The sequence below is a fragment of the Micrasema longulum genome, unplaced genomic scaffold (genome assembly GCF_059751315.1).
Source record: "Micrasema longulum isolate JH-2025_06_02 unplaced genomic scaffold, ASM5975131v1 h1tg000585l, whole genome shotgun sequence".
NCBI classification, from domain to species: Eukaryota; Metazoa; Arthropoda; class Insecta; order Trichoptera; family Brachycentridae; genus Micrasema; species Micrasema longulum.
The window spans coordinates 2,565-146,743 of NW_028277781.1; the positions used below are offsets into that span (position 1 = coordinate 2,565).

The following is a 144,179-nucleotide window of genomic DNA, read 5'->3' on the forward strand; positions in this document are numbered from 1 at the left end:
CACGCCTGGATACAGTGTGTAGTGGTTGGCGTCTACGCCTACAACTCTTGAGGTTCTAGGTTTGTTTCTTAGCAGGGTGGACGTAAAATATTTATTTAAATAATCGTTCAAACTGCAATATTAAATTGTTTCAGGATTGGAACCCGAAACATAGGACTGAGCACCTTACCTTCATGTAACAGATGATTGAATAATAACGCTGCATTTTTTACCAGTACAGTGCCCTATGAACCACTGGGTGTGGAAAGAGGAATGATGATGATGATGATGAAAAGCTTTAATATATGTTCAAAAATGTTATATTTCTTATTTGTTTTTTTATTATTTAAAATCTTAAAGCAGGGCACACATAAACATAATATTCTTATCTGTGCTCAATAAAAAAATTTGTTTACGTGTTTCTTAAAATAAATACTTCTGAATAACCAGCTTTGAAACCAATATTCCACGTACGCTCTGCCAGGAATCTAATCCAGGGCTCCGATCACAATGGGAAATTAACATTTATCTTCAATTTTATCTACAAAGTCAAATTATGTTTTCTGAATGAAAAGCAGACTATACATACATTTTTTTCTTTTAAACATTTTCAATGTTCAATTATAGGTTACCGATAAAGATACTTTAAATGTACATGCAAATATACTCATTTTGGTACACAAATATCGATTTTTCTTTATACACAGTCAAAGATAACTCTGTTAACTTCCCATTGTAATACGGGCCCAGGACGCCCGATCAACATTTATCGTCAATTTTATCTACACAGTCAAATTAAGTATTCTATATGAAAAATAGAATTTGTTCAATTGCAGGTTACCGACGAAGATGATAAAATTTTTCATACATACATATTTATATTTTCGAACAAAAATATCGATTTTACTTCATACCGCCTCGATATGAACCGATGAAGATAGCGTTTGTAATCACAATCGACCACCACACATGAGGCGGACTTATCACAACTCGATTTCCTTATTTAGGATTTTTACCTGAGAGCAGCCGCAGAGTCAAAAAATTGTCCAGGGTCCTGGTTTTATTTCATACACAGAACTCTCTTCGTTATCCGCCCGAAAACGGAAATTATTATAATTAAACTTCTCTCCGTAAAACCTCTTCACATTTTGTAAAATATTGAGTATTACTGGTAAAAGTAAATCAATGTTCGGTTCCCTCGCTTGTTATTTACATTACAGATAGGCACATATTATGTAAATTTGGTTTGTTAAACGGTTGAAAGCAAATTTAGTTAAAAGTGCTTATTCAAAATAAATTCATTTTACTTTATTATGTCCCTAATAAAATATTTATACAAAATATCAGTTACCTATTTAACTAAAACTTATTTACTCTTAAAAAGAAAGAAAAACATGCGCTTTAAATCTGCTATTTTTTTGGAATTTTATATTATAAAATCAACACAGATACTGAGAATCGTTTATATTTTAATTTTATTACGATTACTTGTAACAAATACATTATTCTGGTTTTATATTCATGTCCCGACTTACTAAATACGTAGTCGAGACTTACAGATGAGTTAAAAAGTCAATTAATTGACATGGGTTCATTGAAAATCAATTGACATAATTTAATAGGTAAAATAATTTGTTAGCAAAATACTTAACCACATAAATTAATAGTAAAATAATTTGTCCGTCTTGTGCTTAAGTGGTAAGGACGTTTCCCTAACACACAAGAGATCTCGAGTTCGATTACCGACATGGTAATCTGTATCTCAGGGAGTATAGATTTTTTTATATTTTTAAAAAATATATATTTGGACCCCTGTATTTAGTGGCCTCACGTGTCATGAACAAGGCTAAAGGTACTCGGAAAAAAATCGTTTTTGTTTGTCTTGGAAATGAGATGTTCGATCACTGATTTTGGTTTATTACCATTATGAGTCCAATCACCATTGTTGCAAAGTTCAAGAACAATGGCGCGTGATAACTACTTTAACTACAGTGTGGATATCTGTTAAGGATATTCCATCTTTCCTGCATTCTGCTTCAAGATTATGGCGTTGTAAACTGAAAAATGGGCACTGAAATAACAGATGTTCGATACTCTGTGAAGAAATATCATCGCATGGACAATAGTTATCATTTCTTAATTTTAAGTATGGATTTTACCCGTGGCTTTTCCCGACTGACTTCTTACTAGGAATGCTGGGCTACCAATTATTGTTGGGGAGAAGGAATATTCAATTGGGTGTTCACTTTTTTCAACTCATTGGTGGTCGCGTACATAATTCTGATATTCTGAATGAATTCAGTCTATTTTTCCCTGATAATTATCTTCGACATAGACAACACAGGTTGTTCTACCTACCACGATTCAGAACCAACCTGCCAATGGTTATGCCGGTAGGTGAAGAAATCGTGTTATTCAATCGTATCGCCTCGGATTTCGATATATTTCATGACGGTGGGATTACTCTTAGGAGGGCAATTTCTAAATTCTAATATGTATATCAATTTTAAATGACAATTTACATTTTTTTTCTCTTTTCTATTTGATAAATCTGATATGTATATTTTGTAAAGTGTTGGGAATCAATTGGATACTCTGTAATGTTCTCAATGTAACTAAAAATAAATAAATGAAATGAAATGGTTGAAGGGTGTTACACTGTAGTATTTTATACTCCCTGAACTAGCACCTAAAGCTGCACCGCGATTATGAACTATATCTTCATCGGTACATATCGAGATGACATAAACTAATATCGATATTATTTATGTACGAAAATGTGTATATTTGTATGAAAATTCAAAGTATTTTCGTCAGTCACCTATAATTGAAAACATAATTTTACTTTTAAAATTTCAAATAAATTCTAACTTCTGATCTTGCCATCATGTACCTATCGAATAAATTATTAAGATACCTATCGAATAAATTATTAAGATAATTATGTTCGCTATGCTATAAGTTCGGAAAAGGAACGATTATGAAAATAATTTACATAGATTTATTGATTCGTTAAATTATAAACATCAATTCGTCGTGATCGTAGAACGACGACGGATGTGCGAAAAATGCGACGTTGACTTTTTCTATATTAAGCTATATTAAGGCATTACATTCCAGGTTTAAAAACAATTAATAATACATAACTAACCCAATCATCAAATTATATACTTTTGTGTTTTTTTAAGTTGTAAAGTTTAAGAAAATCACATGCATCATTGTTCTACGATCATTACTAATTAAAAGGTGAAATAATTAATCATAATCATCATTCCCTATCCGAACCTAATGGTGCATAGGGCACTGCATTGGTAGCTGTGAATCTTAATAATTTTATGTTACATTAAGGTAAGATGATCAGTCTTACGCTTCAGGTACCAGTACAGGGACTATGAAATAGTTGAGTGTGAAAACACCCTATTAAATAAATATTTCATATTGACCCTGTCGGGAATCGAACCCGAGACCTCTTCCATGGTAAGCAAATGCGCTGACCATTACACCACGAGGCCGAAAAATATTCAAATAATTAATAGGTAAAATAATTCAATTGTAAAATAATTTACATGAACTAATAAAATAAAAAAATTACGTTGTAAAATTAAGTGGATTTTTTAAAATAAATTAATCCAATTATTTACGTGCTACTTGCGTGCTAGCGACCCTTTCTCCTAGAGAGCTTTCAGAATCGCACTGCAGATACTTTGGACAAAAATTAAGGGGCGTAATATTACAACGTATATCAACAGCTCTTCAAGCTTTTCAGATATTGTAGTGCAACTGATATGTTCGGGGAGGTAAGGTTTCTTCTTTCTATTATCCGTAGAAAAAAAATCGGTTTCGAATCCGTAAGTTTCAGGCGGGAGTTGAAAAATCAAGAGACCTCAAAAAATTCAAATGGTTCCACGTGCTAAAACCCCCTTGAAAGACTTTTGCTGCACATCACAAATAACGTAAGATTTGGTATATTCATCATTATCATCACTATTCCTTTTCCACACCGAATGGTGCATAGGGCACTGAATCGGTACACCACTCGCTGCGTATCTTGATCATTTTTGTTACATGAAGGCAAGATGATCAGTCTTACGCTTCAGGTGCCAGTCTAGGGACTATGAAATATTCTAGTGTAAAAACACCCTTTCAAATAATATTTCATATCAACCATGTCGGGAATCGAACCCAAGACCTCTTGCATGGTATACAAATACACTGACCATTACACCACGAGGCCGACATGGTATATTCAATAGTGTAATAATCAAAAAATGTTTTTTTCTATTTGAGCCGGGTTGTGGCCCAGAGGTCTCGGAATGTAGCGGACTCACAGATCAGAGGTCCGAGGTTCGAACCTAACTCTACCACAACTTGATTCCCATTTTCTAATAGTGATTTACTTACAAATCATTGATAATCAGCGATTCAACGCTTATCAGTTCATGGTTTACCTCTTCGTTCTAATTCTCAAGGCACTCTCTTAATACCCATCCACAATTCCTCTTTCTTCTCTAACTCATATAGTGTCCATGCGGCTCGACTGTGGAATCATCTCCCATCCACCATCAAAGATGTTACTACATTATCTCTGTTTAAATCACGTCTGAAAAAACATCTCCTCTCTCTTCCTTAATCTCTCCTCCTTTCCTATTTCATCTTTTTTCCCATTCAGTAATAGTTTTGATTCAAGGTAATTTATTACGTTTATTTCTATTTTTATATATCTTTAGCTTTTTAATCTTTTTTTTTCTACTGAATATGTACTATAACTTGAATTATAAAAATAAAACTTTTATTTTATTGATTGGTTAATAGAAATAGCCATTTGGCAATAAGCCAATGTACAAATTACATTATGTACAAAAAGTTAAATAAAATAAAATAATAATAGCCACCAAAATTAAAATATTTGGATAAATCATAAAAACGCATAACTTACTTATATGAAAACAATAATTAAATAAAAATTAAATGGAAATAGCAGGTATTGTCTATGTTTTTTTTTTGAAAAAAATATTATTATTATTATTTCATGTCAACTCTGTTGAGAAGTAAACGCGTTAACCACTAAACCTTTAGCTGGACTAATAATGCCTGCACAATAATTTGTAGCAAATATCTCCATCTAGTGAGAAAATGTTGAAAAATTGCACAGTTCATTCTCTGATAAGGTAAATTATGATTTTGTTTAAGCACATTATGTAGTATGTAATGAAAAATATACTTGCGGTGTCGCACTTGACTCACCTATGTTTTTGATAAGATATAAAATAATCAAGCTATCGTTTGATAACAACATGGCGACTGTTTCCTTTGTAAAAAAATATAATAAATTCAATGTTTTTGGTTGAAAAAAATACGGTAATAACTTACTTCAAAAACATTATTTTGAATTGTTAGTGAAATTCGATGTTGTATAGTGATGGATGGAAGTGAAATAGTGATTAAACGTATTGATTACTGAAAAGTAATATCCAATAAAATGGATAACCAAATTTTCCGAACAACATTATCTGACAGGCGATTTGCCTCATCCTGCAATATACAAACCAGCGAGAAAAAAAGATGGGGGATTTTGTTCGCTACTTTCTTTTGCAACGTAAGTTATGTTCTTATATTTTATAAGACTGTGTGTAAAGAAAACCGATTAATTAACTCAGAAAACCATTGTAGTTATGTTTTTGTAGGTTACTGATAAGCTGACATATTTTTGCAGAATTTCTGCGTGAACTCGACTAGCGCAAATGTTTGTTTTTGTCGTTCTAACAAAAAACACATTATTCCTTCATTTTAATGCAGAAACGTTTTTAAAGTAGTTGCTTAAGTTTATTTACTTTATGAATATGGTTTATAGCCGATGATTAGCAATTATGTATTCATTTTGAGCCCGATGACAGTGATGAAGATCACAAAGTAATGTCACGTGCACTCGACCATATCTCTTCATAATGATATAAAAATGCATTCTAAATTGGATGTTCCTACACCCCCTCTTATTAAAATAAATGGTACAGAAATTTATCTCACGACTTCCGTCAAAAACTTTGATATTATCAGACATAAGCATTTAGGGTGCCACGACCAGGTTAACGAAGTTAGTCGTTAACTTCATAGCAGTTTGTACTCAAGATTGCAGAATTTCTTTTCAATCAATGTTAAGCAAGCAGTAGTCCATATCTTACTTCTACCACTCCTTGATTATGCAGATGTATGTTACCCAGATGCTAATTCTGAACTGCTTGATAAATTGGAACGATTGCAGAATGTCTATAGGTTTTATCAGAAATCTTCACAAATTTGACCACATAACCGAATACCGCACGCAACTACACTGGCTCAATATCAGGCATAGAAGAAACATTTACATTCTATCACTTCTTCACAATATTTTGAATAATTCCACTTCACCTGTTTATCTTCGGAGAGCTCTTCCAACCTCTATCACAACATGGACTTTATTTTCGTTCCAGAAACAAGACAACGTTTTTAATACCCAATCATCGCTTTAACTTTTTTGCCTCCTTTTTCACAGTAGTAGCTGCTCGATTGTGGAATAATCTACCCACTGGTGTCAGAGACGCCCCCTTCTTTATTTAAATTTAAATCAAAATTGAAATGTCATTTGAATTTTTCCTTTCTCCTTCTTCTTTCTTTCCCATCTCCTCTCCTCTCTTCATAGTATAGTGTACATGTTTGGTTTATTTTTGTTTCAAATTTTGCAAAAAATTATAAGATTCTGTATTAATACCTAGAATATGCCCATGTATTTCATATTTTCTCAAACTGAACGGTTTGGGCAGGTTTGAAGAAATTGCCTTAAGGCAATATGCCCACCCTTGTATGTATATACAGTGTTAAATAAATTAAATAAATAGATAAATATTTGATAGATAATCTTTGACATTACATGTGTATTAGACATAAAATTAAAGAAGGCCTAGGGTACAGTTTTTATTTTGTTTTACATAGTTTACGGTACAAGTGATTTTTTTAATATAAATACTGCACAATTTTTCATATAAATATAGTAACGTAACGATAGGTAGTTCTGCATGACTGTTAAATAGTGCGGTTTATTTCCAATTAATTTATAATTAGTAAACGATTATGGCTAACCTTTTGATTTCTGTTTTTTCTGAATCGAGTATCCCTTCCCAACTACTCACGTCGAACTCTGCCGAGGACGGTGGACGTCTTTTACGTTGAATCCACGAATGTGTGTCTGTGGCGTAAACATAAATTGTTTCATTTATTTCATTGTGGTTTAAAAATATCGAAATACTAATTCTAGTAAAAACATCTTTTCGTTTTTCAAAGAAAATGGTTGTATTATTTATTGTTTTGGCGTTTACATTCTGAAATAACATTTCCACAGTGTAAACGCTATTTAGAATGAGGATGTTGAGTGATTTTTTATTTGTTCCAATCAAGCCAAGAAACTTTTTATTTTATTTTTATGTATCGTGATTAAATGAAATTACTCCGCCTGTGACATTACGAGTTCCCTTCGGTGAGTACTGGTAATTGGTATGTTGGATTCCCGTAAACCGGAAATCTATCACAACACTGTATAATTGGTTGATTTGAAAGAAATAGTAACGTTCATTTTTATTCAAATCATTTTTATTCTTTTTTTCATACATTTTCGGGAAACTTCGCCAAACAATTAAAAACTCTTTTTTTTTACATCAAATTTTCCGTAGCACTAAACTTCCTCATTTCCCATCATCATATGTAAATATGAACTTAAGTTAATGATGATGGATAGCTTTGAATGCCCGAAATATGTGTTCCTATTAATATTTATTTATTTATTTACACTCTTTATCAAAATACAATTCCATGTTCACATATTAAACTCATATAGGTATATGGCTTTAAATAAGAGATTTGTTTATCTTATTTATTATATTAATGAATTATATATTTTTTTTAATTTACATTTATCTGTAATATAGAAAAGTATTTTTTATCTTAATTGCGTTGTGGTTTTAGAATAAAATATTATAATGTAAGTTATTATTTGTCCTGTAGTGAGATTAACTGACGAGACATAATTTTATGATCCAGTGGAATGAATACTAATAAGTATTTTTATATTATTTTCAGAGTGTTCTATATGGAATTCTTCAGTCTTATGGCATAATATTATCTAACCGATTGTATTCTGGGGTACCAATATATGAACTGCTTGCCGCTCCTTGTATATTTTATGTTTCGTGGTGTTTGGCAGGTAAACAATCGTAAATTTTCGTAGGTGTAATAATCACTTATATGTGATTAATTTTATAATATTTACGTAAGCCGTTCTTGGTTAGCGATTTTGATCATATTTGGAGTTATACTCAATGTTTCTTTTGTTTTAATAATTTTAATATATAAACATCAAAAGAAACCTAGAGCATCCCTAAAACCACTGTGACTGGGTTTAAGTACATAATTTCATCTAAGAAGAAACGGGAAATTAATATGTTTATTATCAATAGTTTCTATCTGATATTTTTTTAATTTTCTTTTAGATCCCTGGTTTCGTGAAGCAGCTGATTCCTGGAAATTTGGAATAACGAGCAGAACTTTAGCTTTTACTGGAATTTTCATGAGTTGTCTCGGTGCAGCCTTCTGTACAATAGCAAATCACCAAATTCTGCACTCATTAAGTTTTGGACTACTTGGAGGTAGCCAAAATACATTTAAATTCCAAGTATTCTTCAAACTGCATTAAAATACCAATCTTTTATATTTCGTTTTGCTTTATCTTTCCAGGATTAGGTACAAGTTTAGTACTGTCACAGATTAATTTTGTGACAGAGGATGTCTTTCAAGTAAATATCAACCGAGTAAGGCTCTTAGGCCAATATGGTCGAGCAATTGGACAATGCTCTTTTCCTTACTTACTAATGATTATTTTCCATGCCTATGGACAAAACATGGGCTACTTACTTATGAGTGGTTGTGTGATACAATTACTGCCGATAATTATGTTTATAAAAACTACACACATACAACAGCCAAAAGGAAATTCGCAACTGAAATCTTACGTAAGAGCGTATTCTATATTTGAAGATGATTTGTCTATGGCTAGTACCCATGATGTTCAACTAGTTGATTTATCAAAGAAATCGTGGAAAAGTCCCTCTGATGAAAATTTAGCCAAACACACCGATGAGTCTGAAGAATATTGTGACGGAGCTGAAGAAGAAAATGAAAGTATTGCTTACGACAGTAAAATAATTAACTTTGTCAATAGTCGGATACTTTCTCAAATATTAGAAGAAAGTGAACATGAATCGGACGAAGAATCAATTAAAACCAGTGACTCTAATACATCAGATAAACCAACAAACGATAAAAAGAAAATTGCTGGAGATATTAATAGACTTAGCATAATAAGCGATAAACTTGATGAAATCATTGTTAAATCCGAAACTAAACCGGTCGAAAATATCAACAGAACGATTTCCGATATTTCTATTCACCGTAATGATAGCAAAGAAAATAAAACCGAATATTCGAGAATAAAAGCCAGTGAACACTCCATGGACTGGCTCAATGATAACACTCACCTAGAGTACACGCGAAACACTGTAAAAACTTTTAATTGTGGGTGCTCATCATACAAGTGCCATAGAATGAAAAGAAAGCTAAGAAATTTTTCCGATTATATGCACGAAACATTTGTTGTATCTTTGATACTTTCGTTAAAAACAATACAGTTTTATCCAGCAGTTTTATTGAAGGTTTGCTCCATGTTTATTCCATTCTGCCTCTCCTCGCTAATAGCTCTATTAGCTAATGACATAGAACCCAAACTTAAAATGCCTCAAATTGCATTTGTTATTTCAGTTCATGGCATAGCCTGGCTGATTTTTCTGGTATTTTCGCCATGGGTAACTGCGATACCAAATTCTAAATTTAAATATGTAGCTGCTTTTGGATGCTTTTCATCTGCAGTTGGATTTTTTGGTGAGATATTAAAATAAAAATTAATAAAACTTTTATGTCAATATCAATGACTCTAAACTAATGATGCTGATTTTTTTAGTTTTAATGGATTCGAGTCAATTTGAATTCATCACCCTGGGGTCTATAATCACAGGAGTTGGATTTGGAGCAATTTCCACAACATGTGAAGAAACAATGAGGAATTGCATCGGTATTAGAAAGTGGTCTAAACTACGAGGTTCCTTGGACACCATTGCTGGACTGATTATAACGGTTTTAACTATTTGGATGAGTGTTTTGCTCACATCAGAACACGGATTGACAAATTGTTTTGGTGTGTTAATAACCCTCCTTTCAATTTCTGGACTAATGTGGGTTGCAATTCCACTCGCTGTTGCTATTAAGGGTCATGACGTTCAACACTTTTGGTCCGAAATTTAAATAATTAAAAAAAACAGTTATTATTTAAAATAACGAGATAAAAGAATTGAAATTTTTAATTAAATAGTTATTATTATTTATAATTTATATTGATACATGTTATACAAATAAACGTATTTTTACTTTTTTAAGCAAATGATTTCATTTTTTCTTTTGTAAGAAAAGTTTCTGCTTTGCAATATATTGTGTTTGTTTTTACGTTATACTCGTATATAAATATTTGACGCGCTTTATAGAGTAAAACATTCAAAAAAGCAGTGACACGAAAACGTAACCATAGTTACTGAGTTTATATATTTATACCAGGGCTGCATTCCACAAGAATGCATATACTACAAAAACTGGGAGGATACCAATTTCCGGTACATAAAAAAGTTTGTTTTTAAATGTTTCGAACAGCATTTGTTTTTTACGGATCCCAATCAGATAATTTCCTTAAATTCCTTTAATTTCTACCCATTCATTTCTTTTTACTGAATGTTGGGAATACTAAAATAATATTACCTGACATTTATTCTATTTTTAAACCCATATTCCATCCCTGTTTGAAAGAAGAGTTTCGGTTTCGCGTCGTTTGGCATCGTCTGATATTTTTAAAAAATAATGTTTTTTTTAAAATATAAATTATTATATTTATCATCATCATTCCCTTTTCGCACCGAATGGTGCACAGGGCACTGCATTGGTACACCAACGCAGTGCATCTTGATCATTTTTGTTACATGAAGGTAAGATGATCAGTATTACGCTTCTGGTACCAGTCCAGGGATTATGAAATATTCTTGTGTAAAAACACATTTTTAAATAAATATTTCATTTCAACCATGCCGGGAATCGAACCCGAGACCTCTTGCATGGGCTTTATAATGGGCATGCGTAAGCTTTATTAATTTTTATTTACAAATACTTTCCAATGAAAAGAGAAAGAAAAAAAGAGAAGAAATAAAATGATCCCCCCCCCCCTTCCAGGATGCCACTTATTATAAAAATCGGAAAATGTCTGCAGTGTCCGATGTTTTTTTACGATACTTTTAGACATCTAAGAGTATGTTCATTTTGCAATACATCAACGCCCCGGTATCAATATTTTGGGAGGCGATGTTGCATCCCTGTTTGGGCATTATTTAAGTGTCAACATATTTGAGGGATCGGGGCGCGTCTATGTGTATTAATTGGTAGGTGTTTTTTTACTAATAACCGCACACTCCATCAAATAGACCCATTACTTAAAAAAGCAGAATTTCCAGAAGAGCGTAAAAACTAAAATAACAATACTTACATGGCTGAAAACCCAGATTTTTCGATGAGAAATTTGTTTTTTTTTATATTATTTAAACCAATGTTGATGTGTCATATACTTTAATAAAATAATATTATATTTTTCAAAGAAAATCCTTATTGTCATTAAAAAAATCATTGACAATTAGCAGGCAACATGCTAGGGTTTCATGCTAGAGACATAAAAAAATAAACGTGTGAGGCGCTAGGCGTTTCATACCTATATACAATCTAGCGGCCGATCTGTGAAACGTTAAAATATATACGCTAAATTTTTTGTTATTATTATTTATTTTTTTTATTAATTGAAAAAAAATGTTTTACCAGAATTTTAATAAACATTTTATCTGCCATTTGAAACATAAAAAAAAATTCAAGATTGTTAGCTTAGAATGTGATAAGAGAACGGACGCAGCAAACACCAGTGACAACTGTCATCAAGCGGAGGCGATACGGTTGGCTTGGCCATGTACCGCGGATGCCTCCTGAGATTAACCACGCGTGCCTACTTTACAAGGCATCAGGTTCTCGGCGTCCTAGACGTCCACTGCTGACTGTTCGTCGGCAGTTCATGTCAGAACTACGAGACGCGAACCTGACTTGGTAGGATGCACAGGAGCTGGCCGCTGACAGAGATGCCTAGAAGATCTTCGTAGACACCATATACTCCAACTAGGGAGTGGACATGGAATGATGACGATGATATACAAAGTTTTTGGCGGTCTCGTCAACTGGAAGCGTGGCGATTTCTGTAATCTGGCTACTCGGTGGTCGGGTGAGGTGGGTGGTCTGAGGTCGCGAGGGTCCTGCAGCTGAGTTTTGCGGGCAGAATGGGCCCATTCAGAGTACAGACGCAATCAATCATTTCTAGTCTAATAGTAATAATATATAAGATGGTCATTGTTTGAGAATGAAACGTTCAAAAAAATGTTTGTGTGTCAAAAAGCTATCAACCTATCAAATCGTAAATCTAGAATTTTGTATTTTTCTTAGCATGTGATTTTTTTAAAAATAATTTATTTTGTATACTTTTTTTTTATAAACGCAAAATCTATTTTCAAGATATCTGTAGTCTGTGCTATTTTATGAGTTATGACTATTTTGTCGGAGGTGTATGCGCTGTCATGTATCATGTGTGTTGACATTTGTGATTATACAAAAATCTTCGTCTATGGTTTTGTTAGATTTACTTTCTTTTTTATGTCTTCTGTCATTCTGTCGTCTTCATAATAATATTATCGTAAATGTTATGTTTTTGTTTTCATGTTTAACTTAATATACTAAATTATTTAAACCAATCATATTAATTATATAATACATGGCTAACAAACGGTTACTTCGGGAATACAAGCGGTCCCTTAAAAAAATTCAAACGCATACTAAAAGTCTAGGTATAAGTGACAGTGAATTTGAAAACATCTTCGAAAATTGTTTAAAAAATGTAACATCCAAAGATAGCCTTAGCTTTCGAACTATTTTAAAGAAATATTTAATATTGCGGCTTTTGTGCACTATAAGTTTTATTATTTTGTTGTTTTACTCCATAAACTTTATGTTTGATGGTAAACCATTCAGCTTATTTTTTTGTAAAATTCAAGAATTCATTTATCCAGGTTTAAGATTTTTAAGGATTATATCAATACCAATTATATCCGCTTTTCCATCCTTGACGGGTAAATATCTTTTGATTAAAATTCACTTAATTAAGTAGTGATATTACAACAAATTAGGTTAATATTGTTTTACTATTTTTAGAGCTCTATGATGAAACATGCCTCATACAAAATCCTTATTTCCATATCACAGATATGGATTGTTGGCCATGTAACTCCATATCATATGTTACTGAGCTAACAACTATTGATTTTGATCCGAATGCATCACCTCCGTTCTTATACAAGGCAAGTGGAATTTAATAGTAATATTATTCAATATCTTTTTATTTTTTATTAATATACTATATAAAATATTTTTTTGAAACACAATTAGTTTAAGAGTCCTCCTCACTATTCTAAAGAGGACTGTAGTGTTTAAAAAAATATATTTTATGTATTTCACATGTCATTCAAATATTTTTTTTTCTTCTATCCTAATTTTCCTCAGCAAGATTTAGATTTCTTATTTGAAATATTTATTATTTATTTACGTACTTATTCAGTCCATTCAACGATGGTAAACACATTCCCTTATAATACATACAGGTGCAATTGAAATAAAATACAACTAAAGAAAATGAAAGATTTTATTGTTTGTTATCCATTAACTTAACTTTATGTGGAAGCATATTAAACAATTTGGCAGAAAAATAATCCTCGGACCTTGGACCAGATGTTGTATTAAAGGGAGGAATATTAACAGTGATATTATTTCTTGCCCTTGTTATTTATTCATGTTTCTGAGCAGGGAGATGTTGATGTCCATCTCCAAATCTGTACCAGAAAAGCGTTTATTAGGCAAATCTCAGGTACATCAAAGGCTTTGAAAATTTCTGTAGATGGGTTTCTTATTGGTATCTTGAAAATAACTTTTATGATGCCTTTTTGTACTCTAATGATTCGTTTAAGATGTGTAGCTGCAGCGGGTGCCCATCCCTATTAGTCCATATTATTCTAAATGAGATTGGCTAAGCGCGTAGTTTTTTTTTTTCATATCATTATTTCTTATGATGTTTCTAATATTCTTCAATAATAATATTCACTACAATTCACTTCAAATAATAGAGGTCCAGTAATATTTCTTTATTTAGTTGATTTGTTCTCATGTGTGGAAAGAAGTCTTGAAAATTGTAAAAGAAACTACAGTGACTAAAAGGCTTACCTATTGTATGAGGATTACAGATTCGATTCCTGGTGAGGTCACAATGATTAAAATGATTTTTTTGCTGAAATTCTCAACTGTTATTAGTACCTAGTTTACTGTATAAAAAAATAATAAAAAAATGTCAACTTACAAATCCGATATCAAATCCATTAGAAAAAAAAGTGAAAACTGAGTTAACAAAAAAGCTTTTGTATGCTTTATTTTAATTTTATTATTATTATAGTATATATATATATATATATATATATTAAAAGTGGAGTGATACGGAATGGCCCAACACAAGTATCCTTTTTTTGTTTGTGGCATTGTATTGAGTAATATATAGAAAACTGTAATTGGCCTATAGTTTTGGTTTATTAGTTATTTTTTTGTTGCAATGGCTGTTTCTTTAAATAAATAAAAATAAAAAATAAATTATGTACAGCAGTTAATATTTTTTAAATAATTGTAATTGTTTTATAATTGAATTTTCAGACTGAGCAGAAAAAAGTTACTTTTGAAGATTTGAAAGCAGTTTATAAAAACAATGAAAAAGTTTTTGATAAAGACGCTTCAAAAATAATTGTCAATCATAAAAATACCATGTTTGTTGGAGATTTCTTCTTAAACTATTATTTTAACTCGTCAAGAAAGAAAAACGGGTCCAATTTTATGTGGTAAGATTAAACTATAATTAATTCGGAACTAATTTTAAATGTAACTAACTCAAAACTGGCAGTGAAAGACGATTTATCATTAGGTGGGCTTTTGTTGCGAATTTAAAAAGATAATAATAAGTGGAATAAGCACCCTACTTCTCCATACTTATAGAAATTAAATTGTTGATAATAACCGGGAAAACATAGTTAGGTGATTACTCTTTTATGTTATGTCATTTAAGGCATTTAGTAAGAAAAGTTTCTTACAACTAATAAATTGATTGTGTGTAATAAAGTACATTGATAATATTATCCTTAATAACGTTATTTGTCCTACGTGTTTTGGAACATGTGTGAACATAGTTGCATGCTACAAAATGAGAAAATAAAAATAAATTAAAAATTTGACTTATGTGATTGTTCCCCCTGCCCATAAATATACACTGGCAGCTATTAATAGTGTTATAATATAAATAATAAAATATTGCCACGAACTTTATATTTTTCACATTTTTTAAAAATTAAAAAATAATGAAAAATGCAGTATATTCTTAGAAATACATATAAAATGTTTACATATTAACTTAAAACGGTGCCGTGAAAAATCTATTTTAATAAATATTTCACTTTAACCTCATACACGGCAGCCAAACGCGCTAATCACTATACCACAAGTTGGGCGGAATCAATAAATAATAATTTAATAAAATATAATTTGGACAGAAAAGTAACACTCTGTATACAAGGTATACATACATCTGTGTGAGAACTGTGATGGCCTAAACTTAGACTGGGTTACCTATACCATCTGAATAAAATCTCAGTTTTTATGATTACAGGCGACTTAACAGAATGTTTCCTGCTCAGTTAATCAGAGCTCTATTCCCAAGACCGAAGGTCATCCCTCGATTGGGTTTATCCACAGAAAGATTTGTGTTGATTGATGAACCGGGAACACGGTCATATGTGTTAACAGACCCTGAATGCAATTTTGTTTTTATAACACAGAGTGATGGTGAAAGATTGATTATATTGCAGCCGGCTCCAGAATGTCAGGGACAGTGTAGTCCTGTATCAGTATTACTGAAGCCTCCATATTTATGTAAGTGTAATTATTTTTTTGGGCCTTTCCTAGACCATATATACAATTTTAAAAAATTTAAATCATTTTCTTCCTTTACAATCTACTTAACTGAAAATAACAATGATTACAACTCAGGCATATCTGCGCACAATACTTTTATGTATTCTTAATTTAACCAAAAATAGGCGCAAAGCAATCATACCGTCGGGATCGTAGAACAACGACACATGTGATTTTCTTCAACTTTACGTGAGAGCGGTTAATTTTTTTTTTGACATTATGTCACAACTTGATAAGTACAAAAGTATACCATTTGATACTTGTAATAGTTACATATATGTAATTTTTTTTTCAAACCTGGAAAAAAAGCTTTTGTAAAACTTTTTCAATATCAAATATAAAAGAAAGTCAATGTCGCATTTTTCGCACATCCGTCGTTGTTCTACGATCCCGACAGTTTATATTATAAATACCTGTATTTGGGGTTACTAACTGTCACGAATTTTACAGGACGTCACAATTCTCAGCCATGATTCTGTATTTTATCTCAGCCCTGTTCTGTATTTTAATAAGAATATGGGACCATACATGTGTCCCATATTTTATCTGAATTTTTTCATCCGATTTTAAAGTAAAACAACAAATGGCTAAACTTTCAGCCCCACTAATTGTATTAAGATCCTGAAAAGTATATAACATCAAATAATTTAGTGTAGATCAAAAAAAAAAAACATTTTACTCCAAAAAATATATCAACTTTGCAATCTCATACACATTTAAATTGTTTTCTTTATTTTCAGTGTGGTATAACTGGTGGTATTGGAGACCTATAAGTCACCCTACAAGCACCAACCTTACATCCATAGCATACATCGGATCGTATTGCTGAGCGAGATCTAAAATAAATTTCAAATGATGTGCCTTCTATCAACTCAATGCCTAGACGTGAAAATGTTCAACCTCCAAATTTAGTCTAAAAGCATCTAAGTACCACTTAAGTACACAGCTTTTAATTAGTTATTGAATTTTTAGCAGGCTTACATCTCAATAATGAGGAAGTTCAATGTTTTTATCTTATTTGTTTATAGACTATTAAAGTAAGTCAAAATATTTTTAGAAATTTTATGCATCGTATTATCAGCGCTATGACTTTTTTAAATTTTTGTATTTTTTAAATTACTCCGTGTGTGACATCTGAAGTTCTCTCCCACTTCTTCCGATGAGTTCTGCCGATTGGTCATTTGACTAAGCGTTGCACTCATTTTTACCGCGCGAAAGAATACATTTTTTATATCTAATTTCCCATGAACTTCCTCATTAAGAATATCTTATATCAATTATTGTGAATATTATGGTAGTTGCTTCTTCCAGGTGAAAACACATCAGACTAAATATTATTGATATTCAACTCACCAGTAAGATTAATCTGAATTGCAAGAACTTTCACTTGTTGCTAACATTCTAAATATTTTTTAAAGTTTGAAATAGTATTTATTCTATGTAATCTAAAGTATCTCAATATCTATTCTAACAAAAATCCATATATTTCGAGTGAAGCGATCTTAAAAAAGTAACACTTAGATAATATCTCATTAGTTATTATCAAAATACATTTTTGTTGTTATGGTTTATGTTTAAGTTATTTAAATACTTTTGCCTAAAACCAATGAGCAGATGCAAAGGGTAACGGTGGATATTATTATCCAACTAATAAACTACACAACTTACGGAATATTATGTCTACATAATTCCTTGTCAAGTATAGGGCACCTATGTTGTTATGGAAATCGACCATAAATTTAGATAAGCTTTGGAGCCTTATACATACAGAACTTAAATATAGAGTGCCAAATAGAATCCTAGTCAATTGGTAACATTCAAAAGCTATGTACATTACTTTTGAGTAGTTTCATATTTTTAAGTTTACATAGAATATTTTCTCGACTTGTATAGTATTTTATAAGCATAAACACTGTATAATATTTGTTATTTATTATAAGTTAATTATGTAAATAATATAAACTATTTTATTTATTTATTTTTTATTTTTATTCATATAAATATATACATACTACAAAAAAATATATTAATAACGTATCCCAAACTCTAAGAGGATAAGGGCCCCGTGTTAAGTTGGTATAAAACATAATGGCAAGTGGAAGCACGTACATAATTACTGGAATATTTTATTAATAAATAAAACGATTATTTAGTTGGACATTTTTTGTATTTAAACTATTTGCAAACAAATACAAAAACATTGAAGGATGATATTCTTAAAAAAATATTTGTTTTTATAAAACATATCGGGTTGTGGTCCTGTGGCTAGTGTCTCGGACTCACGGACCAAATTTCCGAGGTTCGAATCCCACTTTACCTCAACTTGATTCCATTTTCTAATAGTGAGTTATTTACAACTCGTTGAAAATGGCCCTCAAAATTAAATATTTGGGTAAATCATATAAAACGCAAACATTTCTTTTAAAAAAAAAAATTTTTTTAAATATGTAACACACCACTTTTTTTTTCTTCATTTTTTGTAGTTGTTTAATTTTTTCATTCACAAAAAATGGTTGTTTCAAACGTAAGTTTGCATTTTTTTATACAAAATAAAACATTTTCTTTCTAATACATGAGTGAATGTATGGATTATTCTAGAATAAAGTTTTATTATTAATGTTATTTATGGGTATGCTACCATGATCGTAAACTGGTGAAGGCAAGGTGATCAGTCTTACACTTCAGCTGTCAGTCCAGGCTAACAGTTGTAGCCCTCATTTTCCACCAGTGGTGCTTTTATTGCACACATTAACATAACTTTTAAGAATCCCGAAAAAAATAGTGTCTTCTTTTGTTAAAAGATGAATAAAAATCGTTAATTCATATTTTTCAGAATATTTTAATTTGAGAGATTGCATCTGATATAAATCTTTAAAAGTATTTATCAGTATTTTTTTAAAATATGAGTTTACTTTCTGAAAACCTTGGCCTTATCCATGTTACAATAATAATTACTAATGGTACAATAATAATTCAATGTTACAATAATAATTATTCATGTTACAATAATTATTATTATTATTGGCATGGGCAATTAAGAACATTACACTTTATTAAAAGTAAATAAACACTCATTCTAGTATAAACTCGGCCAGATTGTGAGCTGGAGACTTAATGCGCGGTAGCTCGATCCGTTTAACCTCAGAGTAATAAGGCGCCACGCCACAGCTGTAGAACGGACAAAAATCATTCTAGGATTATCAAACACGAAGTTAGCCATAGTTTACAGCAAAACAATGGGCCGTACTATTTATGTACAAAAACTAAACGTAGTTTATATCAATTGCATAAAAATTTTATTACAGCAGACAAGAAAAATAAAAAAAATAATTTAAAATACTTGGTTTCAAATTAATTACTATATAACATTATGACTAAACTGATATTTTTACTGTTGCCATGCATTTAAATACCGGACTCCCATTTTAAATGGTGGATAGGTTCCCTTCAATAAAAATTCATTCAGGATATCAAAAAAATAAAATATTTCATCTTAATTTAAAAAATGGTAGGTAACAAACAGGCGGTAGAAGTATCCGTTCACGCACATTTGAAACAACATCGTTTTTATCACTCGAGATATCCGAAGCCTTAAGGTACGTCTCGAAACCAATAGAAAGCTTATTTAAATCTTATTTCAGACAGAAAAAGGTGGCCGGTATTCTGTAGAGAAAACTTCTATGGTCGATAGCAAAAGTGAAAAATATTAAGTTGGTTTCTTATGAAAAAAATTGTCTAAGAAAGTGGAGGAAGGTCGTTATTACTTTTATTAGCCTGACGAGAAGGACATTAGTAAAATAATCAGTAAAGACATTATAAGGTCTTCTAAAGCCAACATCTAATCATCATCTAAAACCCCCAACGTCGAATAGACAAGGAAAAATATTTTTTGAGGAAGATCTATCCATGGCTGAATAAACTTTACATATATTTTTTATAAACTGTGTCAAATAAAATTTATTTTTACAATAAATAAACAAGAATAGGTATTAAGTAAAAATTAACAGATTTTATAGTTCATTTATCGGATTTTCAATGTTCATCTATTAAAAATAGAAACTTTAAATAAAATAAAAATATTGAAGCTGTATGAGTTTTATGTGATTTGCTAAAAAAAAAAGATGGAATTTTCCAGGTTTGCAAATAGTACCCTCCAATACTAAAGTATTTTATTTATTTATAATGCTACGATTTTATGATATTAAAAAAAATAAAAAAATATTTAAAATAAAAAGAAATATTGGCGTTCTTATGATTTACCCAAATATTTAATTTTTGAGGGCCATTCTCAACGAGTTGTAAATAACTCACTATTAGAAAATAGAAATCAAGTTGGGATAGAGTAGAATTCGAACCACGGACCTTTGGTCCGTGAGTCCGAGACACTAGCCACAGGACCACAACCCGATTTACTTATATAATACATGTTTATGTGCAGAGTAACGTTTTTTATTATTTCACTCTCCACTCGTTCATTTACAGGACCAGTTACCCTAGTATTAAAATTAGTAATTTTGATTTGATGACAGCAGTTGTTTTTTTTTTTTTAAGGGGGTGTAATATTTCAACTTTGTCCTTATATTTTATTTATTTATTTATTTATTTATTTATTTATTTATTTACGGACAAAGTCCATTATAAACATTACAATTAAAGAAATTTTTACAAAGGAATAAAAAAATATAAGGAACAGAAATAAGCAGCAAAGACAGATGATAGATTTTTTAGATTAAGTAAAAAGCATAGGCTAACTATACAGATTCTTTAGCTGATTTGTAAAGAAAGACATCCTTACACCATAATAATCAAGATCTTGATGATCGTTCACCCGCCTGATCATTCTGGGCAAAGGCGACTGTGCACCATAATTGGTCCTGTAGTGACCGAGGAAAAGCATTTCATTATTTCTTAGTCTACGGGTGGGAACGTTAAAAAGAATCTTTTGCAAAATTTCAGGGGCATCAATGAGACAGTTCATAATTTTATACATGCAGATTATATCTGCAATGCATCTGCGTTTTTCAAGACTTGATATGCTTAAAAACCTCTCCATATCAGAATATGAATAGTCTCCTCTTTCCAATCCCATCTTCCATGCAATTTTTCTTATAAAACGATGTTGAACTGATTCAAGGCATTCATTCATTTTGTTGATATAAAGATAATAAGTTGAGTTCTGGTCAAAAACTCAAATAAATATTTAAAAGTAATAATACATTTCTGTCACTTTTAAGGCTATATTATTTATAAAACAGTAATATAATGAGATAAATATATAAATTAATACACATTGTGTATAATTTATTTAACAACAATCCCCAACCTAAACCTATTTGAACTAAGTCCTATTTGAACAGCAGGACCTCTATAATCCGAACCCTCGCTAATCCGAACACCTCTGTAATCCGAACGCCCACTAATCCCTCCCGCGGAAATCCGTGCTATTACCAACATTGTGCTAGTTGCTTACCGAATGTCAAGTACATATCACGCGCGCATTAGTTTTTCGTAACTCGTTCCGCCATTTTTTTTGCCATTGCATCGCTCGCACATTTCGACAGTTACATATTTGTGGTTTTAAATCATGGCTTCAACATCAAAAAAGAGGAAACATACGACCCTGACTATTTCTCAGAAATGTGAGATTTTAGGTAAACTAAAGGAAGATGTGTCATTAAGTTGTCTTGCGCAGAATTATGGTGTGGGCAAATCTACATTTTTTTATATTAAAAGTAAGGAGGAGAAGATACAATCTTATGTTGTGAGTATGGAAACGGGTCCAGGTGTTCGAAAGACATTAAAAGCGCCCAAAAATCTACAACTCAAAGACGCATTGTTTACATGGTTTATTGAACAATGACGAAAAAACGTTTCTTTGTCAGGAGAAATTTTGATGGAGAAGGCGAAATACTTTCATGGAAGGCTTGGGTGAGAAGTTTTCTGCCAGTAAAGGTTGGTTAGATTTTTTTTTTAAAGACACGGAATTCACCAACTTTAAATATCCAGCAAGAAGTTGTCAACGCCGTCAAGCCTTTTCAAGACAAATTCATGGATATTATCAAGGAGAAAGAATTAACTGCAGAGCAAATCTATAATGCGGATGAGTCTGGATTGTATTGGAAAACAATACCGGAGAAAATGCTGGCATCTGAATTAGAAGTTAGAGCACCAGGTTCCAAAGTATCCAAAGAACGAATAACATTTATGCCTTGCGCGAATACTGCTGGGACACATAAACTGCCTTTGTTAGTCATTGAAATAGCCCAAAAGCCGCGTGCCTTTTCTTCTCTTCGAAGCTACCAGTAAATTACATGGGGCAACGAAATACATGGGTTACGAGACCTATATTTCTTGAGTGGCTTAAAGAATAATTTATCCCTGAAGTAAAAAAATCCTATCCAAAAAGAATCTACCACTGAAAGCATTGTTGCTTCTCGATAATGCGCCGGCACATCCGCTTGATGAAGACCTGCAATCCATTGATAAAAATTTTACAGTTTTATACATGCCTCCAAATTACCCAGCTCTTATCTAGCCAATGGACCAAAACGCTATTCAAAACGTAAAGGTCAATTACAAGAAAAAACTTTTGCTGAACGTTTTCGCACAGCAAAAGTTGGATTCTGAATGCACTGTAACGGATGTCCTTAAGAAGACGACAATGAAAGACGCTGTTTTCACATTTGCCGAAAGTTGGAATCAGTTGAATGGGAATCTAATGAAAAAGGTTTCCCTTGTGACCTTAGTTAAACGTCGAAGAACGTAATGACAATGATTTTGAACCCAAGGATGACGTTCCTTTAGCGTTTTACGTTAATAGAAGAATTCTGAGACTGAAATTAATGACTTCCTATTAAGCAACAATGACCTAAATGGAACTGAACCCGTTACTGATGATGAAATAATAAGGCAAGTAACACAAGAATGTGACGGCGAAAGTGAAGAAATGTTTAATGCTGAAGCAGTAGCAAATATTCCCCATTCAAGTGCGGTGTCTGCCTTATATACATGCCTAGAATGGGCTGACCAAGTGGATATTCCTATGCCAGAGAAGATGCTTTTACGTAAATTGAGAGACAAAGTTTTTTACTAGTCATTAAATAAATCTCGACAAACTAAAATATTTGATTTCTTTGAAAAAGTTGAATAAATACATTTGAAATTTCACAATAAATATTTGTTTTATTTGATAAAAATACCCTACAGTTTCTCTGTACTGTATTCCGAACACTCCACTGGTCCGAACAGAGGGTAAATTTTCGACGTTCGGATTAAAGAGGATCTGCTGTATGTAGATTAATTTATAAATAGATAATGAAATAATTTATAAATATAACATATTAATTTTAAACATAAATGTTTTTTGTCAGAAAAAAGATCTATTCGAATTTTGCTTTTAATTTATTCTTCATCACAACCGGAATGAGAGAGATGCATGCAAATACTGATAGAAGAGTTACTGATGTCCATGACCAGGCATCTGATGATGATGTCAAGGTGTGTAAAGTCTGTCCAGCTTGAATAGCTACAAATGTTGGAGGAGCTACACCTGAAAACAACCAAAAGTAATTCTAAATTATATACATAATTGGTTCTCACTGTTAGATAAAAAAAAATGTGACGTTGACCACAGGCATCTGGTTGTGCCACAATTTTGTTTGAAATTGCTTGAAACACTAACGAAATTTCCATTTTGTTTCTTCGACAATCTGACAGACAGAAAAAGAATTCAATTTTTAAGTAATACATTTGTTATATACACATTCATTTGCTAATTACACATGAAATGTGATTGCATCCTGTTTCTTTAAGATCCTAGCAGTATTTCTACACTTTAAAAGGACACAACACGGCATAGTTGAATTCAAATCAGGAGTTGTGTACTGAGCGACGTCTACAAAGAAACTAATGGGTCAAAACGTAAACCTACTCATTTATGAGCAGTTGAGTCGCCTTCTGTTTGATGTGCGTATGCGGTTTCTGGACTGTTCTTAATTCTATGCTCAAGGGTTCCTTGTCTGATATGTTGTCCCAATTTAACGAACATTTATTTTTATCAACTTTTATCTTATCGACATTTATTCTATTCATCATGTTTTGACACTCGTGTGTATACACTCGAGTGAATACACAAGAAGTTATTAGTCGAATTATGACAGTATATTATTTGTGTACCCAAAACTGTGTCCCAAAAGGATTACGGTCACTAACCTAATCTAGCAGAACCACTTCAAATATTTGCTAAGATACAATCACTTTAATAAACATTCTTTTGAATTCATAAGAAAATAACATTACTAATTGGTATGAAGAGCAATAAATCAATGTTGACATTTCACAGAAATACATTTTTAAGAAATCATCTAAAGATTGACTTCATAATGTTTAATAATAAATTCACTTACCTATAAATGTTCCTAATGCAAAAGGTATTAAAGGCACTCCGATAATGGGAGCAGTCAGATTAATAAACCAATTTGGTAGGAATGGAGTGACCCTCAAAAATACCATGTAGTAAAGAAGATTCCCTTTATTTTTCTCCACTGCAACTGCCCATTGTTGGGCTTTGTTCGGGAAGTATTTCTTGATCAACTTCTTTCCAAGTAAATGAGAGAGGAAAAAGCAGAGAGATGCCCCGATAGCAGAGCATGTACACACCATTACTATGGCTAGAGAGAAAGGAAACAGGAATCCAGACAAAATGCTCAGAAACAAAGATCCCGGTATAGCGAATGACTGTAAACTGTTTTAAATGTTAAGGAGTGTAATAGTCAAATAGAATGATAATTTTTTCATGATATTAAATGCTAATTAAGAGAAGAAAAGAAAAACATCAATAGTTTAGGAAAAAGAACTAATGAACTGGACAATCGACATTGGCTATACTAATATACCAGTGCGAGCGGTGAGTTTTTAGAAAGGTAAGCTGGGAGGCAGTGGCACATCCTAAAGAATAGCTATTTTTAATTTGATTTATAATCTCATAACAAGCGATGCTTGCGGCTAGTATTGACAGTTTAAAAAAAATTCAAATCAACTGAAAAATCTGAAAATCTGATCATAAGTGAATTAAATACACTAATGATCAGATGTTTGTTATTTCTGCTCAGAACGAGCGTCTAGGTTAAAAAAACAAGATGGCGTCATTAAGTTGAAATCCCAAAAGTTGGCTTGTGTGTTGTTTATGAAACACACGATTCAAATAGAAACGGGTTTTCATGACTAAATAGCTTAATACATAATAGTTTAATGTCAAAATTATTGTCAATTAATTTTAATCAATCTTATTGCAAACTACTTAAAATGAACACGGACAATATAATTCAATATAAAGTCGATATTATCAATGGATAGTGAAGTTTTCTGGTGGTACGTCACTATTGCGGCGACTCAACAAAAAAGTACAGCATTTGTTTCCTACACTTAACTGTCAATATTTACAGAACTTCACGAGTGTGCAAACGTGAAAAGTCTCTTAAGTTGACTGCAGAATAGTATTTTTTTTATCATAACTCAAACATTATCAAAAAAGTTAAAATACAACAGAATAACATGAACTATTGAGCTGTCATTGATTTGTCATTCACATGAATTTTATTTTAGTTTTCACGAGTCTTAGTTTATTTAAATCCAGCAAAGAAATAATACTGGTGCGCTGATATTAAGGATTCAAATGTTAAAATCATTTGCAATATTGAAAGAAAAATAGCTCAAATGAAGAAGTATTGAATGACTTAATTGCATTTAGAAAATCTCCACAAAAAAACAGTAATCGAAATAATTATTTTGCTAAAAGAAATCTAAGATAAGGGGTTTAAAGACATAAAATAATTAGCAGGGTTACTTCAGCCATAGATTAAAGATATTTACTTTAACTTGTTATAGGAGCTGTAAAGAATGGTGTATTTTTTCCTAACTATATGCTAAAAATTTGTACTGTAAAACATTATTATCGATGTCAACAAAATATAGTAAGCAGCGAATAATCGCTTATATGGACGATTCTTCCTTTTAACATAACTCCGTGGAACAAAATACTTACCTAAATAGATATGTAAATTTACTTAAAAGGATACAATATGTAAACTAAAAATACTCCAGCCAACACTTCTGTAAAGTATTTATCTTTATACCTATCCAACACAAGTCCCAATTGTTTTGCGTCTTCAATATTCATTGGAATTCGTATATGTTTTTTTTCATCACTGAAAAACAAAACGAATTACATAAGTTTATAATAAAAGCAGTACTTGAATGTATAAATGCACTTATCCTTAAGTATTATAATCATACTTCTAATACGTACTTTTAATATTAAAGTTTTGCTGTAAATTTTACCCTAGTTTTAATTTAAAAACAGGTACTACATTTATTCATTACTTAATTGTCAGAGTTTAATTCATTTCGCTTGCCTGATTAGCATAATTATGGAAGATCTTATTATTTATACACACTTGCACATTACATTTATCACACTCATATACCTAAGTATACTAATGTGGGATATGTTCTTAAATGCCATTGGTCTATTATGGGAAGAAAAAAGAACTAATAGGCAAATCAATGTTGTATTTGCCACACTAAAATTCAACTGACTTTAATCGATTATTGCATATCAACAGACTATGCTTTTAGGAAAGACGTCTTACGCGAATTATTGATAATATTAATATAATAAATAGTATAATAAAATGAAATATAAAAAATCGATTGAATGTGGCATTATTTCTCAATATATTTCTTAAGAAAGAATTGAATGGATTGAAAAATGGTTTAGCACTTACGGTTCTAACTGAGGAAATTTGCTATAAATATATCCTATTGTTAGGAGTGACATAATAAATATCACAGCAACAGAAAGCATTGCTTTTGTGGTTGACAAACCATTTTTGGCTGGAATGTCCGTATTCCTATCTGTAAATAAATAAATATTTTTTAGTCAAAATGCAAAGTAAATTATACTAACAGTAAAGTGCTACAAGTGGATAATATACGTGAGGATAACCATACAAAAAGGACGATATGGATACCGTGATCGGTAAATTCGGAATCTGGTGTTGGAATTGGGAATATTGGAGAAAAGGTTGGAAGAAGTCACAATTGGGCTTTGAATTGGTGGATTTTCACCTCCAACCATATCAGTCGCACGAGTCATATTTTCTCCTCAATAAATAACTTTGGAATGTCGAGAAGCGTACATAAAATTTGACTATTTTTAAATTATTTAGATACAGCAAACAGACATTTTTAAGGATAATTTATAAATAAAAAATCGATGACAGACGAATAACCTGTCACCTGATTTTGTTTGAAAACGAATACGAAATTCAAGTTCCATAGAAAACAGAAAATATGAAAAGAGTTTGTTACACTACAGTAGACAATAATTTTTAGTCTATAATATTTTTATTTGGCTATATACTTTGTAATATTTATCAATTTATGTGTATTTTTATTTCCTCTATACTTTTCCGTCTAATATATACAGGATCAAAAATTAAAAAAAAAGCTTTTCGATAAATATTCTCGTTTTTGATCAATACCTACTGGATTGTGGTTTTTGATAAGCATGCTTTGCAAAATTGTTAATAGTTGGAGAAAGATTTTTTTTATTTCTACTTTTTTATGATTAATTTGAAGCGGTATTTTTTTTATTCTTTAGCCTGGATATTCTGTACTGTAATTTACTACTCTAATTCAGCCTCCTGACCTGTTGTGGTGCAAATAAATAAATAACAATAATAATAAATATAAAAAAATTGAAAACAACCTAACAACTAAAATTAATGATTATAGGAGCTCGTATTTTGTTTATATTTGAATTGGTTTTTAAGCTGCATCTATTTTTAAGTCATAATAATTATTGTGTAAAATTTGAACTACGAATGAAATAATAAAAATACTCAAATAAAACAATCTTCACTGTGACAAAATGGAACTTCTTGAACATTGTTCTTTTTGTGTACATATTTTCATGTGTTTTTTCCGCAGAAGTAACGGTTGCGTTACTTTAGTAGGTAGTTTTACTTTAGCGATAAACTGCTAGGCATAATTACGTTGGCATTATTATATCAGTTTGAAGGCATATTTTTTTATAATTTGGAAAAGTTTTTTAACACTAAAATATTACCACGTGCATAATTTTTTTTTTTTCATAAGCCGGTTATGATGTTTCGCGGGTTGAATGGCATAGTTTGGAATAGTAGCTCGCTACTTACTCGCTTGCTCTTTCATTTTCTACTTTCCAAGAAGCCAGTTAAATTTCGACCTTCGCGTAGTGCGTTTGTTCGCCGCTAGTCGCTCTTCTGCGGTCGTTGGTTGTGGCGTGTGTCGGTATACAACATCACATAAAAATCAAAACATAAACAAATCGAATAGAAAAATAAAATAAGCTTCTACTAGTCCTCATTGAAAAGTTTCTCAGTTCCCAGTTCCTGACAGGATGTAAATTCTTATTTAAGATAACCGAGATTTAAAGCTTGAGGTAAGTAAAAAAAAACATAATTTTCTAATATCTATATATTGTTATACAGATACCTAGGTCATAATATTTTTATATGCGTCTCCTTGAAAATTAAAATATATGTCTTTTTATTCATAAATGTGGTCAAGGATGAGAAAATATATATTTTAGTTCAACTGATTATAATTTTATTTGACTTTTTTGTATAATCTCAGCATAATTTTTTTTGGTTGAAAATTGATTAGCTTCGTTTTAAATTATAACTATGATATTTGAAATACCTAAATAAATATTCAAGCTTAGGTAGTATTTTCTCTACCTAATAATTATTTGAAGCTTTTCACGGCCATCTTAATCATTAGTTGTTTTTTTTGTGATTAAACCAATTTTCAAATTCTGACTGACGACTCTCCTAAACCTAGCTATCTCAGTTGGTTTCTTTAGACAAAAATAGATTTCAAAGCACAAGTTTTTTTGTTTATTTTCTGAACGGTAAAAATCTAAATAGGGGTACCTACCTTCGTGTGTAAATATAACTTGTACCTACATTCCGTGTACCAACATATTTACATAATTTTGTATAGTGTAATATCTAAATAGGTATGTACCTAAATAAAATATTATCATAACTGCCACAGTTTGCTACACCACCCATAAATAGCATTAAAGACTTTGAGTACATAAATATCTCAAGATTAAAACTGGTTTTAACGTTACTCGTAATGCCGCTAATGTGCCATCTTTTCTAAATACGCCTACTCAAAATTCTCGAGACAACAAATTGGCGGGAATATATTAAGCAATATTTTTTGTTCTTTTCGTATGGCCCAAAATAAATAAAAGATAAGTTTACAAAATGCAAAAGCCCAGCGGTTAGGGCTGTGATTTAGAGGCTAATGATTTAATGAAATTCGTTGCATTTGTACAGATTAATTGGCGTGATTTATAATGAGATCAAGATTTTTATTAATAATATCTAAATAATAGATAGGAGACTACTTAATTAACGAAGTAGTATGTATAAGGTTTAAAACAAAAACATCGCGTTTAATAAATTGTAATACCTATTGAGCTACATAAAAAATTTCCTTTCCCTGCTTGAGGTCGTGGATTCAATTCCTAGTAATATTTTATTTAAATTTGTTTTTCTTTTGAAATTTTTCATAGTCGCTGGACTGCGCAAGTCTGATCGTCTTAACTTAACGTAACATATAATCAAGACACCCTGCATTTGGTGTACCAATACAGTGCACTATCCACCATCATGCGCGGATAAAGGGTATATATATTATATATACATATATATATACGTATACATATATCCCAGATAGCAATTTAAACTTGCCTCAAGCTTGTATCAAGTTTGAAGTATCAAGAGTTCAAGCTTGACCCAAGTTTGAGATTGCAACTTTGTAAACTTGAGGCAAGTTTAAAGCAAACTTCCTAGTTACCATCCAAAAAACTTGCATGATGTTTGTTTTTTACAGAAAAAACAAACATCATGCAAGTTTGGATTTATTTAGTTAAAAAAAACAAAAAACAAAAAAACAGAAACAAAAAATACAAAAAAAACAACAAAAAAAAACAAGTAAAAACAAAAAAAACACAAATCCAAAAAAAACAAAAAACACGAAGCTTCTTATAAATATTAATATTAAATAAAATATCTTGATATTATTACTCAGTATATTTATTTAGAATAAATAATAAAAATACGGGCTATTTTTGCCAAGAAAGTCAGATGATGTGATGTCAGATGATGTGATGTCAGATGATGTGATGTCAAATAATTCATGTCAATTGACGGGAGATCAGAGTCCAGTGCATTCTTTTGTCTCCTGGTCTATAAATTGTGATTAAGGTAAAATGGTTGCTGCCTGCGCTAACCCTACAGCCAATGCATTCAAAAGTTGTGTAGAGTGGTATTTTAATTTTTGTTAATTTAAGCTGATTTTTTGTTAGTACAATAATTCCACCGTGGTTCGTCCATGTTATATTATTTTTCTTATGAACGGTTTCAATGGATGGTTTCCGTCCCTCTTCAATAACATTAAAACCCTTACTACGAAGTAGATTAATGGTAACAGAATTATGGTCTTCATGCCAAGTTTCCGTTAATGCAAGAACGTCTAGATTATTATCGTTAATTATGTTGGGGATATCATCAATTTTATTTCTGATTGAACGTACATTCCATGTACCAAGTGAAAGAGGGCAAGGTGTGTTTGCGTTTCTATTTATTTTTACGTGTTTAATTGTTTTTGGTTGATTTTTATCTTTATTTCCACTTTCATATTGAAAAAGCAAAGACAAACACAGGACAGTCAAAAATACTACATAATGGACTTAAACACTACAACGACCTACCTTACTACTTGAAAACATTTACTGGAGACAAATTTAAAATCCATCTGAAAAAGCACATGATGACTGAACTAACTAGACTAGACGAGACATAAAATGACTAGACAATATTAAATTTCTAATGTAACCCTAACGGGTGTTTTAAAATTGTAAATAAATAAAAAAAAATATAGAAAAAATAAAATAAAAAAAATAAAATAAAAATAAATCAAAAAACTAATTCTCTCCATATTTTAATGTATATGGCAATGTGTTGTGATCATCATTCTATGACTTTCGGATTCTGAAATACCGTTATTGACATAACAAGTTTCCAGCAAGTTTTGGCAAAAACTTGTCTCTTCAAACTTGATGTAACAAGATTCCAGCAACTTTTGATAAAAACTTGTCGCAAATTTTCCTTTTTAACCTTCCATCAATCTTAAATCAAGTTTTTACCAAGTTTCACTGCTATCTGGGATGTATGTGTTTATGTTTGGATAATAATTTATATAGCGCCATTTTTGTGAAAATCGCCTCAAGGACGCTGCACAATAAATAAATATACCAGCACGTCTTGCTGCTACAGAGCGCATGGACGGTTGGGACCAGTTAGTTCCTCGTCTCCAATTATGATATATAACGATAAATATGATGTAACATAGGAGCTAGATTACAGCACGTCTTGCAGCTACATAATGCATGGACAGTAAGAAATCTAGCTCCTATTTACATTTTTTTAATTTTTTTTATTTGTCAATGAAGTTTAGAGTTGATATTTGAAATAGTTGAGTTGAAAGTTTAGAAGTGATATTTTCAAAAACGAAATAAAAAAACAAATTTATTAAAATAGAAGTATGATGATGATCATGTGGTAAAAATATAATTTATATTGTGTTAACCTGTCTGGAATTGAATGTTTATTGTTAATGTTTATTTCATTGAATGTTTAAGTATGCAGAAAGCAGTTAGTCCACAATTTAGAAATAATAAGATTTTGGTGTTATCAAGTTCAGGGAGGTTAATTATATGTTCTGCTTAAAACAGCCAGACTGCTTTCATACAAAAAAAACTGCAATAATCACCCTCTGAAAATTCCATAACGTCAAAATATCATGAAAATGAATATTGCCTCATATGTACATTCTGAGTTTGTATGAGGTTTCATTCAACATTCGATCTGGGCCCCGATTACAATGGGAAGTTGACCTTTATCTTCAATTTTATCTACGAAGTAAAATTAAGTTTTCTGTATGAAAAGCAGAATATGCATACAATTTTTCTTCTGAACACGTTCAATCATCGGTTACCGACGAAAATACTTTAAATGTTCATGCAAATATACTAATTTTCGTACACAAATATCGGTTTTTCTTTATAGTCAGTCGCAGATAACTCTGTTTACTTTCCATTTTATTCGGGGGCCCTGGCCGTTTTCGGCAAAATGCATATTTTACGTTGTGTGACTACACACTACCTGCTGGTGACGTGCTGACTAGCCAGACTTAAATAAATCACCAAAAGTCCTTTAAAACATAATCAAATTATTTTTAAAGTTTTTATGGAAATTAATTAAGTGATTATTTACAATTAAGTACCCTAATATAAACATAAAATAATATGAACATAATATAATGACATGACACAAATCTGAGTTTTACTAGGGCTGGCTGTTTTCTGCAAAATGCACATCTTAGGTTGCGTGGTCAGCCCGACTTTAAAAATCATTCAATCTTATATACATAATTAAATTCTTATTCCAACCGTTGCGTTGTGTAGTTTCAATTATTCACCATTTTCATAAAAGATCTACTATTATTATACTATTATCTAGACTATTATCTTAGTTTTACTTTTCTATGGCTGGCTGCTTTCTGCATAACTACGTTCAATTGAACTGTCTTGAACTTGTCTTCGGTCTTCGCGAGGAGAATAGTTGCAGGGTTGGGATAGTTCACTGAAAAAACATTTCAAAAGAAACATACAGCTCCACTTGATTTTTTAATTAGTTACGCGAGTAGGTACTATAATAGTAATAGTAAAGTTCTGTTATTACCCTTAATATTCTGAATTTATGCAAAATGATTTTACAGTATTCATCGGATTACCAACTAAAACGCAGCAAGTAAAATGGGAGGAAGGAATCTGAAGATTCTTAAAATTTCAGGAAGAACGAATCTTCTAAATGTTCCAAAAATCTTATCATTTTAGCACGGAAGAAAATGGAAAAAATCGTTCTGAAATATATAAATTTGGTTGCATAGTAATTATCAATTGCAATAATAATTTGCTAATTTATATAGCATTGATGCTTTTTGTAGATAATTTTTGATAAAACTCCTTAGTTAAAGATTTTGACAAAAATATTTTTGTTTTTTATTGACCAAAGTAAGCATATTTATATAGAATAAAAAAAAAACAGAAATGAAATATTATATAGCTATGATCTTCAAATATTTTGTTACGAATTTAAATGTAAACTTCCCTTTTGTCATAAAATGCCATGTACCTGTGATATTTTATATATTACAAGTTGTAGAAAATAACTTTATTTATATAGTGGATAATTTATATAGCGCCATTTTTATGAAAATCGCCTCAAGGGCGGTATACAATAAATAAGTATCTCTGCACGTCTTGCAGCTACAGAGCGCATGGAGGATTGGGATTCTAGTTCCTCCTTTCCAATTATGATATATTTAAATTCACTTTAGGTTACAAATATTATTTCCAACTTTGTTGGGTTCTTTCCTCCCCCGTGAACTAATAATAATGATCCCAATTTTAGTCTAATAACAAACATTCCCAAAATAAAAAAGTTACATTCTTTTAAACTAGTTGTACATATGTTGTCTGTCCCTAAAATAATAATACTTGCCCGATGTTCTGATCCCCAAAAACTTGTAAAAAAAATTAGTATAAGTTTAAAACGTTGTAAACAATTTACCAGTCCTAAAGACGCCTACTTAGGCGAAAGCGCTCGTCAAAAAAGTAAAACTTTGCTCAAAGTAATTTTATTTATATTTTTATCAAAATCATTGATTTACACAGCTTTGTTTGTGTGAAAAATCACCTCAAGGGCGGTTTACAATATTTGAATAATTATACTTATGTACTCAAATAATTCCGATTTACATAGTACTATATTATGTAGTTTGTACATCCTATAGTCCTTAAAATATAGCTTGATTAGAATGACAGCTGTCAAACTAATTTCATTAGTGATGGGAAATTACTGATAACTGATCAAATCGTTTTTATCAGTTATTTCATGAAATCATAAAAACGCAAAAACAAGCCTATTATAGTGTGTTTAAGAAAATTATTCACCAAAAAATGAGACATTTATACTTTTTTCATGAACAACATCAAATGAATAATTTTTTTATTCGATCAATTTACATTAATCAATTTGTTCCATCTCTAACGTTTTTGCAAAATGATGTAACCTTGTAAGAACTTAATAATTAGGTTTATTTTAGTTTTCTTTTAGTTTTAAAGCTGATTTTATACATTAATGTTGATTTATGTTTCAAGAATTGTATCAAAAAAATAAATTAACACGCCAGATACAAATGCTTTTTCATGTGTCAATATAAATAACACCTTTGACGTTACTACAAAGTTATGTCGTCACTTTTTCTGACAACTGTCATTCTAATCATGTTACATTTTAAGGACTATAGTACCTTATCTAACTAAAACTGCATCCGAATCTAATCTGACTTACATACTTGTAATTTTAACTCCATACTTACTGATCTTATGTGAAAATTGAGGGTATGATAAACAAAAAAAGTTAACTTACAGTTAAGTATGTTAGTTAAAACTTTACAGAGCTAAACACCGCACATTTTGAGCACAGAGATTCAAATTTCACCCTTCCATAACTCGATTCCCATTTTCCCAGCACAAGTTATTTACGACTTTTAGAAAGTCCTTTGAAAATTAAAATATTTGGGTAAATTAAAAGAACTGAAATATTTCTTTAAATGATTTAGAATTAAATAATGATTTTTAAAACTAGCGGGTAAGTTATTAGTTATTACATAACGAAATACCATTGTTCATAACATCATAAGTTTATTACAAGGTGCCGCTAACTAGGAGTAGATTCGTATTTCTTCATTGCCGACTACAAAATATGCTATCTCTAAACAATTGAATCAACGGTACCCACACACAATTCAGCCGAAGTTAGCCACATGCATACTAACATATTGTCGCGTCCATCAGCATTGTTCTTTATTAGTACTTAATGAAATATTCTTCTTCAAATCTGGCCACGCCAGCCACTACGTAGTTCCATTTGGACTTCCATTACATCGGTAGCTGTATCCGTTGTAAATTATACAGGAATACGCCAGCACTTCCACCAAATGGCAGACTGCCAGTTCGCCATCCACTCCAAACTAATTGGATGGTATCACAGGCTATTAAGCGATCGGAAGCTATTTATTTCACGATTATTTCTACCGGCCAAATAATATTATCTACGTGCTGATTTATCGATTCCAACAGGAGCGGAATTGGCCAAATCCTTCCTGAGCGCGTCTCACCGTGGCTGGTGGAATGTCAGGAACTAGATGTTGTTTGATACGCCTCCATTCCTTCCTGTTCTGGGCCATGTTTGAGGTAGCGTTTAATGAGGACCCCGTTACAAACAAGCTTAGTTAAGCCATGCCCAATAATTTATGTTTAATATAAAAAAATGCATTCGTATGATTTTCACAAATATTTAAATTTTGGTGCAATTTTCTTTTAGTTATAAATAAATGACCATCTTAGAAAATGGGATACAAGCTGTGGTAGAGGAGGGTTTGAATCTTAGACATCCTGATCCGCAGTCCGAGACCAGGACCTGTCTTAATTAATTACCTACTAATCCATGGTAAAAAAATATCATTTAAACATATTGTTTGGTGTTTGATTCGTATCTGGTACTCGTATGTTGTACAATCAAAACATAAAACATTATTTGAATGGTATATATTCTCGGCACGGGTTACCCCAGTAACACATTTTTTATTGTTTAATACTGTAGGGAAATTTAAAAAAAAAGTAGGTGTTTCATAATCACTTTATATTTTACCACTTATTATTTATTTCATTCCCGACCGGTTCCAAAGCTACACAAGCTTCCTTGTCAAGGAATAATTGAGAAAATTCTTTAAATCTAAGGGAAATCTGCTATCTTAATTTATCGCAAAAATAACTTTATTTTATATTTGCTGTTTCTGTGGAACGCGTTACAGATGTTTATTTGTAATTCGTTTGATAATAACATAATATAAATCTCCCAAAATATCAACCAGGTCATTCAAGCGTCGTGTTTTCGAAAATAAAAATTAGAATATAATTTTATCACGGCCACTCTAGCAAGTCGGTCAACTGCTGCATAAACACCAACGTTCGGTCGCAGGTCGCAAATAAAACTCCACGACCAGACCTGGTATTTTTTAAAACAAGATTTTGAAATACCTCCTTAGGGTACTTGCGTATTACGTGGATTGATCGCTTATAATTGAACACTAAGTACGAACTGTAATGGTTTAATATGAAAACGTGGTCACAGAAAATAATGATTAAGTGTCCAAAAAAATTGAATTGAGTGTTAAAAAGTAGGGCTGATAAAAGAAAGAGTTGGAAAAAGTTTACCTTTATTTTCTTCATCTAAATTTAAAGTCTAGAGACATCTGGCACAACAAGGAATGGCTTTGGGTAGGAATTATTTGAACGTTCGACATAATTTATCCGTATTTAGAATGGACATGTCATGTTTGGTTACCCATATTAGGTTGCGAATCCAACCTATCATTCCACCGAACTCCTTGCCGTTTGTTTCGTGCAATAGTCCTGAGATTTTTTGGAATATTTACTATTCTCTTTCAGACGTTATCAAATTATGAATGCAAACTAATCAATATTGCATTTCTCAAATTTAAAACAGATTCCTGTAACTTCCGGTACCATCTGATTAATACTCTAAAGCACGTCAATCCATCCATGTTTTAAAAGGGGACATCTAAATGGGCAATCAATGCTAATTATTATTTAAATAGTTTCTACCAAAAAGCTCGAGGTTCGCTTAATGTAAAATACATTACGCCATGTACCATGGGTAGAGAAACGCGTTCGATTGCCATTTAAGTTCCGGCAATAATACCGGTCACGATATGAATGCAAACCAGCAAAGAGTTTCAAATATTCCAGTGCCAATTACTTTAATAAACATCGCATTGTGAACGCCTTACAGAAAGGTTCTTTAAATTGCACTAATCTCCGGAGCAGACTTATTATTTACTTTTAACCTTTTCTTTACTAGTCAGTTTTAATATTGATGTTACCATCCGCAGCGCAATATTCGAAGATATGAATAAAAACGGATCCTTTGACAGTCATAACAATAACTATGTAGCTGTAACTCGTGGGTATTCAACGGATAATAATTATATTTCAATGTTAAGATTTTTTGTTTTCCTTTTAAATTTCCCTGATTTTGCCACACAATTTTCGTCAATTTTCTAATATTATAATAAATGCTTGTCGTCACAGGTGATGCGAGGAGCAACCTTAGAAGCGACGTTGCTTGTGGTTGCGGGGCTGGCTGCAGCAGCTCAGGCTCTTTGCAAACCAGGAGACACCTGGTGGAGCCCCCAGAGAGACACCTGCCTCAACTGCACTCGCTGCGACCTACTGGAGCCCCCCCTGTTTGTCCTCCGCCCCTGCCAACTACACCAGGACACGCTCTGCGCTCCTCTCGGTGACCTCCAGTTAGATTGGTCCTGGCTGCGGGACTACCAAAACCACAAAAGGTCCCAACACAAAAAGAAACATGAGCACCTCGAACGTAAAAACGAAAATAAAGATAATAGAAGGATTATTTGGAGGTTCTCTACGCTATCGGACGAGGAGACGCAAGATGTTGTCGACAAAAAGGTCCACAAAAATATCGATTCGACGCCGGAGGTGACAGCCGAGTCTTTGAAACAGCACAACTCGAATGATGCCTCGTTTTCGGATAGCGCTGATAGTTATTCAGACTACGACTCCGACGTGGAAGTGGAACTAGGCTCGGAGCCTTTTCTAAGTGAAGATGATTTCGTTTGGGACTGGCAAACAATTGTGTTAACTTTAACCGCATTTGCATGCGTACTGTTCTTTATTGTGGTAGCCGCTTATTCTGTGTACCATGCTAAACAGTGGAGACTTCTAAAGAAAAATTTAGAAGCTGGTAAGTTTTTTTCATCTCTTTTCCCAATTTTTTTCCATCGCTTGTAACAAACAATATAATAGAATGAATCAACCTTATCGAATGTAAGGTAGAGACATACTTATCGTTAACATATTTATGCACTCATAGTCAAGAGTTGGTGGTAGGTACCTATATTATATTACCTATACCTTTAACTAATCTATGTAGATTTTTGTTGACGTTTTGCTTCCACTTGTTAGTGGAGTGTTCTCCACCGAATGCTTACTGAAACACCGTAAAGTATTTCAATGAAGCCACTTATAGATGTACAAAGATAACCACTTAGGCGGCTAAAGATGTTGTGGTTTGTCCAATTGTAATTTAGTCGCGACATAAAAGATCCACTCATACGATGCGGTCTGCGGTTTCGTAGTATCGAAAATATATACGTAGATAGGCATCTCTGTATACCAAAATGAAATGCGATAGTGTACATTTGTTTAATTTCAGGCTTTAAGAAAATGTGGGTGATAGTTTACTCAGGATCTCAGGAAGCTGGGCTTTGGTTGATGATATAAATAGACAAGTTAATATTTGATAAAAAATCTTAAATACGTGAAATCTTATTATATTTTATATTTTTAGTGTCAAAAACATTTTTCACATTGTGATAATTACATTTAACAGTTATTTGTTTATAAGTTAGAATAAATATTTCATTTTTAGTTATCGTCGACCGGTTTCGAGGTTACTACCTTATACTGACTTAAAATAACTCGCGGTACTGTTTTAAAAAAAGTTAAATAAGTTAAAAATAAATATTTGCGTTCTTTTGATTTACCCAAACATTTAATTTTGAGAGCCACTTTCAATGAGTTGTAAATAACTCGCTATTAGAAAATGGGAATCGAGGGGCAGAGTGGGATTCGAACCGCGGACCTTTGAGCCGTGAGTCAGAGTATACAAATGAGTAAACAAATAAGTGTATTACATTTGTATTTTCTATCTTAGCTGTTAATTTAACCCAGATTATGGATTTTTGCCAGAAAATCTAATTAAATTTTGTGTATAGTCTGACACGAAACAGGGTAAACCCAAACTCCCGAAGAAGACTGTTTATTTTTAATATCCGACATCTTGCAGTATTCATTTTATACACACCTCATCTATCATCGAATCGTTTTAGTATCTGGCTTACGCCAAAACAAATTGTTGGATATTTTCGTCCATGGCGCTTCAATAAATAATTTTATCTCGCTATATGCGTATCGAAAGCTAGAGATCACCCCAGAGGCTCCTTATTAACATAACAAGGCAATCAATGCGACGACGAGGTGTCTAAGAGTACCTCAACTGAGGTGATTTGTTACGTGGAGAAGAACACCGCACCCTCGGGCATGAGGAGCGGGAGAATAACAGCTAAAGACGGGGAGAAGGGGAGAAGTTTTCTGGACAGGGTCAGGACTTTCAATGGGCACTGGAGATGATAGTAATAATGTATAGTTCCGTGGCTATATACATTTTTCTATAATATGCTGCCATCTTGAAGTCGGTCGGGCAATTTATTGTCATGGGTGTAATACATTTTCAGTTTAGAGTTCAGAAGGGTTTTGGCTGGTTTAATATTCTTGCACAAAATAATATCTAACTCTATAGATGCCCACGATATCCTTGCTCAGATTAACCTTAATGTACCTCACCGTAACTTGCGTACCGATGTTGCCTTTGCTGTGGGAAATTTCAGAACCAACCTGGGATTCGTTTCCCCTCTGCCGAGGATCCTCAGAACAGTTAACAAAGCAGTACGGTCGATGTGTTCCTACAGCAATGGCATGCATTCAAAAAGCGAGCGGTGTTATCACTTCTGACTTGAGATGACACACTTTCCGTGTCTGCCATGATGCCCATGACTATACCCATTGCACATTTAAATAGATTCTAAGATTGTTTATGTTAAGTTATTACATTTTATTTATATCATTAATGCGTCAATCTATTAGGGCTCAAAAATAAGCCTGTTGATTGGCTTAAACAAAAAAAATCAGTCACGACCGTTCAGTATAACTTTTCTTAAACAAATCTATGATACTACATAAAAAAAATATACATGATCAATAGAGCTCAAAGCAAAACAAATAAACGTAGGCAGAAATTGGTTTTCGAGAGATATTCTCGTGATGCGCGATGGCTTTAATTCCATAAGAATGAATTCAATAGATTGGATGGTGTGGGATGAAGATGGATCGGCATGATTAAGCTCGAAGTCTTATATGTTTATCGCGTTTGTGAATATATTGTATAACATTACTTTTTGCCCTTGTTTGTCTTTGCTCAGTTGTTCAGTTTCTTGTATATATGTTTCTTTATGTAACTGTTCATACATAATAAATAAATAAGTATTTCGTATTCAAGAAATGTAAAAGACTTAGGTAGATCTGTAACACTTTCTTTATTTCAAGTCATGTGATTTCAACAATGCTTTTTGGCTAACGTGAACTTTTATTTACGTCTTACAGCCTGCCTATGTTTATAAATATGATCTTCGTCGGTCTTTCCTAGCTTCTTGTGATTTTTAATTTAATATTTGGCACACAAGATAAACGACCTTCTGCCTTCGTCTGGCATACGCGAGGACCACGCGAGGAGATTAATAATGATCTCTGTTGAATCTGGTCGACAGTATAAATTATAAACATTTTACTATAACGTAATTAGTTGTTATTACGAGTATTTCATCGTAACCATATCAGTAAATCTTTTATTAGAATTTAGGATATTTTTTCCCGGAAAATCGTCTCGAAAGCGCTGCGCTGTACCCGCTTTTTAAAATGTAAATTTACGATTAAGTATGGTTTTCATTTTGTGTTTTTGTACGCCCACTAGCTCATTTAATGCAAAATCAGATAGCCAAATTATTTTATTTAAATAGCCTTTACCGAAAAATTATAACATCATCAAAAATCAATTTGACATATTTTTATGTCAAAACAGAAATAAGGAATAAAATACATATTTGTTGGCACCAACTTTGTGATATTCCATGTTAAATAATTTTATATTTCTCAAAAATTTTGTATATTGTACAAAAGTAAAAATAAATGTAATTATTATTTAACACACACTTGTAGTATTAACTATCTTAAGGAAATAAACAAAAATAAAAAATGTTTATTTTAAAGCTTTGACAAAAAAACAGTCGTGTTCTGAAACCGGTCGGCATATTAAAATTATTTTAGTGATTTTACACGAAATAAGTACCTACTTAATTAAATTATGGATATAAGCAAGTCTGGGCTTATAATCGCATCAATAAAACGCATCTTAAGACTCGTTATTTGCTGGTTTAAATTATCGCATTGTGCAACGTAATATCCACCATTCTGCCCATGATTCTATCCGTACCTGTTGAGATATTTACTATTTTGATTTTGATCGATATTTTTTTGATGCGAAATGTGATTCATTCTTGCGTTTTACGTATGTTACAGAGTTAACATTTGCAGGGGGAAAAAGTTAATATTTCATGATAACCGTTTCGGGAATAGAACCCGAGACCTCTTGCTATATACATATCTAAAAATATAAAATAAGTGCTAATATTAGAAAACATTTTTTTGACAAATAAAATAAGAAAGTAAACTATAAAAGTATACGCTATTCATTAAAAAAAATAAGCTATTTAAGTCGAAACAAATTTTAAAAAATAATATACTTGCGTTGCCATCGTTAGCCGGCTCTAGCAGCAAAGGTGGTTAACGTTAATAATAATTTAAATAGTTGGTATTTTTCGTTTAATATTGTTCCAATGCACGGTGGTCCCGCGTCCATAGAGGGGTGGTCATAGCCTTTTGCTGTTGTAATAATGCATATGCTACTGTATTTAAAAACATACTTTTTCATAAGAATGACTAATTTCAGAAAAAAAAACAACACATTTTTATTGAAATATATAGTTAATTAGTTAAATAAAATAGGGAAAAAAATAAATTATTATATAATTAGCACTTTCTTGGATGAACTCACTTTCGACGCCGAAGTACAAATGAACCCTTTAGGAATCCTAAGTAGTTTTTATACTTTCAGTTAATTTGGCTATTAGTCAGTAATTACCTGCAGTGACATATAATTCGGACATTAATATTGCAGGGCTGTGACCTACGGGGGGACCACCGTGCAATGTAGTGAATATACGCCTTTTTCTTCTGCCTGCTCTGGGTCGGACCTCGTTGTCCGCAAGTGCCAGGATCTTCTGATCTGGGTTTCCACAACGGGAACATCTTGAGCCACCAACTCCTTCTCAAGAGTAGACCACCATGGTGCTGGGGATGTCGCTCGTCTTACATTATCGTTCATCCTCGCCAAATACATATATAATATGTATTGCCACTATTTTGTCATCCGTTCGTTCCACATAACAAAACCATCCTAGTAAACCTTCTTAATCTTATCAATTTCCTAAGCACGTTTAATAATAAATGTAAGATATGTATCTATTTATACAGGTACCTAATCCTAGTATCTATTTATGTACAATTATTTGTATGCGATAGCCCAGTTTACTTTTGTAATTTGATTAAAATATCAAAAGCGCTTAAATTGCCTTTCAACCTATTTTTTCATAATTCGTTTTTACTTACGTGCGTATATTGCATTTCAATGTTCTGGTTTTATTACACACAGAACTGTTCTCTTTATCCGTCAGGTTACAGAACGCTGAACTAGCGTTTTCGACTTAATAAAAACTCTCAGATAAAAATCCTGAATAAGGCAATCGAGTGGAGATACGCCCGTCTCGTAATGGTTGTCACTGTCATTTTCTGGGTTCGATTCCTAGCAGGGTGAACGTGAAATGTTGGTCTTGATAGTTCTTCTCTCTAATATTTCATTGGTCCTGGTCTGGCTCCAAAAGCGTAAGACTAATCACCTTACCATACATGTAAATTAAATGATCCAGATGCGCTGCATTCGGAGTACTAATGCAGTGAGCTGTGCACCTCTGCGCGCGGATGGGACAAATATGGTGATAATCGGCGGCCTCCGTGGTGTAGTGGTCAAGACGCTTGACTCACGCACGGAAGGTTCCGGGTTCGATTCCCGGTGAGAACACAAAAATTAAAATGTGATTTTTCTCAAGCCTGGGTACTCTGTGATGTAATTCACCACTGTAATTAGGCCTCCTGGCCTGTTGTGGTGCAAAAAAAAATGTATGAATAATAATATTACATTTAAAAATAATGTTTATAGCAGTTTGATAGTGATATTTAGACCTCTAGAGAGTTAAAAAAAGGCCAAAAACCTATCGGCTATAATACATATATATATATATATACAGGTTTTCTTTAAATCTTGTCACATCCGAAACCACGATGATCAGTACGGGCAAGAAGACATATTAGCATATTAAGAACAAAGTTTTAAAAAAATTAAAAATAATAAAAAAAACAAATGGTTGCTTACTTCTGCAGGGAAGAAGTGAGGGGAGCGCGGCCGCGTGGTTGTTGGCGTATCAGACTCCCCCTCCCTCCCGCCTCATTTCTTCCCAGCAGAAGTAAGCAACCATTTGCTTTTTTGATATTATTATTTCTAAAAAAATATTTTAATGTTCCAATATGTCTTCCTGCTCATACTAAGCATCGTGGTTTCGCATGTGACAGGGTTTGATGAACATCCTGTATATGTGTTGCTATGAATATGCTTAAACCCCTAAATTTTAGCTTTTTTAAAACATGTTTAAGTATTTCCGTCTAGCGGTAATTGTCTTGTTAGTGTATTGTGCATTTTTGATTGACTTATTTATTATTTTTATGCGTTAAAAATATATAAATCTCCACATTTTCCTACAAAATTAAATATTACGTTTCGTCTTGCTGATTGCTTCGAGCCAGATAAATCGATCATGGTCGATTAAAGACCTTAGCAACTTTTCGACTTGTTAGTTTTCCATTGTTACTTTCGATCTTCTTCTTTTGCGACTCCTACTGGAGGTTGGCGACCAGCATTCTGAATTCATTACGATCTTGGGCCAGTCTAATCAGCGCTGCTGCATCCGCCACACCGAACCACTGTCTAAGATTTCTTAACCATGACGCTCTTTTCCGTCCCATACCCACCTGCCCTATATCTTTACTTCCGTAATAAATTGGAGAAGAGCATACTTCTCATTGCGGAATATGTGACCAAAGTATGAGGCTTTTTTTCTTTTGACAGTAGTAGTAACTTCCTCTCTATCTTATTAGAGGCAAATCCCCGAGCCGCGGTGTAAGCAAAAATCGAAAGAAATAAAAAAAATGAACACGTGTCATCATTTATTGTATATAAATACAACAGGGGCTCCGTTTGTTTCGATAATTTATTCTAATATTGATTTTACGTGCAAATATTGATCTATATCACTAGTTTTTTTTTAATAATAAGGATTTAATAAAACAAAAAAAATAGTATCATTAAGTAAAAATATATCAAATTGTCGAAAAAAAGAGTAATATAAAATCCATTATAAGAATAATAATAATAGCACAAATAATAATAAGATGCATCTTTTCCTAGAAATATAAATAATTATAAGACGTTTTTTACTGAAATCGATATATATTTCGTCACTTCCAACAAATTTAAAGAAAATGCTAGAACCCTAATTAAAAATAAACATTACAATTTAATCTAACTGTATCTACACAATATTTTTTTTTGTGCACTTGAATATTGTCTCTTGTTTGAAAGAAGAAAGGAGGGAAGGCTGATCTGGGGTTACTCCGCATGGATCAGCCGGCGAAAGGATTTTTAAGACCGAGTAAGCAAAAAACTTGATCTTTTATTATTTTATCATATCATTATTATTGTAACTTTTTTTGCGTGTGGAATGATGCGGAGTGGCCTTTTAAAGGTACGCTTTTTTTTCATCTTTTTTGGACTCTGTATTTAGTAATGTATAGAAAATTATAATTGGCCTATAATTTTGTTTTATTTGTAAAAAAATTTTTTGTTATAATGGCTGTTGTTTTCTTTTAATAAATAGTATAAAATCAATGAAATTATTATCCCGAATCTCAGGTCCCAAAGCAAACAAATAATTCACGTTTAGATGTCCACTGTGTTTAAAAGTTGAAATAACTTTGATGTGTATAATTGAATAAGACAGACCACGGGCCACGGGACGGTCGCCCGAAGCTCATGAGCTACTTCCGCCATGCTACATGGCTTCCTGTTCTAGCTATCTATCTACCTCGTTCCTACTTACGCTTCTTCCCCCCTACGGAGCTATCTTTCTATCTCTATCCCACTCCCGGGCTCTGGCCACATGTGCCAGGGCTAGACACCTATGGCAATAATGGATAATATTGTTTTATATGGCAAGAGGCAGTAGAGACATTTATCAAAAAATAATGTTAACTCTTTGACTACTAGACTTTGATTAAAATAAATAGTTTCAAATCATCGGAAATAATTTTTCAATCAATATTTTATCTGGATCGATCTATTCCAGATTCATAGCTTGAAACAAATCAAATCCAGGGGAATTTTAAAAATCTAAAGTTAATTGTAAAGTGTACTACATCGTCATTTGTTTTAAAATAAATTAGCTTACTCAGTTACGGCCAATGGCACATGATACCAAGAATTATCTTGCAACTTAAATATTCCTAGAATTTTATTATAGTAATATTTTTTAGTCTTAACTACCAACAAAATTATGTAGGCGATGGATCAATTTTTTTTCAGTTTCATTGCCAAAATACGGTGTTTATTTGCAAAAAGCTGTAGTAATACTTGTTAATCACTTGCAGTACAAAAAATAATTAAATTAAAATAAGTTCGTATAGTACTCGTATTAGGTACACAACTAAAATAATTTGACAAAGCAAAATTGCAAGGATAGCAACTTCACTATGTACGAAAATACCTCTTCTAAAGCTACTAATATGTATTATAATCATAAAATAAACATGTATATATAATAATTCTAACAAAAAATAAGCAACTAAACGATCTAGAAATATAACAATCTAGGTTCAGAAAACTAGATTTAATACAGAATTGCAAATTGTAAAAATAGAATAAATAAATGGAAGACAAAAAGAAGAAGAATAAATAAAACAAAACAAAACAAATGTTGATTCTTGAAGACAGCATTAAATTCTTAAGACCTCTTTCAGCTGACTTCTTCCGATTCTCATGATCCGCCTTTTCAATTCAATAGGGAATTGATTTTCAAAGATTTATGTTATGATAATTCTAATTAAAATATAAGTAGGTACAAGAGCTGGATTAATATCTTCCAAAAATTAGAATTGGAATTGATTTTTAAAGATTTATGTTATGATAATTCTAATAAAAATATAAGTAGGTACAAGAGCTGGATTAATATCTTCCAAAAAACTCAGATTTGAATTAAATCTAGATAAAATAATACTAATTCTTATAATATGTCTATCAGGATTCACAAAATGTCATATTTAACCAACACAAATACCCCCATTTCCAATTTTCACTTTTTATGAAGATACTCGTATGCACAACAAGTTCAATATTTGCCTTTGTTGATTTACGTACCGTGGTACACACCAGGCCAAAAATATATTAATACCCTTTGTATAAGGCTTATTGTGCTTTCCTTCTTACTGCCCTAACTATGTATTGTATAAGCATTTAGCCGAGCAATTGATTATGGTCTAATCCAGTCACTAATAATCAAATAAATAATTAAAACTATTTAATTATCAATTGCATTTAACATCAGTCCTCCTTAGAACCGATTTTTCCAGATAGCAGGACTCTTAAATAAATTTTGTATGAAAAATATTACGTATGGTAAAGTAATAATATATTTTTTTAAATGCATGCGTACTTGTATAAATTTAATTACACTCACAGTCCGCTTCGGAGTAAAAGATAATACTTAATTAGCGAATAAACTAATTTTATTTTGAAGGTCCGCAGCTAAACCATCGCCATCGGTTTCTACTTTGTTAACATTACATTGTGAGAATTAATCGTGACATCCTCCCTCTTTGTTTTCAACACGTTATGGATTGTTGTCATCCACCTCTCCCGACACTTCGTCGTCGGCATCGCTCCAACCACTGATGTTCCTACGGCAGCCTTAATTTGGTCAGTCCATCTAGTGGGGGATCTTCCTCTCCCTCTGCTTCCTTCGACCCTTCCCTCGACCATTATTTTTTCAAGGCCGTTCTCGTCTCTTCTGGCGACGTGTCCGAAAAATTGGAGGACACGCTTAAACAGACGGAGGATAGTCTGTTATCTACGTTCAGCTCTTTTAAGATGAGAGTCAACAGCAATAATTTATGGCTAACTGGAAATAACTGAAATCTACTCTCAAAACCTCGTATTGCTATTTATGTGTACGTATTCAGCAACTTACAAAACAATAATCAATCATCTATATGACGTACGTTACGAGATGTATTTACGATTGGCCTATTATTCTGATCATGTAACGAAAGAAGTGCCAAAAATATAATCGTCCATTTTTATTTCAGATGAAAACATTTCAAGATGAACATTTATTGATCATTCCTTTAAACACTTTACGTATTTGATACTAATCTTTATGGTTTTTTTATGTTATAGTCGATTATGAAATTAGTTCGTTGGAAGTTTTATTATTTGCTATCTCTTTGAGATTTTTTATTGCTTTTTTCTCCTATTTTTGTATCGGCATACTTTGGGTTTTCGTGAAAAGTTTTAAAAATTCTAAAAATAACTTTGAGCAAAAATTGAAAGATTTCTTTTAAAAAATAAAACGGAAGATTTATTTCCACAAGATACGAGTGAAATAATATGATGGTGCATTATATTATGTTGCAGTTTGTGCAATAAACAATTAATTATTGATACGAGTACGTTACTCATATCATTTGGTGAACGCGCATTTGCGGTCGCAGGCCCTATGGCATGGAATGCTCTCCCAGCAGAGGTGCGAGGCTGTGAAAGTGAAGTGATGTTTCGGAAAAAACTTAAAACCCACTTGTTCTCTAAATCATTTGAATAAATCCGTAGCACGTGACAACAAAGTAAATTGTTTTAATTAAATTGCAAATTTAAAAGCTTCAATTAAATTACCTTAACAATAGAATCACCATGTAAAGCGCCCTTGAGGTATTTTATTACAAAAATGGCGCTTTATAAGTTATCCATAATTAATTGATTAATTAATTAATACTTCGTATGTAAAAATTTATGCTTTGATGCGGCACTTCGTAGAATTATAGTTATGTTATTAAGAAACAGAAAATATTATAATGCACACTACATTTTCTAAATAAAAAACAAATTTATTAAAATTGAAGTTAGATTACAACAAGTCTTGCAGCTACTGAGCGCATGGACGGTTGAAATTCTAGACCCCATTTACTAAATTTAGATATTTAATAGTTGATAACATTTACCTATTGAAGTAGCTACTATTATTGTAAATAATGCATATAGCGCCATTTTTGTGAAAATTACCTCAAGGGAGCTCTACAATATCCCAACACGTCTTGCAGCTACACAGCGCATTGACGGTTAGGATTCAAGTTCCTCGTTTGAAATTATAATTTAATTCAATAAGTATTTTATTGTTTGACAATTATTTATTTATTTAATGCCTAGCAAACGCAGTAACCAGTACAACATGAGACCAACTAATCTCTAGTCGATTTCCTTTTGCAATACCTTTACCTGAGAGTATTTGCTAAATTTAAACAATGATTTTAATAAAATTATCATTAAAATCTCCTTTGTTAAGTTTTGATATATTATTTTAATCGGGTTGTGGTCCCGTGGCTAGTGCTGCGGACTCATAGATCAGAAGTTCGAGGTTCTAAACCCACTCTACCCCAACATTTTCATTTTCTAATTTATATATATATATATATATATATATAACCGAGGCGTTTTTATTGATATTTTTATAAAAATCATTAACTATGGAGTTTTATATAAAAAAAGAAACATATTAATATTATCAATTATTGTTTTTATTTTAATGTTGCATATATTTTTTCTGTATTGCTATTGTTTTTCATAATAAACTAAAAATAATAATCATTAAATAAGTACAAACGAATCAAATAAATGTCAATACACTTTAATTTTACCGCGCCGTTTAGATTAAGATGATATGTGTGAAATAGGCGATTCTCCGTCGGATATCACGCGGCTGGTTTGTTTATTTGGAAATTCTTGTAATAATGAACAGACTTTAGTACCTACTGGTTAAAATGCGTTGTTCTTGTTAAATTTTGTAATAGTAATTAAAATTAGGGAGTTTTAGAATTGTTAAAATATAATAACCTAATAATAAAAGTAATAAAAAAAATGTTTAGTAGTTTAAATTGTACTTTTTATTCACATTTGTTATGTAAAAGAAAATAACTTACAGATTGAATATTTTGATGGTATATTCGTGTTGTTATGGTTTGGTGCATGGTTCGGATTGGATCTTTACCCAAGAATTTACAACTTAACTACATTCTGTTTGACTCTGCGTTATGCGTCTCCTTACCATCTGGTAAAAGAACGCTCCATTGTATTGGCATTGCACTGAACTTGTAAAAATAAATTAAACACTCGCAAAAAAAAAGGATTAGTGCATCGTTTTGGTTTTAACATGAAAAAACTTTTGGTTGATTTTGCGTAAATATCACGTTATCGTAAGTTACAATAAATTTGATAAACGGATCATATTTATTTTAACCTGCTGATTTGATGAAAATTTTCTGAAATCAATATTACATTGTTTAAGGTTTCCGATTTTTTTTCTCTTTCTAATTTCGTAAGTATCTACATATAAAAATAATAAATAAATTTCCTTTACTCACCTAATGGTGTAAAGGGCACTGCTTCCGTACACCAATCGCAGCGTATTTTGATCATTTTTGTTACATAAAGATAAGATGATCACTCTTACGCTTCAGGTGCCAGTCCAGGGACTATGAATATGAAGTAAAAACACCCTTTTTAAAAAATATTTCGTGTCAACCATGTCGGGAATCGAACCCAAGACCTCTTGCGTGGTAGGCAAACGCGCTGACCACTACGCTACGAGGCTGAGGTCTACATATATGTATATTCATTTTAAATAAAGAAATTTCGTTCAGCTTATCCCTTACATTTTGATATGTATCCTAACTACAAATTAAATATATCATTAAAACAAAAAGAGAACGAATTAATTTTAACTATTTATTATTAGAATACGTGGTTCAAAACGAAGTTTCTTAAGTATATAATTAATAACCCTAGCTAGCGCATCATTACTCTGAGTAATAAATAACCATAAAGTTAGTGTTTCAAATAAAATTGAAAAAATTCATATATTTCAATAATAATAAAAATAATGGTTTATTAACAAAACAATTTCTATAATCTACTAGATTTTAGTGGTAATTGATCTTTCTGGGTTACGTATATCTAGTCTTCCTAGCTATGTAGGTACTAACTGTTTTAACTCAGATATTTTTATATGCAGTTCAAAATAATAAAAAACATGACTATCTTCTAATGTATGCTATTATCATATTTATCAATATGCTTCATAAAATAACTCTTATGTATGGGAGCGAAGTATGGAATTGCGAAAATGATGATACAAGTAGGTTAAATGCTGTCGAAATGCGATCTCTCGGGCGAATGTGTGGTAAAACGATGTATGATAGGTGCACAAATGTCGAGATCCGTGAACTGTGTAAGGCTGAGACGTGCGTCATCGACAGAATAAAGAAAGGGGTGCTGCGTTGGCTTGGACATGTAGATCGAATCGACAGCGAAAGAACGGTTAAAAGGATCTACGATGCGAATGTTGATGGATGCAGAAAACGAGGAAGACCGAGAAAGACATGGCACGATAAAGTCCATCAAATACTTGAAGATGGACATGTCAAAAGTAAGAATAATTGGCGTACGTGCATGAGAAGATGTATGAATGTAGAGGAAGCGAAGTCTGTATGCAAAGATAGAGTGATTTGGCGTTCAATCCTCTGCCTACACCTACGGGGAAACGGCGCAATGGTTTGTTGTTGTTGTCAATATGTTTGAGTCGGTAATTTTTCCGACTTCTCTCTACACAAACCCACTAATTTTTATTTTTTACAAATGCGTTCAATTAATTTCGTTTCATGGTTTTACAATTTTCGGGCAAAGCATTGAATTTCTCATTATTTTTGTATTGAACTAATTTTTTTTTACTGATTTTCAAAAAGTCTTTAAATAATTTTTTAGCCCTTCATAAATAAACTAAGGTTGTGACTAAAATAGATACTTCCTCTGTGATTTATCGTGTGAAACGCAGATGGCAATACTCGTAACTGCAAGCTGCATACTGCAGTTTACTGCACACGGCTAAAATACACGGCCCAGTCAGTCAAGTAAAGCAAATAAATGTAAGAAACATGTGGCCGTCCACATCGCATCTTAGTAAATCCCAAACAATTTAACCTCAGCATTTTGGTCGAGGAACAGCGCAACACAGCGGCCCATAAATCATTTAGTCTGTTTGGACCTTTTGTCTCTGATAGCTCGGAGTTTTATCGTTTGTTAATATTATTTTTGCCAATCCCCATAAACTGTTTTACAGAAATCGTAACCAGTAGCATTGGCTACTGCACAGCATTTGGAACTGTTTTTATTGACCTTTTTTATTTCCTGGAAGACCGTGAGAACGGGGAAAACCATTTAGATATTTAATAGGTAACTATACGATACTTATCTCAAATCTCAGGTTTAGATTTATGAAATTTAACATGATATAATTTTTATTTTCCAAGTTTCTAATAATAAAAATAATGGGCTAATTTTTATGGCGCCGTTTTTGTGAAACATCACCTCGAGGCGCTTTACAATTCTTTACTTATACGTATATTAAAACTTTCATTCTAACCAAGCTAACTCTATATCATTAAATATTTTATTTAAACTTGAGGGGATAATTAATTAAAGAAGTGCTATTTCAGTTGAACTGACTAGACTCTCGGTTTTCCCTTTTTGTAGACAAACAAATTAAAGAATGATGTATGTAACATCGACTTTACTCGTAGTTTTCAAATTAATTGAGTTTCTCTTCTGACGTTTCTTAGTGGAACGGCATGTTAAATATTATTTTCAAAACTATTTTATTTCGTTTTTACCACTTTTATGTTTGAATACTGGTGAAGATATATGTGTAAATAAGAGCGCTAAAAACTAGAGTGTTTAATGTGTAATTTCAATGTGCTTTTGTATGTGGTATAAGTAATAAGTACCATTATAACTAAATAATGACCTAGTTTTGTACACGAAAACTTAAAAAACCAAGGTTTAAATAAAAATCTCGGTGATTTATTTGTTTTTATGATTTAAGTTTTTATCATAGGTACTTAAAAATTATGACGAGGTGTGTCGGTCGAATAATAAAAAGATCCTTTTTATGTGAAGGGTACATAATTTAAAAGATGAATGCCAAAAAATAATGTTTAGAGATACAACGTTTTTAAGTTTTTAAACCTCTTGGACATAAGAAAAAACGTATAAATATAAAGGAACCTGCTTAATATAAATAGTTTTTACTGTTTTACTGTATAATTTTAAAAAGTTTTAATTGATATTAAATTATATCTTTATTTCCAGTATTTAACTGACATCAATTCTACACCCCCTGTATGCACTTTTTTCTTGTTCAATTATTTTTGAAATTACTGCCTTTATGTCAAATGTTATTAAGCAAAAGTTTAGATCATTTAATCTGCTCTCAGATGCCATTATTAGAAGTCATTAAAATTTTCATCCATCCTTTATATTCTGTACCCTTCATATCATATAATATACATTCTTAAAATATTTAAAAAAAAAAAATTTTACATAAATATTTAATGTCAAACCTTGCCGGGAAGTGAACTTGGGTTGCATATAATATACATAAATGATAGCCGAACATGCCAAATTCTTCTTCGCTCATTAGTCAGGCAAAATTCTTTGCCTGTTGAAAAAGATGAGTGACATAGTATTGTTTTTTTTTAAATTAACGATTTTTTTATTATTAATAATTGTTTCTTTTATCCCTATCAATAGTTGATTATTTATACCTTCTATTATTTTTTACACTGAATGAAAGAGACAAAAGTAATATTAGTTCCTTGTTCCAGACGTTGAGGGTCTGTCTGCAAAGCTGAACCTCATGATGGCTTCTGCTGATGTTGGAGACCTTCAGGAGTCACCAAATTCAGGACCTGAGAACCACTACAGCAACATCAGGTGTGCCTACCTGGAACAGTTACTTGGTGAGTAAAATATTTAAAAAACAACTTTAGAATAAAACCGACTACAAAGTAGATACTTAGTAAAGAATTATTTTTTTTATTAAATTATTCCTAGCAGTATTTTGGGCAGGTCCAACTCTTTGTAGACAAATTCAGGATTTTTCTCTGATAAGTTTTGATATCAATATTTATATATTACAAAAAATCGAATTCAATATGGAAGTCAATCACCTATATGCAGAATGGTGAATGGTGAAGTAATAACTTAACCCAGCCGCTGATAGATCATAAACTCTGTAAACGCCTAGACCCCCACAATCCCAACAAATTTATCTCTGTTGAAAAAATATCCAGTAATATTTTTTTAAATTTTATTTTGACTTCGAATTTGTTTTTCGATACACGTGGCATTGGTATTTAACGATTCAAATTACTTTGTTATTGTCAGCCTGAGAGCCGTTTTAAGGTCTTTAAATTTTAATTCTTAGAATCAAAGACTTTTAGAATTTTTCATTTGATACCACTAGCAGATTTGACTAAAGCGACCTAATTGTAATTCTGCTGAGTCAAAAATAAAATAAGATATTAGGTCACGGGTAGAATAAATAATTTTTGTGTTAGAAGAAGGGTCAGCGGAAATCACGTTTTCCATAGATAGAGAACAACTGAAATGCGAATCTCAGTATTAGTGATCGTTATTTTTTTAGTTTCTGGACATTTACATTTATCTATGGATATCCATCATGCAACAGGTTTATTGGTGGGATTTTGATCGTGTTTAGCGCCAAATTGGCTACCATTTTGACTGTAAATCATAAATAATTGTACATTTTATTCAGTGTCATGCCTCGAGTTGCTGCAGTCTGAAATCAGCATCTGAATCGTAAATTGTCAAAGTAATATCAAAGCCTTTACTGTCAGAAGTGATGTTGGAAATAAATTATTAACTATTAAAAAATGTATCGAATGAGTTACATAGACATACGTAGTTGTGTGTTTTCAAAACAAAATAATTAAATATAAAATATTGTATTTAAAAAATGAAAACATAAATAAACGCATGTTTTTATGTACCTACCAATAAAACCCAACATGTTCAAAGTTAAACAAATAAATGTAATCAATCTAATCAGCAATGGTAAAGTTTTCGCATACTTAAGTTGATTGAAAAGAAAACCGAGCGGAGTTTAGTCTGCCTCGAAGTGTACAGGTTGGCGCGTTCACCCACCATGCTTAAAAAATCCTGGGTTCGACTCCTGGCAAGGTGGACAAGAAATATTGTTTTTAAGATAGTTTATTCTATGCAATATTTTGTTGTTGCTAGACTAGCACCCGAAGCGTAATACTCACAACCTTACCTTTAATGTATTGTTTTTATCATGATACGCTGGGATCGAAGCACCAATGCAATGCCCTGTGCACTGGGTGCTGGGTGCAGGTAGGGTTACGATGACGATGATGAGTTGATTTCTTAAAAAAACATCTCCATAATTTATACAATGATCTTACTCTCAAACTTTTTTCATATAAAACAGAATTACGTATATTGAGAGACAAAATTACAGAAAAGTAATTTGAACTTTTTGAGTGCTCTTGAATCCAAATTTTACAGCATTTCCAAATTCTACTTTTTCGCATTAAAAAAGTATCGAGCAAGAGTCTGTAATATCATGTTCCGAGTTTATTTTTTAATTGGATATTAAATTATTTAGTTCTTTATTGTTTACTTTTTATTATGAACACTTGACTAACTTACTACTCTGCTAATGTATGTTTTTTTTATTGTTTAAATTATTGTCATAAACTATTAAATAATTTCAAACTTAAAATTCATAAATAGGGTTTAAAATTTCAACCGTATGCGCTCTGTAGCTGCAGAATATGTTGTAATCTAGCTCTTATTTGTAAACGATTTTTTTTTTAAAAATCAGTAAAACCAAAATTCCATTTTTAAATTATGTAAATGGGAGCTAGAATTCATACCGTCCATGCGCTCTGTAGCAGCAAGACCTATGTAATCTAGCTCCTATCTGTTATCTCTTATTAAATTTAATTATAATTGGAAACGAGGAACTTGAATCCTAACTGTCAATGCGCTATGTATCTACAAAATATGTTTAGATATTGTAAAGTGCCCTTGAGGTGATTTTCAAAAAAGTGGCCCTATATAAATTATCCACAATATTATTACTATTATAATTTATTTATTTATTTACAGTTCTATGAACCTTTTACATAATTACAATAAAACCAGTGAAAGAAATACAACAAAAAATAGCACAATACGTATTAAAAAGAACAAAAACATCGAAAAAAATATGCAATAGTAAACAGTATACTTGAGTATTTATATAACAATACATAACAAACATAGAAGGAATTGAAAATGTTTTAAATACCTAAAATTATTTAAATACATAGATTATTAAAACAATAAAACGCTTAGTACTTACAGCCAATCTGCCAAACAGAACGGATGTTTTACCCTTGAAAATAGACGCACTGTATCTGAAATATGCTATTTACATAAATGATTAAATAAAAAAGTAGACTCTTTTAACCTACTCTTCAAAATTAATCTCAATGTCTCCTTTCGCGTGACAAGAAATAAGTATTTGTTCCATCTGCCAGTCTGTAGCACTAACTATGCACAACACTCTTTCCTCTATCGGTCTTGCTCTAACTTTAATGCTTTTTTTTCATCTATAGATATATTTTCCATGCCCCTTAATTTATTTAACAATAAATTAAGACTCCTTATTTCTGGCTGCGATACGATCCCACTTACTATTTGATGATGCTCACACTTACCTACACCTGAACACTTACTTCTACACTAATACACATAAACACACATCTGCACTTATTCTCATACAATACACATTAACACTCCCTTTAGTTGTAACACAATTTAATAATATGTATGATTCTTTTTTAGAAACTTTGCTGGTCTGTCTTTAAACTGTATTTTTTTAATGTTACTATATCATTGTCGACTGTTTGTTTCTTTAACATAAATAAATAAAAATATTACATCTGTAACAAACATAAATATTTACGTACATAAAAGAAAGGTAAATGAAAAGTTTTTTTTAAAAAAGGAAGGGAATAAAAACAATTTTTAAAAAAGAGCTTTAAAAGGAAAGTTTAAAAGTTTACATCATGGTATATATAAATATTAATACTAAACAATAATACATTTTAAGAATAAAATTAAAAACTGAAGAGTGAAGAATTAAAAATAAAGAACTAATCATTCCTTGAATTTTCAATTATTTTTTTTTTTTTCAAAACACAGGACTTAATCATCAGCGGCGTGGTATAAAATAAATCTAAATCATCTCTGTATTGATTTGCAGGTCGCTGCATTTGGTTTAAATTCTATTGTTTTTTATTAAAACTCCACTCGAATATTTAGCCGTTTCGATTTTGGTCTGACGCTGACGCACATGTCTGCGGGGACCCGGGGGTTATGTCGCGGGGACCGCGGAAATCTAATGTCTAATGCCGTGTCATGTAAATCTGTAATATCGGTCTGTTGGCTGTTGGCAACACCTCGCCTCGCACATCACGGGATATGTTCGTGTCAAAATAGAACCGTTCTTGTTTTACACTTTACTAATAGACTTGCTTCAAAACCCCGCTGGATACATTATAATATGAGTATATGTGATCGAGCCCGTGGCCATATTTTCAGGAAATTCAAGGAAGTTTCACTCAAACTTTATTTGCCTTATTTCTAATCATATTACTCCACATTCCTTCGTGACAGGCTCATGACACCGTATCACATGAACTTATTTTTTATTTTTTTATTTTTAAATAAACGTCACTTTATGGCTTTTATATGGAAGGAGAGAAATACAAATTATAAGTAAATAAATTTCAGTTATTTTTAATAAAAATAAATGTTAAAACAAATTAGTCATAACAGTAAACCAGCAATTAACGCATACTCAAAAAGTGTGAAAAGGTAAATAATATAAAAAATGTTTAATGTACTAATAAGTAAAACATCGGATGTTAAAAATGCTTTTTTTACAATACCAAATTTTAAGACAGACTACACAAATATCACTCTGTCAGATTTAAAATTGACACTTAAAATGCTTTATGTAACTTAATAGATACTATAATAATAAATATGTATCTCCCTTCTCCTCCTTATCATCTCTTCGTGCATCCCTGTCCTAATCCCACCCCATTTTCAATTCCCTTTTATATACAAATATATATCTTCTTTTAGTATTGGGAAAATAAATATAAGAATAACATTTTTATATGCATAAACTATACATGTATTATATTTTATTTACTAGCACAATTTGTGGAAATCTGTTATTGATTCTGAGTATATATACAATATATGTATATGTTGCTTACTATAAATATGTTTTAATATTTTAAAATATTTTTTTTTTAAAGTATATGGTCACTCTGGATGTATTTTATTTATTGAATGTAATGTGTGTAATTTAATCAAATAATAAACTCATGTTGATTCGGCACGTACAAAAATCTGAAATTTGCGAGACCATGACATGCAATTCCATCAGATACAAATAAATATCGGAAAATTAAATTGGTACTATTCTCTACAGCAATTAGGAAGTTTGGTGATCGAATATTATTAAATAGAATAATATTATTAATAGAATCAGATAAATGTAATTGCCTATTATAGATGATGTAAATAATCATAAATAAAAAGAAGTGTGCTTGTCAATTTAATTGATGGATGCATCAAGAAAATAGGAAACTGGATGGCTGAAAACAGACTAACATTAAACCCATCAAAAACTGAACAACTGTGGGTGGCTTCAGCCAGACGACAAAATTTGATCCAGGATACGGCTCTACCTAATGTAAGGAGTACCGCTTTACCCACCGTTAAACTACTGGGAGTTTTACTCAATTCTGACATATCTCTTGACGCTCAAATTAGTAGAACGATAAGTTCATGCTTCTACCAGCTGAGACAAATTAAATGCATACGCAAAAATTTGCCGGTTGATGCCGCCCGTCAATTAATAAATGCGTTTGTAGTGTCTAGAGTCGATTATTGAAATGGTATCTATGCAGGTCTACCAATGAACAAAATGACTCGCCTACAATCTGTATTGAATGCCGCAGCGAGACTTATTTTCGGAATCTCTAAGTTCAGTCATATCACTCTACTACTTCGGGAACTACACTGGCTACGTTTTCCACAGAGGGTCGAATACAAACTCTGTTGGCTTATGTATAAGTCACTGCACAACTCGGCTCCGGAATATCTAAGGGAACTATGCATTCCAGATGAACTAGCTGACAGGCGTCTCACGCTTAGATCAGCTACGTCTACGGCGAGAGGAAAAGTTATTATACCTCTACGCAAACAGCGCACTAAATTTGGTGAACGCGCATTTGCGGTCGCAGGCCCTATGGCATGGAATGCTCTCCCAGCAGAGGTGCGAGGCTGTGAAAGTGAAGTGATGTTTCGAAAAAAACTTAAAACCCACTTGTTCTCTAAATCATTTGAATAAATCCGTAGCACGTGACAACAAAATAAATTATTTTAATTAAATTACAAATTTAAAAGCTTCAATTAAATTAACTTAACAATAGAATCACCATGTAAAGCGCCCTTGAGCTATTTTATTACGAAAATGGCGCTATATAAGTTATCCATAATTAATTAATTAATTAATAAATACTTGGGATTAATTATTGATTCTAAATTTAGCTGGGGTGTTCATATTGATGGAATCTGCGACAGATTAAGGTACTGGCTTAAGGTGATTTATGAAATTAAAAGCACACTACCTTTCAAAATGGTTAGATACATATATACCTCGCTCATTGAATCCATTATATCTTACGGAGTGCGTGTCTGGGGTCTCACCTTCCAGTCTCATCTGGGTAATTTTTTTTTTATTTTTTTTTTTTTATTATTTTTTCACGCCTATAAGGCTTTTACATACATGAAAGTTATACAAAATATAAGCATATAAACAACATTAAATTTAAAAAATACAATATAAAGCAACAAAAGATAGAACAGTGAAAATGATATTCAGGTGAGACTGTTGAGGGGGATTGTACCGGATAGCATAATCCGTGAGGCGAAACATATGGGCGAAAGTGAATAGTTTAAAGGCTGTAATGTCCTGCCGGTAAAACAACTTTGTGACTACAAATTGATTGTAGATCACTTTGTTGATCCGGAATATAAAAAAAGAGTTTCCCACACTCACAACACTAGATTAAAAACTAAGGGCTCCCTGTCTGTTCCCCGAATCACAAATTACTTTAGAGAGCGAACATTAAATTGCGTTGTTCCAAGATTGTTCAATGATCTCCCACAAACTATCATTAACATGAAAAATCTTCAAATGAAAAAAAAAACTGAAAAAATATCTTCTAGATACTTTATAGTGCCTGTTTATAAATAAATCTGTTAAATACAAATAAAATAAATGTAATATAAACCTGTCATAAAAATAAAATGTTTCCCACCGAAAATTCTTTAGACTTAGTGGGTAACAAATTCTTATAAGTATTTTTTAATTATAAAATAAACGCTGCTCTGCAGCACTGAAACTGAAATAAATCTATACTATATTATAGTATTAGCCTATAGCCTATGTAAGCTAACAAAACAAAATCCACATTTTCTTGTTTTGGTTTTCATAAGAGCAACATGTAATTGAAGCTCAGAAGTATTATAAGTTCCGCTTGCACCTGCCCACGAGCCCATACCAAAACAGATCGTCCATTGCTGCTAGAGGAATGCAAAAAGCCCACGACACAATATCTGACAAATAATTTCCGCTGGTCCGACTAGTTCCTTGTATAATTTCAGCTGAATGGCGGGAAGGCATTCATGTTTGTGACGTTTATTAATTTAAACGCAGCCCTCGGTAAATGGTCCAGCGGAAGTGCTTATTGCTAGTTCTAATTTTGAAACCCCTACATGGTTTTCAATTCGCGCTTCTATGTTTATGAATTAAAATGGCAGCTGCAATTTCGCGTCGTGGGTTGAAGCGTACATAAATTTGAGTTAACTTTAGTTTTTTTTACGCGGGAGTTGTGATAAACTACGACATTTTAATAGGCACTAAGAAATGCATTTTCTACAACAGATCTTATTATTTTTTTTAATTTGTTATAAACTACTTCAAATACAGCAATCGTTTTTATAACTAACAGATTGATACCTTTTTGTTTTCCGTAGTAATTAACTAAGAAACGTAATACCTAAGCGTACGTTCTTCTTCGTGGCCCCTATTACAATAGGAAGTTGACAGTGTTATCTTCAATGAGGAACTTCAGCCCTACTGGAAATTGGAAATAGTAAATGTTTTTTCGCGCGCGTTAAAAATTGGAGCATTAAATTGTGCTGCAAAGTTTCTCAAAAATGTACGAAAAAATAATAAAAAACGTTTTAATAAAAACGGACTACTTTGAACGACGTTACTGGTTCATATGAATCAACCAATGATAAGAGAGTGATGGAAGATTTTTAGTTTGCTTGCCGTGAATGGACCAATGGGCAGAACCGATCGAGAATAAGCGGAAGAGAACCTCTGACGTCACACGCGGAGTTATTATAGAAATACGAAACTTTAAAAAATCAAAACACTGATAATACGATTTATAAAAATTGTAAGAAAATTCTTTTCGCTTAGGTTAATGGTCTATTAACAAATTTATTTTTTTAAACCACTCAACTTCCGCATTAGCTTTAAAGTCGAACGATTTTTATTTTTTTTAAATAAATATTCATTTTAAACATGTTTCCAAAGAAATTACTGAAAATATTCTTACAAATATACACATTTTTAAAAAAATATAGACAATTGTAGATAACTCTATTAGCTATCTGGAATACGTGCCCTAATATTATAAAATACGCTTTGTAAATTCAATTTACTGCAGTAAAACAGATTTTATACTAACAAATAAAGAAACTTTGCTGTTGAAATGCACTTTTGACGTACATGGATTCTTAAAATAATGTTTCTACTGCATTAACTGAAAACCTCGTAAATAAGCAAGTCCATCACCGTTTGCAGATAAAACATCAGCAGACCCATCAACATCTTCATCACAACAACCATCTTGAATATATCATAACATTTAGTCAATTTATGAAGACATTTCTCAACGCTGATTTTGTCCATCTTCCTGCTTTTCTGAGAGGTTTATTATTGTAACAACACAATGGAGAGTTTCTTGGAGTAGTATTCAAGAAATATGTAAATAAACTTTTATATGACTTAGATGTGTACTCTTCTTTCACGTATTCGCAACTAGCAGTCCTTAGGTCACTGAATTGGCGCCCACCCACACCAATTGCAGGGTATTTTTTATTAATTATCCGTAAGATTATCATATATAGTCTTTTTTGGATGATCCCAAATAGGTTGGATTTATTCCGATGTTTCCGCTACCATTACAGGAGCCGTCTCAATAAAACTCTATGTAGTTACCGGCACTACATACGACAAACACAAAATGACACTAAATGTGATTGTGCCGACTGCAACACGGTACAAATAGTACATAAACACATGTTTTTTTCTGCTCTGAAATAGTAGCCGAAACATGTATTTTAGGCGCGTAGAAAACTTATATTAAATGTTATTTCCTTTTCATAAATTTTACTCTAAGCTAAATAATAAACACATCTGCCAAATCTTTAAAATTCACTCTCGTTTTTTTCCTTCGACGCATTAAAATTGTTTATAATCGTATAATGGCATATTTCTGGCAGTAAACGGCTTTAGAAGTCTTCCAGATATATTTTTTTGAAAAACTAGATGAAACGAAGCGGATGCCGCTTGATATTTTCAGGTATTTTCTTTGAACTGATACTAAGAATCTTCATGTTTCGGAAGTCATAGATAAGAACTGAATACTAAGCCATAGACCAAAAACACTTCAAAACATTTGTTGTGTCAGATCGGATACCTACAAACAAAAAATATACGACGAGAGGCAATATTTTTTAAACTTACGTTATGTAAAAAAAATACAATAAATTACATATTATTGAAGGGTTTTTGATTAAAAACTTTATTTTTTTTTAAATGTTGGTTTAATTGGTGTCCTGACGAAGAGAAGGGGTACATCTCGAAACCGGTAGACATAGAAAAGCCGGTAAGTGGTTATATACAAATATTTAATAACATTTAGTAAAATGTTTGACCACAAAGTTAATGCTTTAAATATTAATAATACATAGATTTTCAAAAAAACATTAAAAAAATATCACAGTAAATTGCAAAATTCATGCCTCAAATATTAATTTAAAAACATAGATATAGATTATATCATATACAATATTTATAATATCTAATTATTCGCTCTTATCTACGTCCAACCAAGCCGGAATGAAATCAATACTTTATTATCCAACTATCGTCAAATCAAGTTTATTTTTCTGTTTAAGATATTTAAATTATTTTAAATGCACACATGTTTTTTTGTATTTAGAAGCATAACAATCCTCCTCTTTTTCAGCTAATGATGATTTAAAAAAACATTTTCGCCAGACTACTTATTTGTTAATTTAAACATCTGTCCCGCTAAACATTGTTAAAATGAAATATGTGCGTAAGTAATCGTAAAATCTTTTTTTTATTTGGGTTCAATTTCCTAAATAATTTAGCTTAGTCCGAACGAAAATAAAATCTTTGTGTAAATTATTGCACTTCTAATCACCTCGAAAGTCAATCAAATTCCAGAAATACTGGAAGGTAGAAATTATCGAAAAAACGGAATTCTGACTGACTGAACTGAATCCAAGTTTTTTATTGAAGGAGAAGCAAATGCTTTTCTGATCCGGCGGATAAAAGTATAGTGACGCTACTATCGTCATCAGCAAAAAATAATGCTTTAAAATTAGTACTTAAGATTATCAATTTCTTTTTCCAAATGTTCCTAAATAAATGTGTTCAGGCCTACATTTCAAATCTCACGAGTACGATGCGTGTTTTTATTTTATTTGTGATTTATTTCTCTGTCTTTTTACAAACTCCTTCAGAATAGAAAATAAAATCTTTATATGTTATTACGTTTCGCAATGTTTTGCTCGTGTCTTACTAAAAATAGGTGAATATTACAATATTTGAGTTTGTCCAAATGTTCATAGACAAACATAGGCAAAATGGTGAATGTTACACAGTGTGTAAAGTGGCCACTTAAACCAGCCAATGACAGGTCATAAGCCCTGTAAATGCCTTGACTTCCATATTCCCTTATTTAAGGTATTCTCCATCCCTGTTGTAATTTGTTAATAGGTAAATATTGATTATGTATTTATTGGTATTCGTTCGTTTATCAATTCATATGAAAAACGGAATGTTACACTACCAAAAAAGTGATAAATTGTATTTTTTATATTTAATATTTATATTATTATAAAAAAACGGCACTATTTTTAACATAGCAATAATTTTGTTCCTTAAAATCTACCAAGATTTTCAAAATTTTGTTTCTTTTTTTATACTTTACATATTATTTTTTATTTATTCTCTATTAATTAGTTCATAATATAATGAGAAATAATATAAACGTTCAATAAATATTTCGAGTCTTCCTATTTCTTTTATTTCATCAGGTAACTCATTAGACAATTATTAATACAATTAATTGAACGTAGTTATGCAGAAAGCAGCCAGTCCACAATTTCGAAAAATGAGATATTGATGTTATCGGGTTCAGTAAGGTCTATTCTATGTTCTGCTAAAAACAGCCAGACCACTTTCATATAAAAAAAACTGTATTAATCTCCCCCGGAAAAAGGTGTCGATCACAAAAACGGCATTTCTCAATTTGCAGAAAATACCCACAAAACTAGAAAAATCTTATGGTACTTTAAAAACCTTTTGAACTGGTCAAATACACAATAAGATTCTTGTTTGTAATAAATAAAAAAAAACGAATGTATTCATTGTTTATCGTTTGTTAAAGTCAAAAACATTTAAACTATTGTGTGGATTTTATAATTCACTCTTTTCACAAAATGGCTATTATCTCAGTTTCACTTTTCTATGGCTGGCTGTTTTCTGTATAACTACGTTTTTCCCTACAATCTACGTTTTTTTTATTTCTAGTTCCATACGTATAGGATTGTTGGTTAAATTTAAATTTTAATTTGATTTAACCTACACCGCAAGACAAATAAATTTACGAGTTCTCAAAAAAAACTAAAATTGACATATAATGAATTATTCTTGATATTTAATTAGTTTTTTTTATATTGTTTGACATATGTGATGACTACTCGTTATTTCAAGGTTAAAATAAAAAATCTTACTCATGAATTGTACTTAGAAATTGCCATTATATATCAGGTATCAGATTACCCGACCCTTAGAGACCCATAACGGTTCATTTATGGTCGAGTGTTTGTGATGGAATAATAAAAGACATGTTATTTTTTAATTCATATTTAAGAAGTAGGTTCTTATCGCTTTATTTTAAATTAAAGTATTTTACATTTAAACATATTTATAACATTTAAAAATATTTAGTACTTAGTGAATTCACCTTTATTTTTTATAACATGTAAAATTCTATTATTTAGAGAAGCGTAAAGCGAATCTAAAATTTCTGATGTTATTTCTTCTTCCCAAACTTGAATTAAGTTTTTTTTTAATTCCTCAATGTTTTTTGATTTTTTTTTCTCGACTTTTTTTTTCATAATCGCCCATAAATTTTCTATCGGGTTCAAATCAGGGCTATTCCCGGGCCACGTCAACGATTTTAAGCCAATTTTCTCCTTGAATTCATTGATCTATAAAAAAACAATAAATTATTTATCATGTAGTCACAAAATGCATTTAAAAATATATATATTTGTACTCACAGTGCGGGCTCTATGGCACGGCGCAGAATCGTCCTGAAAAATTGGGTCCGCGGTATACTGCGTAATGTCCTCGATTGTTGGAATAATATGTTTTTTTAACACTTTTTTGTACTGAATGGCATTCATCGTACCCTGTACAAAATTTAGAGGTCCTAAACCGTATGCTGTCATGCACCCCCAAATCATCACGTAGGGTGAATGTTTAACGGTTCGAGTGACGCACGACGGATGATATCTTTCCCCACGTTTTCGTCGAACTATCTTTCTGCCGTCTGGACCAAAAAGGTTGAATTTTGATTCATCAGAGAAAACAACATTTTGCCAATCCTCCAAGGTCCAATTCTGGTGCTCTTTCGCCCAATCCAGTCTAGCCTTCTTCATTTTGTCCGTGAGTAATGGTTTCTTTGCGGGACTCCGTGCTTGGAAACCATGCTCCAACAGCCGCCTGGACACTGTTTTTACTGAAAATGTTGATGTGCTGGTAGACTGCACCTCTGCGTGTATTTCAGGTGCCGTTAAAAATCGATCGCGCATAACAATTTTTTTTATTAAGCGATCATCTCGGGCAGATGTCACGCGCCCCCGTCCGCTTCCTTTTTTCCGTTCTATGGATCCAGTTTCTTGGATTTTTTTAAATAAAAACCTCACTGCACCTTCTGAATACCCAACTCGACGAGATATTTCACAATTAGATATGTTTTCTTGCGACAATGTGATTATTTTGGATTTTATCGCAATCGACATTTGCTTTGCACTTTCCATGATTGTTGTGTTATGTTCACTCAAACGCGGGTAAAACAAGACTGTTGAGACATTTTAAAATGTAAATATTGTAGAAAGGTGACACATAGTGTCCTTAATTTATTAAACAAAAGAAAGAGGTATCGATAAAGGATTTCTTAGAAAAAGGGTTCAGTAAAGTCAAGGGGCGCGGTAGCAGGTAAACTCGTAATTTTTTTTGTCTTGCGGTGTATATTTATTTTACTGGTGAAAATTTGCAACATTATATTTTATTTGTTAATGATGTATTTGATCTGTTTCCATGTTTTGATTTTACTATTTTTTTATTTTATTACTGCTTCTCGCCAGATACATATTTCCCTACAAATACAAAGTATGTGCTTAGGATCCTCTCACGATCGAGGTCACCCTGAACCATGTGTGATGTTATTATAATTGTGTAATGTTATGCTTTGCACATACCTGACTATTTTGATCGAGCAACACCTGCGATCAACAACTGCCAACAAATTGGTTGACAACTTTCGATAGACATGCTTTAAGTATCAAAGGAAGCCATGTTGTTACTGATTTGAAATTAAAACGGATGAACACTATCCTTTAAGGAACCTACCTAAATTAATAACATTCTTTAAGGAATAATGTCGAAGGACGATGAGTCAACTAAATAAGTTCTGTATTTTATTATGTCAAAATGTCACTTGTAGTATGTACATATTATACCTAGGCTGCATCCACAGAATGAATAATTCAGCCTGCATCCAATATCCGGTTCTTTCCGTATGCAGGGTCCCAACCAAATGACATCGACTGGTACACCCACAGAATAAGAGTACACTATTAACTCTTTTACAGCACAGAGAGTGTCATATTATGTGATATTTTTTTATGTCAACCTTGAACTACACAAAAAAACACTAAACCTAAGATAGCTTAACCACTTTAAATTTAAGTTAATGTTCTTCTTCCGTGTGAACTGTCGTGCTCTAAAAGTTCCGAGCATCGCCGAGTCATTTCGGCAATCTTATTTTGTTTGTCTTTTTTGCCATCATTGTATGCGTTGGTGTTGGTGTAACATAAAACACACCAGTATAAAAAGAACAAACATTTCAAATTAAAGAAATAACCAACTAAAATAACTGAAAATACATCAAGGACTAGGAATTTTTTAATGGTGACCCAGAACGGGTAGAAGAAGTGTCGCCTTAGACAAGGTGATCTGATGATATAAGACGAGTTACAGGAAGTGGTTGGATGCGGTTGGCTCAGGATAGGGAGATATGGAGACTAAAAACTATGTTCACCATTGGACAAGAGACGGCTGGTGATGATGATGATGACATCGAGAAACCCCCCCTTGAAAAAGTTGGTTCTCTTTGAAAGCTTAATACGCTCTTTCAAAACATTAAACCTCTCGATGCGGCAAAGGAGAAGTGGCTCTGATTAAAAATCGCGTGGTTTGTAAGTATTTAATACTTCATATTCTGGGAAAATATCATACAAATATTTTCTTGAGACCTCTACATAAGTACAATAATGTTAGACTAGAATCGTGTCAATGCTTCTATAGGTAAAATTGTCTCACATGCAGCACCTTCATATAGTGAAACGACTGTACTGACGGATGTGTTGGAGGGTACCGGAATATGATCATTAGCAACAATTTCGGTGAAATTATTATACGAGAGACTTTGCGATGGATGTTGCACAACCCTCCCCATCCAACTATTCCATAAATGTACTATATTTTTATAATAAGCTTCAAAAACTTTTTTTTTTATAGCCCGAGCAAAGATAAAATTATTCTTGTACATCGATTCAAAATATGTCTAGAGATGTATCTGATTTTCAACCTTGTTATTCATTCAGCTGTGGCATTCCAAAATTGACTTAGCAATGTTTACTCCTGCACATAATAATCATGTACGCATCTTCAACTTATTTTTTCAGCAAATTTACTCACGCGTTATACCAAGCTGTTATATTCCATCTTTGATAAGGGTTAAAAACGTTACAAAATCGTGAGAATTAAACTGCTAACTGTTATGTGCTCGCGGTGTGGTCGCCATTATTGATCACATCAACGAAGTCCTTCATTCCTTATTCACACCATTCCCCATTACTTCATTGGCTTCACTGGCTGCACAGTCGGTCGATGGAACATTTGTAGATACCAATAATTTCGGCGAATTGCTGGACACGGTAGGAATATTAAGTAGACAAGCGTGATTTTGCTCAGTTTCTATTGTCACGCTTTATTGATATTTCTAAAGGTACTCTTTTTGGATCAGGGCCTATGTGCGGTAAGCTTACTGATTCTGATTTATTAAGGCATAATAAATGATCAAATTACAAATGTATACATTACTTAGTAAGAAATTATGTGTCAAACTCTATAATACTTAGTTTTTTCACTTTACACGTTGTTCACAATAATAATATTGAAATCTTGTCTTCAATTTAAACTTCTAAACCTTTTTTCGTATGTGTCAGGTGATTTCAGTTGGGTGTCAGTCAAATTCAGAGTTGCGTGTACATATTTAATCATTAAAGTCATGCTTTAGTTTAATTAAAAATAATTATTATTGATTCTTGTTGGCTTTTAATTTAGAGAAAGCTTTTCACATGATCACCAGTTATATTATTTTTTTGTAAGATACAATTTGGGAGTGAATCCTACAATACTATCATAATTTTGTAAACTGGTCTAAGGATGTTATTTGTAAGAATTAATAATTTATTACTAGAATGTTTATGAGAAAATTAATTGAAAAACGTTGTGGAATCACATGTGTGGACATATTGAATACGTAAACGAAGTTACAAGTTACGATAGATGTGAAAATATTCATATTCCAAAAAAAATGCTTTATCCGGGTTGAGTTATTTTTCTATTACATTTTCATTCAATACCTATATTCTATAATACATAGTTGCACATATATGGATGAATCTACAAGTCATTTTTGCTTTGTTGGTTAGATGGAAATTGTTCCATTATGGAATTTCCAAAGCCGTATTTATATGTAAAGGTAAAGTATATTTGTGAACAAATCGATTGGTTCTATGTTCTAAGTACTCTATATTCATGAGACGTAAACGTAACATGGTATGGTCAGTGCGGACTACAGATATAATATTATTGAATCACCTTAAAATAGTAAATTAGTGGTAATAGGGAAGGAATGTACACTATATATATATACACAATACACGCATACTACGATCCCTGTGGAAGTATTCGATAATTTATGGAAAACACGCTTTCTACTATGACAAAACCACAAATTAATAATATTAATATACGACCTATTGTTTGGCTAAACTCATATCCATACTAATGTAACTACATACATGTGTATGTAAGTATATATTTATATTATACAGGGGGCAAAAAGTGTTGCGAGTATTAAGAAAATGGCACCACGTACGTAATATATTTGAATAAATCCGTAGCATTTGATGTCGATATAAATTTGTCGGGATATGATCCGTTGGAAGATTATCCCAGTATAATATTAGTTCATTACACTCGTTTAGAATTATGTAGGTCATGACTTTTAAATAATACAAAGATAAAGATTACTTTCATGCGATTTATTTTTCACTGAGTTTACAATTGTAGGAATAATTTATAATCAAGAGCTTTAGAGATTAAATTATATATATTCGCCAGGAGGCTGTCTGCGTGGAAAAGAGAGAGATCTATCATGAGTTCTTTGCTTTATAAGTTTATAACAGCGCTGTTTATTGTACCCTACTTAAACATGCTAAGGTTAAATCATCTTGATATTATTATTTGTACAAAAGATATTGGGTTATAGGTTTTGTTTTTACTTTGAGTGTAATTTTTATTTTTTAAGCACAAGAAGCGTATAACAAAATTTAAAAAAAAGGTTTTTTGATATTACGTACGCTTTTCTCGCGGGTATATTGCCAAATTGAGTTTATTATGCTATTATTTAAAAACAGTCAAGTTCATTCATTTAAATGTGTGCCATAAGTACCTTCTAGGGCTTCCATTCGAGACTTGAGACTCGAAGTTTCGAGTCTCGAGATGCTAGCATTGAAATTTAAAGATCACCAGTGCAAATCTAAACGCTCTCTAGGGGGTACAGAATGCGTTGCTAGCACGTAGTTTGTATACTCATTTTTAAAAAAAACGATGACAATATCAGATTATATAGTATAATAATGAAAATGAATGTAGAATTTTAGCAATCTCAATGCTACTCGTAGCACAGGCAACACTAAGTGTCCAAAGCAAAAAACACACTCGCCAGGTCAAAACTGCATTTTTTTATTTTACTAAGGCTGGATCAGCGCGGCACTACTCATCTTTTCTCTTAGCTCTCCCTGGAGCATGATGGCTACTGGTTGCTAGCCGACTTCACCCTGAACTAGTTGTTGATTTAAGAAGATTTCTACGTCTTTACAAAACTTTTATAACGTCTGCGTCTTTACAAAACTTTAGGTTTCATCCCCATTTAAAATATTTAATAAACAAAACAGTAGCGCAAATATTATTATGTTCAGACAGCGGCAGTAAATCAAGATTCATACTTCGTACGGACGGCCAAATAAATTGTTCTAGGGATAGTAACCACTAACCCCTAGTGCATACTACTGTCGTAATAAGTATGAATATTTATTTTAATATGCTTTCACACATACCTACATAAACACACAATACACTCGTACATAGCACGCATAAAACGTATCTACAAGTCGTATATTATTATAATACTTACGTCCACACATGTAAGAAAATAATCAAATCTACGGTTTATACTTGGGTGGTAAAATTTAGAATATATTATGTTGACATCAACAAAAATTGTGATTTGTCTGTGACCAGGCGAATAAAGAATACGGTTTTGTGGGTGAATAAGAACAAGAAACGAGTGTTTTCGACTCAATGGCTCTTAGGTAAAAACTCTCAATAGGGATATGTCGACCTCGAGTGTAGCGTTTGGCGCATTCGCCTACTATTCTACCGTTATAAGAAAGAAGTACGTTTCTACATAAAACAAAAAACGGAGAAACTAAATATTTTGTAACTCGGATATTGAAAAATTCGCTGTGTGAAAAATACTACAAAAATTAAGTATATTACTATGCGACAGTATGTATTATGGTTTGCCCTAACGGAATATATATATATATATATATATATATATAAGTTTTATGCGTCGTAAAAAAATATAAAAAGGATACTGTTAGTGTTCTTGGCACGGGTAACCCCAATGAGGTCACATTATCGGGTTGTGGTCCCGTGACTAGTGCTGCGGACTCTCGGATCAATGGTCCGAGGTTCGAACCCCACTCTACCCCAACTTGATTCCCATTTTCTAATTGTGAGTTATTTACAACTCGTCGAAAATGGCTCCAAAATCAAAATATTTGGGTAAATAATAAGAACGCAAATGTTTCTATTTTTTATTTAAAAAAATTTACATTTATTATTTTTTATTGTTTATAATGTAATAAATAAGTATTTGCGTTCTTTTGATTTACCTACCTGATTATTTCAATTCTAGGGCCGTTTACAAGGAGTTTTAAATAACTTAGTATTATAAAATAGGAAATCCTGCGATGGTTTAGACATGTAGATCCAATGGACGCTGAAAGAAGTAAAATAATTTATGATGCAAATGTTGGTGGATTAAGAAAATGAGGAAGACCAAGAAAGACATGGCATGACATTTAACAAATACTTGATGATTCACATGTCAAAAGTCGGAATAATCGGCGTGCGTGCATGTGAAGATGTATAAATGTAGAGGAATCGAGGCCTGCATACAAAGATAGAGTGATATGGCGTTCTATCCTCTCTGCCTATCCCCGCGGAGAAGCGGCGTGATGATTTTTTGCAATCAAGTTGAGGTAGAGTTTTTTTTTAATAAAGGAGTTGCCTGTTTTTTGCCTTACTTATTATGTACAAGGCTTATATTAACTGCAAAAGGTATGTTCCTTCTAATTTCTCTGAGTATAGTGTGAGAATCTGGTGGTGAAAACTCATCCAGGAGAAGCCGGACTATTGACAGGCATCAACAGAACTTCCGTTCCACTTTGAGAGCGTTCGGCATTTTGTGTCCTATTTTTATTTATTTCAACAATGACTTTTACTATCTTTACCATGTATGATATTACCTCATGCGATAAGTCCTTAAGACTTGTTACTGTTACGATATCTTAGTCTAGGTCCTCATCCAGACTTCTAAATCGCGGCTCTAGCTGCATTCGCTTTAAGCTGAAAATTGGACAATACATCAACAAATGAGGGACATCTTGGGGTGTCTCGCCATCACATGGACAGCTATTGATTTCTGAGAGCTTAAAACGGCAAAGATAGCTCATAAAACCTCCGCGGCCTGTAAGGATTTTAGTCAGTTCGTAGCCAACTTGCTGCGTTTTCTTGAAATCAAAAAGCATGAAAGATTGATGGAAAAAATATTTTAGTTACCTGTCCAGTAGTGTTGGTTGAGGTAGAGTGTGTAAATAAGGATGCGTATTACAGACTTTTGTAAAAATAAGACTAAAGTAAAGAATTAGTGTTAGAGTAACGATAACATTATATACAAAAATAAGATAAAATAAAAAATATTCATCTATTAATGTCTGAAAAAACTACACAATAAACATTGGTATAAACATAGGTTAAAACAAATGTTTAAATTATAATAAGGAGACCAAATTGGTGAATTATATTCTAAATTACTTCTATCTAGAGAATTGTATAGTGTTTTAATATAATTGATGGATTTAAAGTTTTTGGCCGTTCGCAAGATATAACCTAACATAAATACAAAAATAAAGAGAATAAATATAGAGGGCAAATCTAAAAACAAAAAAAGAGAGAATTATCTTAAAGTTAATTATTATTTATCTCTCACCGCAATGCACGTGTAAAATATGTAGGGTAATCAGTAAAAAGGGTTAACAGTTTTAACACATCTTTCAAACTATTCAATTGAAGTCTTAACTATTTCGTATTGATAACTTATTTGAATATCCGTTCTTAGAGTTAAAGCTTACGGGGATTAAATAACTGGGATAGCAACTCGCCCCGTATAAGCGGATAAAGTTTGTACTGGAAGAAATCATTTAAAAAGCTAGACCTTTTGCATATTTTGTTTGCGACAGATAGGCCTGCGCGGCCTCTGACTGAAAGAATAATATGAATATTTTGATAGCATTCTGAAAAAAATTACAAATTGAAGAAATGTTCGCTTTTGGTAATCTGAAAATGATTTTCCTCTTTTTGTACTATGTTCACGTTGCAGTGAATGCACCTCGTTACTGAATACATCATAAACGACGTATTTCTATTTTCTCTCAGAATTCTCCTCATATTTTCTGGTCATAAAATACTAAAATTAGCCCGTTGCTTGCAAAAGCATTCAGAATCTTGTAGCGTCCTACGCCCAAGCATTTTGAAATAAGCAAAAGAATTACGATAGCAGGTAGCCTCAGAATATACATAAATACAAGCTAATTAGAAATCAGAAAATTAATCAGAAAAGTTGATGCTTGCCACAGATTGAAGATTCATACTGGATGTCAAAAATATTTTTTTTAATTGTATTTCACATCCTTCACAACCACCAAAGCACGTGTAAAATGTTTTAAACATTTATGTTTTTAAAAAATACAAGTGTGTTTTTAGTAAATTAACACCAACTTTGTTTACGGTGATGGAAAAATAAATTTTCTGTACTCAATTTGTACTCCCATCTTAAAGCTTATTTACCTTGTCCTACTTCACGTTACAATAAAACGTCCCTTTTTGGGGATTCTAAACGAAAATATGAAAAATATCATTTATAGATGGCGCTTTTATTATTTTTTATCGAAAAATGCCATTTTTACGTTTATTTTCAATTAAAATTCTACAAAACTTGGTTTGCGGAAACTTTACACTATATTGATTGTAACAAATTCCATAACAAAATAATTTAGGTCCTTTTCTCAAAATGGTGTACAAAACAAAAAAAAAATAATCTTATTAAGATAAATAAGATAATATAAGATAAATATATTTTTGTTTTGTACACCATTTTGTGAAAAGGACGTATATTATGGTATTTTTTACAATCAGTCTAGTGTAAAGTTTCCGCAAACCAAGTTTTGTAAAATGTCCATTGAAAATAAACGTACAATTGGCATTTTTCGATCAAAAATTATGAAAGCGCCATCTATGAATAATTTACTTCATATTTTCGTTTAGATTCGCCTTAATTTGGTATTTTGGGGATTCTAAATAAGAACGCGAGACAGGCGTCGTGGCTCAGTTGGCTAAACGGCCAACTATGAAACTGGCGTCGCGGGTTCGATTCCCGCCAATTGTGAGAATAAAAATCCAACAAAGATTTTTTTCTCGTTCGGTCTGAGTGTATAATTCATAGCTTCCTTCCATATATTTTCTTTCCTACCTGCTGACAAGCCTCTAAAACGGAGGCTTAGCGGTTTATTCCTTTAAAAATAAAAATAATTACTATCCTATAACAACATAACTTATTGACGGAGAGGCTAATTGCATGGCACAGATTTTTTGTAAGTTTCAAAAAACTGTCGGGTCATTAGTAATACTGCGAGTAAAAAATCACGTGTTACTAAACATGTGTGCTAATGGATTTTTTCGATGCCAGGAACAACAAATTAATAACACGTGATACTTTGTCCCTTTTCGTCACAAAAACTTCATTATAATTGAAGGTTTTTAGTTTATTTAGAAAAAAACTATGTAGGTATGTATTTTAAATAATTTTAATGTATTTATTTACATTAATGTTTCACATTGCGTAAAAAGAAAAACAATTATTGTCTACATAATGGGGAGTGACGTTTACAATTGTGTTTATTTAATTTTTAATTAATAAATATTTTCGATACAACACATAAATCACAAAAAAAAATCTACGGTGTTTTCAATTAGTGCTACATAAAAAAGAATTATGAATTTAATTTTTCACGTCTTTCATAAATATTTTGTATCCCTTACTGCGCTTTTTATTTCCTTTGTTCATTTAATTAAGGAAAGAAAATTATCTGTAAGTATAAAAATGTTATGCTATGGTTGTTTTTAATGTTTAAATTAAGATGTTATCAGTTGTTCTAGGTCGCGAACTTACGTTTTGTGACGTAGAAACTACTACTACATATTTATATTATTGTCTTTGTGGATTTAAAGTAAACATTTATTTTTGAACAACGATATTATATATAAATCCCTAAATTTTTTAAACCGTTGAATATTGAGAAAAGTAAACAGTTTTTTCAATATATAATTATTTACAATATTTGAGTTTGTCCAAATGTTCGTAGACAAAAGACTGGATTTCACCCCCTCGGGAGTCATTAAGATTAACAAATAACAACAGAATCGAAGAAAACCTTAAATAAGGGAATATGGAAAACTAGGCATGTACAGGGCTTATGACCTGTCATTGGCTGGTTTAAGTGGAAACCAACTGGTCCAAGAAGAAGTTTAAAAATTAAAAAATTGTTTTCAGGCGTTGCCTAGTATGTGAAATAATTCAGTCAGATGAATCTCTTCACAGCAATAAAGGTTTCAGCTCTTTAACTTCACTAAAATCATCAAATGGAAGAATTAAAGAAATATGGATGTTCAAACATAAGCGAAATGGTGAATGTTACACAGTGTGTAAAGTGGCCACTTAAACCAGCCAATGACAGATCATAAGCCCTGTACATGCCTAGACTTCCATATTCCCTTATTTAAGGTATTCTTCATCCCTGTTGTTATTTGTTAATATAATTATTTTTTGTATTTTTTCAACCGGTAAAATATTTGTCTTCAAAGCACCACTCATCCTATTATTCCTTACTATTATATGGATTGGACTAATGCAAAGTAAATTGATTCTAATTTTTCGATACTTAATGTATTTCGTAATCTAATAAATACATACATAAGTTTTCTATTTACAATATTATTTATTTGCTCCTTCCATTTGATATTTTTATCAATTAATATGCGTAAATCAAATATATTCTAAACGTTTAAAATATTGGACTGTTTTACACGAGTTCAATAGTAGACAAATGAAGCTCGAAACTTAACTTGTAAATAAAGTATTATTGCGTAGTTGGTGGCGTCCGTCTATGCTCAATTAAAAATTGTCTCAATCGGATAAAAAAAAATGTCTAGTCTGATAAAAAGTAAGAAAATCATACGATTTAGCCGTTTTAAAGCGCTGTTGTTTTCAAAATCGCGCAATTAAAAAAAATAAGTAAACATGTATTAGATAAAAACTAAAGCGATCGACCGAAGTTTCGGTTTCGGACAGTGAAACGGGTTTCGGCCGTGGTTTCAAAATTGGCCGAAACATTGGCCCAGCCGAAACCTGCGGTCGGGATGAGTCGGATTACGTTCGGCTGTACTCCGATGCATCTTATGGCTCGTGACGAAGTTCTCGTAAATTCTAAGGACTTTCTTATTTATATATATTTGTAATTCCTTTATAGCTAATAAGTTAAAGTTCATATGGCGTACATTAAAGAGCTGTTACATATAAGTTATATGTATAACAAAACAACGAACCAAAACGCGCTAAAACTTAACAAATTTACACATTAAATTTATACCATTTTTTTCATTGCGTATTTTATTTAACACTCTTATTTCAATAAACTCGTGAGGTTTAACAATATAAACGCCTAATTTTAGGCGTTGAGAAGTCGTTTTTAACTGATTAAAATAAGTTTCGGTTACGGTTTTAACCGAAACTCGAACTGAAGCTTTATTTCGGTTTCGTCAAAACGTGAATTTCGTTCTGCATATTTGACTAAAAGAGTCGTAATTCTATCAAAAATATCACAGAAGTTATACCAATTAGCTCACTTTTTTTATTGTTTTCATTATGCACATTTTTATATATTCTATATTTAATCATTTTCATTTAATCCTGATGTACCTACTACAAATACGTTTTTAAAAAATACTGAAAAACCAATAACTTTTTCTTAGAAGTATAACTTTATGTACAGTGAAACTAAATTTTTTCTCTCCTCTAAAATCAGTAATTTTGAGTTACAACAGTCTTCTACTCAATGTGCGATATTATGTATTTCTGGATTACCTTCTTTCAGAACAAAGATGTCAAGGCTACCAGATTATTGGGTCTATAAAATACTGTCGAGTACTTTGTTTGTGACCGTTGAAATTTAAATAGAACATCGTCATGAATCTTGACGTCACAATTATCCAGGCCAAACATGTCGCGTTTTTGTAAGGACATATTTTTTAATAATTTATTATTTAAATTTATTTATGAAAACATTTCTCTTGATTTAAAAAAAAATCTAAAATCACATTCCATTTCATATATTTTGATCGGTATTCGTAGTATGTGATATTTCCTTAGCATGGAATACAATACTATTAATTAAAGTTTTTCCTGAATTAATTTTTTTTTGGATTTCGGAGTTTTCTAAATCATTTATTGTTATGCCTTCTCCTGGAAATAATGATTTGTATCTATAATGTGAATGATGGGTAGTTCTCAATACCCGTAACTTGTGTTATTTTCATTATTAAACTCATGCGTCGCGTTAAAACAGAAAGAGTTTTATTTATTTTATATTCCAAATGTTATTGCACAAAGTAAATACTGAAACAATATAAGTATGACCTAACATCACGAATAAATAAAATTATAAAACGTGGAATAAAATTAATACTAATACTGGTTTCCAATTTAAAAAGGGATTTATTTATTTATTTGTTAATTTACACGTCCTACGGGTTTTTAAATATATTAGAAATTACATTCAAGTGCAGCAGTGAAACATAAGTATGTAAGTTTGGTTAAAATTAAAGATAACATAAGAAAAACTAAAAGATACAATAATAAGTAAAAACAAGGAAATGTACCAACATAGGTAAAGGCTACATAGAAAAATATTTAATTATGGTTGACATCGTTCACAGAGCCAATATGCTACAACCATCAACTAGACTCCAAAACCTCGAAAAAGTGCAAGATTTTGTTTATTTAGGCTCATCCATCTCTGCGGGCGGTGCATGTACATCAGAAATTAAAAGACGCATCCTAATCGCAAAAAATGCCATGACTCGACCGACCAAAATTTGGCTAGATCGGGGCATTTCGAAGAAAACTAAAATCTTCGTAGTGCGTACGATTGTGTTCCCAATATTATATTTATTATATGGCGCAGAAACGGGAACAATTAAAACCTGTGAGCAGGAGAGGATAAATGCCTTCGAGATGTAGTATTGGCGTCGAATGCTGAGAATACCATGGACAGTCAGAAGGACAAATGTCTCCATTCTGGAGGAACTCAACGTAAAAGTTCGCCTATCGGCCATATGCTGCCAACGTATGCTGCAGTTCTTCGGACACATAGCTAGACGTGACCCAGAAAATCTCGAGAAAATAATGATCACGGGCAGTGTGCCAGGACGAAGAAGCAGAGGCAGAGCTGCAGCTCGATGGATCGACCAGGTGAAAACAACGTCACGGGTGACCCTATATGGAGCTGTGGAGAGGGCGCAGAGCCATGAAGAGTGAGAGTACTAATAATTACGACCCTCAAAACTGAGGAACGACAGAGAAGAAGAATTATGGTTAGTCATATTTTTATTTGTTGCAGTATTTTATTTCCGAATAAAAATCACATGTTATTGAGAAAAAACCGAATCTGTACTTATTATGTGTATGATTTGCAAAACTTTATGTTTGTTTTGTATGAATCCTTGTCGATATGAATTATTTCATTTATCTAAAAAAATAATAAAAATAACGCTTTACAAAATAATATTGTTTTAGTGTTTTAGTACATCAACTCATAAAATTAGTATATTCAACTTTACATATTATTTGAGATGTTTTTAATGCTGTCGTCATTCGTTCAATTAATAAACATCTTTATTGTTTCTCTCTGTTCATTTAAATAAGACTCGTGGACCTAATAGCTTTAACAACATGCAATCTACATATTTACATACCATAGATATATATTGTTTTGTTTCTGTCCTAATTTAATCAAATTGAAAACTAGTTGGTCTCGAATCGTCTATCCTAATAAATAGCCACAGTAGTATCAAACCTTTTTTTAAATGAATCAGTCACGTTTTTTATCCGTTTGAATTTATTGAATGCATTTAAATTTATGTATGATTAATTAATGAAATGGTAACGAAGTATCTTATTTATGTTTTCAAATCATGCGTTCTTTTTATGAGAGACATTTTACTAACAAAATATTTACAGATGAAATAAGCTAATTATCTAACAATGTTTCGAGTATGTTCAAATGTTTGCAGACAGGTTGGATTTCCTCCCTAGGAAGTTATTTATATCTAAATTTGTTGCAACAGAGATGAACCTTAAACCAGCCAAAGGCAGGTCATAAGCCCTGTAAATGTCTACACTTCCATATTCCCATCTCAAAAATAATGTTTATTCATTGTTTGGCCCTGCTTCCCACAATATGCCGGATTAAAGTAGCAATGTATCGTTCATATTAATTTGAAATCCAAAAATATTTTGAGTATGATCACATAAAACATAAACCAGCTAATGAAATGCCGTAACCCTCGACGTATATCCGTTTCCAATAAGCCTATTTATCACTGTTGAAAGCCGTTTGCACGTGGACGATTCAATATTGTTATGTCCCAGGACTCGACCATTGTTCGTGTGTTAACAGCAATTTGTAGGCCAACAAATTTTCCCGAGACATCGCCACCGAGATAGACGAACAGGCTACCTCCGCGGAACAGTGATTACCCCCACCACCGCGCGCGCCTTCAGCGGCCGCATTGTCCTCGTGTGAACACGCACGGGCAGGACTTTATGACAATAGCGATTTGCTCGACGTGAATGTGTCGCCGCACATACAGGGTGTTCTTTATACCCTGTCACATCCGAAACCTCAATGATCAGTATGGACAAGAATACATATTAGCATATTTAAAAAAATATTTAGAACAAAGAAAATTTAAAAAATAATTATTTAAAAAAACAAATGGTTGCTTACTTCTGCAGGGGAGGGTTTAATGAGCACCCTGTATATTCTGCCGAAAATGGAGGTAGCAAAATTGTATTTTTTTAAATATTTAGTTCATTCTTTGACAATTCCAATACATCTTTGTACAAAATAAATCATGTTTTTCATGAACTCGCTCGTAATAAACGCCGTCGTGTATTAATTTTCGCAGCGCTTACGCGTAAATTGCTGCCGAATTTTCGTATCGTCCCAGCGTTTTATCCCACATTCAAAGTGGTTTTTTTTTAAATATTTTTTTTTTTTTTAAGAAACTTCGCCATACGCTTTTATTTTTACTGCGTGTAAGAAAACATTTTTTATATCTAATTTCCCGTCACTCTGAACTCGTCGTTGTTACAGCCAATTTATTTAATTATTCTCTAAATGATTTAATAAATATAAAATAAAAATATCAAGAGCGCAATTAATTTTCGAAATAAATTGATTCCTATTTTAGTTAGTATTGCTGTATTATTATTTTCTGTTTTTCTCTTTATTTCGTGCATTTTTTTTTTGTTCTCATGTGTATTTGAAATGATATAACTTTGACTTACTGAAGAACTATGTAAGCCACCCTCCAAACACAAGAGCTAGTCTCTTTTTTGGAATATAAGAGTAGATTGTAAATTTTAATAGAAAATAAATCGTGTATCATGTTATACTACTGTATTGATTAATAAAATACCTATTTATATTGTGATGTTGTGTGAATTCTTGCTTAGTAATTATTGACTATTAAAATATTTATATTATTACAGATTATTAAATCTTAGCGAAGCATAATTTTATTAATTTGTTTTGAGAAAACGGACATTCATGGTGTAGAACTTGTCGCTTCAGATGTATATTTTTTTTTTCATTGTTTTTTTGTTCATCGTGGAATGATTATACAAACTCACGCATACACATACACGCGCATTAGGGTGGGCCGATATTTTTTTTTCCTAATTTTGAAATGAAAGGGGTCTAAAAAGTTGCCTTTTGGATTACTCGGGATGCAAAAAATATATAAAAAAATACTTGATACTACTTTTGGGCATCAACCAGAGCTTGAAGTTTTCGAAAAAGTCAATTTTTTGCCCTAAACCGGCTGTCATTTCGTATTTAAGTAAGAAAATCAGTCTAATTAAATTGTATAATCTGTATTAAATCTTAGTATATAAGCATCCAAGGGCGTGAGTTGCACTTTGTTTTGTAATAAATGTGTAGCATTGTTTTTATGTGCCATTGTTTTCGTCAATTTTAGTCAGGCTCAAACGGAATCAGTTCCGCGGAGTGTAATTTTTTTGCATTTCGGTAGTTTTAAAACGTGTTCGAATTCGTAATGTGATTAAGTTATATCTTTACGAACAAAAAAATAATTTTATCAATATAGATAATTAAAAAATGTTCAGACTGTTATAAACTTCAAACTTCTGTTGAGGGCCAAAAGTAGTATGGAATATTTTCTTAAATAATTTTTACGTTCAATGCGATCCAAAAGACAACTTTTTAGACCCCTTTCACTTTGATATCTAAAAAAAAAAAACTTCATACATCATCGGCCGACACTCTAACGCGCATATGTATTACCCATACGCCCATACCCCATACGTGATTATTTAATGTTCCTAAGTATAGCGTTTTAATGTTTCTTCGGCGCGATCCGTCCGCCACGAGTGCTATATCGGTACTCGGTACCAACACAAGACGGAACCTAATTTTAATTTTGTATAAACTAAATTTAACCCATTAGACCTGTCACGTGTTAACGACTTAGAAAGTTTAAAAATGTATCTAATAATAATTAAAGTGACATAATACTATATGACGCGAAAATCAAAAAACATGTATTGAAAAACTAATTAGAAGTCTGTAGCTCAATCACAAATAACTGTCGACGTGCCAATAAGCGACGTACTCACCACGGTTGTTTATCGTATTCGCGATCACAATGAAAGATCCGTGAACACCTAATATTAAATGTCAAAATATTTACGTTTCGCGACGGATAATCCTGCTGCGCAATCACATATTTGAATTTCACCGGTGAAAATATGGAAAATATTCCAAAACTGCTAACAATATTTTGAGTTTGTCCAAATTTTTGTAGACAAGGACTGGATTCAACTCCCTGGGGAGCTGTTTATATTAACATATTACAACAGAGATGACGAAGTATAGAAATTGAAAAAATAATATTTTCAGGCGTTGTCTAGTATGTAGGTAAAATAATTCAATTAGATGAATCTTACCCGCATAAATAAAGGTTTCAGCTCTTTAACTTCACAAACATTAACAGATGAAAGAATTGAAGGAATATAGATGTTCAAATATAGGCAGAATGGTGAATGTTACACAGTGTGTAAAGTGGCCACTTGAACCAGCCATTGACTGGTCATAAGCCCTGTAGATGCCTTGACTTCCATATTACCTTCTCTTAAATGTTCTTTATCTCTGTTGTAATATGTTAACCAAAACTGCTATTTGTGTTTATTTGTTTGTTATTTCTCCCACAATGTATTGCATTTAGCCGGCGGTTGGCAAGCCAAATGACAAGAAAAGCAGTCGCCATAGTAATTGTAATTTAATTTTCACTTTTATGTATTAGATACTATTTACTATTTTGCAAATGCAATACATTGTATTATTTTTTAAAGAAAACGCTGATGTTTCGCCAACGAGCTGTATTTATTTACGAGGAAAACAAAAAACAAACCGACACGAGCGTTGACTTAGAAATTACACACGCGTTGACTTATGACTGTGATAACTTAAGATTGTTTATTGTGATCGCTCAAATGCTTAGCATGTTTTTAAGCACGCCGATAGTGATTTGTGATAGAGCTACTTACTGATTATGGTTTTAAAATATTTTTTAGGCGTATCGTTATGGAATACATCGAAGAATAGCTAGTTTACCTTTCTGAGTCTGAAGGTAAAAAAATCGGCGGATTCCTGAGGGGGCACCAGGAATACCCCAGCCAAAATGCAATAAATGCAACTTTAAAAAAATGTAATTATGAGTGTCATTGTAGTGTTTGTAACACTGTTACATAATATTTCTAGTTTCTGCGAATTCATACGTTTTTTCTTTAATCTAATCACCTTACCTTCTTGTAACGTGTAATCGATGTGCACTGCATTTGGTGTACTTACGCAGTGCCCTATGCACTATAGGGTACGGACGTATTGTGAGTTTTTATAATATATTAATAATTTGTTTAATTTGATAACATTTATACCGGTAAATAAACAATAAAACAAGATTTTTTTATTGAAAATAACGCATACCTAACCTTACTAAATGCACTGTTGTTAGTTTTGAGATCACTGAAAATTTTCATTTTTCTTGAAAACCAAGTGGTTTTGAATGTTTTATCTGAAAAAAGATGCTTGTAATTTTTTTTTTTTTTAATATGCTGTAATTTTTCAATTTTTTTAAACTTGTACCTTAAAGGGTTAAATAGTATTCGTTTAACAGGTTCACTGCCAACTCCGCCAATATGTCAGCTCCGCCTACTAACAGAGTTATCTTTTTTACGTGTTTCTACAAAAATATGTACATATTATTTTGTATTTTTTATTATTTGATCTTCGATCCAATATGATAAAACATGTTCGATTTTTTCTGGAATTGAAATATTTTAGGCTGGTAGTGAACGTGTTAATAGTAGGTACATTTAAATATTTATAAAGAATACTTACGTACATTATTTTTTTGATTTATGTACGCAGATTACGCAGACAGATTTATTTTTTATTATTGATAAAACATATAAATTATATAGTACACATTATACTCCCAGGAGTTATTTTAAAAAAACTCAGACCGTACGTAAGAAAACATTTTTGTGACAATACATAATATCATACATAGGTAATACATCCGAAACAGTAAGAAAACATTATATAAGAAACATAAAACACTATACTTTACACCATCTATATAAATTACATTAATAACTATCACTATCAAAAAGATTTAAGTAATATTTTTTCATTGCGACACTTTTAGATTTTCTACGCGACTTTTCGTGTTTTAGCTCATCGGGCAGTTTATTAAATTCGGAATGGCCAATATTTTCCAGGGGCACTATTCTGAACCACTCTCGTGGCACAATAAAACAGTTTTTCTCGTGTATTTTGTATGTAAAGAGAGCGTTTCGAATACCAACCCAAAGACCTTTAGTTGAGCGAAACTTAGACACATGAAGATTTATTTCTCTGAAATTTTATGATCCTAAAAACAATAAAAGTATACAGTTTTTGTTCCCAGCTATTGTTTCCCATTTATAGCAAGATACGCTAATAGTAAAGTCTCCAACTTGGAGACAGAGACGCATGATAAATATTCATAAATTAACCGCAAAGTAATTTAAATGCCGTTGCTATCTTAAATAGAGCATTAAAAAAAAATTAAGCATAAAAAATTATAGCTTTGTTTTAGACATTATAATAAATACTTCAAACTTACACTGCGATACAGTATCCATAAAATGCGTCAAATGTTTTATTAAACGTTATATATTAGTAACAATTTTTTACCTTGCTTATAATATAAGGCAATGGAACAAGGTTTATATTTCACATGTGTGTTTTCTGGCTATCTACGAGTATGTTAAAAAAGAGAGGGATTTCCAGCTGAGAACCTTTATGGAAATTTCTCTGCATTTTCTCAATTGTTAGACATCAGGACCCGGATTACAGTGGAAAGTTAATAGATTTATTTTCAATTTTCTATAAAGTGAAATCGAATTTTCTGTACGAAAATGTGCATATAAGTATGAAAATTTCATTTACCTATAATTAAACATGTTTTAAAAACATATGAACACGAATATTCATTTTTTATACAGGAAATCCGATTTTATTTTAGAGAGAGCTAAATATAACTTTCAAAAGTAATCGGGGCCCAGATGGCCTTCCATTTCACTTGAAGAAGATCACGACATTTTGTGTCCTGTTATCATTTATTATCCTTATTGCCTGTAAATACCTACTATTACACGTTACCAAAAGAGATTAAGAATTAAAATCGTACCCACATCAGCACCCAATGGTGCGGAGGGCACTACATTGACGCTGTGAATCTCGATAATCTGATTACACTACTAGGTGGACTTATTTTCGCTCGATTTCATTTTGCAGTATTTTTACAGGCGAGTAGCCTTCGAATCGAATTTCGCACACAAAACGTTCCTTCTAACAATTTACCGAAATACAATTTTCTACCATTTTCATAACTCACTATTTCAAAATGAAATATCAAGTTAAAATTTCATTTTGGATAGTGGTATTTAATTTTTTATTTATTTTTGCATAATTTATAATAAAACTCAGCATTTATATGTATTTTTTTTTGTTTCAGTTGGCAAAGGGAAGGGTCGAGCTTCAGGTCCAGGGAATGTCTATATACAGGAGAACAACACATAACTTAAGAAACGTGTACTTAACAATAAACAATAATAGTAATGCATCTAGAATTTCTAACGCGGCTTACGTAGATACGTTTCTGAAATTTCTTATCAGAAAATATGTTTACGCACATAGAGCATTTACCACACATAGCCGAACTGTTCTGCAAAAAAATATTTACATGGCTTTATAACACTTCGTTATGACCACTAGTCCATTAAATACTCCAAAAAATTGCATTAAAGAAATGCTACAAATTTTTTTGAGATTATCTTGAGTCCTGCAAAAATAAATTTTGAAACAGGTTTCATGCATTAGAAAAATTTACTTCAAAAAATATTATTTGCGTACGTAATTTTGGGTGGCCAAAATGCCTCGTTGATTTTATTCAAATCATCAAATTGTATTTTAATTGTTGATTTTACTGGCGAAAGTTTGATAGATTGTTTTAACAAGTAAAACTTTCCTTTTTTCGTGCCAACAATCGACATTGGAATTCTAATAATGCTAGAATCACCAATCCTTATTTCGCCAGGGCAATTTGTATTTATACTCTGAAATTATTAAACTTACGTAAATAAATTGGAACATTTGAATTGGTTAACATCTGAATGATTTGCAATATACAGTTCTATTGGCACCTAATTTAAATTGTGTTTGTGTAATGTTTTTGAATATTTTTCTATGTGGAATTTTGACTACATGTGAATAGTGCTAATGCCTCTTGTGTAACGCGCGAACACTAATTTATTACTTATCGCGACAAATAACACTATCGATAAATTAAAAAGTTGGCACAATCTGTAGATACTATAACGTTGTATAATTTCTGTTTTAAGATTTATAGCCAATAATAACGACAAATATTTTCATACATTTTTTGTGTACAAATTGTAGATTTTTCTGGTGTATACTCCGTGCGTGATTTAGTGGTTAGCTTTGAATATAATAAAGCGATGTACAATATTAATAATATTCAACTTACCAACTTTGAATGTCCAATAATTTATTAAATACAAATATATTTATTCATACAGCTGTAATTTTTTTTTACCTATTCCCATTTGATTTTTCATTTTATGAGGAAGTAAATGTTCAATTATTTTATATTGTTTATTATTTAGCGTTAACTTTGTGGTATGACATCTTAAATATTAAAATTATAATAATCACTTCATATTTTTCGGATGATGGATAGTACCTACTGTACTGTGTATTCGAAACTTGTGTCAATTGTAAAAACCCATATGTGGAAAAAGACAAAGTGACTTGTACTATTTAAATATCCACCAATTTTGATAATGAGATTGATAAGATTTAACAACAAAGGTAATATACCTATTTAAAAAAATATATTAAAATGGTAGGTACTAGAATAATAAAACAAAATATTTATGTCTTTACACAAGTACTTACAACACGAAGCATTTTATCAAGCTAACAAATTATTTTGTACACATAACTTAAGTAGCTTTATGTATAATAAAAGTTTATTCTTTAAACCTCATCCGAACTTAAATTATTATTATATAATTCAATATAACAGCAAGTATATAAGACAATTTTATATTTTCTTAGTCCTAAATTATGTAATATCAGAACATGAAAAAATAGTGTTTTCACACTAGAATATTTCAAAGTCCCTGGACTGGTACCTGAAGCGTAAGACTGATCATCTTACCTTCATGTAACAAAAATTACCAAATGTGCTGCGATTAGTGTACCAATGCAGTGACCTATGCACCATTTGGTGCGGAAAGAGAATGATGGTGAAAAATGTTTTCTTTCTATCGTTTTAACAATACTTGTAGGTACATAATCAAAATAATTTTTATGTCTCTTTGAAATTTCTGATTATCTAAAATTGCTGTTTTACTCATCTCTGCGGTAATTACTGTCTGTAACTGCCAATACTCGTAAAAAATATATAAAACAAATTTTATAATAATTCAAGGAAAAAAAGGCGTTAGATTTAAGAAACTCCTTGACGAACTTAATTCAGAACCTACATTTATTTTTTTTTAATTTTTATTAAATTGAAAACATATTATACATAATTATATACAATATTCCCAAGGAGTTTTTTTAAAAAAAACTCATTTAGGGACATACAGATAACAAATTTATTTAAAGGCGTTTTTATATTTTAAACTATAATATTATTTACAAAAGCAGAAACATTAAAATTATGATATACTACAAATTAAAAAGGGTATACAAAATACTTGAAAATAACAAAATAAACAGAATACTAGGCATGGAAATAAATTCAAAATGATGTTTACATTATGCAATCTGGGAAAGAAAATTAAATTTACACACTGAACTAGTACAAAATAAAATCTTTTTTTTTTAATTAACAAAATATGCGCACACCCAATACAGGTTAACTTTTTTTTATCAAAAACGTATTGAAATTATGTATACAAGCTAAAAAAAGTATAAAAAAAACACAAATAACATTTAAATAGTATTGAAAATTACATATACAAGCAAAAACGGTAAAATATTAAAAGATATATGTTCAAGATGCGCATTCTCTGGATAAACTAACATTATTTATTCAAAGTACTTCTGGAAAAAAATATTCTTCAATTCGCACGTCCTGTTTCTATATTTTGAAATAGGTTATTTCTTGATTAAAATAAATTTGTAACTAAGAGGGTTGCTGGCAGATCCGGAAAGCTTTTAATAATTTTTCAGGGTACTACACTCCCAACTTTCCAGAAATAAAACTGTCGCGCACTATTAAAAAATATTCATTTTCAGAATGATGCACTCTTTTGATTTTTGTGACGTTTCCGGGATTTAAAGCGACGAAATTATATTTACCGTAATAATTGGTTATGATTATGTATACTATCTACTACCCACGTGTCGTGAACAGGGCCGTCTAAGGCCATACCGCGGCCTCCGGGCACACAGAGATTGGGGCCTTTAGAAAGAAGGCCCTTATAGAATTTTAAGTCCCTTTTCAAGCCGGGAGCCGGGGGCCGTGCCCTTATGGATTTTTTTCATTGTGCAGTAAAAACTGAATTTATTTATTTATGTGAAATGAAACAGTACATCATCATCATTTGACACATTTATTTATAAATTGAAAAACGTTCGTTGTGGCAAAACACGTTTCACAGAATAAATCAATCAGTTACATTTTTACTGCACAGTGATGATTACGGTGTCCACAAATATATTTTTATGTAGTACACACTCATAGAATTAAGAATAGTCCAGAAGAAGCGCAGAATCATATTTGAATACATCGGACTGTGTCTAATAATTCACCCACTTAGACACACTTTCGCCGCGCGCATACGTTAAGTCGCCGGGTAATGTTGCTTGATGGGAAAAAATATAATCATAACACAAATGTAAGGTAAAAAAAAGCAATCTGTTAATTTCTCTAAAATTTTATTGTGCACGCGGAAACATTGATTGACACAACAGATTAGATAAATAAAGGGTCATTTAATAATACTAATTGAATTTATGAACTTAAAATATAAAACAAATTTTATTTTACACAAAACGGATATTTTTTTATCATGCTAAATAATATTTAATGTTTTAAAGATAATGTCGTTCAAATGTCCCCCACGGCGTTGTTTAATCCGAGGTCTAATTTTCATTAGTTCTTTTATTAAATGACCAAAGTCGGGTAAAAAAAAATTCTACCCTGGCAACACTAACGAAATTTCCATTTTGTTTCTTCGACAATCTGACAGATGGAAAAATAATTTAATTTTTAAGTAATTCATTTGCTACTTAAACATTCGTTTGTTAATTACACATGAAATGTGATGACATCCTGTTTCTTTAAGATCCTAGCAGTATTTCTAAACTTTAAAAGGACACAACACGGCACAGTTAAATTCAAATCAGGAGTTGCGTACTGAGCGACGTCTACAAAGAAACTAATGAACTATCATAAACAGAGAACACTCCGTTTTCATTTTACATTAATTGGTTTTATATAGATTCCCTGTTATTCAGTATGTTTTTTTGCAATAAATTTATAAATAAATAAATAAAAAATGGGGCAAAACGTAAACCTACTCATTTATGAGTAGTTGAGTCGCCTTCGGTTTGATGTGCGTATGCGGTTTCTGGACTATTCTTAATTCTATGTACACACTTTATTTAGACTTTTTTAACATTATTGTTGGAAAAATATTGTAAGATAAAAAAGCTTGTTCTATATTGATCAAAAGGTAGGTAATGCAAATTCAACGAAGGATAATAAAATTTTCTGGGTTTATTTATGTTTTATTCATCAATGAACACATAAAAGGGTGATGCGGTATTCAAACTTTTACACACACTGTGAAAGAGTTTACTACCAACTACCACCATCATCACACCATCTCCCCGTAGGTGGATAAGGTAGGTAGATCACAGTAGCGTGCCTAGGGTTTACGAGTAAGGCAAGCCCATATATATATTTTTAAATCCACATGTGGGATAGGATATTCTTTCTGTGTTCGTTTAAATAAACGAAATAAAGAAAACACAATATTATTTTATATAAAGTAATTTCTCAGATATCAACCAATAAGTAACATTAATAAAATATAGCATGCGTAGAGTTGAATAATAGTCATCAGAACCCATAGATACATAAATATAATAAAGATAAATTATAATTGATATAGAATATTGGAAAAAGAAAAGGATAGTAGATAGGCAAATAAAAAAGAAACGTCGGCCATCTCCGAATTCTTTTTATATATGACGTTTGCACAAAATGAAGTAAATTATCATAAATATTAAGCAGTACGGGTCTTTAATCAATGAAGATAAAAATAACCGTTTAAAATGATCAAATTCCGCAAAAAAGAGCATAATAAACAATCGTAAAGTTTGTTCGATACGAAATACAAGAGGCGCTCTCTGCCAACTTTACCTTAAAGAAGCTGGCTTCAGATTCCCATATAAGTTGAGTTTTATACACAGACAAACATTTTATGAATTTACTGTTTGTTTACATGCGAATTGCACCGTGAAATAAGCCCCATAAGAACCCCACGTGCGAGAGCGAGATAAGAAGACATAGTGTCGTTCGCGCACACGGATTTCATACGGTTCGGATCTCGGGATGCGTACAGTACCAACGTCGAACAGATCTCTAATTCTCATTTGGCGCGAAATTTAAACAACGAAATTAATTATTTTTAAGCGTTTGGTCCAGATTTGGTAATTTATAAATAAAATTAATAGGCAAGCCCGGCTTATGGGCTTCTATGGAAATACCGCCACTGGTAGATCATAACGTAACCAAGAAACCGTGAAGAACTCTTATATAAAATATATTTACCATATTCCATGTAGGTATTTTTATTATTTTGTCCGTGTACGGAATGAAAAATACAATTCTGTGTGTGAAATATAACTAGAATTCTGGACGACTGGACGAGTGTTTTCGACTCGATGACTGCTCTCAGTTAAAACTCCTGGGAAGGCAAATAGAGTAAATAAAAGCCAGCCTTGTAGTGCAGTGATTGGCGCGTCCGCCTACCATGCTTGAGGTCCCAGGTTCGACTCCCGACACGGTGGACATAAAATAATTATTTACTGACAAGCCGGTTTCGCGGTTTAGCGAGTTTAAATATTTTTCCTTTTATATTTTCTGTTCACGTTTACCTCCTTAAATAAAAATAAATACAAAAAAAAAACAGAAAAAAGTTATTCTACACTGCAATATTTTTTTATTAAAAAAAAATATTAACGTATCCCAAACTTTATGAGGCCAAGAGCCCTGTGTTGAGATGGGATACAACATATTGGAAAGTGGAAGCATGTACATTAGTAAATAATAACAAAAATAAAAATTTAAAATTATTACATAAACATAAAAATCCCTGGACTGGCACCTAAAGCATAAGAATATCACTGCATTTGGTGGACCTACATTGCAGCTCCTTATCACCACATGGTGCTGATAGGAAAATGACGATACAGGTATACCTAACGAATCCAGCTTTATGAGGATCAACCCTTCAAATATATGAATGAACAAAAAAACGACTCAGTGTCTGATTCCGCCCTTGGCATCCCGCCATCATCCGGTGAGCAGCTTTAAACTGAGTACCTACATCTTCTGATCTTCCGAACCGACATGTCTGAGAAAATAATTATCCCGAATGAAGGATCTGCATTAGGTACACTGTAATTAACTGTAAACGAAAAATGGTCAATTTTAAAAGCAGACGGATTATTTCTAGCATTTAGGTAGCGTCACCCTTTTGGTGGAAACTGATTTTAGTGTTTTTTTATATATATTCTCCAGACGGTCCTGACTAGACGGTAGTGATGTCATAAAATAGTTCGATTGTTTTAATCCCGGATTGTTCGGTATTTTCAGTAACTATTGATCATGAACCGTAACCGATTATTGATATCATCAATACCTAATTCCGATTTGCAAGGGTAAGTTTTGTAAAGCACCGTTTACGGAAAAAAACCAATTAGAAGCAGGGCCCGTAGTACAAAGGAAAGTTAATATTTATCTTCAATTTTATCTACCCAGTAAAAACAAGTTTTCTGTGTGAAAATATGATATGTACCAACACTTTTTTTTTATTCTTAAAATGGTTACCGACGAAGATACTTCAAATTTTCATACAAATATACACATTTTTGTATATAAATATCGCTTTGACTTTATACCATGTTATGTTACGTTGTGGAATTCATGATCTGAACAAGTGGACTCCACACAGTAGCTATAAATGGTGTCTTATCTAGTTTTGAACACTGCAGCTCAGGTATTCCGCAAGGTTCCCATTTGGGTCCCATTTTATTTTCTCTCTATATTAACTATATAAGTAAATTCTTAAAAATTTCTCAATTTCTGATTTTCGCTGATGATGCAAAGTTTCTGCCGATGTCAGCGATATATTGCACTGAATATCCAAGAAGATCTTGATCGTCTAATTGATTACTGTAATAAAAATCATCTGTACTTTAATACCCCGAAACGTTATTTAGTGACATTTACTAAAAGTAAAAATTTCGTTACTATCATTTATTATTATTACCATTATTTCATTACTGTGATAGGCGCAGCTATATTAGAGACTTGGAAGTTACTCTTAATATTTCGATTGTAGATCGCTGTATTGGTCTCATATAAATTCTATTCTTCATAAAGCTTACCAAATGTTGGGTTTCATTTTAAGAATTTTCAAACGCTTTAAAAAAACTAAATACATTGAAGACTCTATACTACATTGTTGTACGCAGTAATTTGGAGTTTGCATCAGGAATGGAAATTTATAAAATACCTAGATTATAAAAACAATAAAACGATTTTCACCCAATCTAAACCAAATGGATTTTCCCCTTGAAAATAGACGCACTATTCTTCCAAAATTGACATTAATGTCCCCTTTCGCGTGACAAGAAACAAATATTTATTCCATCTGCCAGTCCGTTGCACTAACTGTGCATAACACTCTTTCCTCTATCGTTCTTGATCAAATTACATTTCGTTTTTTCATCTATTGGCGTATTTAACATGCCGCTCGTTAAAAAAAAAGCTATTCATTCTATCAGGCTGCGATACACTCCCACCTGCTTTTAATGATGTACACGCTTACACATACCTATATATGTATTATATATATATATATATATATATATATATTATAAATATACACGCACACTTTTAAGAATGTACCTTCATTTAATATGTACCTATAATTATTATTTAGAAACTTCGCTTGTCTGTCTTTCAACCTTATCTTTATTAAATAATTTAATCATTGTTGACTGCATGCTCCCATAAAATAAATAAATACCGTCTTGATATGTACCAATGAAGACAGCGTTTGTAATCGGGGCCTAGCACTAAAAAAATCCGTTACAAAAGTTTGAAGTTTAATAATTGTTGAGTTTTCGGTAAACAGAAAAAAAGGGTTGTATGAAAAAAATGGGATAAAAGCAAGCATCTGCTTGTAGACAAGCTGAATTTTATTCCCTTGGAAAGTTGTTAAGATCTAAATTTATTGCAAGAGAGGGAAAACATCTTTGTGAAGGAAATATGGAAGTCTAGGCAATTACAGCACATACGACCTGTCATTGGCGGGTTTAAGTGGCTACTTTACACGCTGCGCAACATTCATCGTTCTGCCAATGTTAAAAAAAATATTTTCAGGCGTTGCCTAGTAGGTGAAATAATTCAGCCAGATAATTCTCACCCACAGTAACAATGGTTACAGCTCTTTTACCACACAAAAGTCAACAGATGGAAGATGAAAAATAGAAAAATAGATGCTTAAACAAAGGCAAAATGGTGAATGTGACACAATGTGACCACTTAAATCAGCTAATGACAGGTCATAAGCCCTGTAAATGCATGGACTTCCATATTCCCTTCACAAACATGTTTTCCCTCCCTATTGCAATAAATTTAGATAAAATATTTTACAATAACTGAACTTTTTGTGGTGCAACTGGCTCTTCGGGGTGCTGTATCTTGATTGAATTACTGAACGTGTGTTATAATTGGTAATAATGCGTTTAACTATTAGAGTTCTATCTTGCGGTGCCTTGTCAGGCCCCCCGACCCAACGTTGGCGATCACTACAGCGAAAGCATCTCGGTCCTGCGCTACTTTCATATTCCGCAACCAGGCCAACTGCTTATTGGATGTACTCGCCATTGTGATTCCTGGGAAAAGATGACCAGAGTGGTTTCCTGTTGCCTTCTCTGGTAGATTTTTCAGTCGGGGTTACCTTCCCTTAGCTGGTTGTTCTATCGATAATTAGTAATATTGCGGACTCCGGATCAGGAGGTTTGGGTTCGAGGTTGGAACACAGTTATACACGATTAACAGAAAATGCTCCCCTAAATATATATGTACGTAAATCATTGGAACACATGTATTTATTTCAATAATATAAAAATGTTGGCGGATGCAGAAAACGATGATGACTGAGAAAGAAATAGCAAAAACGAATGCTCGAAAATAAACGTGCCATGAAAAGATGCATGTAGGGGAAGCGAGATCTGACCCTTTAGCATGTTATGCCTTCGTTTCGTAAGTTTGTAAGTATTACATGTATTGTAAATAACAACTTTGTACCTATATTATTCAAACGCTAAAGAAATCTAATTTCGCTCTTGTTTCGGCTACATGCGAACAAACACTCTGTGGTGCTGTTCTGAACCGCTCTCGCGGCCGTAGAAAACACTTTTATTTTTATTTGCATACAAAATACGCGAGATAAAAGCTTTTTCTACGGCCGCGAGAGCGTTCGGAATATCACCCTGGGACTCTCGTGCTTACTACTTTGTATGTATGCGTCTGATGTGAATGGAGAGGCATTCTATCATCTCTTCCTACTCTTACAGTAAAACGGCGTAATGGTTTGTTGGTTTGCTTTGTAAGAAAGTGGGTGTAGGGTCACCGGTCTAAACATTTTCTTGCCAAATAAAACGCCTACATGTCCGATAACAATAAAATATTATGTTTTTTATTACGTCCCGTAAGTTATTAGAATTTGAATGAGAATTCGTAAAAGTATGAGGTGGTGATTTAAAGTGAAGTTAATTGAAAAATGTAGGTAAGCAGAGTTCAATTTATCCTCCCTCTCCTCCAATTTATTTAATATAATACTAAAGTAGATATTTTCATGTAGGTATACAATACAGTATTTATCTTTCTGCCGCAACAAATTTAGATCGAAATATTTTATACCTATACAATGTCTTTATTAGTATACGCATAGGAAAATAGTTATGGGTCCCCTACTGAAAAAAGATTAATAAATAAAGTACCCACTTAGAAATTTCATATTTAAAAAAAAAAAATAGTTTTAATTTCCAGTGAATAAAAAAATAAATTACTAATTTGATAAAATTTATCAAATACAACAGAGTTTACACAAAGATTACAACAGATACAAAACAAATTTGATTTTTGTTCTTCTTATTTTGTAAATAATCTCGATAAAAAATATCAATAAAAAAAGGAAGGGATGACGTAAAATTTAACTTTTTTGTATTACTGCCCCCTATGATTGAGAAAAAAAACAGTAAAATCTACCTCTATAAAATTAACTCAGCATCAATTTTTGTAATATATTTTATCAACAGATGTCTCTGTACTTTAATAACTTATTAAATATCTTTTGTACTATATATTAATAAAATTTAAAAATCTTTTATTATAAAAATAATGGTATAAAAGAATTACGTTATTTGAATATTTTTACCAAAGAAAGACACTTTTATTTACAGAAGCGTAAAATGCGGTTCAATGAAAAAGCACACACAAAAATGAATTTTGAGTATATGCCAAGATTATGTTTTACGGGCTATTTTAGTTTACAATATTTATTAAACTTGGTGAGAATTTATCTTTTCGTTACACCATATGATTTAAAAGCACGACTGTGATTTTTTATTCATCTCACTTGCACGTGTCAGGTATTGTATTATGTGAAGAGTGCAGGCACATCAACGGTGATTTGGGTTAACGGATGTTCCCGTAACTTTGGTATTTGTGACAGTTCATCTGTGTGTGCGTCGTATCAAGTGGTAAGCCTGTGTTCTCTGTGATATCGAGTTGAAATGGGAATGTTAAAATTGTTGGTTATGGGAAATATGATTTGTTTTTGGTGTTAAATAATCTTATAAATATAGTTTTTCACTCGTGCGACCTGTTGATCTTTTGTTAATCAAGTGAATGTTGAATCAAACGCAACCTTGTTCTGTAAAACGGTATTTCGTTCGTGTATTGAGTGCAGTGCACCGAATTAGGCCACATAGCGATCTTTCCCTAAAATACCGCTGTTCTTGTCGACGTATGAAGCTTCCGTAAGTAGGTTCCCGCATTTATCACTAAATATTCTACCTAAATGAATTTGGCGTGCAATCGTTCAAATAACCTTATATTCCAGTCTCATTTTGATGTTATCTGACAGCGAAGGAATGATTACCTGCTATTGGCCTTATAGAAGCATAGAATGTCACCTGTTTGAAAGTTTGCCACTCGGTAGACCTGGAATATAGGTCAACCAAATCCGTATTTCCACATCGCGTCTGTATAATACCGTTATTGCGAGCGAAATAAATAGTGTTCTCGATTTGATTTCAATTTTAAGAACTTTTTAATAATATTTACGCTTTATGAAATGTTTACTTTTTGTTACTGTACTAAAATATTATACCAACTTATTTATTTACCATTATTTGTCATCGATGCTGTTTTCGCGGATTTTCTAATACCAATACAATGATATTTACAGAATTACTATAAAGTAAAATTATTTATAATTAAAAATGGAGGGAAATAATTTTATTCACCTATAAGTTTTATATTGACAAAAAACTGTTTCAACATGGCATCTGGACTGTAGGACATAGGTTGGTGTGATACTTTTTTTTTTCTATTCCAAAGAATTTACCTCTCAATATAGTGAAATCTTTCATTTCTTGTCCAAAATTATATAAATTGATAACTTGTTTTTCAGTAAACATTGTATAAAAGTACCCCACATTTTAAAAACTAAAAAAAGACTTCTATTTTCAAAAATGAAAAAATTTTCTTCCACCTTTTCTTTTTTTTTAGTTCCTTTAATTTCTTGTGGTTATGTCGATTTTTTAAACTTAAAAAAAAGTTTTTCAGGCATGGGAAAAGAAAATGATGAATCAGAAACATCAATGTTACTAGAAACTAGGCAGTGATGGTATGTCTGTCGCCGGAGATACAGAGGCTGATTCGGGCACCATATCGCCCCAACAAAATACACTCAACAATAATGATAAGGTATTTATCACCAATTACTATAAATTAATAGGCACGTTACAAGCGCATAGTAAATGGCATTTTAATCTATGGGTAATTGCCTTCCTTGTCTTTATTCTCTTGGTCGTCATCAGACGTGATGTAACACAAAATAATGCCATTGCATGTGTTGAGAATGTGGTTTAGTGGCACTGCTCAGTAGCAATGCAATTAATGATTAACAAGAACAGATACATTATCGTTTCGTTCATAAATAATTTATAATATCTTAATTTATAAAGATAATTTCTCACATTATCAAACACATTCTTCACAATTTTAAAGCACATAAATCATTGACATATTAATACGTTGACTAGCCCTATAGAGTAAAATATTTTAAAAAGTAGTGACACAAAAACGTACCCATAGTTACTAAGTTTATTTGTTTATACCAGGGAAGAATTTAACGATCATGCATAAAATGATACAAAAAATTGATGGATACTAATTTTTGGAACATACAAACATTAGTTTTTTGTGGATCGCAATCAGATTCTTTCCTTAAATTCCTTCAAATAATTTCGACCCATTTATTTCTTTTCAATGGATTTTGGGGGATGCAAAAACAATATTAACTCATGTTTATTATATTTTAAAAACATATTCCTATCAGTGCATTCCTCTAACTAAGGGCCCTTACGCACTGTCGACTGTGACTTTCTATAGTTAAATAAGTGTTTACGCACTTGGTCGCCCAGGAGACTCGGCGACTCGCCGTGCAGTGGCGATGCACAAGCGACTGCTGGTCGCTGGCAACCAATAGGAGCACTAGTTCAAATGGAAGCGTGCACACTGTGAATAACTTTCGAGACGACCGGGTGTTTTTTTTTCTCTTTATAATTAGTAACGCTACTATTGCAGGTTCTTCGGCGTCTATTCTGCACGAATGTACAAACACTACGCTCGGCTTGGTCTCCTGGCCATAGTTGCCTTTGTTTTAGTCGCCGAGAGACCGAGTCTCCGGTGACCAGTCGACAGTGCGTAAGGGCCCTAAGAAGAGCTTCGCAATTGCGCCGCTAGGTGTAGTTTGACGTTTACAAAATATATTTATATTTGAACATTAACTGACATCTAATATGGTATAATGATTTAACAATCACTATAAATATTATTTTTTTTAGCACATTAGTATAGTACATTTTCTTGGAGTTTAAACATAGTTTTGTAATAAAAAATCTTTTTTTAATGAGCTCAATGCTAAAAGAAACTTGATATGAAATTGTCCCCTTGAATCAAATGCTGAATTTTGTTTATTAACCGTTCGGATTCCAACCTAGCGGGACGCAAAATGTACCCCAACTACCGAGCATTTTTCCTGCGCGCAAAGCCTTATCACAATTGCAATTTTTACATGTAAGCGGAACATAATCGCTGATGGATTGCAATTCTTGGTTGGCCCTATATAAACTATATATTTACGTGCTTTTAACTCTCTATATGAGGATACTACTAAAAAAAGTGAGATATTAATTGTAACTTATTCAGAATACATTTTTTTACAATAATTATAACATTGTCAGTTTAAAAATATGTCTTTATTTGTAAGAACTTGACTTTCAAACAATCGGGTTTGTTGCAAACATGGCAACCTCTACTAGAGTATTGTAAAGTTGGAATGTATAAAATTAAATTTATTATATCACTACTGTTTCATGACATAATCATGCTTATGTCATCACTGCTTACGTATAAAATATTTAGTGATTATCATAAAAAATTGAAGTTTAAAAAAAAAGTTGAAGTTAAGTATTGTATCAGTTTTTTGTGATTTGCTCAAAATAAAGAAAGATGGATTTTGCCGGGTTTGCAAATAGTAATATAAGATTTGAACGCTAAATTCAGAGTGTTAACTACAATTTTTTACTTTGTCTTAAAAAAAACCTAGAAAACAAAAATTGCAAACTATGCATTTAAAAAAACAAAAAAACCACTATAGGATACACAGGCTATAAAAAAAGTAGTAAAACATTACGGTATTTATACAAATATTGGGTTAAAATAGGCACCTTCTTTAGTCTATGGTGTTTGTTTTCAAACCTCTTTTCTTCTCATTTTATCTGTCAAACCAAATCATCGAAAGGGCCGAGAGTTTCAAACACCTGGAAGTGTATGTTACAGAAACTAGGAATAGCAGGCGCCACATTCAAAAGTATGAAGGCTGTCTGGAGATCGGATATTTACTTAGTGAAAACCAAATGCTGCCTATATAACGCCTGCATAACACCTATTCTCCTTTATGGATGCGAATCGTGGCACCTCACCAGGGCCCAAAACACTGAGTTTTGAGAATAGGTGTCTCAGAAGAACTTGGGTGTGCGGTGGTTTATCTTTGTGAGAAATAAAGTAAAAAGAGAATGGACGCAGAAAATTTTGGGGACAGCTATCATCAAGCAAAGGTGATACAATACTGTGGATGCCTCCTGAGAGCCTTAACCACCCTTGCCTACTTTACAAGGCATCAGAGTCTTGACGTCCTGGACGTTCACTGCTGGCTGTTCTCCCGACTTGGGAGCGGACATGGAAAAATGATGATGATGTTCTATTTCAATTCAATCTACCTGCTCGTTATGCTAATTTGTTTGAAAAAATCATTATTTTGTTATATATCATGGATCATGTTTTGCAAAAATGTGTCAAGCTGCAAAATTTTAAAAAATTAGTTAGCGTCAGAATCGTGATCCAAAAGTGATATTCTTACTTTCAAAAAATAGTTTGATGGCTTACAAATTCTCTAATACCTTGATGTGTTAACCAAAAACCACACAACTGGACTAAAAACAATGTAACGCTGTCTTAAAATGCTTAACGTATTGATGTGAATTAAGATCAATAATCTTTGCCAAAATTGCTTACAAGTTTTGTTTATTACAAATAACCACTTTTTTTTTTCATTTGGGGATTCAAATTGGAATTGACCATTTATAAATTTACCTTTAAAAAAAAATGTAGATTTAAATATATATTTTTTTTTGGGAAGTAATATTGTTTAAAATAGTTTTGCATTATTGTTATTACAAAGGTAAATGGATTTTAAGGAGTTCTGTGAAAATGTGTTATCCTGCTTTATTTGTTAAATTTTATATAAAAAAATTATAAATGTTTTATTAAGTATTTTTTAGATATTATATTTAACATCCAAGCTAAAAAAGAACGCATTTTTCTATAACACCATCTGTATATTTCTAAAATCTTTATAAAATTTGCCATAAACTAACATACTAGCCAACTCAAAACAATCAGTATCATAAAGGACTTCAGACGTTAAATGATTTGCGGAAAGAGATTAGGGATGCTGGGTCTATCGCATTGTTTCATGGGGTGGCGATGATTTTTGTTAAGAACAAACATAGATAGATAGAGTGTCATCGGAAAGCGTCTGGATTTTATAAAAATGTTTTGTTTTTTTAATTATTTTTATATATATATTGTTTATAAATTAAGATATAATTAGGTGTTCAAATTTTATTTGTATAAATATCTTAAATAAATACATTACATAAACAGTGTATTAACTGTTAAATACTTTTTACAAAAAAGCCCACCTTTGATTTATTCTGCTAACTGTCAGTATCAAAATACTGACACTGGTGGTGATTTCATTACTTGAATCTATCCATAAATACAATCGATAATGAACAAATACTTACGTTTATCTTTATCTTTCCGAAAAAAATTACTTTTATTTCACAAAATCGTAAAACACTTAACGTTAAATTTGTCATTCGGCGGTTTTCAGCACTGTTATGATACTAACTATGTTGTTTGATGACTGGTATTAATTAGTTTATTCAAAAAGTACTTCGAAAAATTCATTTTAGGCCTTGAAGTACACAATAAAAATTAAAATATGGCGGATTCCACTTAAGGATTTTGAAGTGCAGATCTACGCTCCGGCACTCAAAGGGTACCGAATTAACCTTTGCATTGCTAGTGACTGCGACACCCCAAACAAGGCAAAAGTTGTTCATAGAGGGAAGGAGATCTCCCGATATTGTTCTACTCGAAAGGGGATTGCATATTCAAAAATCTGATTAATACTATCAGTTGCACCCTGAATAATTTTATACATAAATATTTGCGATCTTAATTTATGGTAATCTATTTCAAGTCAATTCTTATCTTTTAAAGATCTTAAAACTCTGTAATTATTATTGCGTTGTATGGAAAAGGGAAAATTTTAATGTATTTTCCCATAATAAACAAATATCAGCCAATAGTATAACTGACTTATATTTGAAAATAAATTGCATTTTCTAATCTGGTCGACGTGCTTGTGTATTACACTTGCTAACATAGTAGGTTGAAGGTCACTCATTGCAGATAATCTAGCTATACCTTATCTCCTTAACCCAACTCGTATTTATATACTTATACAGAAATTATTATATATTCTGCCAAGAATTATTTATAAATTAATATCTTAGCTATTGTTTTAGTACCTACTGAATATTTTGCATCCTACAAACAAAATCACATGATTGTATTTTTGTCCCATTTTATCATTAAAGTAATAAAATATTTATATTTATTATATAGGTTTCCTTTAAAAAAATCATCACGTTTTACAAGACACCAAAATATTACTACTCAATCCATGTCCGCTTCCTAGGAGGAGAGCATAAGGTATACTTTGTGGATACCAAAATATAAATATATTGCAAGTAAAATTGAATCGGGTTGTGGTCCCGTGGCTAGTGTTGCGGACTCACGGATCAAAGGTCCGAGGTTCGAACCCCACTCTACCCCAACTGGATTTCCATTTTCTAACAGTGAGTTATTTACAACTCGTTGAAAATGACAACCAAAAATTGAAATATTTGGGTAAATTATAAGAACGCTAATATTTATTCCTTTTTTTAAAATTAATAAAATACATAAATATGTGTATAAATCATCCATTGTAATGCAATGTTGAATTTTTATGAGGTGAGCTCCGGACCACTCAGAAGTAAAAAATTGCGATTTTTTTTAGATATTTACAGATACTGTTTTCAACCAGAGTGCTTAACTTTTTTGGTTAAATTTGGCCTTGGCTTTAGTGAAGTGAATGATTTTGCTATGAAATAGGTGCGTAGATTTTCAGTCACTGTTATCAATATGTATCTTCTTCGTTGGGTGATCCTGTGTAGCCTCCTTAAAAACATAGCAGTCACAGAGATCGACATTTTAGTAAACTTTGATATAGTCTCACTGTTTACAAATTTGCCAAATGGAGACTATGGCTCTTCTGAGTGAAATTTATAATAAGAATATTATGTGTGATCTGTTTGAACATTAAAAGTAGTTACCTTTTAGAGGTGAATTTTTTTTTTAATATAAGATAAATGTTTACTTGATTGATTTACTCAAATATTTCAAATATGGGGGGCATTTTCAACGAGTTGTAAATAACTTACTTTTAGAAAATGGGAACCAAGTTGCGGTACAGCGGGGTGCGAACCTCGAACCTCTGATCTGTGAGTCCGCAACACTAGCCACGGGACCACAACCCGGTTCAATTTATGAATAGATAGAAGGTGTCACCCTTGGACTCTCCACTTTCTCCAGTGATAGCAATTTTTTTTTTTTGAGAAATTTGAAGATACAGCAATTGGCAATACATGGCCAATTTAGTATCCAAAGTGTGGCTGGGCCATGTAGATGACATCGTTGCGGTCAGGCCACATGGGATGAAAAAACTAAATAGTTTTCTAGTTCACATAAATTCATTACAGCCCTGTATTAAATTCACTGTGCAACTGCAAAATAATGACTTCTATTATTATATGTCGAAGTAAAAAGAAAATTACTTGGGAGTCTTGGGCACACGGTGTACAGAAAACTAACCCACACGAACCGATAACTGCACGCTTCGCACATCATCCAGCACAAAAATGAGAATAGATCAATATCCGAAAGGCAAGAACCCCCTGGAAACTAAACCAGTTTATAAACTGAGGTGCCAAGGATGTGAAAAGGTGTATATCAGACAAATGTGGCATATAGCAAGGAAAACAATTGAAAAACACATAAGAGCATGTAAACTTGAACACCTTAAAAAATCAACCATAGCTTAACACTGAAGTGTTGAATAGAAACACGTGATTTCGTCATGATCATAGAACAACGACAGATGTGCAAGAAATGCGACACTGATTTTGTTTTGTATTTATTTTTTTAGAAGATTAACCCGCTAAGCCTCTATTTAGAGGTTTGTCAGCAGGTGGGAAAGAGAGGATATAGAAGGAGGTCATGAAAAATACACCACAACCAGACCAATTGAGGAAAAAATCTTTCTTGAATTTTTTCTTGCAACTGACAGGAATCGAACCCGCAACGCCAATTTTATAGTTTGCTGTCTAACCTACTGCGCCACGGCGCCTGTCTTGATTGTTGCCTGTTGATCTTAAAATGATTTTATAAAGGCTTTATATTCCAAGTAAAAAAAAAAACAGTATGTTTAACTAACCCAAGTATTAAAGGATATACTTTTGTACTTATCGAGTTGTCAAAAAAAAAATGCTCTCATGTTGAGTTGAAGAAAATCGCATGCGTCGTTATTCTATTATCATGATGATTTTTTCACCTTCGAACCAAAGATTCTGAATAAACCCAGAAACTACAGTGCACAAATAATAAAGAGGCAATTGAAATACACAGGCACCCAAATAACACAAACAAAAATTACAGGCTTAAATTAAACTCAACGTGTTTCCTGGCACTACACACAACAAAAATAACGCTGATTTTACTGTCGACTGCAGCATGGTACAAACTACTAGTACATAAACGCATAATTTATCTACACATGTAGTTTACCCTGAAAATTGCTCCTGCAACGGAAGCCGAAACGTCGGAATGAATTAAACCTACAAGGGATCACCCAAAAAAAGACGATGCAATTTGCCATTTTTTAAACTGATTATTAAATTAAATGTTATTAAATTTATAAAATTACTGTAATGAGAAGGTTATTGTGATACAATTAAATATGGTTTTTGCTACCATTCGTGTATGGTCATGAATTCGTGTATGGTATGGTCCCCAGGGAGTTGAGTCCAGTCCTTGTCTACAAAAATTTGGATAAACTCAAAATATTGTTGATAAATCCACCTGGACCATGAAGAAGTATAGAAATAGTTTTTTTTTTTAATTTTCAGGCGTTGCCTATTGTGTAGGTGTAATAATTCAATTAGATGAATCTCACCTGCATAAATAAAGGTTTCAGCTCTTAAACTTCACAAACATCAACAGATGAAAGAATTGAAGGAATAAAGATGTTCAAACATGGGCAGAATGGTGAATGTTACACAGTGTGTAAAGTGGCCACTTAAACCAGCCAATGACAGGTCATAAGCCCTGTAGATGCCTAGACTTCTATATCACCTTCTCTTAAATGTTCTTTATCTCTGTTGTAATATGTATATATATTCGTGAAGTTAAATGGCAATACCTGACAAAGGTCCCCTGTGTAATTTTCTAAACAAGAAAAGGGCAGTGAAAGTAGTAGAGTTAAATTCAATAAAAATCACGATAAATGAAATCTGAAATTTCAAAACAGTAACTCATTTATTGACAAAAAAACATTGCTTTTTTGTATGAGTAAAACCGTTAGGAAGGTCCACGGTTTTTAAAACGGTTTCGAGTATGTGGTGGGAATATACTTTCACTGTTAAAACCCTAAAGTAATAATACGCCACTGGCGAATAGAGTTACCCATACGGACAAAATTCATTGCATGATTATCAACCACAAAGTTAGTTACAGTTTACAGCAATAAAACAGGCCGTATATACTCGGATCGAGAATTGCATATACTCGGATCGAGTGCAAAACGAAACCGTCTGTAAGAGGTTTATTGTTAAACTAACCAAATGAAAAATTTGGAACGCTTTTGTTCTATGCAGTAGACCTAAAGGGCTTCTCTTGCGAATTATTACTCTGAATTTAAAATTTAGTTACATAGTGTAAAACAGTTCCCCGATATCCCAAATATAGTGTTTTTTATTTGCAACGTGCACTGTTAATGCGTAGCTGTGATTTCTCAAATGTAATTTTTTTGTCTTAGAAAATTAACATAATGTAACAAGTCGATTTTTAATGCCAATTTTCAACCAATGTTTAATAACGTAAATGTTTCAGGAGCCTTCGACGATCACAAACTACAACTCAGGGGAAGATTCCGAGCGGAGCGCTCCACTGCGCTGCGGTTCCTGCGACACCTTCACTACGCTGAGTGGCCGCGTCCTCGCGGCGCATATGGCCCAGTGTCCCGGAAACAACAATAATAACAACAACATGGCGCCCGGCAACAACACGACACCCGCCTCTGACTCGCGGCCGCATAGAAAACTCTTCGAGTGCGATGTCTGCAACATGAAGTTTTCAAACGGCGCCAACATGCGACGGCACAAAATGCGTCACACGGGAGTTAAACCATACGAATGCCGTGTCTGCCAGAAGAGATTTTTCCGTAAAGATCATCTTGCCGAGCATTTCACTACGCATACCAAATCTCTGCCCTACCACTGCCCTATCTGCAACAGAGGGTTTCAGAGGCAAATCGCCATGCGCGCACATTTCCAGAATGAACATGTCGGACAGCACGACCTTGTGAAAACGTGTCCACTATGCAGTTATAGAGCCCCCACCATGAAGAGCCTTCGAGTTCACTTCTTTAATAGGTAGGACCTATCACACTGTTCTAAATTAATTGATTCACCCCACTTTCAATCTGATGAAACAAATGGCTGAAGGGGAAAAAACATGTCATAAAATCGTTCCCCCATAATTTCCATCATTAAAAACTTTGTGAAGTGGAGAACTTTCGATTAGAAAAAATATATTTATAGTATGTATACAACAGCAACAACAAACTATTACGACGTTTCCCCATAAGGGTAAGCAGAGATGATAGAACGCCACGTCACTATCGTTGCATACATATCTTGCTTCCTCTACATTCATACATCTTCTCATGCACGCGCGCCGATTATTCCTACTTTTGATATTTCTGTCTTCAAGTATTTGTTGGATTCGGTCATGCCATGTCTTTCTCGGTCTTTCTCTATTTCTGCATCCATCAACATACGCATTGTAAATATTTTTAGCCGTTCTTTCGCTGTCCATTCGCTCTACATGTCCAAACCAACGCAGAGCTCCTTTCTTGATTTTATCAATAATGCCTATCTCAGCCTTACATAATGTACGGATCTCGACATTTGTGCATCTATCGTACATAGTTTTACCACACATTCGCCTGTATGTGCCTTCATAATTTCAATATTTTTTATTTAGTACTTTGTATAAATTTCTCTATTCATTCCTACTGTCAATACATCTGTTTGAGCCGTCGTTATGGTACTATATGATTAATATGTATAAAAAAATCCAATCCCGTGTCGTTACTGGGATGTTCTGTGCTGATGGAAAAAATATTCACTATCATTTTTTCAATATAATTTGTGTGTGATATAAATCTATAGAAAACTGTGTCTGGTAATAATTACATATTGTGTGAACTTTAACCTAAGATAATTCCTTGGACTTTCCTTATTTTGCTCTTCATTTGATCTTTAATTTTCTGTATCTGGAATTGAATTTGTTGTACTATTTTTGAATTTTTATTTTTTATTGTTGAAATTGTTGACCTTTATTTAATTTACTGACTCAAATTATCATTATTATAAGATCTAGTAATGCAAAATAACTTGTACAATATTTGTATGACCCATTATTATCATTTATGTTTTTTTCTCCATTCATTCAAGCATGCTTTTGTATGCTCAGGTATCTTGATTTTTACTAACTTAAATAAAGTAAAATATTAATTATGTCTACAAATGTATGTTTACTATTTAATAGACTTCCATACACAAATTCAAAGAGTAAATACTGCAACTGTTAATTTCAATACACCGTGCATTATGAGGTTTCGTATATGAATGGAAAAGCGCTTAAATATTTATAAAATCTCTAATTTAATTGATTCTTACTTTAATTTAGACATGGAATCGACTTGGATAATCCAGGACCCGGTACCAATCCGGTATCTCTTTTGGCGGCTGGTCTGACTTCTGGGGTCCTCTCAGTAGACGGGTCGCTGGAGACCTCGCTAGGGGCCCTCGGTTCCCTGGGCCCGGGCCTCTCAGTATCTGTGGCGGCTAGCTACTCTGATAGTGGAGACAGTAACGGCGCTCGGTCAACAGACAATGCCACCCCCCCGATGCATTACCTGACGCCACATGTAGAAATTTCCATGGCTGATAACAACGAAACGTACTCCCCTGGCCAATCTAACAACAGTCAAGGTAACATTATTAAATTATAAGTCCACCTCTTGATCTAGCGGCCAGCGCATTGGGTTACCATGCAAGGGGTCTCAGGTTCGATTCCCAACGTGGTTGACCTGAAATATTTATTTGTAAATGTGTTTTTAGACTACAATACTTAAAAGTCTTTGATATTGACAATTAAAGCGTAAAGCTGATCATCAATGCATCGGTACTCCAGTTGCAGCGTATCCCGATTTTTTTTGTTACATAAAGACAAGATGATGAGCTTCAGGTGTCAGTCCAGGAACTAAACACCCTGTAAATAAGTGCACTAAAACCTCCTTTTTATGTTTTTCAAGGGAGTAACAAAAAAGTGTAAAACTGAGGATAACGCTAAAACGAGGAAATTAAAAATGTATGGACAAAAATGGAATTACAGAAAAATAAAATTAATGTGCTTGTAAATATACTTTCAGAAAAATAGTAAAAACTTAAAACAATTGGGGATTATGAATATTGTTATCTATTTTCAATGATTACTTTAAAAAGATTTCTATTTTTTGTATTTTTTCAAACATTATACATAAACTGTTTTTTTTAATATTTTTATTTAATTTAAAAACACAAAAATAAAATTTTGAATTTGCATAAAATACTCGTAATGATTTTTCCCCTAAATGTAAATTTTATTTATATAGTGTCACTGTTTTTACTATGGCATCACTTAAAATCACTGGAATTTCAACTGACGTATATTTAGATCGCGGTAAAACTGTTTTACACTTTTATGACCATCTCATTTTAAACCATATTCTTTTCAAAATATTTATTTATTCTTAATAATATTTGTATTGCCACATTTATAAACTTTCCGCATCGCAGTTTATTGACATAATCTAAATAATTTAAATCTAGGTTTTACTGTATTTCATATGAAGCTTGTCGGAAATCAAACCCCGGATCTCCTGTATAAAAATAAAGTCATATTGTATCTACAGAAACAGAAATTTCTTGAGATGGTAACATATCTGTTGGCCAGAAATTCTGCATTTCTTCACTACTTTCATCTGCATTAAGCGGTTCTAAAAGGAATATGAAATCATAAAAAGTTTAATTCCCGACGATGAGGTAGTAACCTCGAAACCGGTCGAAGTATAACTCTAAATTAAAGTGGTTTATTCAAATTTATAAACATATACGTGTAATTATAAAAAGGTTCACAATCATTATTTATATTTTGTTTACCGATATATTTTTTAGTTCATTAGGGAGGTTATTGTAATTTTTTATTCCTTTGAAAACAAAACTATTTTGACCATGACTTGTGTGGAATTTAGGAATTTTTATATTACATATTTTGGTATCTGAGTGACTTATTCATCTTAAAATCTTTTCTTTTTTGTAAATTTGTATAATATAATTTATTTTGTAAATATGTAGTATCTACTGTATGAACTTACAATGAACTTCCACCAAGAATTTTCTACTACATTAATCTTATTTTAATAACTGCGCATTCTTCTTAAATTAGTCATATTGTTATTTCCTTTTATTTATTCATTTAGAATATTTAGGACATTTCTAGAAAGTCAATTCATGAATCACTGAAAACTTACTTAAGTTTATGAAAGTAATTAAGGAATTTATATTGATTTGGGAATTAAATTAAGTCATTAGTACACTTTCTCTCGTTTTGCTTCGGAGTTTTTTTTTTGACGTACATTTCTCTACATGAGAGATTTTGGATATTATTTATCGCTCTATTCAACTGAATTTCCCCAAAGCATGGTTGGTTGCAATAGTTTAAGGATTAGAAAAAATGTGTATTTGATCCCATTTTTATTTTCTTTATTTATTATTTCTTTTTTTATTAAATAAATATTTGCATTCCTATCGTTTCCCCAAATATTTAATTTTGGAGGCCATTTTCAACGAGTTGTAAATAAATCACTATAAGAAAATGGGAATCGAGTTGGGGTAGAGTGTGATTCGAACCACGGACCTTTGAGCTGTGAGTCCAAGACACTAGCCACGGGACCACAACCCGATCCAATTTATGGAACTGAGTTTCTATGTTCTAAGCAGCTTGATAGAAATGCGATCTGATGAAAATAATATCTAAGCCTCGTTCTATATTGTATCTTGAAATTCAAATATAAAAAAAAACCGTTCCACTGAAAAACATTTTAATCTAAAGTTTTTTCTTTTCTTTTTTAACATGGTACAATATTTCTGATTATAATTTTATACAAATGTGTTACATTATTAAGGTAGAATTTCCTTTCTTGTTCATTAGCTTTAATATTTGAATGCCTCAAATAAGTTCCATTTTCTTCATGATGTTTGGTGAAATGACTTGCTATTTGACAGAATATATAGAGGTGGAGTTGTTTTTTTTTTTTAAACAAAATTAATTTATGATTCTACAGGAGCAATGGAGAACCGCTTGAATGGCTCTGGAGAAGGAGGTCCAAACTCCCCGCAGTCTGGAGACAGTTCCTGTAATGTAGCTAGTAGTTCCCACTGCTCCATGCCTACTATGTCTGCAGCCAACATTACACCCTCCATCAGTCTTATACCCATTAAGCAGGTAAGGAAATTATTTAAAATGGCATTAGATTGTAATCAGAAGTGCATTCTCTTTTAAATTTGACATGAACGGTTTTCATTTTCTTGTTTATTATACAAGATTTCAATTATCCGCATATTTCAAACACATCATTGATATATCATCGTATTTTAGAATGAATAGATTTTAGTAGCATTCCAAGTACTGATATAGCGACCCATAAAAATGCTACTTGTTTCAACTTATGCAAAAATTATACATATTATAATTAGTCATAAAAAATATTGCAGGAGCCGACGTCTCACGAAGATTCCTTACCTGGTGGGGAAGGATCTGGAGATGGTGCGGGTGGCACTCCCGGGACTGCAGAAGGGAAACGAGGGTCTGGAGTATCTAGTTCTCTCTCTTCCCTTATCAAAGTGTCCCCCCTCAAGTCTCTACTACGAGAAGACCTACGGCGACGCATATCTGCTCGCGGTAGGGGTAGAAATGCTGTAAGTTTTATTTTCCTTATGATTAAAATAAAACTACTTTGTTTTCAGCCACCTATTGAATAGGTGGTTAAAAAAAAAGTTTTATTTTAATCATAATTAATAACCACAAAGTTATTGCTTCAATTATAAATTTTATATTTATTTTTCTTATTTATTATGTTACAACTGAAAATGAATTGTGAAAACCGACTATTTTATACTAAAGAATTTGAGTATTTTCAGTTAATATAAAATATTTCTGAATTTGTGAAAGACCAACAATGGATTTTTCACTCTCTAATAATACGTGCTATAATAATATGTCTTAGTTAGTGCGTTCGCTTACCATGCATGAGGCCTTCGGTTCGATTCCCGTTTGGGTTAACATTCAATATTTATTTTAAATGTGCTTTGAACCCCAAGTGTTTAATTGATCATCTTTTTACCTTTATCTATCTAGATACATCAACCCAGTTGATGGATGCTGCAGTACTGTCCTAATCATCCAAACTACACAGCGTGACCTGATTTTGTTAAAAATGTAATAATATTTGTGTTCCAGATGTCTCCTCGGGCTTCACCATCAGAGGGTGGTGTGATAACCTCGACACATGCGGAGCACGGGGGTGGTCTCCTAAACCCCGCATCATTGGTGTGCACCTTTTGCGCCATCTCCTTCCCCGACTCCACTCTGTACTTCCTCCACAAGGGCTGTCACTGCGACTCCAACCCCTGGAAATGTAACATCTGCGGGGAGCAGTGCAACAATGTATACGAATTCAACTCTCACTTGCTAAGTAAAAGTCATCAGTAAAGTCAGATTATTCCGATGTTAAAAACAGATTCAATTCACACGCTCGTAATACACACCTCTGCAAATCTGGGAAATCATTTTCTGAATTGAAAATAATCAAATGAATTTTTTGAACCACAAATCTTATTTTATTAAATTATAACTCGAAACTATCCTTCCCCAATATCTGAACTTCAACAAAAATGTCTATATGAAATTCCTCATTCCTACATTGGAAATTGTGAATCCCAGATTGTGTAGAGTGGCAGAAATACAATTTCTGAATGATGAATTTTAATTTGATCTGTAACTCGGTTTGGATTCTCTATGTATTCACAAAACCAAAGTAATTTTTCAAAAGCCATTATACCAAAGGTGGACTTTTGGGAATATCAATACAGCAGCTGATAGTAAAACTATGACAAGAATATTAATTAAAAATAATGGGTATTGCCAAAACCATTCCATCTTTTACTGACTGAATGAATGTTGTTAAGACATAAATATTTTGATATTTAATGCATTTTGAAGTAAATAATAACTTTGGTTCGACGTTATATAAATGAACTAATATATATACATATTATATCAAAAGTTAAAAGGTACAAAGACCGTTAGGTTGAAAAGGGCCTTCTTTGCAGAGTTTAGAATTGTTAATATATGGTACTGTATAATTATTATAGAATTAACTTTGTATTTTTAATATTAATTGTTAGTCTATATGGTGCACCCACGAGCTTTTTTAAGTACATTCCATTGTAAGAATAAAATACATTTACAAAATTTATTTATGAGTAGTATATTTATTTAAATCGTATTGTTTTGTTAACCTCTTATTAATTGGAATATTATTTGAGGATATTTGATAGGTATAAAATTGTAATTTGCATTGACTCCATAATACGGATGTTATATTTTATTTTTACAGAACATTAACTTGAATTAAGACACTGATTGAAAGCAAACAGGGTTTTGGAAAATTTAAAAAAAATATGTATGTATTATTAAATGTTTTTTTTTTGTTGATATAGCGTAATGAAAAATATTGACTACGTGATAATTTGACAGCACTTTTTCTTTGTTACCCTAATAATTTATATTTTAAAGTCCTTATGATTATTTTGTTTATTATTATCATCTTTATTTAAATGGGCATATGGATCTGTTGAAAAATATTGTTTATGAAAAAATGAATTATCAAACATTTTACAGCAATAAGGAAGTTCAGTGCTATGGGAAAATTTAATTCATAAAACGTGGTAGAAATTAAAGCATTTAATTACATGGCGAAGTTTTTTTAAATGTATGAAAAAGTTAAAAAAAAATATTTAAAAATAAATAAATACTTTAAAAGACGTCACAAGTTCTTCTTAATCAATCAATGATAGTGTTGCGATAGATTTCCGGTTTCCAGGAAGCCAACCTTCCAATCGGAACAACTCACCGAAAAGAACTAGATGTCACTCGCGAAGTAATTAAAAAACTACAAACCTTAAAAAAATCATAATTAACCACTGAACTTCCTCATTTATAATTTTTTTATGATTTACATTTAAGGGTTTTTTTTTATGTTTTGTATTTTGGTATTAAATATTTAATGTTATAGAGTCAGCTTTGATATACATAGGTGCTAAATAATGAACATGGTTTGTTTTACTTTAAAATGATAAACAACACGGAATTATATGAATATGTAATTAATTGCAACTGTATACATCCACTAGTGCAACTACATATGTCTAGACACAAGTGCAACTGTCTTAGCTTATATTGTACTGAGACACGTTGATTTATATATTATATTGAGTTGTAGAATGAATAGGTGTTAAATGTTATTTTCCCAGATCCACATGCTCAGGAAATAAATGCACATAAACATGATTTCATGTTATTTACTTTTTACAATAACTCATTTTTGGTACCACATTTATTTTTTTAAAATGAATGTCAATAATTTTCCCTTTTCAATTAGGTGTTGAGAAAACGCACGAGGAATTAACTAATAATTTTAATTTGCTTATAGTTTCTATTTGTATTAAATCACAATCTAGAAAATCGAAATATTAAACTTATTTTTCTACATCCGCAATTTCATCGAGATTATTGAAAGCATTCCAATCAATTTTATTGTACAAATTTATTGATATTAGTATAAAATTTTAATATGCATGTATAAAGCATTATTTAGTACTTAAAAATTGTTTATTGAGGTATTTGACAAACGGATTGTGTCTTAAATCTGGTATGATTAATTACATTAAAATATATATATATATATACACACATGAACCGTCCCATCAGTAAGTAATATGTATAAAGATAAAGAAACCATATAATGAGTTAGGATACAAACTGTTAAACTTTTGTTATTACCTGAAATGTGATGTTTTATTTCTGAGGTGTCTGATATCGATAGTGGTGATAAATTATATTTGGCTGTATTCAATACAACTTAACTATAAGATAAATTGTTTAGCACATTAGTACCCGAGAATAGGTTAACATTGTTTTTATTTATTGTTACTTATTATAGTCTGCATCACCATACCTGGAGGAATTAGCTGATCAGATAAATAAATTCATAATTGTTATAATTATTATTATTTATATTATTTAATTAGACGTAGTTTATAGATGTGTTCATCATTCCACTAGTTCTAAGTACTTAATATTGTCGGTTGTGGTCTTGCCTGTTAAAAAAGACGCCTTACTATCATTAAGATTACAAAATGAAACTACCAACGAAATGAAATTTCGGCTCTTACCTGCCGATTCCCGTATTCCGTCCAATCGCCCTTTGATCGCAACTGTCGATCAAACTTAATTAAGTACCTATTCATTAATAATTAAGTTAACATATAAAATATGATTATATTTTAAAGCGAGTTATTAAATGTTGAATTGTTACATTGAAATATTTTATCATGTTGGCTACCGTACCTAGAATTTACTCGTAGTTGCTCATACACTATTTAGGTTAATAAAGTGTACTGTTTACATTCCACTCTGAATGGTTCTATTCTGTGTCTCTTGCACCTAGGTGGGCTGTTCGCAACAAATGGCAGCTTATTATGCATCAATCTATCTGTTGTCTGGATACTTTATGGTAGCTTTACTCGGAAAATACATTCCACTTTTCTGTGCCTTTTTAAACACCAGATTCAATTATAACATTATGTGATCTTTCTTCATTCCAATTTTCTAACAGTGTATGATTATAGAACTCGGCTTATCATTACTGATATGTAAATGGTAATATTTATGCCTTTTGCGTGGCAAAAAATACGCATGTTCGAGGATTTATATTTACAAACATAAAATTATATAATATTTACCTAAGCGTTTATACTTTAAGTCTATTTTTATTCTATATACTGATTTATTGTATACTATGTATTATACATACATAATATTAATATTCTTACTTGTGACCAAAACAAATCACTATAAATTATAGTATGTACTGTTTTTAATATTTTAGTGAACTATAGTTGGTTTCCACACTTATTTCTCAAATTATGTTTCCGTTTTTAACGATGTATAAAAAATCTTTTTTTTTGGTCATGATGATAAATAAAGCACTAGAAAGTAAAAATATATTTATGTGATGAACAGAAAGTATCTTCTCTCTGTTTGAGATGATTTTATGTTTTTGCTCTTCATAATTATATTTATTACACCCTAATATCTAGTGTTTATGGAATTTCAGTGTATAATTATTTTTTTTTTTTACAGAGGTACTACAATTTACTGTACATTTTAATATATATTATAAAACTGAAACAACTCTACAATGTTTTTTTGTCTGTATGTTACAAGAACTCCTACGAAACAACAAGCCGTAGCAATGTGACATTTAGAAATAATATTCAAAATGCCATTCTAATACAAAACAGCACTATTTTCAAGTGTAAACAATTAGGGCTTTGGTATAAATCAAACTCATCAATGGCAAATTCTAGCAATATACAATTTGGACTCAACATTAAGATGTTAATTAATGATTTTGTATTTTTAAGTCAAATTAATTTTGTATTTTTAAGTCAAATTTTTCTCAGGCCTCAGTATAAAATTAAACCCACTAACGGTATGTCGCAGCAACATAAAATTTCAAAAATTACTATTCTGGGATTCTGAAAGTGCAAAGCAAGGTATTTGAAAAAAATCAATATAACGGAAAAATATTTTGTTTTGGCATAACTATGCAATGAAAATTGGGTTTGAATCGATCCCTTTTATTTTATTTTTTATATTCCACAAACTGTGTTTAGTTTATTGCATAATCAAATTATAAAGTAAAAAATAAATTTAGCTCATTATGATTTCTTAGATTTTAAAGGAATGTTCATTTTTAATCATTCTTTTACTATTGGAGATGGTTTCAGGGCAGTTATTAAAAAACAATTTTACAATGAAATTCCATATTCACTAATTTATTTTTTCTTAGCAGTTGTGTTATGCTATGCTATCTCATTATTTCTGGATTCCTAATCGTATGCAAAATCATATATTTAATACTTTTATTGTCACTGTGAATATCAAGAAACCTCTAAATTTGGTTTATATATATTTTTTCTTACAAAGTAACTTTGTTTAGAATATTATTGCTCAGTAAAGCATAAATAATTGGCATAAAATATTAGTTTTTTAAAAATACAATGCATTGGTGACAATTTCTTATTTTATCTATATATTATATTAAAAAGGGAGATTGGTGCTCATTGGAAAAATAATAATGTAACTGGTGCTTCAAAATCTGCAGTTACTGCAATTTTAGTACATATTGGTGTTATTTTTATTTATTTGTACGTTCATAATGCTAGTAAAATATTAGACAAACCACTGCAATTTGCAATTAAATATTATCATTGAACTATAATTTATTAAAAACCAAATCTTGGAGCTTTGTTATTCTGAATATACATATTATAAAGTTTATCTTGTTACAGTAATGAAAGATATCGTGTACATTAATTCTGTTTCTGTTTAACTCAATGAAATTTGTTATGTTTTTTTTAAATCGCTACGCTTTTCTAAGCAATAATGTATTTTTACATATTTATTTTAATATAAAGCAATTATGCAACAAAATATGCTATTTAACGATAATACTTTTACAAATCAAAGGAGAAAAATCACTATTGTAACACTAAATTAATAACATTTACTGAAAAAAATACTTTCTTTATCAGGACTCAAATCAGAGTACCTATTGCCACTTATATGCTCCATCTAATTATTGGCCTAGCTTAGTTGGATAGTACATCGATCACAAATTAAAATGGTGTTACCTTTTTCTTTGTGATGTTATTGATTGTTTATGTTGCGACTTTTCTGGATTGATCTGTTGTAATATAAAATAATTGTTATTTTACTATGGAAACAATTAGTATTCCTTGCAGTGAACATCATTGATCGATATGTTTATAAGCTAAAAGATATTTTGTATATGGTATATGTAATTTTTTTCTAAATAACATCAAGTTATTCAACAAGTACCATATGTTTTTTTGTTAATGTTTCTTTTTTCTCATACCAACAAAATGATCTTTAATATATTTTCTTTCAGAATATTGTTTTTATTAGTGAATGTTGTTATCTTGACGTTATTATTTTAATGCATCTAATTAGAACTTTAAGCTGTTTTAATGGTTGTTTGCAAGTTAACTGTACAGTATTTATTGTTAATTTAAATCTTTAAAAAAAAATCAAATACATACTATAACATAATATGTATGTGATTTTTTTACATTGTATTCCATTTACAAAGTAAGCTAAAAAATACATATGCACTTCTTTTTGTCAGTCTCTTTAGCTTATGAAATTTCCTTATCCTGTATATTTAATAGTAATATGTATGTTTAATTACTTCATGCTATGAGATGGAAATCACGACAAAGTTACAAAAATTGTTTATGTAAATATAGAATCAAAACTTTTATGATTTATAATGTTTATTTTTTTTTTCTTTTCTGACAAGTTCCAGAATGAATATTGCTTTTAATTTATGGAAAAAAATGTTCTAAAACATTCTGGAAAAAACATAAACGTTTATTAAAAGATATTAACAAAACCCCATAATTATACTATTTACTTAATCAGATTTTAACGTGATTATGCAGAAAGCAGCCAGTTCACAATTTTGAAAAAAACAGATATTAGTGTTATCGGGTGCAGTAAGGTTAATTCTATGTTCTGCTAAAAACAACTAGGCTGCTTTCATACAAGAAACTGTAACAATCACCTTCTGAAAACAATGTCGATCTCAAAAATGGCATTTCTCAATTTTCAGAAAATACCCACAGCTCTTGAAAAATCGTACGGTACTTTAAAACTACTAATAAAACTGGTGTAATTAGATACTTGTTTGAAATATGAAAACACTAATGTATTAATTATTTTATTTAAATTATTTATTGACAATCCTTGATAGAATTCCATTGTAATAATGTAATAACTTATCTTAATTATAATAATAAAAATACTTTATAGTTTTATTCCACTTTTATTTTATTATCAGACCAGTCTGACGATGTCGGTCACGACGAAACCCGGTCACTGGTAAAAATTTTATAAAATAATTATAAATAAAAGCGGAATAAAACTATAAAGTATTTTTATTATTATAATTAAAATGCAGTTCCACCAAGAAATGTCAGTAGAAAAACTCAATATATTAATAACTTATCTGTAAATATCAGTTATTACATCATTAATGTATTAATTGTTTATCATTTGTCAAAGTCAAAAACATTCCAACGTTTGTGAAGATTTGATTGTTCACTCTTTTCACAAACGTGCTATTATCTCTGTTTCACTTTTCTCTGGCTGGCTGCTTTCTGCATAACTGCGTTCATTTGAAAATCTGTATACTGCAGGCGACCCTGCAGTATACGAAATATTTACATTGGTGTTTCTTTTGTAGTTTATGAAAAAATGCTTACTATTTTTGTGCAATTATATGCTCTAACTCAAATTTTTGCAAATATTGTAAATATGTTAAATTTTTTTTTTAAAAAAACAGATGTATTTTTCAAAATCAAATCTACTTGTGATCAATAATGCTTTCTGTATATTTTTCTAAAATGCAAATGAAATATGTATGTATTTATAAACTTGTTAACTAATTATTTACTCTATTGAAAAGATTTATAAGTTATTATAAAAAAATGCTTAAAAAGGTATTAAAAGTATATAAAGCACACTATTTTCTCACGATTGTAAATACAAATAGATATTGATATTTTTGTAAATCCCAACATTTTTTAATGTGATTCTACCAAAATCACTTCCACTACCTACTCTTTGTTCTTCTTTATTTATAAACTGTTGGTAAAGGGATAATAAAATATAATTGGTGCAGTCACTTTGCGCATTTATTTTTTTTACCCTACCTTAATACCCACCATACCTAAACATCTGGGCTGGTATTCCGAACGCGTTTACAGCGCGCTATAATTCGTATTTAGTACGTAAAAAGGCGCCATACCGCGCTATAATTTCGTTTGGAATACCAGCCCTGATTGAAATTAGTTTACCCCAAGGCACAAACTAGCGGGCCGTTGACACTAGGTATTTTATGTACCTTAAGTGCACAGTCTCACAGCCTGCCTTATATTTAAAAAAAATTACAATTCAAACAGACGTGCATCCATCTCAAAGTATTCAAACAAATTAATATATTCATTTCGGCACGCTGCCGCCGGCCAAGTGTCAAAACTCCTATGGAGACAGGCGACTAGCATTTTGAAATATTCCCAATGTTTGATTGAATTACAGTGAAAATTTGATTACTTTGAAGTTGTTTTAATGCATTTTGAGCATAATTTAACTTATTTTATCTGGGATTGCGTCTAAAACAGCCACACGGAGCATGACAGAAAAGCCATTTTTGCAAGTTTTTATATAAGATCCTCCATTTATTTCTCATAAGATTGAAAAATGTTCACTTTTGAGATTTTAATCACTGTGATCAGTGTTTTTCAACCTTTTTGAATATGCGACCCCCTTGTGAGTACAAAAATAGCTGGTGACCCACCCCCCAAGACCAGCTTTTTCCTTGTTTAGGGGGATTGCAGTCGTGAACAATGCAAAAGTTAAGGTCTTGGGGAGGATAGGGGTAGTGCTAGATTTTTTAAGGTCTGGCACTACTCTCACCCCCCCCCCCCCCTCAAGTTGCCAGTTTTTCAGCCCACGACCCCCTAGCGAGGCTTTACGACCCATAGGTTGAAAAACATTGCCCTAGATATTTACCTAACTATCCATATAGAATTAACGGATCAATCATCAGTAATATTGCTTCTGTTGGAATGTTGCAAAGTGATGTTTCTTATATCTGATCCTTATTCAGAATTTGTATAAAAAAATGTTTAAGGATACATTTCTCTATGTGTTGTGGTATATGAAATAAACATATATCAGTGACGATCCATCTATAGAAGCAATGTAGGCATTACTTGCCTAAAAATATTTGAAAATCAATCATATTAAACCTTCCAACCAACTCATCAAACCATTTCAAATATTGTCCTTTGTAAATGTTCGTATTTTGGTCAGCCAATCAGCGAATGCTTCAAGCAAACCTCGCATTGCTTTAAATGTTTAGAAGTGTGTACACATAGACGCACGCATACAGCGAAGGATTAGCACACACATGCATCATTAAGTGATTTTTGTTCCTTTAGAAGCAAATTTTGAGAAGCCTAAGCGCACTGGTATGAGTAAACGCGCCCTTGCGATGATTTTTATAAAAATGGCTCTGTACAAATTATCCACAATAATAATAAACAAAATAAATATTTCTTGCTCTTCCGTTCTACACCAATAATTCGATTCCTTCTTTACTACGTACCTACGCTAAAGCCTTACGCAGTGAATCATAATGTGCCAGTTTTAATTTTTAATAATGTCATATTTGCGAAATTAACCTGTTTTAAAATTTTGATAATTTGGTGTTGATTATTTTGTAAATCATTTTTTTATAAATGTGTATTTAAAATAAGCACTTGATTACTTATTTATTATCTAATTCATCATACCAAATATCTTTTTGATATAAAAAAACATTATTAAATGGTGGAAAAAGAGGACTCATGAATACTTAAATAACAATATTTAGATTAACGTTAGTAATTTTCTGTGTCCGGGCGAATGAAGAATATAGCTATGTCTGTAAAATATAGCCAGAATCTTGGACCAGTGTTTTCGACTCGATGGCTGCTCTCAGGTAAAAATCGCGAAAAAGATGATCGAGTACAGAAAAGTCCCCCTCGTAGTCCAGTGTTTACCCCATTCGTCTACCGTGCTTTTTTTTTTTTTCTTTGGGGTCCTGGGCTCGATTCCTGGGAGGGTCGCCATTAAATACTTTTATAATACTGCAATATTTAATTTTCTCTGATATACGAAATAAAAAAAATAAAAATATACGAAATAAAGAGAATGTTTCCCAAATAAAATAAAATAGTTTCTAGTTCATTGGAGAGATTATGATAATTTTTTTCTTTAACAATTTTGATCACTTGTGTGGAATTTAGAAATTTTGGTATCTGAGTGACTTATTTTTTTCATTTAATATTTTTTTTTTTGCACCACAACAGGCCAGGAGGCCCAATTACAGTGGTGAATTACATTACAGAACAACCAGGCTTGAGAAAAATCACATTTTTTAATTTTTGTGTCCTCACCGGGAATCGAACCCGGAACCTTCCGTGCGTGAGTCAAGCGTCTTGACCACTACACCACGGAGGCCGCCAATAATTCATCTCAAATTTGTTAATTTTTTCTTCTTTGTAAATTTGTATAGTATTATTTATTTTGTAAATAGTGTCTACTGTATGAACTTTAAATAATTTATATAGATTTTCCATATTGAATGTTGAGAGTTTCTTTAAAATTACTTTGATAATTTTATGCACTTAGCAAATGCAGTGGCCTATGCACTGTCAGGTGTGGATAAGGATTTAATGATGATGATGATGTTCGAGCAAATATGCTGCAATGATGCTTTTATACCAATGGGTGGTCTACTTACAATAATAATAAATTAACCTACTGTGCATAAAGTATTTGATTCAATTACGGACATGGTTGATATTGAATTTTTATTTATGTGTCGGTTTTATAAAACCCCTTCAGAAGAACTTCAAGTGCAAGATATTTCCTCCATGTAACAAATCATTAAAATATACCCCTTTTGGCACACCGTTAATTATTTATTTATCATATAGGGCAAAGGTCTTTTACAATATTAAATATATGTCCGATTGGATTCTGATAAATGAATGATGATGTATTTTGAAAATTATGTGATTAATTATTTAATCCATCATTTTAAATGAATATTATTGTTTTTGCATGGCTATACCAACAATTTATTTTTACACCCTTAGGTAAGTAGCAACATTTCCATTTCACGGTTTGCTTTCATTCTAATGTTTTGTGAATTGAAAATATAAGAATGCTTAAACCTAAATAATCTCTATCTGCGGTTCGGTTTTGAACGCTCTCGCAGAAATAAATAAGCCATTGCTAGCATGTTATTAAGGCTGTAGTCTGGTAAAACGAACGCAAAATTAGGAAATCATACGATTTTGCCATTTTAAAACCATTTTTTTTTTAATCGCGCAATAATAAAAAAACAAAAATTAGATAAAAACAATATTTTTTAAAGGAATTTCTGTTAAAAAATACACTTTAAAGTTTTATGTAACTAAAATATAATTACTTTTAGACCGGCAGATTACGCAATTTCAAATTTAGAGTAAACTTAGGTATCTGGGATTTCAATAAAGACTAAGTATTGAACAAAAAAAGTTTACAATAATTTGAAGATAATAAATTTAACAGAAAAGTGGCCGCGGCCAAATTTTGATTTTTTGGTTTTGAAAAAAAATGCAAGCATTTTAAATCACAAACATTTTCTTTTCATTTCTACTTAAAATTATGCCTTCGGTAATACTTTTTTAAAAAATATATTGAAACTATTTAGTTGAAACCCCTTTTCATAGGATTGTATTATCTTTTTTTGAAAAAATAAGATAATTCTGGTTGACATATTCTATTTAAAACAATATCTTATTGACTTTTTCGTGACCTTCAGACCAGCCCTAATCGCTTACGAAATTACGAGAGCGGCCATTTTTTAGAGGATTCACACTACAGGTGCAGTAGCCTGTCTGTTTTCCAATTATGTATTTTTAGGGTATCTGTCATAATTTTATAAAATTGAGTAATAAGTTAAATGAATAGCTGTAAAACTGGCGTTCCGGGTTTGATTCTTACCAGTACAAGAAAAAAACCAATATAGTTATTTTATCATTTATTGGTTTAAGGATTGTAGTTTATTTTTTGTAACGTCCTTACATATCCTCTTGTTTCAACCTACTAAAGCATATAAAGTAGAGATTTAGAAACTATTCTTCAAAAATAAAAATAAAATGTTAGAAACAAAAATGTTTTGATTGGTTTTAAATTGTGTAAAAATTAAGTTAGTGTAATATTTGAATCCCTTAAGAGTAGTTATATTACATCTCTCATATATGACAATAGTAAAATATTTAAAATCATAAAATCGTAATAAAGTGCAAGGAAACACTATAAAAAATTATGTATCAATTAATCGTAATTATTTGTAAATAAATATCAAATGTGTTCCATGTGAAACCTTCTATAAAAATAGATTATAGTTTATGGCAGTTTGCAGGAAACACTTGTTTATGACCATTTATGACATTTTTAAGTGACATATTCTAACAAGTTTGGAACTTTTGGAAGTGAAAGTTTATTTTGTTTTGACTTGCGAATGTTTTAGTAAACTGTGTGTGTTTAAGTATGTTTTTATATGTTTAACAGTTTTTAATATTAATTTACTGGTGATAAATCACGAGAACTTCCTCATTAACTATGGGAAAAGTTGATCATAACGAATGTGAGTTAAGTCCAATTTCGCCCGAATCTGATCCTGCCAAATTACTTGAAGCGAGTATACTGGAAATGGATGGACTTCTAGCAGGTAATTTGAATAATTGTATTGCCCAACATTAATTTATTTAGAAATGCCAACTTACACAAAGGTTTTGTTTACTTATCGACGACCTTTGAGTGTGGCGGTACATCGTATTTTAAAATGTGTGTTTAGGTTATAATGTCATTTAGTTATATTATTGAAAATTATATGTAAATTGATTGATTGAACTTTAAAAATAAAACTTTACTGAATTGAAAACACTTACATAGTTATGTTTTAACTATTCGAAATAAATAAGTTATAGTAATATTTCCAAGCCGATCCATAAAATAAATTGCACTAATTACTCATCAGAACTATACTTAATATTGTACCACAATTTCAGCAATCTTGAACTTAGCTTATTGATTATACTGGTAATATCTGATGAAATATTATTTAATATATTTGTACAACTTTTGGTGTAGTTGCTTTAAGTAAATTATTTTATTTGAATGTTCAAAATCTTTTTCATTTATTTTATCTGAATACATAGTGATCATTTTTGGATTATACGTATTTAATTTAATTAATAAATGATTATACATTTATTGGACGCAGTATTTGTGAAGTTTTGCTAATATTTCACAGATGGCAGTAAACGCTAAGAAAGTGTCATAACCTTAGAGTTAGCTCTCACTTATAGAGTTGCCCTTTCGCTCTATTGCATAGATTATAGAACAATAATAGCGTTCTAAATTTTTGGTTTAACAACAAACGTGTAACGGACGGTTTTGATTTCCACTAGCAATTCTCGATCTGAGTACCTGCGGCCCGTTGTATTGCAGTAAACTGTAGTTAACTTCGTGATCGATAATTATAGAATTATTTTTGTCTGTTTGGGTGGCTCTTTAAGCCGATGGCGTATTATTAGCCCTGAGGTGGTACCAATTCCTATTATCGAATCCTCAGAGTAAAAATGCGTTACAGCTGTTGAGACGCCATTCCGCTCTATCGCATAGATCAGCGATCGGAAACCGGTGGACGCAGGCCGCATGCTCCCTGCGAGATTTTCGTCGCAACGCACGTAACGAACGATATCATACACAACGGAGTTGGATACCTATCGATAACAAACAAACTAGATCACTTTCCAAATTGAAAAAAGTAGTAGAAGAAGCTGGGGTAAATTTTGTTTGGCAAAATATTAAAATGAAAAGTGTATTCATGAAACTTCAAATAAGGTGAGAAAATCGGTTAGTGGATTTCAAAAAGATCTCATGTAAAATGGGGATTTTAGAAAACCCCTTCGTAGTGGATATCGATAATGTATACTTGGTAGATTTCTATGGGTGTTTGGTTTTTAAAAACTACAAAGAGTTCAAAAATTTTGCTCAAACGAGTTAAAAAATTAAAAAACAGCTGCCTCCGTGGTGTAGTGGGTAAAACGCCTGGCTTACGCGCGGAAGGCTCCGGGATCGATTCCCGGTTATAACACAAAAAAATAAAATTCGATTATTATCGAGCCTGGGTGTTCTGTGCTCTAATTCACCACTGTAATTGGGCCTTCTGGCTTGTTGTGATGTAAAAAAAAAATGTTTACTTAGCATATAGGTATATGCAATGTTTTAAGTATGTTAAAATGTTTTGAAGAGGCTGGATTTCCCGGTAGTGAGTTTTTCAGATCACTTTGGCCACTTAAACTAGCCAATGACATGTCATAAGCCCTGTAACTGCCTAGAATTACATATTCGCTTCTCAAAAATGTTTTCCCTCTCTGTTGCAAAAAAATATAATTACTATATTTGGTAGTAAATATATTCGTGGGCAAACTTTTTCGATTCTGAATTATCGAAAAAACACTATTTTCGGTTGTCATATTTGAATTTAGATACAATTCTATGCATCTTTACTTAAAAAATGCGAGCGAATATTTAAAAAAGCTGCAAGTCAAATGCAGCCACGAAAATCCCATTGATTTTATCATCATCATTCCCTTTTCGCACTCAATGGTGCACAGGGCACTGCATTGGTACACCAATCGCAGCGTATCTTGTTTTTTCTTTTTTACATGAAGGTAAGATGATCAGTCTTACGCTTCGGGCGTCAGTCCTGGGACTATGGAATATTCTAATGAAAAACACCGCTATTCTAGTGTCGGGAATCGAATCCTATAACTCTTGCATGGTAGGCAAACGCGCTGACCACTACACCACTAGAACGATAAATACGAACACTAGAAACCAAACATAATGATATTCATTTAGAACAATATTGCCAAGTGGTTTTATCAGCTACTATAAATGTTGAAAAAATGTACGCATTATAATTAGCGGACCGGAGGTTGGGAAACACTGCCCTACATCGCTCTATTTTTGAATCAATGTTCAAAACATTTTTTAATTAAATATTTTGACTGTGTTGTTTTAAAACCGTGGTAAACGAGGTTCTGGTGTACATTGTATCAACCTTGTTGGAAATCGAACTCACTGCGGGCCGGACCTAGGTACACGAAATTAATTTTATTTTGTCAAATGTTTTCCTAATATTTATTATTACATTCGTGGTATTGTGGTACATGTTGTATTTATTTGAAATTGTGGACATAAGTTAGAATAATCAAACAAAGTTGAATGTATAAAAGGCATAAAATTATTGTATCTTATATTTTAATGGATGTAGACACACCCACGTAAGTTGATATTAAAAATAATAAATAATGCATATCGGATATATTTCAAACCTAAGTATTTTTGCAACATGTATCTACTATCTACGTATTATTTACTCCCCGTAGTATTCAATTGTAGTAAAATTGACATTATTATCTTGATATGAAACATTTGCAAACTATGAAACAAAATAATGTTAGAAAAATATAGAGTCGGAACAATACATTTTTAAATACGTTTCAGGTATTTTTTGTAAAAAATATTTTTATTGCGTTCTTACGCCATTTTCTTTTAATCAGAAATAAATCAATTAAAAAAAATGAATTAAAAAAAACAATAAGAAAGGGTGTGAATGAAAGCGTAAGGGTGCGTATGTGTGGGTGCGTAAGTAAAAAAAATGTAATCTAAAACGTGTATTTATATTGTTAAGGGTATATGAGAGAACTTGGTAAGAGGTTTGAAAATAAAAAAATAGTTTATACCTACTTTCGAAAGCTTTTTTAAAAAGATTTTTCTTAAGTAATGTTATGATGCTTTGGTTGTATTTTTTTAGTGTTTCACCAAACAGTTAACTTTGTGAATTAATAATATTGAAAAAGTTTTTTCTATGCAGTGACATTTTAATTTTTCTGTGAAACTGTTTTAACTGTTTCGGAAAAATATCAGTTTAATTATTTTTACAAACCTCTAGTTCTAACTCCTTATTTTTCATTATCCTTTCATCTTCAAACCTGTGTTGTATGCGGTATTCTTCTCGCTACTTTTTCCATTTCTCGTCAGCGCTTTTCCATTCATCCAGAAAAGTAGTAAGGGCACAAACTTTCATATTCATACTTACTCTGGTTTTCCAACTTCCTTTTGGCCCCCACTTCCCGCTGAGTATCCGCCGGGTCCCATAACACTTTCCATACATATTTAACTAAAGACTCGTCCTTTCATACCCACAAAGTAGATAAAAAGTAACGAGATTCCCTTTTCGATCTTCCCTTTCGACGAATCTCTAAAATGAAAATCCCAAATAAAGTAAAAATTTGAGAAAATAATATATTAGCTCCCCTCGTGGCTAAGCGGTTAGCGAGTTAAACACTATCTAAATCGTAGAATTCATACGCATGTTGAATTTTTATTTTGGATTTTTATTAGATTATGTTCGAGTGGAGATTACTCCGCCTCGTCACTGGTTAGTGCGATTGACGTGAAATACAGTAGAACTCCGTTTATCCGAACTCCAGTCATCCGATTTGCCAAATATCCAGATCAGAAAAAGTAAAGGTCTAGATTTTAATTAAAATTTAATTGTGCGAATAACTTTGCTGGACATGTTTAAGTAAGTTTTTAATTTGATTCCTGTTCGCTATATTATTTCAAAAATAATTCAAGCTGGCACTCAATAATACGGGTAATTGGAGTTTAATTATTATAATGGATAACTTATACAGCGCCATTTTCGTGATATAATACCTCAAGGGCGCTTTAATAATATCATCATCATCATCATTCCCTTTCCGCCCCTAATGGTTCATAGGGCTCTGCATTAGTACACCAACCGCAGCGTATATCAATCATGTTTATTACCTCAAGGTAAGACGATAGTTCTCACGCTTCAGGTGTCATTCCACTATGAAATATTATATTCTAAAAACACCCCTCTAAATAAATATTTCATATCAACCATGCCGGGAATTGAACCCGAGACAATAGACAATATAATATGTATGAGTTTTTTACTGCGCACAGATTTATCATCCCCTGGACTGGAGACTGAAGCGTAAGACTGGTCGTTTTGCTTACATGTATCAATTATTACTGATACGCTGCGATTGGAGTACCTACCAATGTAGTGCCCTGCGTAAGGGTATGACGATGGTGATAATATATTTACAGAACGGGATGGTTTAATGGTAAGCGCCCACGTGTTCGTATTGCTTAGTTTATTTTCAAGTAAATTATGTTATGTTATTATTAATTCGAATTATGTTACCAATATTAAGAGGAAGCCTCTGATTTGAGCTTTTGAAATGTATCTTATATTTTTATAAATGTCTGTTTGCTTTCCAATAAAATAACGATTTAGTCAAACCATTTAAATGTTACTTTAGCGTCACGGGATTTTGATTCCCGCTTTCATTTTTACTTTCGACTTCATTCTTTCCTTCTAGTTTTACGAAATTTGAGGATCTCTCTTACTATAGTCAAACTGCCGTTTATGATTGGCGAACTGTTTGTAAAAAATATGACCATGGAAAGTACTTGTATTTGAAGTGTGTTCCAGAAGTGAAGTTTAAGTGTGTGTGTTTTGTGCACCAAAAATAAAAAAATGGTCAAGATACACTGCGATTGGTGTACCAACGCAGTGTCCTATGCACCATTAGACGCGGAAAGGGAATGATGATGGTGATAATGTAAAAATAAATAATATGCCGTCGTCGATCGATTTTATTAATAAACAATGATATGAAGTGACGTGAGCAGATCTGACTTGGCTAGGTAATTTGTTTTTGCCGCCTATCTGTAGTATAATGTGACATCTCTGTGACGTAATTGTAGGCTTTTGGTTTTCCTCAAGACCCTTAATTCGATTTTCCTTATTGATATTGATTTTATCAGGCGTGTCACTAAGTGGATAAAAAATACTACCTCTTTTTTGTATTAGCATTTTGGCAACAGTTTCACATTTTTGTTTACTGCGCAATGTTTTGATCTGCATTTTATAATTCGATAAAATTATGAATGACAAAAAACAACAATAAAAAAACGTTTTTTTTATGTGCATAAAGTCTGCATGATATTTAAAAAAAGTGTATTCACACTAGAATATTCCATAGTCTCTGGAATGGTATATGAAGTGTAACACTGATCATATTGCCTTGGTGTTACCTACACTGCGCTGCGGTTGATGTACTGATGCAGTGCTCTATGTTCAATTAGGTGCAGATAATGGAATAATAGCCCATTATCAAAACATTGATTTAAATTATATATAATTATTAAAACTACAATCTTTCGTGCGCTGTGTAGCTGCAAGACGTGTTGAGATATTCTGGCTGTATGACGTCCTTGATCTGATTACCTAAGTTACATATTGATTCTGTTGCCGACATTCAATAAGTATATTCGATTATGATGGGCAATAATATAATTAGGATTTATTCAACTGTCAAATGAACGTCCAAAGCAATAAGGTATAGCGCGTTCGAATTTTAATGTTAATGTGTCTGTGCCTGTCGGTGAACCAAGTAAACGACGTAAAAAATATATATAAAGCAGGGGTTATTTACGAATTAAATAGACTGTACCTGCTTACTATTTATCTGAAGATAGAATCAAGGTTTCGTATAAAAAACCTATTTTTAAAATTATACTGTAATTTAATAATTTAAACATAAATATTTCGTTTACTATGGTAATTATAGGTAACTGAGGCGACCTACAAAATTCTGCCCTTTGGGCCTCATTTGAACGTAGTAATGCAGAAAGCAGTCAGCCATAGGAAAGTGAAACTGGGAAAATAGCACTTTTGTGAAAAGACTGAATAATCAAGTCCACACAACAGTTGGAATGTTTTTGACTTTAACAAATGATAAACGATGAAAACATTGTTTTTTTTTATATGACAAACAAGAATCTAATTATGTATTTGACCAGTTTCAATGATTTATAAAGAACAGTAAGATTTTTCTGCTGTGGGTGTTTTTAGCAAATTGAAAAAGGATGTTTTTTGACACCATTTTCAGAAGGTGATTAATACAGTTTTTTGTATGAAAGTGGTCTGGGTGTTTTTAGCAGAACATCAAATTGACCTTACTGCACCCGATAACATTAATATATCATTTTTTCAATATTGTGGACTGGCTGCTTTCTGCATAACTACGTTAATTTGATCTGCCCGCCGAACTTGTATTGATAGGCCCTGCCCTTCTGGCTTCACAATATATTTTTTGCTATGCTTAACATATTATTTCACTTCATCAATAGTGCATAGAAACTGGAAAACGTCATTGCCTTTTTTAACCTTAACAACTTTTCGACTTGTCAGTTCTTGGTACCGTAATTAATCCGCGGTGTAAGAAAATGAAAGCAAAAACTGGAATAAACCATACGAAAAATGGACCTTTTAAATACGTATCACCATTAACTGTGTACAACAAGGCCTCCGTTTAAATATGTTAATTATGATATAGATAGTTCTAGGTTTTTATAATGGCTTATCGAGTAACTTAAGAAATAAATAAATAACAATTAAAATCATTAAAACATATAATTACCAATAGATGCCATCATTATGTTATCGAATGTTGGTTGTTTAAATATAATATTATGTTGATCGATTGCTGTTGTATCCAGTACATTTTGCTTTATTATGATTCCATATCAGAGATCGGTTGCCTTTCAATTAGATGGATGATGAGTATGTCAAATGCAGAAACTAATTCAATCTCGGCTCTAGATTAGAGATGGGCAATTCGCTTTTTTATAAAAGTAGCACTAACAGTTATCGTTTCACAAATGAAGCTGTTTCATGAAGACATTTAAAAAATAACAGCTTAGTGCAGTGTTCGTCCCCCTAAAATTTTATTTTCAAGATACGGATGGACGAGGGCTCGTGACTGGGCGGGTGTGGGGTGGAGTGAAGACGGACCAATGAGATTTCATGCGTACATGTGTATGTACTTCTTCCTTGGGAGATTATAATATAAGTAGGTAGGTATTATCGATAAAGATTTGGAGTTAGGGCGAACCGCGGTACGGAGTGCGGAGGGGCGTTGAATTTTTCGCGCGAAGCGAAATGATTTTTTTTATTTACTAGTTTTGAATTAGTTTTGTTTTTTTTTAAACGATTTAATTTATTTTTGTGGAACTGTTTTAGGTGTTTCAGTAGGGTAACTGTTTTAAAACAGCAGTTACATTTTTTTATCACCTCTACTCTAGATGTCCTAAGTATGATTTCTGTTCACAATTCATAATATAGTCCCATTAAACGAATTCATAATTTTTCCTTAAATGTATAATAAAACTACATTTCATTATGTACGAAAGTTTGTAGGTATAGTAACGTTAATTTTTAAAACAATTCTGCCTTAATAATTAACGCAATATCACAAACCCTTTACCCTTTTCAACACAAGTAAAACAGCATTAAGGTTAAAACTTTTTTACGAATCTTTCATTCGTAACTTTCACAATAAACTTTGATGAAAACAAAAAAAATGTTTTGAATTTTAAAGCCTTTTCAATCACCAAATAGGCATAAAACAAACTTTCATTCTATAGAGATAAAGGTTATATGCATCTTGGTGGAAATTTCCATCATACCAAATATTTAGGTAAAATTATTAAAAATCTTAAATAGTGGAGTATTTTTTAAGTATGTTGATAATTTAGAGAGTTCATCTATGGATTAAAGAGAAAATAAATAAGTAAAATCCACCCTTTTCTGATTATTTAAGTCAGTTTAAATTGACCGCGCGTGTTTGTAATTTCTGGAGTTTTGCTAAGTTTTATAATTAAATTTCTTAGATATTTAAAATATTTTCAAAGGTGCCAAAAATCAACATGTGGAGCAAAAACATTAGTATTCATACGTATATAGTTCATTTATGTTTAAAATGTCCAATTCAAAGTAATTATGAATTATAATATGAAGCAAATTGACATGATCATGCTACCTTTTTAAAAATATTATACTTTTTATGACAATTTTTTCCCCAAAACTACGCATTAAAATACACCATACATTTTTTCAAAGTTCAATAAAAAAATCATGCTTTTAAGGGTTAACCTGATAAGTAGGTACAAAAGAAGGGACAGATCTTTAGGCCAAAACCTTTTTTATTATATAAAGTCAAATGTTTTTTTAACATTTGTTAAATGTACCTATATTAAATCATCAATATAGTTTTCTTTCATGGTTTTAGGATTTATTAAATATTTTTAATTAAATGAGCACAACTTTTGTTCTAGAAATCAAGGATCTCTTCTGTATACGCGCTTGTCAGACGTACAACACACCGCTATTTTATTAGAACCAAAAATAAATATTACGGATTCTTAATTTATTTTTTTAAAAAAACTTTAAATGGTGTCATTATTTAAAAAAAAAAAAAAAATTAATCGGCGTTTGGCATTTATTTATTTTATGTTTAACTAAAAGCTCAACATTTTTTTCTTTTAGTCTAAACTTTTTTTAATGCAGTTTATTATTTTCTTTTTGAAATAAATATGACAACAGCACCGGAAATAAACTTTTCACTCACCAATTACGCATTGTCTCGTCGTGTTGGATTACTTAATTAAAAAACAGCCTGAATTTAAAATTTTAACATTGATAAATATATTTTTACCGCACCCCACAATCAAATTCCAATGTAGAAATAAAAATATCTCATTCAAAGCAATAAAAATAAATAAGCTTTACCCTTGTGTGGCTAGAATACAAGAAAAGAATAGTAGAAAACAAGACTTGATAAGTGCCTCTTATTAAAAACACGTATTTTGCTATAAGATATATGATTATTTTTATAAATTATGGAATTTTTTTTTTGACATTATCATCGTATCAGAAAAAAAATATTGTTTATGTTTGAGGTAGGTATAATGAAAGTCTAGTTTAAAGTTTATGAGAATTTATGTTTCTTTCAAACCATTGATTAGATTATTTTTAGCATTTATTAATAAAAAGAAGTTGGAATTAATTCACACAAAATTAATTATAGACGTTATCTTGTTGAAATTTACCCACTTGACATCCCGTCGTCACGCAAGTAAAGGTCAAGTGAAGCGTTAAAATTATAATTATTTAACTATGTAATATTTGAACTTATTTCGTTTTTTTTTTCATTGGACGACATTATTGAAGGATTTTGGAAGTTGATTTTTCTTTTTATTTAATATTTTTGTCATTTTTTATTATTACTAATCGTAAAAATAAGGATGAGAAAAAAAATATATTATCATATTCTTAAAATATTTTTTTGATTTACGAAGGCTAAACGAAAAATGGGAACGGTCTTAGATCTCACACCTCGTAAATTATTAGGAATTGAGACACTAATCATCAAAAAAATAAAATATCGACAAATCGCGTTGGTTTATATTATTATAATATTAGACTGAACAAATGCAAACAGAAGAAGCTCAACACAAACACATCTAAGGAAAATTAGAGAATTATGTTTAAACAATAAAGAACGCCATATAAAGTTTTTTTTTTTAATATTCAATATACTGTAATTCGAATATCTCCCACGACAGCTCGTCGTCGGATAAAAGAATAAGGTTTCTCTTGTCGACCTGCAAAGAAGCTGGTGCGATGAAAAAGTAGCTTCTGGAATGGGCTAAAATACATCAGAATTGGTAGAAGATTGGAAAGTAACAGATTTTAATGGATCTTGTAACACGTTTACGATCAATTCTATGACATCTAATATTAAAATTTTCTTCAGGTGTGCTTTTCGCATAAATTAAATATTAAAAATTTAAAGGATACATCGAGCACCGTGAGGAGACGAGCAGGAAATAAATGCTAAAAGTACTGCATAGAAAGAAAGGTGAACCATCCATTAAGAATAAGGTCTATAATAAATGGACAATGGCTGGCTTCATATTTTAGAAGTTAATATGAGGCAAAATCAATGCATTCTGGTACTGGATACAAAAATGATGCCGCAGGTTCAGAAATGATTTCCAGATAGATGTTCAAGATTCAACTCCATGCCACAAAGCTAAAAGGATTACAGAACTCCTTAAAAAGCAAAATACGAAAGTGCTTGATTGGCCTGGAAACTCTCCAGATCTAAATCCCAATGGAAAATCTGTGGGAGCTCCTGAAACGGGAGATTTTAAAAACTCTGATAACCAACAAGCAACAATAGAATAATGTAGAGAAACTGATTAAAGGGATACGTAGAAACCCACAAATTAAAGAAAATGGCATTAAACATATAAAAAGCATGTCCCTCAGAAAAAAACGTGTTTCAAACAAAAGGGAAATGTTACAAAATATTTTCGATATTTTTAAATGTACTGTAGTTTTTTTATAAAATTGAAATATTTTATTACTAAATTCCATCCATTCTTTATTAATTTATATTTAAAGTTATGCAATTAATGATTTGAAAGAAATATAAATTGTCATATACTTAAAAAATAGGCTTTCATTATACCTGAAAGATATTATACATGTCACTGCACAACTCTGCTCCAGAATATCTAAGGCAACTTTGCATTCCTAGTCAGACTTAAACTAGCTGACATTCGTTTTACGCTTAGATCAGCCACATCTACGTCAAGAGAAAAAGTTATTTTACCTCCACACAAACAGCGCACAAAATTCGGCGAACGCTCATTTGCGGTTGCAGGCCTTACGGTATGGAATGCTCTCCCAGCAGAGGTGCGAAACTATGAGAGTGAAGTGATGTTTTGAAAAAACTAATAAACCCACTTGTTCTTTAAATCGTTAGAATAAATCCGAGGCACGTGAAAACAAAGTAAATTGTTTTGCTTAAATTACAATTAAAATATATATATATATATTTCTTAATATAATCACTTTGTAAAGCGTACTTGAGGTATTATATTACTAAGTGGCGCTGTATAAGTTTTCCATAATAATAATAATGTTCAATCTTTTTTATCTTATTATATATTTATTGGAGTGGCGGTTTAATAATTTGAACAAGAACGGTATATATTATGTTAAATTTTTGTTTTTTAACACCTGTATTTAAAAATATGTCATCTTTAGCTTAATACGAGGGTTGCTATTTAAGTTTTCAGATATGGAACACCAGTGTGAATATGTCAAATCTAACATTTTCATCGTAAAGTTTAAAATTTTTAATGGTAAACGTACTAAGAACGTTTTGTAATACAAGTGATATTTGTGTTGTTTTCAGATACTTGAAAAATTAATTTTGTTAAAAAAATGAAACTAAATCGTGAACATTTTCGTGCGATGATTTTCTGACTATCGACGTGGATTGAACCAACAACAGTGTGCCGATCAACTCGGTGTGACTTTTGGTGATGAAGCACCATCTCGAGCCACTGTGTTTTGCTGGTTTTCTGAATTCAATCGTGGTCGCACTTCGTTACAGGACGAATTTCGTGAATGTCATCCAAAGTCGGCTGTTGTGCCAGAAACAACCGTTGCTTTACGTGAACTGATATTGCAAGATCGTCATGTGACATCCGTGAGATTTAGGCATACTTGGGCATTAGTTCACTTGCATACATTCAATATGGCATGAACATTTGGTCGTCAAAAAGATTTGTTCGCGTTGGATACCGCATAATTTGACAATCGCTCAAAAAAAGGATCGTGTCGATTGGTGCAAACAAATGTTTAAAAATTCAATCGCGGTGCTTTTAAAAACGTCTATAAGATCCTGGCAGGCGACGAATCATGGATATATGCATATGAACCCGAAACTCAACAACAATCGACTTATGGGTCTTTCAAGACGAGCCAAATCCAACAAAAGTTGTTCGCGCCTGAAGCTCTTCGAAGCAAATGGTCGCCTGTTTTTTCGGAATAACTGGACATGTCGCCACCGTTCCATTATACCAACGTAGAACGGTCAATTTTGAATAATACGCCACCATTTGTTTGCCAGAAGTGTTTGGAAAACTAAGGGAAACCAATTGCAGAAGACGAATCATTCTCCACCACGACAATGCAAGCTGTCACACATCAGCTCAAACAAGTGAATTTTTGAGCATTGAAAACATCGAATTGATGGGTCATCCGCCCAACGATTTTTTCTTATATCCACATATCAAAAATAAATTGTGAGGTCAACGTTTTTCGACGCCTGAAGAAGCGGTTGATGCGTTCAAAGCACATGTTTTGGAGGTACCTCAATCGGACTGGAAAAAATGTTTCGAAAATTGGTTCAAACGCATGCAAAAGTGTATTGAGCTACAAGAAGAATATTTTGAAAAATAATAAAGCCATTTTCGTTTATAAATATTTGTTTTTACTTGTCTATCTCAAAACTTAAGTAGCAACCCTCGTATAACACGACATTACCGTCTCCAAAGTCTTTAAGGAGATAAAATGACACGGATTTTTTTAAAGTTACCTAATTTACGCTAGTTATCAGTCATAATTCAATAAAACGAATGTGTAATTACTGGATCTGATAATGTGGCACCTGACTGAAGTTTTACGTGACGTGAACGCTTTAGGTTTCCACCAAGTCCGTAGGCCGGAAACCCTCCCCCGTCCCTCTCCCGGAACTCCGCCCCACCCCTTGAGCCACCCTTACTCCGCCAGCTTCCCTCGCAGCCTCTCGCCAGCCAGTCAGCCTCCGGAAGGCTCCGCCGCCATACCTCCCCACGCGCGTGCCGCCTTAAAAACCGCCTAACGAAATTTTACGAGACCCTTCTATAAACATTCATAACCGCGTTCTGTGTTGCAGTGCAAGAACCTTTAAAATATTTCATTTACATTTTTATGGTAGGAAATTCATTCACATCTTTTTTTATTTTATCAAAGTAATCTTTAATTCATTAGCATTTATTCGTCAACGTCTACTATTTTATACACATTCGTATCTCAAAAAAGACGGAGAATTAAAAAAGATAATATCTGAGTCTACGGTGTAAGTGCAGGATTAATATTTATTGTAACATAGAGGGAAAACATTTTTGATAAGGAAATATGGATGTCTAAGCATTTACATGGCTAATGACCTGTCATTGGCTGGTTTAAGTGACCGCTTTAAACCTTATAACATTCACCATTTTACCCATATATAAACATCCATATTTCTTCAATTCTTCCATCTGTTGATTGTTGTTAAATTGAGGAGCTGAAGCCTTTATTTTTTGCCGGTGAGATTCATACGACAGAATTATTTCACCTACCAGGCAACGCCTGAAAATACTTTCCAATTTTTCTACTTAGTTGATTCAATTTTCAATATTTTGAGTCTGTCCAAATGTTTGCAGAGTGGCCTCGTGGTGTAATAGTCAGCGCGTTTGCTTACCATTCAAGAGGTCTCGGGTTCGATTCCCGGCATGGTTGATATGAAATATTAATTTAAAAGAGTGTTTTCACACTAGAATATTTCATAGTCCCTGGACTGGTACCTGAAGCGTAAGACTGATCATCTTACCTTCGTGTAACAAAAAAAATGATCAAGATGCGCTGCGATTGGTGTACCAATGCAGTGCGCTATGCAACATTAGGTGCGGCAAGGGAATGATTATTATGATGATGATGATGATTACACGCTGTGCACTGTTCACTTTTCTGCTGCCTATGTTTGAACACCCGTCATCCAACTTTACCCAGAAATTCGACGTTCCCAAATATGTACGTGTTTTCAAGTACGCCTTTGTAATTAGTATCTGGCAATCAGCATAACAGAAAATAAAAAATATGGCGTGTTTATTTTTCATTGTTGAATATTCATGATGAGAATAACGTTTCGAGCAGAAAATTAGCTTTTTATCCGATACGTAGTGTATTATTAGCACTTTGTCTTACCACACGTACGGTTTATTGTGTAGTTTTTTAGACATTAATAGTTAAATCTTTTATTAAAAAAAAAATATATACATTATGTAATCTTTACTCTAAGCCTTGCCTAACACCAAGTCTTTTACCTTATTTTTACAGAGGTCTGTATTACGCATTCTTATTTACACACTACCTTAACTTGATTGCAAACAAATAATCACGCCGCTTCCCCATGGGGGTAGACAGAGAGGATAGAACGCCATATCACTCTGTCTTTGCATGCATGCTTCGCTTCCTCTACATTCATACATCTTCTCATGCACGCACGCCGATTATTCCTACTCTTGACATGTCCATATTTTGTCCGTATTAGTTGGATTTGATCCTGCCGTGTCTTTCTCGGTCTTCCTCGTTTTCTGGATCCATCATTATTCGTATCGTAGATCCATTTAGCCGTTCTTTCGCTGTCCATTCACTCCACATGTCCAAACCAAAGCAGCACTCCTTTTTTGGTTTTGTTGATTATGCTCGTCTCAGCCTTACATAGTGCACGGATCTCGACATTTGTGCACCTATCGTACATCGTTTTACCACACATTCGCCTGAGGAATCGCATTTCGACATCATTCAACCTACTTTCATCATTATTTTTCCATTCCATAGTTCGCTCCCATACATTATCGTTGGCACCAGAACTCCATTGTGAACAGCTAGTTTTGCCCCCTGCGATCATTATCACTATAAATGCTATCTATTTTAATGACATTCTACTTTTCCTTTTCAAAAAAGTGTTTATCTTAAATATATCAATTTCGTATTATAATTAAAATGCAGTTCCGCAAAGATAAATTTGTAAAAGAAAATGTATATTAATATTGCGTTTTAATAGCAATGTCTACTTAATTTTTTGCACTACGAATGTAGCAAAACAAATTATATAATTGTTTTTTTTTAAACAATGCACATTAAAATTACCAAAGATTAAAAACCCCCCTACTAATAAAATAGTCCCAAAAATTACGGCATGCTTTTACCACAAAATTTACGCTTTTTATATGAATAATTTATTTGAATTAACCTCTGCATCAATAATTTATCAGTTTTGATACAAACATAATCGGAACTTAATAACGCCGAAAAACTTTTATTTATTATTAGTTCGACGCGATCTAGATTTTGTTTACTTTTGTACATTATTTTGAATATATAATAAACCAAAAATCAACACAATCCCAAACGACCTTTTTTCAGTATCTACGTACTAATCCTTCTCTTTTGTTGAAAAATATTTTTACTAAGATGCAAATTGAATGTAACATATTTAAATTAATGTAGTATCTTACTACTTAATATATTTTTTATTTTTTTTGTTTTGAATCTTGAAATAGGGCACACATAAACATATTCTTATGTGTGCTTCAATAATATCAATGTTTATATATTTCAATGTACATGTGTGTACATGTATTACAATGTACATATTATATAATACGAAAAAAAAACTAATAAACAATATTTCCTTTAGTCCGCTTCGGTCTAGTTTTAAAGATCGTACCCATCTCACTTCATACTTTCCATCTTTAAAAGAGAACACCATGAAAAAAGACTTGACTTATTAGCTCCATATGTGCGATGTCATATTTAGTTATCACTTTAATATTATATTTATTTTATTTTTTCTCCTTCATAAATGCTTTTTCCCATATCATAATATTTTTTAACTACCTTATACTCATATAAAATTGAATTTTGTAACTTCGTCTTTTTTCTAAACGCGAGTCTGATTTTCAACTTTTCTCTCGTATTCATATGGTGTATGTACATAAATATGTTCATATTTATATATTTAACTGTTTTTGCAATACACACGGGTAAAGGTTTCTTTGTTTCAGGTCCCGACTAGCTAGGAATTTACTGTTTTTAGTCAGGATCTTTATTGTTGCAAGTTTTTTTTTAAATGAATGATATTAAATTAGTTAATACAATTAAAATCAATAAGTATTAATGAATAATGAATTACAATAAAAAAATCAGTACTAATAATTATAAAAATTCTAACATAAATATGAATTACAAAATTAAAGATATAATTTAATAAAAATAACTAGGTATAATTTAAATAGACAAAACATTATGTCAAAGAACAATATCCTGTAGTTTTTATATTCTTAAAATCTTATTTGCGTTTTTCTCTTAATTTCTTCATATTTTTGTTCATTAAAATTCTTTCTCTGGCTATTTTAAATTCATTTCTCATAATAAATTTCCTATCCGCACACAGTGGTGCATAGGGCTCTGCATTGGTACTATTACAGCAAGTCTTGATAACGTTTGCTTCTGGGAAGGCAATATAATCAGTGTTACGCTTCAGATGCCGGTCCGGGAATAATAAAATATTGCAATGTAGAACCACCTTCAATTTTGTTTATAATAATGAATTCTGATTGTTTTAAAACGTTTTATACAGCATACAGTGAAACGGTTGAAGTCCCGTGGTAGTGTTGCGGACTTATGAATAAGGGATCGGGGTTCAAACCTCGCCTTACCACAACTTGTTTCTTATTTTGTAACTCACGGTTATTTACGACTGACTGAAAATAATCCAAAAATTGACATATTTACGTCAATCATAAGAACGGAAATATTTATTATCACAAATATTGGAGAGAGAATTAAAGCGACCGCACAGACAAAAATATTATTGAAATATTAGTAAATAAGTGTATATAGGTAACCACTTACCGACTTTTCAATGTCTACCAGTTTCGAGACGTACCCGTCTGTTCGTCAGGACACTATTTACACCAGCATGTACATCCAACTATACGGTATTGTACGTTGGTGCTGGCTACTGACATCATCAGTCCTGTCAGCACGTTCCTTTTTTTTATAGTGGGATTTGCATGTTGTTGTAAATAGTTTCCTGACGAAGAGACAGGTACGTCTAGATACCAGTAGACATAGGTAATCAGTAAGTACATACAATTATTTATTAACCTTTAGCAAAATATTTGGTCACAAAGTTAATGCTTCATATTTTATTTAAAAATATATGAAATACTTGAGTTCTTATTATTTACTCAAATATTTCAATTTTAAAAACTCTGAAAAATGGAAATCGAATTTTGGTAGAGTGGGATTTGAAACTTGGATCCTTGGTCCGTAAGTCTACAATACTATCACGGGACTACAGCCCGGTTCTAATATAATTATTGCAAATCAGTCGTACTTTTCCTATGTACCTCTACAGTACAGATAAGGCAAAAAGGGACATTGTGTGTTTTCATGAACGTTTCTTCTAAATTTGTCAAAATTTATGATGATTATACTCCAAAAACGTACTAAATCTCGTGACGCTCTTTAGTTAAATTATTTAATTTAGGTGTAAATTATAAAAGTCTTCCTTCTCTGTGCCTTGTAAATTATAAATGGTGGGTAGGTTGGAACACGTTAATTTAAAGTTTTTATTAAATTTTGTTAATCGTAAAACACAAGCCTTGACCAACTTACTGTAATATATTTTAAAACTGAAAGTTGTAAAGTAAAGTTTGGAAAAAAAAGCGTATTCTTTATTTATTCCGTTACATGTTTTTTTTTGTTTATTTAATTTTTTAATTGTGTTTTCTTTTGAAACGTTGTTATTATTTTTAATTTAGGGCATGTATTTTTGCAACCTGAGCAATATTTTATTGCAACTTCACATGTCAAATTGTTTTTTTAACTACCCATAAGCACTTATTTTTATTTCATTTTATTTTTTTGTATTGTCAGTAAATTATATTATGTACTTATATTTTGCCAATAAATGTCGTTTTTCGGCACCGAAACTGAAAGCAAGGGGTTTCCATTATTTTAAAGTACCAGGGCCCATATTACAGTGCGAAGTTAACATTTATCTACAAAATAAAATAATGTTTTCAATATGAAAAATAAAATACGTATACATTTTTTTTTAAACACGTTCAATTACAGGTTGTTAACGAAGATACTTTTTAATTTTCATACAAATTTACACATTTTCGTTGATGAATATCGATTTTACTTTATACCGCCTCGATATGTACCGATAAAGATAGCGTTTATAATCTCGGCCCAGGGCCCTGATTATAATAGGAAGTTATCTTCGACTGTCTATAAAAAAAAACGATATTCGTGTACAAAATGAGTATATTTGCATTAACATTTGAGGTATCTTCGTCGTTTACCTATAATAACATGTTTAGAAGAAACGATTTGTATGCACGTTCTGCTTTTCATACAGAAAACTTAATTTTACTTTGTAGATAAAATTGAAGATAAAAGTTAACTTCCCATTGTAATCGGGGCCCAGGTATATATCTAAAAATTGTAAGGCAAAATACATGTCAACAGTATTTAGAGTATGTTCTCACGTTTGTAGACAAGGCTGGATTCTGCGCCCTAGGGAGTTATCAGGATTTAAATTTATTGCAGCACAGAGGGAAACCTTATTTGAAAAGGGAATATGGATGTCTAGGGATATACAGGACTTATGACCTTTCATTGTATATATCATGCCTAGACATCCATATTTCTTTCTCGAAAAAATTTTCCCTCTCGGTTGTAAAAAATATAATTTAAAATGAATATGTTTTTTATTGTAATTTTTAAAACATTTTTCTTATGTGTTTCTTCGCTGTAAATTACTTAGCTTATTCTTCCGTGTTTTTTATTATTACTATAATTCCTTTTCATCACCTTTGACAGTATCGCGGTAATCCATTATTTTTGTTTTATTTGGGAAAAAAACTACAGTTCTTACATATATTGCATACAGAAAATAGGAATATATAGAAACTGAAATTTTGAAAACAGTAAATATAAATTTTGTTACTAAATTTTCAAAGATTGATTTTTTTTTTATTCAAACCCAAAGGCGTATAGGGCCATTGCATCGGTACTGCGATTACACCGTTACTCGTTAATTAGTAAAATAAATTAATTTTTTCAGGAAGAAAATTTTATAGAACTGTACAATTTATTATGAAAAATTGTTAAAAAAACTCGATTGTAATCAGTATTTTACGTTGTTGCCGGAAAATAAAACTGGATTTTAATGCATAGTAGCCAATCGCTCTTACCATTATGCTACGAGGCGAACAGACATTTGGAGCTGCGTTGTACGAAATCGCTAATTGCTCAAATAAACTATTACAAGTTCAAACTTACTCTTCTCTCAAGGCAGAAAGTTTCGAACGTCCATTTTCACGAGTCAATAAAAAGAACCAGAACTTCGAACTCATTTATCTCGAAATGCCATTTTTCGACTTGTCAGTTTTAAACTAGGGAAGATAAATTCTTTAGGAAAATACGTATGAAAGAAAAGTCTTATATACTCGTAAGTAAGGTAGAAATAACAATGAAATATCGGAGGGAACATTTTACTGTTATATTCAGTAGGCACCTAAATATTAAAATATGTTACTTTTAATATTGGCAAATGTAAATGATTATAAATTATGTACGGTCGACTAAAAAATATTGGTATTGGCAACATCTCTCATGAAATACATGTTTATAGTATTTATTGCCAATTTTAAATGTTGAAAATGCTGATTACGTTTGCGTACTTAGTGTTCAAATATCATATGATGCTACTGGCTTTTTACCCAGCTTTTCTTGGGATCAATCTGAATTGAATCTTTATTATTTATAAATAAAATTCTTGTTTTGCCCTTATTTTTATATTTATTATGCTATTTTATCCAGAGTACTGAAAAAAAAAATTATATCGCTTACTTACCATTCATGAGTTAGAATTTATACCGAATAAAACCGAGAAAATTTTGGCTCAATAACAGCACAATTTATGTAGAAATGGCGTTTTAAATGTTGTTTCTAAATTTCACGTCACTGCATAAACATATCAAAATAAACAAATACATAAATTGTTATCAAGCGGAGGCGACACGGCTAACTTGGCCATGTCCTGCGGACGCATCCTGAGAGCCTTAACCACGCTTGCCTACTTTACATGGCATCAGGTCCTCGACGTCCTTGATGTCCGCTGCTGACTGTTCTTCGGCAGTTCATGTCAGAACTACGGGACGCGAACCTGACTTAGGAGGATGCACAGGAGCTGGCAACCGACAGAAATACCTGGAGGGTCTTTGTGGACACCATATTCTATAATAGTTCTTGTGACAGATAAACATTTAAACAAAAATACTCGTATATTTTCAGTTTTGTAATATGAATTATCAAAAGAAAATAATAAACATTTTCAGTAACGTGCCATGATACTCGTATTTGTAACTTTGTGTAAGCACGGATCTGTTTTGAATCCAGACTAAAAAAGTCAATGTTGTTGTATCATTTAATAATGTTTGTTTTAACCCTTTAGTTTGCAGTTTCGGCTGGCCTTCAAGTCAACAGACAATAGATTTTATCTCGTTAAATTCTGGAATATTGATTTTCTCACTAGACTCGTTTCCTCTGAACTCTAAAATCGCGGCAAGCCGTTTTCCTTGCCGTTTTCTTATATCCGAATACGTTCGGCGGCAGCGGCGGCGGTGGGCTGTTCCCGCCATACGTTCCGTCTATAATCCAGACTCGGTTTAATGTCCTAGTTAATAGCTACCCAACTCAACAGGTGGAACCAGACACGCTTCGTTTATTTAAAACGTGCAATCGCCGCTTTATACTAGGATCGAATCATTCGAAATCGAAGCGTATCTGGAAATATTGTGTT

The 144,179-nt window shown here is 31.9% G+C and overlaps 5 protein-coding genes across 13 annotated transcripts; 4 read left to right on the forward strand and 1 right to left on the reverse strand.

Moving 5' to 3' along the window:
* The first annotated feature begins 5,195 nt into the window (after positions 1-5,195).
* On the forward strand, positions 5,196-10,466 carry LOC148280383 (uncharacterized). Of its 3 annotated transcripts, XM_088228476.1 has the most exons (6): positions 5,196-5,575; positions 8,086-8,209; positions 8,496-8,651; positions 8,740-9,713; positions 9,820-9,939; positions 10,019-10,034. In XM_088228476.1, the coding sequence occupies exons 1-5, from the start codon at positions 5,459-5,461 to the stop codon at positions 9,829-9,831; spliced, it is 1,383 nt and encodes a 460-aa protein (XP_088084602.1). In that variant the 5' UTR covers positions 5,196-5,458; the 3' UTR covers positions 9,832-9,939; positions 10,019-10,034. The 3 variants fall into 3 exon arrangements, with proteins under 3 accessions (XP_088084602.1, XP_088084600.1, XP_088084601.1); XM_088228474.1 differs by having other exon boundaries at positions 8,740-9,939; positions 10,019-10,466; XM_088228475.1 differs by having other exon boundaries at positions 5,211-5,337; positions 8,740-9,939; positions 10,019-10,466.
* A 2,300-nt stretch (positions 10,467-12,766) lies between these two features.
* LOC148280384 (uncharacterized) lies at positions 12,767-19,850 on the forward strand. 2 transcript variants are annotated; one of them, XM_088228477.1, is made up of 5 exons: positions 12,767-13,310; positions 13,393-13,538; positions 14,932-15,113; positions 15,920-16,197; positions 16,980-19,850. In XM_088228477.1, exons 1-5 carry the CDS (start codon positions 12,956-12,958, stop codon positions 17,066-17,068), a joined length of 1,050 nt encoding a protein of 349 aa, XP_088084603.1. In that variant the 5' UTR covers positions 12,767-12,955; the 3' UTR covers positions 17,069-19,850. The 2 variants fall into 2 exon arrangements, with proteins under 2 accessions (XP_088084603.1, XP_088084604.1); XM_088228478.1 differs by having other exon boundaries at positions 12,771-13,310; positions 15,935-16,197.
* On the reverse strand, positions 18,388-27,575 carry stas (Transmembrane protein stas). 3 transcript variants are annotated; one of them, XM_088228480.1, is made up of 5 exons: positions 27,367-27,575; positions 27,024-27,153; positions 26,316-26,444; positions 24,645-24,982; positions 18,388-23,788 (listed from the first exon to the last, which is right to left on the reverse strand). In XM_088228480.1, the coding sequence occupies exons 1-5, from the start codon at positions 27,392-27,394 to the stop codon at positions 23,619-23,621; spliced, it is 795 nt and encodes a 264-aa protein (XP_088084606.1). In that variant the 5' UTR covers positions 27,395-27,575; the 3' UTR covers positions 18,388-23,618. The 3 variants fall into 3 exon arrangements, with proteins under 3 accessions (XP_088084606.1, XP_088084605.1, XP_088084607.1); XM_088228479.1 differs by having other exon boundaries at positions 27,250-27,556; XM_088228481.1 differs by having other exon boundaries at positions 27,270-27,393.
* A 909-nt stretch (positions 27,576-28,484) lies between these two features.
* On the forward strand, positions 28,485-86,545 carry wgn (Tumor necrosis factor receptor superfamily member wengen). 2 transcript variants are annotated; one of them, XM_088228472.1, is made up of 4 exons: positions 28,487-28,723; positions 37,601-38,279; positions 53,360-53,494; positions 85,459-86,545. In XM_088228472.1, exons 2-4 carry the CDS (start codon positions 37,604-37,606, stop codon positions 85,521-85,523), a joined length of 876 nt encoding a protein of 291 aa, XP_088084598.1. In that variant the 5' UTR covers positions 28,487-28,723; positions 37,601-37,603; the 3' UTR covers positions 85,524-86,545. The 2 variants fall into 2 exon arrangements, with proteins under 2 accessions (XP_088084599.1, XP_088084598.1); XM_088228473.1 differs by lacking the exon at positions 85,459-86,545 and having other exon boundaries at positions 28,485-28,723; positions 53,347-53,491.
* A 9,483-nt stretch (positions 86,546-96,028) lies between these two features.
* On the forward strand, positions 96,029-111,812 carry LOC148280387 (uncharacterized). Of its 3 annotated transcripts, none has more exons than XM_088228482.1 (7): positions 96,029-96,326; positions 97,138-97,278; positions 105,421-105,962; positions 107,284-107,588; positions 109,982-110,142; positions 110,412-110,615; positions 111,157-111,812. In XM_088228482.1, exons 2-7 carry the CDS (start codon positions 97,201-97,203, stop codon positions 111,406-111,408), a joined length of 1,542 nt encoding a protein of 513 aa, XP_088084608.1. In that variant the 5' UTR covers positions 96,029-96,326; positions 97,138-97,200; the 3' UTR covers positions 111,409-111,812. The 3 variants fall into 3 exon arrangements, with proteins under 3 accessions (XP_088084608.1, XP_088084609.1, XP_088084610.1); XM_088228483.1 differs by having other exon boundaries at positions 96,056-96,330; XM_088228484.1 differs by lacking the exon at positions 96,029-96,326 and adding an exon at positions 96,758-96,875.
* Positions 111,813-144,179: the final 32,367 nt, after the last annotated feature.

What these genes read in the sequence shown, in the direction of transcription:
- LOC148280383 (XM_088228474.1), top strand. Translation starts at nt 5,459, where the DNA reads ATGGATAACCAAATTTTCCGAACAACATTATCTGACAGGCGATTTGCC. An exon ending in TCGCTACTTTCTTTTGCAAC is followed by an intron (nt 5,576 to 8,085) that starts GTAAGTTATGTT and finishes TATTATTTTCAG; the next exon opens with AGTGTTCTATATGGAATTCT. An exon ending in ATCTGCAGTTGGATTTTTTG is followed by an intron (nt 9,940 to 10,018) that starts GTGAGATATTAA and finishes TGATTTTTTTAG; the next exon opens with TTTTAATGGATTCGAGTCAA.
- LOC148280384 (XM_088228477.1), top strand. Translation starts at nt 12,956, where the DNA reads ATGGCTAACAAACGGTTACTTCGGGAATACAAGCGGTCCCTTAAAAAA. An exon ending in AACGGGTCCAATTTTATGTG is followed by an intron (nt 15,114 to 15,919) that starts GTAAGATTAAAC and finishes ATAAAATCTCAG; the next exon opens with TTTTTATGATTACAGGCGAC. An exon ending in ACTGAAGCCTCCATATTTAT is followed by an intron (nt 16,198 to 16,979) that starts GTAAGTGTAATT and finishes CTTTATTTTCAG; the next exon opens with TGTGGTATAACTGGTGGTAT.
- stas (XM_088228479.1), bottom strand. Translation starts at nt 27,394, where the DNA reads ATGACTCGTGCGACTGATATGGTTGGAGGTGAAAATCCACCAATTCAA. An exon ending in AAATTTCCTCAGTTAGAACC is followed by an intron (nt 26,445 to 27,023) that starts GTAAGTGCTAAA and finishes TTTGTTTTTCAG; the next exon opens with TGATGAAAAAAAACATATAC. An exon ending in GTATTTTTAGTTTACATATT is followed by an intron (nt 24,983 to 26,315) that starts GTATCCTTTTAA and finishes CATTTAAAACAG; the next exon opens with TTTACAGTCATTCGCTATAC.
- wgn (XM_088228472.1), top strand. Translation starts at nt 37,604, where the DNA reads ATGCGAGGAGCAACCTTAGAAGCGACGTTGCTTGTGGTTGCGGGGCTG. An exon ending in AAAGAAAAATTTAGAAGCTG is followed by an intron (nt 38,280 to 53,359) that starts GTAAGTTTTTTT and finishes TCCTTGTTCCAG; the next exon opens with ACGTTGAGGGTCTGTCTGCA. An exon ending in CTACCTGGAACAGTTACTTG is followed by an intron (nt 53,495 to 85,458) that starts GTGAGTAAAATA and finishes TTTTTGTTTCAG; the next exon opens with TTGGCAAAGGGAAGGGTCGA.
- LOC148280387 (XM_088228482.1), top strand. Translation starts at nt 97,201, where the DNA reads ATGTCTGTCGCCGGAGATACAGAGGCTGATTCGGGCACCATATCGCCC. An exon ending in CCAATCTAACAACAGTCAAG is followed by an intron (nt 107,589 to 109,981) that starts GTAACATTATTA and finishes ATGATTCTACAG; the next exon opens with GAGCAATGGAGAACCGCTTG. An exon ending in GTCTTATACCCATTAAGCAG is followed by an intron (nt 110,143 to 110,411) that starts GTAAGGAAATTA and finishes AAAATATTGCAG; the next exon opens with GAGCCGACGTCTCACGAAGA.